Source organism: Lampetra fluviatilis, chromosome 33, assembly GCF_964198595.1.
Source record: "Lampetra fluviatilis chromosome 33, kcLamFluv1.1, whole genome shotgun sequence".
Classification (NCBI taxonomy): Eukaryota; Metazoa; Chordata; class Hyperoartia; order Petromyzontiformes; family Petromyzontidae; genus Lampetra; species Lampetra fluviatilis.
The window spans coordinates 2,784,701-2,928,879 of NC_136307.1; the positions used below are offsets into that span (position 1 = coordinate 2,784,701).

General features: G+C 50.6%; 1 protein-coding gene across 3 annotated transcripts; it reads left to right on the forward strand.

Annotated features, from left to right (window-relative positions):
- Positions 1–14,892: 14,892 nt before the first annotated feature.
- Positions 14,893–106,908, forward strand: LOC144943936 (uncharacterized). Of its 3 annotated transcripts, none has more exons than XM_078871829.1 (7): positions 14,893–14,966; positions 43,943–45,837; positions 71,094–71,884; positions 78,133–78,292; positions 84,469–84,548; positions 85,981–86,075; positions 90,450–91,280. In XM_078871829.1, exons 2-7 carry the CDS (start codon positions 43,959–43,961, stop codon positions 90,715–90,717), a joined length of 3,273 nt encoding a protein of 1,090 aa, XP_078727955.1. In that variant the 5' UTR covers positions 14,893–14,966; positions 43,943–43,958; the 3' UTR covers positions 90,718–91,280. The 3 variants fall into 3 exon arrangements, with proteins under 3 accessions (XP_078727955.1, XP_078727956.1, XP_078727954.1); XM_078871828.1 differs by lacking the exon at positions 14,893–14,966 and adding an exon at positions 15,045–15,207; XM_078871830.1 differs by lacking the exons at positions 14,893–14,966; positions 78,133–78,292; positions 84,469–84,548; positions 85,981–86,075; positions 90,450–91,280 and adding exons at positions 15,042–15,207; positions 106,761–106,908.
- Positions 106,909–144,179: the final 37,271 nt, after the last annotated feature.

A 144,179-nucleotide genomic window follows, 5' to 3' on the forward strand; every position in this document is an offset into this window, starting at 1 on the left:
GGCGTGCGTATTGAGCGCCGCTCATTTCGCAGTGCCTCGGGTGTCGCGTCGCGTGAACTGAAGACGGGGAGGGAAATCAATAACAGCTCCTAAAAGACAAAGGTCCTCACCCCCCCCCCCCCGGTGTGTAGCCTTCAGCGGACTGTTGGGGCGAGTGCCGTTTCGCGAGAAGCGACCACCTGCGAAAGGCCGACACGGCGCACGTGCGGTGGGGGCGGGCAGCACCCAACATCCCCGGGCCGCCTTTGTCTTCCCCGTGGCGATATTCTTTACACATCGCAGCAGGCACTCGTTCGAGGCCGAGGCCGATGACCCAGGGTTGGTCCAGGACCCGGCGTTGGCCGTGAGCGGGCATCGAACTCAGGGCTTGAAGCGCTGCGCCACCATCCTGCAACGCGACTCAACAATCCACCAACACGCTAGCCGGCGTCGTCGCTCCATCTCCCTCCGCTGGCTGTACTTGCGGTGCACGTTTCATTCCTCTGCTCCGACTCATTCGTTATTCCTCACCATCGGTCATCATCCCTGCGAGCGACGCGTCCTGTCCGTGCGTAATACGTGCCAGAATGAAATATGGAGTTTTGCCAGCCGTGTGACAGTGATGGGGAAGGTGACGCCAAGCCTGCACGATGGAGACGTGGTGGGTCTGTGGAGAGGCGGTGATTCTACGTGGGTGCCGCGGTGGCTGGGAGATGTTAACTACCTCACCTGGTATGCAGGAGGTCGTGGGTTCGATCACGACCCTGACGCCTGCTGTATATTTGGAGCTTGCGTGTCTCGTTCATCATCATCACAGTGGCTGTGAGATGTTAACTACCTCGCCTGGTATAAAGGAGGTCGTGGGTTCGATCCAGACCCTGACGCCTGCTGTGTATTTGGAGTTTGCGTGTCTCTCTCATCATCATCATCACGGTGGCTGGGAGATGTTAACTACCTCGCCTGGTATGCAGGAGGTCGTGGGTTCGATCCCGACCTTGACGCCTGCTGTATATTTGGAGTTTGCGTCTCTTTCTCTCTCTCATCATCATCATCACGGTGGTTAGGAGATGTCAACTTCCTCACTTGGTATGCAGGAGGTCGTGGGTTCGATCACGACCCTGACGCCTGCTGTATATTTGGAGTCTGCGTGTCTCTCTCTCTTCTCGTGGTCGCGTGGATTTTTCTCCGGGTCCTCTGTTTCCCCCCCCCCCCTCAACATTTGGAAACAAGCGTTTAGAGTGTGTGGGTGCGATACATATCCACGTGATAAACCACTTCGTTGGGGTATAATTTGTGGCCAGGTCACTTCTGAAAAAGAGCAATATAGTTCAGTGGGCCTTACTTAGTAAAACAAATGTTCTTAACTTTCTTTTTAGTATAAGGCCCGTTCAAATACCACCGCATACTGATGCCAGCTGTGTCCGGGAATATAAGTGACCGCGTTCATAGCGTCGTGCGTGAAACACTCTGCCACTGCTCTCCGCGTATAACAAATACGTGACTTGTTGTTGCTGCCCGCCCGGCGTTTCGCGACTTTGCTCAGCAACGGTAAAATGAAACGTAACATTGCAACGCATTTCTTTTGGGCACTGACCTCACGCTACGCCCACGAACAAACTTTCGTTTTGTCTCTGTAGACCCAAGGATGCGTGGGTGACAATGAAACAACATCCCCATGAACTTAGGGTGCGGGGTAGTGCAACTGCAGGTTAATGATTACATAGGCATGGCTTGCTCTTAATCGCTTCTGTACATAACCTTATACAGCACTGGATTGCTGAGCGTGCTGTATATGCAGCGTACGCCCCAAAAGTCACTGACCCGATGTGCAAGGTCCGTGTGTGTGTGTATGGAGATGTGTGTGTGTGTAGGGAGATGTGTGTGTGTGTGTATGGAGATGTGTGTGTGTGTAGGGGGATGTGTGTGTGTATGGAGATGTGTGTGTGTGTGTATGGAGATGTGTGTGTGTATGGAGATGTGTGTGTGTGTGTGTATGGAGATGTGTGTGTGTGTAGGGAGATGTGTGTGTGTGTGTAGGGAGATGTGTGTGTGTAGGGAGATGTGTGTGTGTGTGTATGGAGATGTGTGTGTGTGTAGGGAGATGTGTGTGTGTGTGTAGGGAGATGTGTGTGTGTGTAGGGGGATGTGTGTGTGTAGGGAGATGTGTGTGTGTGTGTATGGAGATGTGTGTGTGTATGGAGATGTGTGTGTGTGTGTATGGAGATGTGTGTGTGTGTAGGGAGATGTGTGTGTGTGTGTAGGGAGATGTGTGTGTGTGTAGGGGGATGTGTGTGTGTAGGGAGATGTGTGTGTAGAGATATGTGTGTATGTGTGTGTAGGGAGATGTGTGTGTGTGTCCGGGCATGGTGCTGACCACACACCCCCTCGTGTCCTGTGCCGGCCTTCATAGGTACTGTTCGCTAAAAGCACTTGCCCCAAAAATATTACCGAGGCTATACGGGGGGTCTTTGTCTTTGGTTGGGCGTGGTGGTGCCCACCCGCCCCCACATGTCCCGTGCCGACCTTCATAAGTATTGCTCCTTAACAGCATTTGCCCCAACAGTTTGTTGAAGGCTATACGGGGGTTCTTTATCTTTGTTTGAGTATGGTGCTGGCCACCCACCCCCTCGTGTGCCATGCCGGCCTTCATAGATGCTGCTCACTAACAGCACTTGCCCCAAATGTCCGTGAGGCTATGCAAGGGATCCTTACCTTGTCCCACTGTGGGGAGCGGTAGTGCAGTGGTTAGCGCGCTGCGCTACTCACCCGAGTTCGATTCCAGCTCAGGGCCAACACCGGTGACGATCATCTAAAACCGGTCCTGGGCCTCCCCCTACGTCGACTCAAACAAGTTGACAGTGCTGCGCGCTAACCATTGCAGTCAGCAACAATAATCGCCATCGTAATCTTGAATTGAGCAAGGTGGAAGGGAGGGAGGGAGGGAATTTCAAAGTTCAGCGAGGGAATAATCAGAGAGAAGTAAGTGTATGTTCTCAGTCGCTAACCATCGCACACCACCGACACCACCGACACCACCACCATCACCACCATCATCGCTTGTGTCAATACGCGTACTAGAGTACATTCACAAAGACAGTGCTGCCTATGGGGAAACTCCCCCAAACGATAGTGTGTTATGCGTATGTTTTAGTCTAAAGATACGAAGTTTTGTTTACACTTGACTTGACTTGCAGGTAACTACACACATAGCTACCGCTTTCTCTGGATTATAAGACGCTCCGGAAAATGTGGTCGCAACAAAGATCCCCCGTATAGCCTTAACAGACTGTTGGGGCAAGTGCTGTTAGCGAGCACCTATGAAGGCCAGCACGGCACACGAGCGGGTGGGTGGCCAACACCACGCCCGGCCGCCTTTGTCTCCCCAGTGGCGATGTTTACACATCGCACCAGGTACTCATTTTGAGGCTGAGTTGACCTAGGGGAGGCCCAGGACAGGTTCAGATTAATCGTCACTGGTGTTGGCCGTGAGCGGGAATCGAACCCGGGTCGCCAGGTTCGTAGCGCAGCGTGCTAACCACCACCGCTCTCCACAACACACACGCACACACACAGACTCGGTTATGACTTTTGCTTTTAAATTATAGGGTGCAGAATGTGGGGGGGGGGGGGGAGTGCCTCTTCTAATGCGACCCCTCTATAACACTACTCGTCTAAACTATGAAGGCGACTTATACACACACGTGTGGTCATTGTACAGGGGCGGTCCAGATGTCTTGTTACTCCCAATATTAATTTAATCCTCACGGTCCCCCCCCCCCCCCTTTACGGATTAATTTTTGGTTTTGACACCCATTGGTATACGATAACATTACGTTTTATAGATTTCAATGCGGGGGGGAGGGGCGGGTCACAAGACATCTGGACCACCCTGTAGTGTGTGTGTATAAACATTGTCAATGGCGTACTGCATTTTTGCGAACCATCTTCCTTGATCTGTATCAAAGCCACACACACACACACAACAGATAAGGATCCCACGTGCTGCCGATTTAAAGACTAGCACTGCGAGTGTTGTTGGCGCGCACCTATTTAGGCCAGAAACACACCCGTCCGCCTTTGTCTCCCCCTAAGCTGATGTCTAAAGGTTGTGTTGACCCAGTGGAGGATGCTCACTGATGTGGCCGGGAATTGGACTAAAAGGATTTGAGCGTGTAAGCTTATATCGTAGGATGTCGCTCACTGCATTATTACCCATCGAGTCAGTTTCCTCCGAGTTGAAAGTTCAATCCCTGACCCCCGTCCTGCAATTCCTGGCCGGGCACTTATCAGCATTTATTTTTTGTGCTATAAAGTTGCTGAAGATTAACGACGGTAACCATTGACAACCGTTTGCTAATCTACTGCTTGATGGAGATCTCCCCCAATCCGTGTTACGAATGGGGGTTATTTGACCATACTTCACCGCCCTGGTCAGCGAGGGTGGGTCAAGTAGCAACTGGGTAGAAGACACCCAGGATCGGTTCAGATATCGCTCGCCACTGATGATAGCCGTGCGGCAGGATGGTTCAGAGCACAGTGCGCTAACCGCTGCACCACCGCTCCGTATTTATTTAGCAGGTAAGGCCCACTGAGCCATACAGCACTTTTTCAGAAGCGACCTGGTCACAAGTGATAGGTCGACGAAGTGGCTTATCATGTGGACATTGATAGCAGCCAGATACTCCAAAGGCGTGATGTTGATTCTAAATGGGGAAGGAAAAACCGGAGGAGCCGGAGAAAAATCCACGCGACCACGGGGAGAGAGGCACGTACACTCCATCATATACAGGCGTCAGGATCGGGATCGAACCAACGACCTTCTGGACATCGAGGCGAGCGAGACAACCCCCGCCAACGTTGATTGACAGTGTGTATAATTATATTTTGCTAGATCGTGTTTCAGATCTGAGATGAAAATATCGTAAGGGGGAAAAAAATATCACGTGACTGGGCCATCGCTATCGAGGATTTACACGTAACACACTCGTAACAGTCACACACAGGTCATATTTCTTTCATCAAAACACACAACAGTTAAAAATAAATTTCGAAGGTTATAACCACACACATTGTAGTGTGTGTGGGCTATGCGTAGTCCTGAGCAATGTAACTTTATATCGTGTTAAAACTCAGCATCATCAGTATCAACACTGTCATCATCAGCAGCAGCAGCAGAAATGCGGTTCATACATAGCCATGATTATCAGAAATGCAACTCTTCTCTACAGTATATATATACACACACACACCATTATCAGCTTCATCAGCCGCCACGTGGCTTATGAATACATGCTATACGTGCACACGTCATCGTGAATGTGACTTTAGTTTACAGTAGACTCTAGTTTACAGTACGGAACATGCATCATTAGCAGATATGGCTTTTGTGTACAGTATTCGAATTATTAGCATCATTTTGCAATGTGGCTAACATCGGTTAGACGCATCATCAGCAGACACGTGGATATTTATTTACAGGGAATTAAACAGTATTACATACACATCAGCAGAAAGGGAACTTTTATATACAGTATACAACAAATACACAACACTATGTAACACAATTTTTGTTCCTGTGTACTAAGTGTTATATTTCAATTGCTTATGCCTAATAAGTATAGGAAATGGCTATTATTCCACCACAACATTTGCTTTTGTGACCTGGACTTTATGTGAACGAAAGACACAAATTCGCCCGTTTTTTCATTTGATATAGATAAATTAAAAAACATCACTGTCCTGGTCACAAAAGCAAAGCTTGTGGGGAACAATAGCCATTTTCTGTACTTTTGGAGCATACGCAACTAGGAAATAACACTGACTACCGAGGAACAACTTTTGCTTTTGTTACACAGTATAGTCACCAGCATGCAGCAGCAATACACTTGAATATACAGCCTATACATATTTTCATCAATAGGCTCAGAATCATTTTTATTTACTAGGTAGGGGTTCACTCAGCTAAATAACTCTTTTTCAGAAGCGACCTTGCCGCAAATGATAGCTCAACGTCGTGGCTTATGTGTAAATGTATAGCAGCCAAATACTCTAAACGCATGATTCTGAGTGTGGAGGTGAAGAAACCAGAGGACCCGGAGAAAAATCCACGTGACCACGGGGAGACATACAAACTCCACATATACAGCGGGCGTCAGGGTCGGGATCGAACCCACGACCTCCTTGTACACCGGGCGAGGGAGTTAACATCTCCTAGCCACCGTGGTGCAGTGACAGGCAATGTCGACCCACTCAGAAAAAAAGCTATCACGATATTTATGCTTTTAATGTATTGGAAAGTCTGCAATGCCTGCAGAAGATGATGATAACCCACTTTCGTGGAGCTATCATTTGTAATAGCCAAGTCGATTTTGAAAAAATCCCAGCTATATAGCGCCGTGGGCCTTACCTTGTAAAATAGAAATAGTTGAAGATAAAAAAATTAGTTTACAATATACAGCAGCCTCATTAGCATTACCCTCAGCCACCCAGCCTCCGCTAGCCTCTCTCCCGTCTGTAGGCCCCGGCGTTTCCTCCCAGAGGCCACCATCAATCTCTGACCCTCACCCCATTACTGGTAATTAACGGGGGGGGAAATGTCCCAAACTAAATTGGTAAAATTCAATTATTCCTGCAGCGTGACTCACCGCCGCAAAGTGCACAAAAAAAAGCATTTTGCCGTTTTAAATCCATCATACCCATCATGATTATGATCGCCGCCACCGCTCCAGATCAACGATAGATGGAGCAGAGTACAAATGATATCATTGGCGGCCCCTTTGGTCAATCCACTGCTGGGTTGATGCCTCGTTGCCCCGTTGGTTGAGCGTCGCTTGGGCCATAGGGGCCGTCCATAAATGACGTCACGCACCTAGGGGGGTGGGGGTCGGGGTCAGACATTTGTGTGACGATGTGTGACGAGGGGGGGGTTTGAGAAATGTGACGTAACATCAAAATGCGCAACTTTAAATAAATATAGACAACACGTTCTACTTAATTAAGTAGACTTTTTAATAAATGTTTTCTGCTACAACATTAGAGTGCAGCGCCACATTAAATACGCACTACAATGACAATAGTTTCAAGCGATTTGAAGCATGTTTTATTTTCAAAATGGAAATATGGTTTGGGGGGGGTGGCAGAGCTTTGTGACGCCATATTTGAGGGGGGTCTGACTTTTTGTGACGCCGGGTGACGAGGCGGGGGGGAGGGGGTCAAAATTCGTCAAAAATCGCGTGACGTCATTTATGGACGACCCCATACTTCACCGCGCGGGTCAGTTGGGAAATTTGGGAGAGGGGCATATGCCGAGTTTGACTTCTAGATTTTGGGTTGGGGGCCTGGGTTCGCTTTGTCCCTCACGTTATGAATCGCGGGTGCATATAATTAATGTTTTTTTTTATTTGTAATCTTAATTGTAAATTACTGAAATAAATTAATAAAGGTGTCCAGTTTTGGGGGGGGGCAGTTTTTGCCCCCCCCTCCCAAACAGTTCCTGCCCCCCCTCCCAAACTCCGCCCATTGGGAGTGGACCACAAATCGCTCACTCGCTACTCATGCTTGTCCTCCATTCTCGAACCGATGACTAATTAACTAATTAACGCGGTGCGGAAACCACTGCCCCACCGCTCCGCTACGGTACACACGAATACGGTAACATTCGTGTCATGCACATAGCTGTAACACAGTCATCGCGAACAGAGCATTAGCCACACACTCTGCCTCCAGAGACACATTTTTGGGGCAAGTGCTGTCACCTATGAACGCTGGCACGGCACACGACGGGGTGGGTGGCCAGCACCACGCCCGGCCGGCCGCCTTTGTCTCCCAAAGTGACGATGTTTTACACATCGCACCGGGTACTCGTTTGAGGCTGAGTCGACCTAGGCGAGGCACAGGACCGGTTCGGGTAATCGTCACTGCTGTTGGTGGCCGTGAGCCGGGATCTAATCGGTTCGTCGGGTTTGTAACGCAGCGCGCAAACTGCTACACCACCGCTCCCCATGTTATATACTGTATTGTGGATATTGACCACAAAGAAAAAAAAACTAAGATCCTCCGTAAAGCTTAAACAGACTGTTGGGGCAAGTCCTGTTCGCGAGTAGCACCTATGAAGGACGGCACGGCACACGATGGGGTGGCTGGCCAGCACCACGCCCGGCCGCCTTTGTCTCCCCAGTGACGATGTGTTGCACATCGCACCAGGCATTTATTTCATGCTGAGTCAACCTAGGGGAGGCCCCCACACCCTCGCACACATGCCACCTGTCTTGTATATCATCTTTCTTCCCGCGACACAAGCGCTGTCTCCCAAAAGGACTCCCATCTAACGCGCGACTCATTATGGCATCATTTTGGTCCACTTTCAACTTCTGCCCGGGCTCAAATGATTCTGCTTTGCTTCCCAGCTGCGTCTCTGCAACGAGGTATCTCCCTGGAGTTTTTTTCCCCCCACCCCCCTCTTCTTGCGCACGTGTTTGCGACCTTTGCTATTGCGCTCGTGTTTATTCTGAGCCCAACTTTACAGCCTTCTTGAATCGTACTCTTAGGTTTTTTCGGTAAAGTCACGTAGGTAAAAAATAATAATAAAATAAAATAATAATAAATACAAAAAACTAAATTAAATCACGACGTTTCGGAGGCAACACAAGTCTCCGTCTTCAGGTGGGACCGTCACAGCCAAATTTAATTGAGTTATTTTCATTTATTATTTTATTATTATGTTACCTACGTGACTTTCCCGAAAAAATTAAGAGTATGAATCCTTGCAGTCACGAAAGCTTCAAACCTAGAATTCTTGATTCGTCTTCACAGCCGGTCTCTTGTTTATCTCTCCGTACGAGTTCCCTCCAATTAATTGATTTTCTTTTTCTCGAATTCGTGCAAAAACACACAAAAAAGAGGGGCGCAAATATTAAGTGTAGAAATGATTTCACCATCTCGCATTCGCCAACTGCAGTAGTTACGCGTCAATAAATAATTCAGAATAAATCGAACGTCGAGCCGGCCCCTATCCTAACCACTAACGCGGAACCACCCCATCATAACCCACGTGTTTTGTCAATGTTCGGTAAGGTTAAAGTCAACGTGGTAAGGGGGTAAAAGTGCAGCCCCTGCAAGTGCTTGCTCGTGCCACCGCTGACTGAAGGGCGTCATCCCGCGATAGAGAGAGCTCAAAGAGAGAGCCCCTGTTGGAAGGTATTTCCCATTACTCTTTCAACGATGTTCAAACCCTCTCGGAACATGTGGAGGGACCCACGCTTTACCCCACCATACGCGACCTGTCAATCCACTCGATCGTGCTCTTACCCACTCGTACCTTTATGCTGCACTGTCCAGACTCAAAATTTGACTTAGATTTCGAGATTTGATGTGATTGGGCCCATTCCGGGTCGATTGAGTCTTGAGGAGTTCTTCATTTATTGAACAAATGGAAATTTGATGCTGATGCAACTCCCCGTGGACTGTGCCACAAACACCAATTTCACTGCGATTATTATTGTTGCTAATCGACTTCAGAAATCGAGTGGAATCTCCTTTTTTGTCGATGTTAAACAATCGACGAATCTTTTCGATTTAAAGCTTTCGTGACTGCAGGGATTCATCTTCTTGGTTCTTTCGGTAAAGTCACGTAGAAGGGAAGTAATAAAATAATAAAAAGAAAACATAATAAAATAATTCTCACGACGTTTCGGCCACAACGCAAGCAGCCGTCCTCAGGTGAAGAATGAAACACCAATAAGCCTGGAGCGTATATTTAAGCTGGGTCGGAGGGGGGAAGAAGAGCGCATTGACAAAAGAATTTGCATATCAAGAGGAATTTAGCAGCTTAAATATACGCTCCAAGCTTGGTGGTGTTTCATTCTTCACCTGAGGACGGCTGCTTGCGTTGTGGCCGAAACGTCGTGAGAATTATTTTATTATGTTTTATTTTTATTATTTTATTACTTCCCTTCTACGTGACTTTACCGAAAGAACCAAGACGATGAATCGACGAATCGTCCTCTTGGTATATATGATATAAGAGCCGGCGCATTCACAACTGAGAGCGAGTGGTGGAGCCGTGGTTAGCTGCGTTGCGCACTTAACCTATTTCGATAACCGGCCAGGGATGACATCAGTGGCGAGTAAATGAGCATGTCAAAGTCCATACTCAGTAGCACGGTTGACGTGAGTCAAACAAACCCACACACGGCGCGCGGATGGCCTCCATCCAGCAGTGGATTGGTGAGATGCTCTACATCTTCTTGGTTCTTTCGGTAAAGTCACGTAGAATGGAAATAATAAAATAACAGTCAGACTCTGTCTTCTCGACAGACCTGTTCTTCACCTGAGGATGGCTGCTTGCGTTGTGGCCGAAACGTCGTGATAATTATTTTATTGTGTTTTATTTTCATTAATTTATTATTTCCATTCTACGTGACTTTACCGAAAGAACCAAGAAGATGAATCCCTGCAGTCATGAAAGCTTTAAATCGATATTATGCTCTACATCATTACTGACTGTCATATCTCGATGATGAAGTGTCTGAACCAGGAACGTCTTGACAGCGTTCCAATTTGTTGATTTTCACGAACAAGAAAGAGTTTATACTCTTTGGTTCTTTCGGTAAATAGATCGTAGATAGAAAATAAAAATAATAGATCACGACGTTTGTTGCGATCGAAACGTCGTGATCTATTCTTTTTATTTTATTTATAAATTTTCTACCTACGTGACTTTACCGAAAGAACCAAAGAGTAGGAATTCCTGCAGCCACAAAAGCCTCAAATCAAGAAGAAAGAGTTTATCTTCCGAGGAAATGGAGCAATAAAATCAGCTCGTGCACAGGTGCCGCGTGAACTGGTTTTATTTTGCGTGCGTGTGTTAGTTTGCTGTCCTTCCCCCGCACCTCCGATGCGCACGTTTGGCTACGTGCGGTGCGAAAGAAGTTCAGCATACAGTCCTTACATGAGGATATTAACGTCGGATGATGAAGATGAAGAGAGGCGGCGGAGGCGGCGTTCATCCAGCGGTGGATGGTTACATGGCGAAAACTTCGGACGAAGACGACTTGGGGGGTTTTGCGGCCAACTCCGGAGCTCAGCATCGCACAGTTCGAGATGTAATTGAGCTCTGATCGGGACCACATCGTGCCCGCGGTATGCAGTATAATTACACACGGACGCAGCAAACGATCAATTCTGAGTCTGTGTTGGCAAGTAATGAAAGTAGAGCGTAAATTAGAAATGTAGACGGTTAGGGGTATAGAATGGCACGAGGCGTTACGCGTAATTACCGTGTTGTCATGCTGCATATCAAACAACAACAACAGCAACAGCAGCAGCATGAATGTTCCCTTTTATAGAACGCGAGTTGGAACGGAAAATCGTCATCATGAGCAACATTCATGGTCAATCCACTGCTAAATGAAGGCTTCCCCACGTCGCGCCAGACCATACTTCGCCACCGTGGTCCGTGCGAGTTTGTGAATGTGCGCATTCGGGGGGGGGGGGGTCCAAGGAGCGATTCCGGATATCGCTCACCATCGATGTTAGCGTAGTTGCGATAACCACGCGCCTTAGATGCGGCCGTGATCTTTCCAGACACTGCAAGATCGCTTTCAATAATATGTCGAGTCAACCGCCCATGTGTGGAATAGGAATTGTAGAAAGAGAACGAAATTCCGAGCATTGATGGGACATTCTAGAAGTTCCACGGACATTCCGCGTGCTGAACGAGAGGATGATATATCGAGTGGCATATTTGAGATGCGCAACAATAGAGTCTCGGGATTTTTTTAAACGAGGGTCGTGATTGCGGAGCGGTCATTCTAGAAATGCACGCGCACAACGCGTCTTGTTAATCCACTGCTGGATGAGTGCCTCTCCACGCCGTGGAGGTTGTCGAGGTTGGTGTTTACTATACTCCACCACTCTGGTCAATGCGGGTTTGCGGTAGGCAAGGAGCATCGGCGTGGGGGGGGGGGCCATAGGAGTATAGTACAATAATGTATGTCTCTCAACTGTCCTCTCCTGCACTCCACGTAGCCCCCCCTGCAGCAGCCTATAGCAACCTGTTGTGCATAGTGGTCGCCCATCGAAGCACTCGCCAAGCTCATCTCTTCGGCTTATCCTCCGAGATTTGACAGCATCGGTGATATGGCCAGAGGCTATTCTAGAAGTCTACTGTAATCACACTGCGTTTTTTTTTACTTATTACAGTCCCCAGTTATTTTAGAGCCCCGCAGTGTGAAATGTAATCTCCAATATAAGTCAATCTTTCTGCTGTCCCTCTCTTTCTCTCTGAGACGTCGACCTATATATATTTCGTGTCCATGACGCTTGGCATTGGAAGTCCGCCGTAGATATGAATTTGAGATGAACAATTAAATTGAGGCGTTGAATATCAGCTCTCAATGTGTCACGCATTCGTGGTCATAACGTTGCTTATATTTGAGAACATTGCTCAATTGCACTTTCCTAATTTATATTTAGACGCTTTAATAATAATGATTATAAGGTAATAATAATAGTAAAACATGATTCAACCCCGCCGTCAGTCCATTGCAGGATGAAAGAGTCCACACTACGTGTCGCTCGTTCATCGAGGTTGTTTGACCATACGTCGCCGCGCTGGTGAGGTGTTCGCCGTGGCCAGGTATCGATCTCAGGTTCGGCAGTTTCACAGAACCACCGTGACGCAGCTACACCGCTTAGACACTTTTCATAAATCCACGTTGTACAGTAATTGTATTGTTTAAAGGAACGCCGAGAAATATTGTCTACTAATCGACTGGACATTATAATCGACTAATTCGGCGGACCCCGTATAGCGACGGCGGTATTCTACACATCATGTATCCCGAAGGTGAGAAACCCCCATAAAACTCACCCCCAGCGTGCCGTGGCTGATGGTCGCGTTGAGGTCGGGAGAGAAGTGAAAGCGCGTTTTTTTGTCTTAACATTCGTGTGATGCGATTTCGTCGGGAAATCGAACCGGTAATCGGTAGTGTAATTGATTACGTGAGTAAGTACTGTAGTCGTCGGAGAACTGAGGAGCTGTAATCTTCACCACTGGCTTAGATGATACTGCAGGATTGAGCGCTGAGACGCTAGGAGGAGGAGTTGGAGGTGACTCGATTTCGCAAAAAGCCACCCCCAGGGCATTGAAATATTCATGGGGCTGGATTGTCAGCCTTGCACTGTAGCTTGGTTGTCACAGAGCCAGATTGCACAGAGATAGGACGCGGTTCTGTGTCTTCTGTAAGCAATCGGCAATTTCTGTTTTGTGACCACAATTAGTTCGAATAATAACTATATGTGTGTACGTTGAGATTGGAGGTAGTGACATAAATGCCCAACAATTATTCGTGCCACTTTTGTGCTTTGACCCAGAAAGTCAAATTTGTAAATTAAGCCCAATTATAAGGTTGAGGATTCAAAGCCCGCTATCGATCCACTGCTGGATGAGTACTTTCTGGATGTTGTTCGATCTGGCTTCAGCGCGCTGCTCAGTACGGGTTAAAGGCGATTGGCCCCATTTCGGCGTGACCGCGAATGGAACTCTGATCATCCAGTGCGCTAACTACTGCGCCACCGCTCCACACTGTCACCCTACCGCCACCGCTCGTGGTGTACAATAACACCGCACGGTTAGATGCGTACGATGCGAACGAAGTTCAACGTACACACATGACACGAAAGTAATTGCTATATACTGTACTCATTTCAATCGACGACAGCTCTTGCGCAGGTGCGCGGTGAATTAATCATGACACCGCAGGGTCGTGAGAGGTTACCCCATGCAGCTTCCGGGAGACCTTCATCCAGCAGTGGATTGACCATGGCTGATGCCGGCGATGGATGAGCAAGTCTGTGAAGAGTGCAACACGAAATATTATACAAGCCCTTTCGCCTGCTTGCAGAACATTAACTGTAATGACGGCGATGATGCTGATGTTTGCTGATTGATGACCGTGACGGTACATCGTACACCGATTTTAACTGATATTCACATCAGGACAGTGAGATGCAATATATATTCTTGGTTCTTTCGGTGTGGATTTCACACTTGATGATGATTGCTTGTGTTGCAGTCGAAACGTCGTGATAATTTTTATTGTTTTATATTTATATTATTTTATTATTTCCCTTCTACGTGACTTTACCGAAAGAACCAAGAATATGAATCCCTGCAGTCACGAAAGCTTTAAATCAAGATGTAATATACTTCGGAAATCCATCATAATCAGGCGCCATGGTGGTGAGGATGTTAACTACCTCGCCGGGTATGCAGGAGGCCCCACGTGGATTCGATCCCGACCCTGGCGCTTGCTGTATATTTAGAGTTTGCGTTACTCTATCTCTCTCTCCCTGTGGTCGCGTGTTTTATTTTAAATCCGGGTCCTCTGGTTTTCCTCGCCATGTGCGTTGATGGTATTTGGCTGTTATACATTTCCACGTGATCATCCAGTGCGCTAACTACTGCGCCACCGCTCCACACTGTCACTTCGTTGATGTATCATTTGCGAAAGCCAGATCGCTGCTGAAAAATAGCTACATAGCTCAGGTGGGGCCTTACCTGGTGAAATAAAATGTTTTTTATAGTTTAAAGTTAATGAGTTAATAATGTGGACACTTCTAAGCTTGAGCCCGCGTCTTCATCTGCGACTCAATCATTAAGTGCGTCATTGGGGGAGAGGCGTGGTCCAGCTCCGAGGGGGGTGGGGGTGGGGCGTATTTTGTGGGCGGAGCTAAAAGGAAGGTGGGGGGGGGGGCGTTTCCTTTATCAATCCACAGCTCTCATTGGACACCGGTCAAACCGAGCGGCAACACCCATGAATCGCGATTGGTCAATCCGGCTCCGCGAGACACGCCCCCCCTCGCGCGTGCGGGGTTGGGCTATCGGTATAAAAGGCGCCGTCACCCTGCCCACTGCGATCACAAGTCGCGTGGACTTCGCCTGAGAGACTCTGCAAGAGGACAAGCGGACGGACCAGATAGACGAGGTAGACGGGACAAACGGCGAGACACAAGGGGTTGATACAACGAGGAAGGCAAAGGAGGGGGGGGGGGGTGCAGCCGAGGGTTGTGTAGCGGCGGGGGGGGGCAAGACTGGTGCGCGCGTTGTGACTTGAGTTGGGAATGAGTTAGAAGATTCAAGGGACAGTCGTCAAAGTTTCCTTCTCGCCAATGTCGGAGTAGAATCATTATCAACCTCCCTCCACCTCGCGAGCTCAAGCGCATCCCGTGAGTTCATCAACACCACCTCCAACCCACCACAGACCGATCTCGACAACATTAACACCATCGCCATATAGACACCATCGCATGAGAGACCATCACCACCAGCTGTCATCGGTATCATCATCACATTTCTAGACGTTTTCATCCGTTCTTGACGCAAGATAAATGCAACGATTGCTCTGCTGTCACTTATCACATCGCTCGTATCTCCGTCGTCAAGAACATCGTGATCGTGAGGACATCATGGCCATGTTTATTGATAATATAGTCTATAAGCCGCGGTGTGTGTGTGTTTTTTTTTAAATATATCAAGTTACCGAGGAGGTCTTGTTTGTCTAGGTAAATCATAGGCAACGTTTGCTGTGTTGACTGTGCGGATCAATACAGTACACGATTTGTATAATCCACTGCCTGCCATTCGCTTTTCTGCTGAAGACTTTGGCGCTCGGCTGTCAACGATAACGCGCTTAAGTTTCGTTAAAAAAAAAGTAATGATCTTTTTAGAGAAATTGCCACAAATCGCCGCGTTGTGAAAGTTGCCGCAACAATTATCAAGTTTTTTTTTCTCCTTTTTTTAAAATTTGTGAACCGAAAAGAATTATTCATTCGCCCGCAGCTGTTGCGCCAAAGTCGTCCACTGTCATGTTCTGTGTGTGTGGAACAGGTATTCGCTATGTCATGTTTTGTAGCAGCTGCGTTAGAACATTGTTTTAATTCTTGCATTGCTAATGGTTTTTTTTGCTCTGCGCTATGCAAATCGTGGGACGTCAAAGTTGGACTCTGCGCCGTGGCATCGTATAATCATTGACTGTGCTTATGTGAGCGAAATCTATTTAAAAATTTGTATATGGTCAGAAGGTGGTGTTTCCGGGACAAACACTCCACCCCCCACGCCCGACCGCCTTTGTCTTTCTCGTACGCGTTCTTTGCAATCCGAACGCATCGCTGCAACCAAGAGGTTGCGCATTTTTTGTTCAGGCCGAGTCTACCTAAGTCTTGCCCACACGCGTTGTTGTGATGTTGGGGGGTGCGGGGGGTGGGATACGTGTCCATGGGTAGGGATCTAACTCAGGCGGGTTGACAAAGGTCCCCCCCCGTGTATAGCCTTTGACAGGCTCTTGGGGCAAGTGCTGTCAGCGAGCGCATATGAAGGTGGGTGGCCAAACACCACGCTCGGCCGCCTTTGTCTTCCCCACCAGCTACTAATTTTGAGGCTGAGTTGACTTAGCGGGGAGGCCCCAGGGCCTGTGTAAAGAATCGTCACCGGTGTTGGCCGCGAGCGGGAATCGAACCCAGTGTGCGCCTGGTTCGTAGTGCATCGCGCTAGCCAATGTGACATCTCCCCCCCACCCCAACGTTCCCCTGGTCAGGATGGTCGTGGCACGCACGCACACACACATGCAAGTGAGTAGCTTCTCTCTAGAGGCTCTAGATGGCTGTATAACATTGTCATGGGCGTGTGCGTTGGGTCCACCCAGGTGGGTGAAAACGCTACGCAGTAGAATACTACTAACACGGGGGTGGAGGGCTGGGTGGGGGGGTGCATTACGCAGCGGCAGACAGAGGGCAGAGTCGGCTGCTGCTTGCCGCTGTCATCGTTACCGGTCGGGCACCTGGGACAAAGAGCTTAATAGCTCATCGGATTTCTCCAGGATAAATAGAGATTCTGATTCGTTGACAAGACAGCAGCACGCCTTCGGCTTAATTTTCGGCACAAACAGGCACTTTCTGCACATCGCAGCGATAACGGTGGACTTAATACAGCAACAACAGCAACCACCTTTTGCGTATCACATCAACAGCAGGCTGGCACATGACACACACATCGATGTATTTTTGCTGACTCGGGTCACTTTTTTTTGCAAATGAGACGCTGTCTATCTACCATGCTCTCTTGGGGTTCTCATCTGGTTAAACAAAATAAACGTGACGTGTTTTCAACACAACCTTAACCCCACTGTTCGCATACTACGACAACGTCTGACCGTGGTGCAGTGCAGCAAACACCAGCTTTTTTGGCATTTGTGTATCACGGCAACCAAAAAAAACCCAACCCGTGAACTTAACACAGCAGAGAGCCGCAACTTCACGTTCCATATCACAGCAACAATTTATATCCCGCAATCACGTTGAAGGTAATACCATCCAGCAACAAACCAAACAAACACGAATCACGTTTTCCATATCACGGCAGCTACAGCAGCAACCTTGGACATCATGCAGCAAACCCACACGTTGCTGATAGACGGTGTAATAACTTTTTGGCTTGCACAGCAACTTTTGGCGTGTTCATTTTTTGACATGTTTACACTGACAACGGCATAATAATCGGTTATCAATTATTCTGGCCGTGAAAAGTGTTGCTGACGTCATGCTTTTTACGCATATATGTCAACAGCATTAATATATGTTAAGCTGGGTTATTGCCTGAGCTAATAGATTTGTCACGAGTAACCGGATTTACAATTTCACGTAGGTGCAATTCAACCTGGCTAGAGCAATGAATGACGTAGTTTAAGATCGACCTCACATCATGGGTACATAAACCCATTTTACGTTGATATTGAGCATTATGGGTTTAAGGAAATATAAGCAAACTCTGGACCGGTTTTTGACCTTGTGGGTCTTCTCAGCAGAGCAAGGCTTGCGAAACAAATGCTGGTTTGCGGTGATGATGATTATGCCATTTGACTCCGTTGGCTTGAAGCTTGGTAGAGATGCTGCCCTGCCACGACACCGCACTGCGGACTAATCGACGTGGACCAAAAACCCTGGAGGGTATGTTGGCCTTGATCAGTCGTGGAGGCGAGGGAGTCCTTGACACTTTATCCCACCACACACGCGAAAGGCTGTGAGATGCTAACTGCGCCGAATCCCATTCGGACTGCCGAACAAACCCAGAGACCGGTGTAAGACCTCTGCTTGGGTAAACATAATTCGTGCACGATCGCACTCGATATGTTTATGGAATATGTTGTGTTTGTCTTGGCCCAAAGCAGGAGAAGTATTCTCTCCGGTAGCGCAGTGGTTGTAATAGATTGAGCAAGTGTAATTTGACCCGACGTAATTCGCACTCCCCGCCATTCACGCATTACGGATTATGTACAGTCGCTTAATGAAGAGGGAGAGCGAGCGAGAGAGGGCTTATGTAATCAATGAATGACACACGGACGGGGACGGGTTACGCGTGAGAATAGATTGCGGATAATGTTCGGACAAGCGGGATTGGCTGTGACGTGGTTGTTTTTAGACTGTGACGTGATTGTGTTTTAGGCTGTGACGTGTTGAGACACCGTATTGGCTGTGACGTGGTTTTCTTTTTCTTGTACTTTGCACTTTTATCATGTTTTTTTCTGGTACTGTTTTTTTTGCAATGTTCTGACCCGGTCCCTACTGGGCATCTGTGAAAAAGAGCTTCATAGCTCGTCGGATTCCTCTAGTATAATTAAATATTTCTGATTCTGATGTGACCCGCTATCCTGAGCTGCTATTAACAATATTACACTTGGCTATGTGATGTTCATCATCAGCAGCCATGGTCAATCCACCGCTAGATGAAAGAGCCCCCACTTCTCAATATCCTGCAGCGTCATACCCCCCCCCCCCCCACGTGGCACGTGCACACAGACTGCTTTCATCGCTCCATCTCCTCGGTGCACGGACGCCCTCTGGGACGCGTTCCATCTCTTGGCTGCCAATGAGATATGCCGAATGTAAAGTTGCGTTGCCATTCTTGATGAAGTGGATGCTGCTGTGGTTGTCGCGGTTTGCGCACTGAACTTGGTACTGGTTAGAGTGCAAACATAACATGTTACAAGCCCTTTCACCTGCCTGCAGAACATTAATTGTAACGACGGCGATGATGCTGATGATGATGGTGACGGTACATCATACACCGACTTAACTGAAATTCACATCAGGCCATGGAGATGCAATACACTTTGGAAATCCGTCCTAAGACGCCACAGTGGTGGGATGTTGACTACCTCGCCTGTTTGTACAGGAGGTCGTGAGTTCTATTCCGACCCTGATGCCTGTATATGTGTTTATTTTCAAATCTAGATTGTATATTTGGAGTTTGCATGTCGCACTCTCTCCCTGTGGTCGCGTGGATTTAACTTTGGGTCCTCCGGTTTTTCCCCTCCACATTTAGAGTCACAACACGCGTTTAGAGTGTTTGGCTGCGATACATTTCCACGTGATAAGCCACTTCGTTGAGTTATCATTTGTGGCCAGGTCGCTTCTGAAACCGAGCTCTGTAGCTCAGTGGGCCTAAACCTGGTAAAATGAAAAAAAATAGTTGATACATTTTAGTTATTTTCCGATTCCATCTCCCCGGCCTCGGGAAGTTGAAACGATGGGGGAAATAAACCAGTGACGATGGCTTCATCATCAATTCATTGATCAGCAGCTTGCGTCTGGTGGGGTGAAGTGTGTGCGTACTTCCACTGTTATCGAGATGCCTCGCCAGGTAGGACTCATATCCCCTCTACAGGAGGCTCTCAAGAGCTCCCCTCTAGCGGAGGCCCATCCAAGTTTGCATCATCAGGAAAGTATTGTGATTAGATACATTTTTTTGTAGCTTTAGTCCTGAACCAGGGGCTGGTGGTTATCCTTGAGAAAGTTACCACTACCGCGCTATGATGCGTCAAACCCTAAAACGCCTATTGAGAGTTTAATTGCAAGTGAAAGTGTAATTGTGATGCGAATGTTATTGCACACTCCCGCACGTCGAGCCATTTGTTAGTTGCTCCTCTCTCTCTTTGCCTTAGAAGAGGTAGAGCTGGATTTTACGAGCGAAATGAGTTCAACACCAAGGCAGGGTTGTTATGAGTCTTATAAACATTATTATCATCATCGTCATGGCATAAATTAGTTCCTCCAGGGTGCATACAATGAGCACAACCTGGTGAGTCCAGGAAGACTACGATGGTATATAGGTGCGTGGTATAGAGAAAGTGTAATTTTATGTGAACATCGGGGAGTGTTTTATGGGTCTCTTATGTTTGTGTATTAAGTCCAGTGCTAAGGTGCCAATTCTCTTTTGTACGAGTGCGTGTTTGTGCGTGGATAAAAGAGCTCAGAGTAAGCTAATATTAAATGTGCTAGCTGCCAAAGTGTTATATAATGTCACGGTAGGCACAGCGCTCCCTTGTGGGCCCACAGTAAACACAGAGGGCTTTTTATACAGATGTGTGCCTGTGGCTCTACGCGGTGTTTATCATGGTGAAGGGGTTGGCTGGTGGAGGGGGGGCTGCTCTGTGAGTTGGTATCGATTCTTAAAAGAGGTTCAGTCCACCTCGCGGCTATAGGCGGAGTCGCGGCGCCTGTTTTAATTGCGTGATTCGGTGTGTGCCTCCCTCGATTTCACGCACAGCACTTTTGCCACTCCACTGCTGGATGAGTGCCTCCTCGTGTGGTGCTTGTTGGTAAACGTGAGGTGCGTAGAAGTACGGTACAATAATGGGTTTATGTTGCACCTAGTTCCCACACATCCCCATGCCAACCTGTTTGTACATTTTGAGGTCGCACATCCTAGCGCTGTCCAGGCTCAATCCTGCTTGGCCTCTGAGGTCTGACGAGAATGAGTGCATTGTGGGTGAATTTAATCGGAGGCAACACAAATGTAGTGTGTGTTTTTAATGAAGTTACATTATTCAAAATTACTCGAGATAAATTGAATAGGATATTATTTGTGGGTCGAAATTGTAGCTGCTTCATCATCACGTTTTGTAAGGAGTTATTATTTTGCCAAATTGAGTTGACGTTAAATAAGTGACACATTCTGAAATTATTTTTGACAATGGGATTTTCTCCTGTGCGTAAATCTCCCTTGTCCTCTGTCTACCCAGCTGGTGACTTAGCTGGCTCCATACCTTGTCACTCAACTACGTACCCACCTGCCCACCCAGAAGTCTGTGTTTTTTGACTAACCCTATCAATCCACGCCACCACCTACTTATCCACCTCCTCCACAAACCTATCTCTTTCTCGCACCTCCGATTAGCACGGTTGTATGCGTACGGTATGAAATAAGTGCTGCATTTATACATTGTATAGATGGAGAGATGATGGTTTCGGGAATATATTCCGGTTAATGTATGAATGTATTATACTCTTAGGCTTTTTCGGTAAAGTCACGTAGGTAAAAAATTAAAATAAAATTAATAGAAGTAATAATAGAAATAAAATAATAAATCACGACGTTTCGGAGGCAACACAAGTCCTCCGTCATCAGGTGGGACCGTCACAGCTAAAATTACTGCATGAATGTAGTGTGAACTTCTTTTTCACCGTACGTAGCCAACCGTGCTAATCGGAGGTGCGGGGAAATTGCGACAAACGCAAAAAAAGCAGTTGGAAAGAAATTAGTTTTCAATGTAGATGTAAGGTTAACGACATCATTCAGACTGTTAAAGCAAGTGGGCTCGGATAGAGCGAGAGAGGACGCGTCGCTGGAAGGGTTATTGGCCGGATAATGCCCGGAGTGGCAGCCAAGTAGTGGAACGTGTCCCAGAGGAGGATGTCTGGAGCGAGGGGATCGGCGGCTCCCCGTGCCCCGGGTGCTTCGGTGGAGTGGCACATCCGTCGCGAGATCGTGAGAAGGGGCGACGGTGCTGGGGTGGGGGGTTGAGGTGGGAGGGGGTAGAGGCCTTCATCCAGCATTGGATAGATCAAGGCTGTTGCCGCTGCTGCTGCTGCTGATGATGAGGGTGACGGTCATCGTTGTCCCAATGCAGAGCAGAGGTCGCAAACGGGTTTTGATTCCTTACCCGTACCCGGCTGCACCAGGGTCGCAAAAGGGTACCCGTACCCGGCCGGGTACGGGTACCCGTTCCCTACCCGTACCCTACCCGAAATGAGTGACAAACGGTGACTCACTAGTGACTCACGGCCTACCCCGTACCCGTACCCGGCCGCACCAGGGTCGCAAACGGCTACCCGTACCCGGCCGGGTACGAGTAGCCGGGTATCGGGTAGGGTACGGGTATCGGGCACCCGGTTGCGACCCCTGATGCAGAGTGAGTGGTGATGCCTCGAGGCCGATTATGGGTGCTTCCACCACACCCATCAAACGCGCGCCCTCTCTCTCTCTCGCTGGCTCTCTCTCGCTCACTCCCTCTTCTCACACTCTCTCTCTCGCTCGCCTTCTCGCTCTTTCTGGCACTTTCTCGCGCTCTCTCTCTCACTCTCCCGAACCTCAACCGCGCATATTTTGAGGGACTTGCGGTTTGTGAAATTCGCATTTTATTTTTTATATTGGGGGCGGGGGGGGGACAAATAATGATTGCTATTCCACTTTGATAATGCCGCCCCAGTGTAGTTTTTTGTTAATTATTATTCGATCGCGCTACCCCTTGTGTACGTCAGCGCGTTAATAAAATTTGGCGATTATCGGAGTGAGCGATGTTTATACATTTTTTTTGGAATGCGGATAGGAGAAAGTTAAGGACATCTGGCTAATAGAGCCGTGATCATTTACACCCCCCCTGCCCCCTTAATCGCAGCAATTAAATTAATTGTCACGATTCAAGGTCGCGATCATTCCATTCAATAATAATCTATTGTCACTTGATCATTGCGGTTAATCGTATGGGCCGTTCGTGACTGTAAGTGGCCAAGTGAAAGCCCCCCCACACACACACAACTCGCATTTCTGAATTGAAAATCCAATTACCCTTGTATTGTAATGCGTGCATCACAGGCTTAAACAAACAAACAACAAACTCAACGTTGAATCGATGCATTTTTGTTATGCACTTCCACCGACTACTGAGATGCACGTGGTCAGCAACAAATCGGATCGTGATATCCAGTCATTTCTGTCGCCCGTGTATACGACACGCCGGGGCTGATGGTGGTTAAGCGCCCTTGCGTGTGTTGTATAACAGCGATGGAATGCGAGCCTTGATTATAATTAGTTTGGAAAGCCACTTTTGTGCCAAGGAATGCTTTGACTCGCAAATCGCTAAGGCTCCGAACTCGAATCCCGCTCCGACTCGAACCATCATCCCCAAGTGGGGTTGATAAAACGAGTACCGCCTCGTGGCCAAGTCAACCGTGTTGGTGGTCCATACAGGGAGAAATGGAGAGAAATCGCGATGCTTGCTTGCCATGGGAATGTGGAATTTCCACCGCCTGGCTCTGCGCCGCCGTCGGGGGGTTAACAACCGTGCCGCGTGGGATTGAGCGAGGGGGAGAGACGCCTTCGCCTGACCTTTCCATCATTGTCCACCACCGATGCGTTCGTGATCTGCATCCGCTTTGCGGAGCTGCTGTGGTGTCATGGTCAACACCCTGGACTTGCAGGTCAAAGCCCCGCCCTGTGTTGTACCATCTAACCGGCACGGCGGTTGAAACTAATTCCTTAAATCCCCCAACCCACTTTGGGGTGCGGTTGGGTAAAGTGTGTGGGTTGCTGCCACCTCCTCCCAAGACGTCCGGTCACCGTGGAAGAGTAGGCCAAGTTTTTCTCTGCCAGGTGCTCTCAAGAGCTCCCTCTGGCCGGAGGCCCTTCTGTCAGCAGAGGCGTGAGCAAACAGTTGCAGGGCTGCTCCTTTTGCCAATAAGAGAACCCTTGGAGACTTTGGGTGTGGAATGTCCAACTTTCGTGTGCGACCTCTTTGTCAATCCACTGCTGGATGAGGGCCACTGCGCCATGTGACTCGTGGTGGTGGGGGGGTTATTTGACCACACCTCTCGGCGCTGGCCAGTGCGGGCAAACTTGGCACACGGGAGCATAGAAGCACAGTACAACAATCTGTACAGCCCGCAACGTACGGAGGGTGACATTTGCCCCCCCCCACCCCCCCGGAAAATTAACGTCCCCTCTTCTGGGGCGAGTCCGTCGCACGTACGTTGAACTTCTTTCGCACCGTACGTAGCCGACGGTGCCTAATCGGAGGAGGTGCTTGTTGGCGCGCGTTACCGGACCATGGGAACTTTGGATCGAGAGTCGAAATTGCCCCCCGTGGCTCTTGCTTGTCCCCACACGCCTGGGCAAGACCTCACGTGATCTCGAGGCTGCAAGATAGCAAACTCTCTGGCATACGGACTTCATAAATGTCGACGATTGTCACTCCGTGTACCCCCGCGGTGCTTTACGCAATGGTGGGGAGGTGGGGGGGGTAGTGGCGCGGTGATTGGCGCACGGCGTTACGCGACGCCGTGCGACTTGTGGTGTGTTCCCACGTCGTTGGTCGTTGGGAATTTGCGCGTTTTGAATGTTTTTTTTTCTGGGCCTTGCCTTGCCTAGATCGGCTCGACCTTCTTTTAAATGGGTGAAACCATTGGCAAGTGTGGGGAGACGAAGGTGGCCTGGCTTGATGGTGCGTCCCATCCCACCGGCACCTGAATTGAGCCGGCCTAAATAGGTGCTCGCTAACAAACGCTCGGCTCTGCTGCCTGTGTGGCTCGTGAGAGCACCGGCGTTTGTGTGTGGGTGGTTCGTTGAGCAAAGTCTGTGGATGTTAATGCCCGTGGACAGTCACTCTATTGTTTTTTTTTCATCCACTGCTGGATGAGTGCCTCTCACCATTCCGGTCACAGCGCAGCAGCGCCAGTTGAAGGCGGGCAACATGCTCTCTCCCCGTACGCTGAATACCGACACCCACCAAATGCCACCGAAGTGACGGTCACGTCACCACGGCGCCTGTGCCAGGCCAGGTGCACCTTGGAGCCCCGTGAATTGTTGAAGGCTCGCTGACAGGAGGTCACGGGACAGACCCAGGAGCCATGGGTTGGCTGACCTGAGATGACGCACAGGTTGTACCCCCCCCCCCAACCTACTGTGCCAACTTGCTGCATTTTAATCGCCCGGCGCTCCGCTCGTTGTTGTGAGCGTCGATCCTCTGCCCTCTGTTGTTGCTGGAGGGCGACTGCCTCCAACTGCCCAGTAGTGTCCTTCACGAGCCTCCTCTCACGTTGGAGACGCGCACAGACACATACACAATCGCACACACACAAGGCTTGCACATGTAGTCACTGGAGCTGCGTGCGAGAGCGTTCTGCATGACATTTGGTGTTGTTGTGTATTTGCCAAGTTAGAGTGGCAGGTAAGTGTGACGTAAACTGACCACGTGTGTGTGTGTGTGTGCACGCATGCATGCATGCATTTCTGTACGTGTCTACATGTCTGTGTATTCATGGATTGTTGTCTGTGTGTGGGCGTTGGTGTGCATGTGTGTTTGTGTGCATGCATTTGATTACGCTTGTGCCTCTATATTTTTAGTTGGTGTTTTGTGGCGTGTGTGGCGTGCATGCATGCGTGTGTGTGTGTGGGTCAGCGATGGTGTAGCGGTTAGCGCTGCTCTACGAACCTGGCGACCCCGAGTTCGATTCCCGCTCACAGCCAACACCGGTGACGATTATCTGAACCGCTCCTGGGCCTCTCCTAGGTCGACTCGGCATCGAGTGAGTACCCGGTGTGATGTGTAAACATCGCCAACGGGAAGACAAAGGCGGCCGGGCGTGGTGTTGTCCACCCACCCCCTCGTGTACCGTGCCGGACTTTGTCGGCGCTTGCTAACAGCACTTGTCCCTACAGTACGGGAGGGAGGTTTTTGTTTTGGTGTCCGCGTGTGTGCAAGGTAATGCGTGTGTTTGCACGCACGTGCATGTGCTTAGTTTCGTATATGCATCGGGTGTGTGTACAAGTGAACGTGTGTGTGTGTATAAGTGAACGTGTGTGTGTATTCGCGCATGCTCGCACATCTTGTGCGTATTTGCTCGCGCGTGCGCACACGTGTGCGAGTGTAATGTGGCAGGGGCGCGTAAAACATCGCCACTCGGGAGACAAAGGCGGCCAGGCGCGGTTCTGGCCACCGGCGCACCCCTCTCGTGGGCCGTGCAGGCCTTAATAGGTTGTTCCTCGCTAACAGCACTTGCCCCTAAAGCCCTGTCGAGGCTATACCGGGGTGGGGAGGGGGGGTCTTTGTCTTTGTACGTGTGATTGAGTGTGTGTGCTCGCGCCTGTTTTTTCTGGTGCGCTCCAGAGAGCTGATGAGTCATCAAGAGGCATCTTTGCGTTTTTTAGCCCCGGGACTCCAACCGCCCATCATCATCCACAGCCAATTCCTTGAACTGCCCACGGTTTTGGACCCGAACCAATTCTGAATTCATTACCTGGCTACTGGTGTTGCTGCTACGACCGCTACTGCTGCTACGATTTCCACTACTGCTACCGCTACTACCGCCACTACTGTGTAGCGGTTGTACTCTGTGGAATTGTCAGCATTACGCAGACCAGCATCCCTCCCTGCCAACTTGCGCTGGTGGTTTTGTTACTGTTCAAGTGGACACATTTTGTGTTTGGGTTTTTATATCTACGCGGTACCCTGCGCGTGTGTGTGTGTGCGTATACATACGGAAGTTATAACATGTATAGTATATTTGGTCGGTCGGGTGTTGTTTAAGGTAGATTATAACTGGAATACAGCTCGGTCGGTCGGACTTCCAACTCTCCAGGGTCGCGTTTTTGGGGTGCAACAGCGGCGAGATGTTAACTCCCTCGCTTGGTATTCAGGAGGTCGTGGGTTCGATCCCGATCCCGATCCTGACGCCCTGTGTATTTGGAGTTTGCGTGTCGCTCTCCCTGTGGTTGCGTGCAATTTTTGGTTCCGGGCCTTCCGTTTTTCCCCCCCTCCCAGTCTAAAATCAACATCATGCGCTCAGAGTATATGGCTGCTATAAATGTCCACGTCCACGATAAGCCCACTTCGTTGAGCAATGATTTGTGAAAGCCCATGTCACTTCTGAAAGAGAACTATATGGCTCGGTGGGCCTTAGCTGGTAAAATAATAATGAAAATGTAATTTCAATTGTTTCGAATCCAAACGAGGATGGACTTTGTGGCCTCACGTGGCTGGCGTGGACCGTGGTGCTAGGAGTGAAATGGGGGGGCGGGAGGGTCGGGTGGGTGGTTTGGGGGGGGGAGCCCCCCTCCACCCATCCAATCCTCCCCCCTTCGTTGCCAGACGCCTGGGTCCCCTGCGGCTCGTGGGCACAGCTGCGATTGCACCGCCTGCACACTCGATAGACTTCGCCGCTGGGTGGGCCTGTTACCGCCATCATCGGCGTCATCATCGTCGTGTCTCGGTGGTTGGTGCAATGAACGCCGTGTGGTGACGCTGCGTCTCGCTGCGCGCGGAGAGGTCAACGGGGGGTTGTTGTCGGGACGAACTGGTCCCTGTCGTGGGAATGTGGAATTTCCAATGCTGATTTTGGGGGGGGTGGGGTGGGGTGGGGAGGGGCGTGGACCGTCGGTGGACCTTGTGCGCCGGCAAGCTATCGTTTATCCGTGGGTAAAGTTTGACCTTTTTTCTTTGACAGCTCGTACAAAATGTATGTCTGTAGTAATGTTAAGTGATATTGGGGGGGGGAGGGTGAGGAAACCCAGGGTGTGTGTCTTTACCGACTCTGCTTATCCAGGAGGGCTCTTGTGTCAATCATGATCGTAACTCAGCAGGTGCTGTCAAAGACGACGGGCTCTGTCGCTGCAGGTTGCAGCCCTGTCGTGACTCCACTGCTGGATGACGAGGGGCCTACCCAGGCCGTGCGGGTCGCCGTGGCGGTCGTTTGGCCATCGCTTGGCCACGCCGATCGGGGCATAGACGCGGGGAGCGTAGAATCGCAGTACCGTACAACCGATGGGTCTTGTTTACCGCACCGCATCGTTGTAAACGTGTGCAGTGGCGTTGTCGCGTGCTGTGTGCGTGCGCGTTGGATTGGTTGGCACGCCGCGCTACACTCCCACTAACACTGGACATCTGTGAAAAAGAACCTTGTAGCTCGTCAGATTCCTCCAGCATGATGAATACATATCCTGATTCTGATTATGAACACCGCCTCTAGTACTGCATGGCCATGCTGCAACATCGTTTGAAATCGGGATTGATTCTCCCCTAGGTCTACTCGGCCTGAAATCACCACCTAATCCGGTGGGGGGGGGGGGGGGAAGAGACAAAGGCAGTGGGGCTTGGGGTCTCAGCTGGCTCGTGTGCCGTCCCGGCCTAAATAGGCGCTCGCCGACACGGCCTGTCTTGAGAGAGTCTATATCCTGTGTATACGGCGCAGAGCTGAACCGGCTGTGGGGCGCGCTTGCACGACACGCGCACGTGCTCCTCTGAACTCTTCCCCGTTGTCTATCGCACATCCAAAGTGTGCTGCTTGTTGCTGCCCGCTTGGCATTTTGGCCCTTTTTTTTTAAGGGGGGGGGGGGGGGCCTGTGCTCGGCAAACCGTGATTGTGAGGATGAGAACACGGCGGCGGGGAAAGATGCGTGCACGCAGCGTCTCGTATCCATCAATCTGTTGATGCATTTATTTATTCCCCCCCCCCACCCCATCCTCTAGCCTAGATTGCCGGCGCAAATGCTGTTAGCGAGAGCCTATTACGTGCGCCGCACCGCTGTTATTGTCTTGCCCGGAATTGATTGTCCAATCCACAACGGCGTGCGCTTGAGGGGGGTTCAAGTGCGGACAGCGGGCGAGGTGCGGGGGAGTTAATAGAGTTGGGAGGTGGTGTGGGGGGGGGGAGAGAAGGCAGTGGCTGAGTGGTAACGGACGCAGTGTGGTGGAGGGGAGAGCGGTGGTGTAATGGTTAGCGCGCCGCGCTATGAACCTAGCAGCCAGAGTTAATTTTTCTTGCGCATGGCCAACAGCTGTGGTGGTTATCTGCACCGGTCCAGGGGCTTCCCCCTAACGTTGACTCGGCCTCAACGGAGTACCTGGTGCAGTGTGTTTAAACATCATCACTGGTGCAGTGTGTTTAAACATCATCACTGGTGCAGTGTGTTTAAACATCATCACTGGTGCAGTGTGTTTAAACATCATCACTGGTGCAGTGTGTTTAAACATCGCCACTGGGGAGACGAAGGTGGCCGGGCGTGGTGCTGGCCACCCACCCCTTTGTGTGCCGCCGTTCCGGCCTTCATAGGTGCTACTCGTTAACAGCACTTGCCCCAACAGTCTGCTAAGGCTATACGAGGGGATGTTCGTTCGTCTTTTGTGGGGTGGGAGGTGGGTGCGGAGCGAATGCCTTTTAAGGTTACGAGTGGTGGCGCATCGGTTGGCGCAGCATTGCGTGACTAATTCAACAACAACACGCTCGCCTCGCCGCTCGTTGTTGCAGAGGTCTGCGGTTCGAATCCAGCGGCCGCCCTGGTCATTACTGCGGTGCCGCAATTGCTGCAATCGTCGTTGGCACCAAGAGCCAGGCCGCTATCTGGCTCCCAAGTTTGCCAAAATCTAAAAAATGACACGGCGAAATGTATCCAGTCGGGAGTATACGTGGCGATTTAATCGTCCCCTCCTGGCAGACCATCGCCCCGAGGGGGTCACTCTGACAAATGCCTCTTCTGGTCTCTTGAGTTCTGGTCTGGTCCAACAAAATAAATGGACTATTACAGAGCTCTGTATTTTTCTAAGCATGTAGACCTTAGGGTGGGAGCGGTAGCACAGTGGTTATAACACACCGCTATGAAACCCTTGAACCCAAGCCTGATTGTTTTTACCACTGCCACATTGTTAGTGATTCCTTGTAACCAGACCCACGCTGGCCAAGGTGGTGGAGTTTGGTCAAACCCCCCCCCACCCCAACCCACCCCTATCGGGCATCTGTGAAAAAGAGCGTCTTCATCGCTCTTGGATGTCTCCAGGATAACTAAAGATTCTGATGCTGAACCCCTCCCTTTAAACACCAGTCCTCCATAATCATCACCATTAATAATCTACATCACCGCATTGAATAGCCCCCGCTCTTTATTTGAATCGCCATCTCCACGTACAATTTAATAATTGTTGCAAAGTGCCTTAGATGAAGGCGCTACATTAATCTGCGTAAGAGCGCTGTGTGGTTCAGGGCTTCCCATTGGGCAACGATTTGACAAAAGGGGGAGGGTGGCATCCTCTAAATGTTGTCATCGTTGTCAAATGTCACCGTCTGATGCGATTCCTGCTCGGGCTCTCCCAGCCCCTTGGCTTGGTTGGACGTACGCCCCCCCCCCGCCACCATCTCCACTAAACCAACTCGCCCAGATCTCGGGCTTCTCCGTCGCGGATCACCGCAGTCCCGCCGCGCGATCGGCGATCTCTAAAAACTCGTTCAAGAGACGACGACGACGACAAAAAGGACGCCGTCTCTGGCGACGCGGTCAAAATGTCCACCAAGACCACGTAACTTCGTTTACCGCCACTTGACAAGAAAAAAACACAACCGGGGAGAAGGGAGGGATGGACAGACCGATGAACCGTCGTGTTATGCCTATCGATTTTTTTGTTGTTGTGTGTAATTTACAAATTTGGCATTTGGGTTGCGTGTCGGCGTGCGACGATTATGGCCTGCCGTTGGAAATTGTATCTTCTATCGCGCTTTGGTCATTTATCACGCACTCGTGGTCATTTCCTCGGGAATGGAATTACAGCGCGGAACACATGAAACTGATAATCGCAGCATGTATCTGACACGGTCGTCATTTTGGGGCTCGTATAGATTGTTACGTGGAAAGCCGGGGCGATTTTTAGCAAAACAGTACCATGGCATCGGCGCGTCCGACGTGCCCCGGCGTTGCGCTCGTAATTCCGTTGTCGCGGAATCTTCGAGTCCCACGGAGGAGGCTGGCGCCTGCCACACAGGATCGGGGGATTTTTTGAACGCCGGCTCGCGGGGCTGTCGTTGGAGATGGAAATGAACGGACGTCGTGACTCGACCCAGAACAGGCTGCATCTGCTGCGCGTTTTTAGAGAGAGCACCGCGTTTGTCTCCTGCCGAGGTGGGGCAATGTCTACACACCCGCAAGCCCGGTGCTCGCTTGAGGCTGAGTCGACCTCTGGGCAGCGTCGGGGGGGGGGGGAACGTCCCGGCACCGCTGGTTCGGATATTCGTCAGCGAAGTTGACCGCGAGCGGGATTCGAACTCTCCGGTTCGCCGGGTTCGTAGCGCGCGGCGACGCGCCAACCGCTGCTGTGACCAATGCGCCAAAGCACGTGCACACGAGACAAAGATCCCCCCGTGGTGTACCAGCCTTTAACAGGGCTGTCGGGGCAAGTGCTGTTGGGCTAGCACACGTGAAGGCCGGAACGGCACGCGAGAGGGAGTGGAGTGGCCAGCGCAACGCCCCACGGACCACCTTTTTGTCCCCACAGTGGCGATGTTTGCGCACCGCCCCCAGGTACTCTCTCAAGGCCGAGTCGACCTCGGGGAAGGTCCGGCGCTGGTTCGACCCCGTGGTGAGCGGGAATCGAACCCGGGTGGTCAGGTTCATAGCGCAGCGCGCTAACCGCTGCACCGCCGCTGCACACGTACATGCACACCGTACTCACGGACGCATTACCACTCGAATAAACACCGGGCTTACCCGGTCCCTTGGTGAGCGTTGGGCACACACCTGGCGGTCCGTGGTGGTGCAGAGGTACAAGGTGGCTCCACCCTCATTAACTGCCGCCCTCCCTCCCCCAGAGGGGAGTGAGAGAGTCGTTGAGCGGGCGCATGGTGCCGTCAGGGGCTTCCAGGGGCACTTGGCAAAGCCACACGCAGTGGGGCTTAATTACAGCAGCCACCCGATATGATGAGTCGACAGTTTTGCACCTCTGTTCCCGAGTGCGTGCGTGCGCGCGCGTGTGTGTACGTGTATATATAAAATCTTAGTTTTGCGGGGAGGAGGCGAGACAAAGCAGGCTGGGGCCAGCTCTCGCGCACGCCCTCAATAGGCGCTCGCTAACAGCGCAATCACCTCCGCGGGTCGTTGAATAGGAGCGGGCGGGGGGTGGGGGTAGTGCAGCAAGTTTGATTCCTGGCCACGGCTAACGTCAATGGCGAGTGGTTGATCTTGTGCGGATGTCATGCGCCAATGTCGCCCTCTCTCCCTTTACACCCGGGAAGCGCTCTCCCCCAACCCGGGTCATACTTGCGGAACTGGTTCCGAGCCTCGACTCGGTCGATTCCTCCTTGAATTCTGAGTAGCCGGTGTGGTGGGCGTGTAATAGGTCGGCGGAGGGGGAGACGGAGGCGGCTAGCCATGGTGCTGAGCACACCACACCCCGCCCCTCGTGTGCCGTGCCGGCCTTTAACAGGCGCTCGCAAACAACACTTTGTGCACCGCGCTACGGATCCCGGCAACTGTGGATCACTTCCTAACGGCAATCGGCAAAACTGTCTGAACGCCGCCTGGAACCTCCCTAGTTTGACTCGGCCTAAAATGAGCTTATGGCGCATTGTGCCACGAGAGAGACAAAGGCGGCCGGGTGTGTGTGTATGTGTGGTGCTGACAGCAGCACCTGCTTTGTGTGTGCGCGTGCTGTCCTGCCTTTGTGAATAATTGCTCATGAGCAGCATCATCATTTCTCTGTCCAAAGGGAAGTTTTGTATTTCGTTCGTGCGATGTGTGTCTGTGTGTGTGTGTGCCGTCCATTGCCTAGCAACTCGGGAGAATAATTGTTTGAAGAAAAACGGTTTTGCGGGAAAATTACGCGTGCATGGGAGTTTTTATTTTCTTTTACTTGAGGAGGGGGTGAAAAAAAACATTTTCACCCGGGTAACTGCGATAATATGCAAAATCATTTGAGCTTAGGCCGGTGGTGGTGGTGCTGGTGGTGGGTGGGTGGGGGGGGTAAATAAATCGCAATTTGCCACACGATGATGAATGGAGGTGGGAAAGAGAGGGAGACGGGGGGGGTGTGCAGGTGGACAGGCAGCCACGGGGCCTGTAGGAGAGAGTGCGCGCGCTGTGTGCAGCGGGGACACACCTGCTTAAGTGCTGGACGCTCGGCACCGCTGCTGAAAAAGATGGCGGTCGCGCCGGTGGCAGGGAGCGCGGGGGGAGGGGGGGGGCCCAGCGTGCCGTGGATTTTGGTGTCGGCCAAGCTTGGTGATGGCGCGGTGTTATTTCAGACGTAAACAATATTCGTGGTGACCGAAACGGGTTCGTTACGCTTGTAATCGCTCATCGCTTGGGTTGTTACGTTGACAATCGCAGCTTCGAGGTGCCCTCGCCAGAAATCGGGTTTTTCGGACGACGCGTCCGGCGCGTTTTCCTGGGGTCCCACCGGAACGCGTTCGATTTTCGCTCTAAACGTTTTTGCTGCGAGCTTCTGCAGGAACTGAAAGGTCTGACAACCGTACCAACCAACGCGTGGCCCAATGCTTGAACGCAGAACCCTTTGTATTTCGCGGTTTTCTTGAGGGTCGTTGTTGGTGATTTAAGCGCTGATGACGGTGTCATCCAGAACTTCCTGAGCGTTCAATCGAGGGAACGGTGGCGCTGTGGTTAGGGTGCTGCGCTATGAACCCGGTGCCCTGAGTTCCGATTCCTGGCCACCGCCAACAACGCTGTCCAACGACGTCCGAACTGGCCTTGTGTCTTGCCCACCTTGACCAACACACGCTGACCAGCATGGTGTAGGTAGGCCGTCATCCGTTACTGGATTTATCAAGGGCTTAACCCATTTTTATTATTAGAAGACGAAAAAGGAAATTCAATTCCTCCATAATGTCAACACCTTTATTTTTTTCCCTCCCTTATGGACGGATTGCAAAGTAGCAGATCTGTCAAAACAACCCGTTCAATTCCACTCTACTAAGCCAGGGACACTTCATTACGTCCACAGACCAGATCAAAATAGGGTTTTCCACGCGATCCATAAAATGTGGGAAGGGGGCAGCACATTCTGAGCCACGTGCTCGAATGACGAGGTGAACTGGACAACCCGGTAGCGGAGAGAGGTAAGGAAGAGTTGAGGAGGAGGCGAGGAGGCGAGGAGGCGAGGGGTTTGTTTGTGTGCGCGAGGCATGCACCAGTTATTAGATTTTAAGGCCGAGTCTACCTAGAGGAGGCCCAGGACCGGTTCTGATATCACTCGCCAATGATGTTACAAGTGGCTGGGAATTTACGTCGGGTTCCATAGTGCCAGCAGACTAACAAACCACTACACTACCACCCCTCAAAATACAAGATAAAAGCAAAGCTCCCCCACATAGCCTCGGCAGTTGGGGCAAGCACTGTTAGTGGGCACCTATGACAGCTGGCATGGCACACGAGGGGGTGGGTGGCCAGCACCACCCCCGGCCGCCTTTGTCTCCCGAGTGGCGACGTTTACACGCCGCACCAGGTACACATTTGAGGCTGAGACGACCTACACACGTATATACCCATGCGCGTGCACACACACACACGACTAAGACACGTTATCACCCAGCCCTACTTGAACCCTTAGATACTGTCGGTGCAAGTGCTGTTAGCGGGCACCTACGGTGGCCGTGACGTGATGTGCTGCCGGTGGTTGTGCGCCGCATGCAGCACGTGCTCGTTTTAGGGCCGAGCGTGACCACCTAATGACTGGGGTCTTGAACGTTCACTTAACGGCGCTCGTGCGACGGTTCCTCTGCAGCCTGCAGAACTGAACATTGCAACTCGGGGGAGGTGGAATCGGTACGTGAATATTTCTTGGGTTCGGGTTTGCGGGCCTAGTGCGCCGACCACCAAGCCATACGGAGGCCACTCCTCCAGCGACGCGCTTCCTACCGGTAACGGAGACGGCACGTGTGTGTGTTTGCTGTTCTCGAAACAGGTTCACATATCTCTTCTTGGTTCTTTCGGTAAAGTAATTTAGAATGGAAAAAATAAAATAATTAAAAATAAAAACATGATAAAATAATTCTCACGACCTTTCGGCCATCTCAGGTGTCGAGAAGACAGACCTGTTCTGTCTTCTCGACAGACCTGTTCTCCACTTGAGGACGGCTGCTTGCTTTGTGGCCGAAACGTCGTGAGAATTATTTTATTATGTTTTTATTTGTATTTTTTATTATTTTATTATTTCCCTTCTACGTGACTTTACCGAAAGAACCAAGAAGATGAATACCTGCAGTCACGAAAGCTTTAAATTGAAAGGTTCACATATTTTATTTATTGTTGTCATTTCACGATATTTGCGCTCCGTCCGTGATCGAACAGAAACAATGCTGCGCTTGGCAGGTGTTTAACCGCCGCCTGCTTGGCTAGCCCGTAGCTTTTAGAGAGGTTCTGTGCAAAACCCAAAACGGACCTGTTGGGGGGTGGTGGGGGGGTTGGGGTTTAGTGTTTCTCTCCAAAGAGGATGCAGAGCAGCCTCCTCCTTGAGTCAAGGGAGCTGATGTCAAGCGACGGGCAGAAAAATTCAACGAAACATCGAGAGAGAGAGAAGACGTTCCCGTTTAGAACACCCCCCCGGGTGTGCGTCGCTCTTTGAATTTTTATTTAATCGTTGCACCCATAAATCTTATTTTGGTCACACCCATAAATCTCTCTTTCCCCCCCCCCCTCCTCTGCGTCTTCTAATTAAATAAATCCATCCAGAATATTCTCTCCGCCTCGTGATGTGGGAGGAACGAAGTTGTGAGTTCGAGTCCATGTCGGAGTCGGCGGCGGGGGGGGGGCTAGCTCAGCCGCTGTATCTGCGGTGGCTAGGAGATGTTAACTCCGTCGCCTGGTATGCAGGAGGTCGTGGGTTCGATTCCCACCCTTTCACACCTCCTGTGTGTTTGGTGTTTGCATATCTCTCTGCCCCCCCCCGCCCCATATTTTATAATCGACACGCGTTTAGAGTATTTGGCTGCTATAAATTTCCACCTGATAAGCCACTTGGTTGACCTATCCTTTGTGGCCAGGTTGCTTCTGAAAAAGAGCTGTATAGCTTGGTGGGTCTTACCCGGTAAAATAAAAATATCCCTCCGTGGTCTATAAGTACCACTTTTTCCCTCTGGAGCGACTCCCCTGTCATAGAAAGCTGGAATTGCCACCCCTGGCTCCGGCTAACCGATGAAAATAAACACTTCCCCGTGCTCGCTTGAACCAATTTTTAAGTGGTTAATATTTTGATTGAGAGTCAAATAAATCGATTTTTCCACAATCGTTTTTCAGAATGGATAATCAATTTCCGAAGGTCGCGGGGTCGAAATGATCCGGCGGTAGTTTTGACGGGGATTGAACCGGTCGGTGGGTGCACGCCAAAGTTCCAACCGCACGGAGCCTTCGACTGTGATTGGTCCACCACGGTGAGCATGGTGAATGGGAAGGATTACGTAGAAGTTGTCCATATCACGTGCGGTGCTAGGAATTCGAAAGGAGCATGAGCTTAAAAATGATTTTTTTCTTTCAGTCATAGCCCAGGTTTCGAACCTATTCTCTTCAAGTCATGCTGCCTATGTAGGTGCTTCAGCGCACAGCCACCAACATCCACCACCAGAATCGGATTCTTTATTTATCCTGCTCTTTTTCACAGATGTCCAGGAGGGGCTGGTCAGAAAGTTGCAACAACTAACAACACAAAAACACAATCGCGTTGCAAAGTATAGAAAAGGTTAGCAAAAATTTTTGAAATTAACAACAGAAGTACAATACTGCTACGGTGGCGAGATGTTAACTGCCTCGCCTGGTATACAGGAGGTCGTGGGTTAGTTCTCGACTTTGATGCCTGCTCTATATTTGGAATTTGCGTGTCTCTCCGTGGTTGCGTAGATTTTTCTCCGGGTCCTCCAGCTATTCCCTCCCACAGTTAGAATCGACACGCATTTCAAGTAATTTGCCTGCCGGAAATATCTTCTCCCCGTGGTCGCGTGTCCTTCATCCGCACCTCCGATTAGCGCGGTTGGCTACGAACGGTGCGAAAGCAGTTGTACAAAACCACCACCCATCATAATCGTTGCAGTCCCTTCTCGACTCGCCCCGACCGTCGCTCTTGACAGTGTCCACTTCGCGCCGGCACAGAGGGGCCCCTGTGGAGAGGCGCACTCCGACCCTTCTAAGAGAAACGCAGCCCATACATAAAACAGAGGGGGCAGGTCTCTCCGCCACCAGGGCCCCTCTCTCGCAATGCAGTATTTATGGCTGGAATATCAACGCGAGCCCGGCGGGGGGGGGGGTGGCTTCGTAGAAACATAATGCAGAGCGAGGTCCCCACCATGTGTGTGTGTTTATGGTATGTAGCGGTTAGCGCTGCGCTATGAACCCGTTGTCCTGAGTTCGATTCCCGCGCTCACTGCCAACACCGGTGACGATTATCTGAACCGGTCCTGCGCCGTTTCCCAGGTCAACTCGGTCTCGAATGAGTACCTGGTGCAGTGTGTAAACATCGCCACTGGGGATGTGGTCCTGGCCACCCACCCCCTCGTGTGCCGTGCTGGCCTGCATCGGTGCTCGAACAGGACTTGGCCCAAACAGTCTGGGGCTAGCCGGGGGGATCTTTGTCTTTGTGTGCTCGCTTGCTCGCTCTCGAATGAGTGGTAATACGGAGAGATCCGTTTTATATGCGATTCATTGACCCTCGCCCCTCCCCTAAATTAGTGGTAAAGCTGCAGCGCTGCATCTGCTCGCTCGTGCTACTGCTGGCGAAAGGGGGGAGTGCTAAAAGAGAGCCCCCTCTTTAAACTACAGGTGTGTATTTGGCCTACTCTTCCACGCTGGCCTGGAAGCGCTGCTGCTGCCGCCGCCGCCGGCATTGCTAATCAGCGGCAGTAGCCGGCGACAACTCTTCGCGGTCGAGGGAGATCGCGACCCGTTCTCGTCCGTTCCAGGAATGACGTGAATGGCTGTGCCGAACAACGCGCGCGTTCCTCCCCGAAAACATTGTCAGAGCCGCGTTTGGCACGACCTACGCGAGATCCTACGACCGACCTTCCTCGCTGCGTCACGCGGCCACAACCTCCCCTCCACCTTCGGCCTCGCGCTCACCCTCGCCACCTCTCCTCTCCTGCCGGCCTCCCCCTACCTCCTCACATCTGTCCCCCCCCACCCACCCACCCACGGTCCTCTGTGTGCAGTCTATTGAGGTGGAGCATTTGCATTTAGACGCGTTTGTAAATGCAAGCCGGTGCCGCTGCCGCCGCTGCGTTGTGGCGCGCGGTAGAGAACTCCCCCGCGCTCTCCGCTGGCCCCTGGAGCGGTGAGCTGCGTGCGCCCTCCTGGGCCGCGTAGAAGACCCCGTGGCGGCATAGCCCCACGAACGGAACTGCCGGGGGGAGGGCCCGAGGCTCGTATCCACACCGAGATACGCACATGTGACCCTCCCCTCCCCCTCCTCCTGCGGTCCGCGACTTGCTGCGGTGTCTGTGCACCTGGTAGTCTCCCCCGCCCTCCCCGCCCGCTGATAATTGGCCGCGTCTCCACCTGCCGCGCAGGACCGCTCGGCAAACGCCGAATAACCTGCAGCCACCGTTGACCTTACTCACCTCTCCGCCCCACGGCCGCCTCCGCCCCTACTCTCTGCTGCTACCCACCCACACCAAAATCACCCCCCCACGCTCCTCAACCCTCCTTTTGTCCCATTGGCTAAAGAAAAAAAAACATCCAAATAAAGCGGGGCACTAATTAATGTTTTTTTTAAAGGCTCTGCCACTTCCGCAAATATTTTTTTTAATGGGGGTCATATGGAGGTTATGACATGAAAGTGCCGTTCTTAAACAATTGCCCCCTTTCTATTATGAAGATAATGTGCCGAGGCGAGCACAATGGGCCCCATCGGAGTTGCCCGGGCCGCTGCAGTTCCGATGAACGCAATTCTCGGGGAAGCAATCGTACGACAAATCCAACCGCCGTCTCGCCGAAAGCACGGGAGTGCAAAATATTCCCCCTCGCTCTTTGGTTGCGTTATGGATAGACTGGCCCCTGCAATAGTAATGTGGAATTCGCACCCCTGGCTCGAACATCGTCCTCCAACCCCCCTCCGTATGCGTGGAGGCGGTTTGGTTTAAAATTTGCAGGATGGTTCTTTTGATCAAACCACCTGGGATTTGCCCAGTCTCTCCAACTTTTCGAAGCTAAGCAGGATTTTGAGACCGGTTAGTGCTGGTTGTTGGTGGTGGGGGTGACCTTACACAAAATAGGGCGCTATAGGCTGCGGGGCTATGTGGTGGGCATAGTGGAGGGGCAGTACTGCACAATGCATTGTGGTTACCATAGTTCTAATTCCAACAGCTATGCTCCCGGTCTTCACCAAACCACACTGACCAGCGTGGTAGAAGTACAGAATCCCCCACGACCACAAAGACAAAGATCCCCCATATAGCATTAGCAGACTGTAGGGGCAAGTGCTGTTAGCGAGCACCTATGAAGGCCTATACACGACCCACACACACCTTCCAGTGGTAACACTTAAGCGCGAAGATTAGCCTAAATATTGTACCGCTTTAGTCAACTGGACTACGCGAATGCCAAAATGATATCCACAGACCTAGAGTACGACTGCTGGCTAAATCGACAGCGGGTCGCGTGCGTGATACCCGGACGCACGCATGAGGCAGGGTGGGGGGCAACTTCCCACACTCGTGTGTGACCATTGGAGATCGGCCTCGACACTTGGGGGCAGATCACAAAATTAAATAAATACATTTCATCCAAGAGATTTCTCCATCCCCTGCACCTCACCAACGCGGCCCCCTCCCCACCCTCAACCCGAGCATCCCTTCCCCTCCAATTTAGCGGCCGTAACATCCCTCCCGATAACTCCCTCTGCTTTGCCTGCCGCGCGCTGATTGATTGGACTCGTGGCCCGGCTGTTTTTCGAGGAAGAGTAGCAGCGGCAGGAGGAGGAGGGAGGCCGCCTGCATTTCTTTGCGCCTTGACGGTGGGAGGAGGCGGTGGCGGTGAGAGCAAAGGGGACCGTTAAGTGGCAGCGAGAGCTGCGGCCGGGGGGGGGGGGGGTCGGCACGCAGCCCTGATTTTAAATAGGACTTGACAAGACGTCCGCTTAGTGGAGGTCTTGTTGAACGGGCGCCTGCCCCCCTCCACCGCGCTACCGTTACCATCGGTAGCATCGTTATCGTGTCCCTGGATCTGTGTAAGACCGATAGGCCTCTCTCGCATGATTGTAGGCCTCTGTGTAAGCCAGTGGCGTGATGTCCGTGGCACGAGCCGTCAAGTAAAATGGCGTTGCGGCCCTCCAACCTCCGTCACCCCTCCTTTTGTAGCCCCGTTGCCTGGGCCCCTTCGGCCCGTGTACCGCGGTGCAATTGCACCGCCTGCACACTCCCATGGCCATGTAATGTTCGTGCCGACCATAAAAAAAAAACAACCCCCCCTGTCGGCTCGTTCTGCCGTCCTGCGCGTGCGTGTGTGGGCCGCCGCCGTGTGCTTTCTTGAGCTTCCCTCTGCAAGGCTTTGGAACGTGTGCAGGTGCTTGGTCCACTCGGCCTCAAATGCGAGTACCTGGTGCGGCGTGTAAAACATCGCCACGAGGGAGACAAAGGCCGTCGGGCGTGGTGTTTGCCACCCACCCCGTCGCGTGCCGTGCCGCCTTCATAGGCGCCACTCGCGAACAGCGCTTGCCCCAACAGTCTGAGGCCACACGGGGGATCTTTGTCTTTGTGCACATGTGAGCGTGTGTATCTGTGGGGAGCGCGCGAGCACAGTGATTAGCGCACTGCGTTGCAAACCCCAGCCACTTGAAATCAATTCCCAGTTATATGGCTAACAACCAACGCAAATGATCTGAACCTATCTGAACCAGTCGCGAGCCCTCCCATAGGTCGACTCGGCCTTAAACGAGTGTATGGTACGGTGTTTAAAGGAACCGCAATGGGGCGACCATAAACCCAATCCTGCGTAACCCTTACCGCACCACTGACTTTTGTACCGTTCAGCCCTTAATAATTACTCGCTAACAGCGCTCGCCCCGACAGTCATGCAGGGCTACATGGGCCATCTCTGTGTGGGTGCGTGCACACGTGTGCGTGCACACGTACGCGTGCACACGTACGCGTGCACACGTACGCGTGCACACGTCTGCGTGCATGTGTCGTTGAGAAGCAAACGCGGTGGTTAATGCACCGGGTTCAGCTTCTGGCCATGCTCCATTTCACTGCCACACGGTGTCCAGAACCAGTGCTCGGCTTCCTCTAGGTTGACTCGGCCTAAACGAGCAAGAATCTGATGAGTTGTGTGTAAACGACAGCGCTGGGGAGACAAAGGCTGCCGGGCATGGTGTTCGCGACACCAACGTGGCGAGATGTTAACTACCTCACCTGGTATGCAGGAGGTCGTGGGTTTGATCCAGACCCTGACGCCTGCTGTATATTTGGAGGGATGTTTCTCCGGGTCCTCTGGTTAATCCCTCCCACATTTGGAATCCACGTGCGTTTAGAGGGGTTTGGCTGCTATTAACTTCTTTGAGCTCTCACGTGTGGCCATGTCGCGTCTGAAAAAGTGCTGTACAACTCGGTGGGCCTTACCTGATAAAATAAAAATCGTAAAGAAAAAATATCGTGTGCTGTTCCGGCTTTCACAGGTGCTCACGAACGGCACTCTCTCCAACAGCCTGCACAGGCTATGGGGTGAGGGTGGGGTGTGGAGGGGATCTTTTTCTTTGACCTTTGGAGGTGCTCTCTAATAACACTCGATCCTAGCAGGGGGAGCTTTACGCTTTTGGCTTTGTGTGCGCTCGCTGCCGTACGCGCTCCGGGTGTCATCGTCTTTCGCGAGCCTCCGTGGAGGCCGAGGCTTGGCCACAGCTGGCCGGGAAAAACCCGAGGTCGGTGAGGCCAGGGCGGCTGATCGCTCGGCGGTCAAACGTGGCGTGGAAACGCTCCGTCGCGATGTTTCAATCGCACTATGGGGAGTGGGCGTCCGTTCGCTCGCTCGCTCGCTCGCCTGGTTGGTTTCCTGCTCGCGGTCACTGCCCCTTCATGGCCAGTCGGTCGCATGCTGGACATCCGTGAAACAGAGCTTCATAGCTCCACGGATTTCTTCTGCAGTCTAAATAAAGACTCTGATTTTGACAAGCTGCTTCGTGCGACTATTCGCTCCCACCGAACACCGGAACGTGTGAAGACCAGTGACTCGTCGACTCAAGTGCTGTAACAAAACGCCAACCCACTAACTCAGGCGTTGAATCTGACACCGGCTCTCTCAATCGCACTATCTCGCTCACAAATCCACAAACTGGGTCACACTGTCAAACACTCGCTTCCTCAAATACCGACCCACACCTTCAAAGAATAATCCAATCACTCTCGTTCGACAGCAATCCAATCATTCACTCAAACATCACCTCACTCGCTCCACGATACACCCACTTACCATCCACCCACCCACTCACTCACCATTCCATCCATCCACTCATTTACCGGTCCACCCACTTGCCTATCCACTCACCGACTCACTTCACTCAGTCATCGGTCCACTCATTCGCTCACCAATCCACCCCCCTCGCTCACTCACCAATCCACCACACGCCCGAGTGGTCACTTGGCAATCCACCCACTCGCCAAAGCACTCGGTCACCCACCCACCCACACACCCACACACGCTCACTCACTCAACACTCCCCCACCACTCCGCTCCGTTCTGCTATCTCTCGCACACTGCCTCCCCCCCCCCTTACTGGACTAAGTAATGGGCCCTGACAGAGCCGGGCGGTTTCGTCTGGCTCGTCTCCTTACAAGACAAACGGAATGCTCCTTCGCTCTTAATTCCCGCCACCTGTGCGAACCGCCCGCCCGCCCGACCCTCCTCTTGGCACCTCCCGTCGGCGCCCTCCTCCTCCTCTGCGAGTGACGCGCGGGATACAGATGCCGGCGGGCCCCGTTAGCCACGCTTGCGTTCCGCTCGCTCACCGGATTCTCTGGTATATTGCAAACGCCGGCCGTCGCATCTGCATAGAGACTTTGCGTGCGTGCGTGTGAGGGCACTCGCCCTGTCTTAGTCTTGATGGCTAGATGGGGGGGGGTGGGTGGGGTCTTTGCCCATGTGGTGTGTTTGTGATGTTGATGCGCTGACACGGTAGTTGTGGCGAGCTGCGTTTACGATCCAGGTGGACCCGACTTGGATTCCAGGCCATGGCCTATATCAGTTATGATTATCAGAACCAGTCCAAGGCTTCCCCTCGGTAGACTCGGCCTGAAATGAGTACCTAATGCAAACCTCGGCAACGGGCAGACAAAGGTTAGCCAGGCGTGGTGCTGGCCACACCGCCGCCCTTTGCACCATGCTGTTCGCCATATGCGCTCTCTCTAACAGCCCTTTGCTCCAGCGGCCTGAAGAGGCTATACGGGGGTCTTTGTCTGTGTGCGTGCGCGTACGTGTGCGGCAGTGAATTAAGCTTGGCTATCAACAAGATGAGCCCCCTTCTTTCCCGGAGAGTCTGAATCAGCGGAAGGAAATTGGATGATTGATTGGCTGAGGATGCACCACGGAGAACATCTCGTTGGCGAGCTGTTAACTGCCTCGCCTGGTACACAGGAGGTCGTGGGATCGATCCCCACCCCCGATGCCTGCTGTATATTTGGAGTTTGCGTGTTCTCCCCGTGGTTGTGTGGATGTTTATCCGGGTCCTCTGGTTATTCCCTCCACATTTAGAATCAACGAGCTATCATGTGTGGCCAGGTCACCTCTGAAAAAGAGTTGTGCAGCTCAGTGGGCCTTACCTGGTAAAAATAAAAAAACAACAGTTTATAGTTAAGTACCCAGAGATATGGCCACACCTGACCACTTGCTCTTGCAAGGGGCTGCACATTCGTACACGGCACATGAACTCCGGTGCTGGAGGAATTAAATTCTAAATTCGTGTAATAAGAATAATCGTGTTTTACACATGGATGGCACCCAACAGCGGCGTGCGCATTTTCTGACGGCGTCGGTACGTACGTGTGCTGCTTGCGCTGTGCCTCTAGCAGCAGGTAGGGCCATCGCGGGCGCTGGTGCCTGAAGAGTCTAACAGAACCCGCTCCCCCCCCCCCCCCCCCGCCTGCCACCGTGTACGCCTCTCCTCCGCAGGGGCGCAGGCGGTGCGATGGCGTCAGCCTTGGCGGGACGCGCGCACGGCCACATGCAGAGCCCCCTGCTGCAGGTGTGGCTGGGCCCGCCCTGCGACAGCGACCTGCAGCAGGCGAGTAGGGCGGCCGCCGCCTCTGCCGCCGCCGCCGTCGCGACCGCGGCGAGAAGGGGCGACGTCGATGACTCGTCGCACTCGAGCGGCGTGTGGAAGACCTACCCCCTGCGCAAGCGGTTCTCGGCGTTCCGCTTGGCCGGCGCGTCGTCTGACGCGCCCAAGGGCGATGGCGGGCTCGTGCCCTCACCGCCGCGACCCCCACCGCCTTCCTACCAGCAGCATCAGCAGCACCAGCAGCTGCAGCTGCGCGAGCGTGCGGAGGAGGGCGACGCCAAGGGGTTGAGCGCCGCCGACGTGGCGCCCAGGAAGCGCAAGGCCGCCGTCGCGCTCTTCGCGTGCGGCCCCCCGCGGGGGGCGGCGCGCAGGAGCCACAAGCGGCGAGGGGCTCCCAGCTCGGACGACGACGACGACGACGACTACGAGGAGGAGGAGGACGGCTACGACGTCGGCGGCTGGGCTGCCCGCCTGCCGGGCGTCCGTCGCCGCGCTCACGGCGGCCACGGCCAGCAGCAGCACGAGCCGAACCACCGGTGGCGCGGTTTGCGGGAGGCGCCCGACGACGGGCAGCCGGTGAGGAAGCGCCGGGTGGCCAGCTTGAACGCGGAGGCGCTGGTGAACCTGCTGCTGGAGCGTGACGACGACGACCTGGCGCTGGCCGCTCCGTGCGCTCCGCAGCCGGCGCCGCCGGTGCCCGAGAGGCATCGAGCGACAGCCAGCGGCGGCGGTGGTAGTGGAGTGCAGCGGCAGCAGCAGCAGCCGCAGCAACAGCAGCAGCAGCAGCCGAGGGGCAGCAGCACGCTGGTGAACAGACGCAGCCCGTGCTTGGCAGCGTCGGCCGGGCCGGGCCAGGACTGCTCGCTGGCGCAGGGCTCCATGCTGTCCGAGACGGACGCGGCCTCCCTGCACCCGCCCGCCTCCGCCGTCACCGGCGGTGCCCCGGGAGTGGAGCGGGCGGAGGCCGAGGCGTTCGCCAACTCGCGCGCCGACGCCTGCAAGTGCCCCTTAGCCGCGATCCGGGACTGCAGGCGGCCTCCCGTGGTCGTCTCCGCCGCGCCGCCCATTCTGTCGGCGGCGTCGGCGGCGTTGGCGGCGGCGTCGTCGGCGTCGGGAGCCGTGCTGCAGAGCAAGTCCGGGGGCGACGGTGCCCTGGCGGCGCAGGGCGTGGGCTACCAGCAGACGGCCGGGACGCTGCCGCAGGTGCCGTGGAGCCCCCCGGCCGAGCCCCTGGACTGCCGGCGTATCGCGCCGCCGCCCCCCTCCTTCTCCGTCCCGTACTCGGGATGCTTCCTGACCGGCGTCGGCTTCCAGCCGTCGGTAACGGCGGGCGGCGTGGACTTCGTACCGGCGGCCTCTTCGTCGTCGTCGGCAGTAGACGACGACGTCCCGCTGGACCTGTCGACGAAGCGGCCGGGCGCCGACCGGTCGCGCGCGGCCGACAAGCGCCCGCCGTACGATCTCGGGCCCGGGGCGCGGCCGCTCAGGACGGGGATGACCCTGGAGCCGGCGCCGACCTCCCGGCGCAATCGCACGCACCCCTCCCTGCTGGGCCCCCGCTTGTTCGCGTCTCGGCTTGCGGTGGTGCCGCCACCGCAGCCGCCCCGGCTACGGCCACAGCAGCCGCGGGCACCCCACGGCTTTGCGGACGCGATGGCCCCCTCCATGGCCTACGGCGGAAGGAACCTGAGCTACACGGGAACGTACTTCTTTGGGCCCGGATCAAGCCCCCCGCTGCTTCCCTGCCATCGCCAAGGGCACGAGCCTACGTGGCACGCGGAGCCAGGTAAACGCGGCTCGCCCTTTCGTGTTGTTTTGTTGTTTTTTGCTGCTGCTAGCTCGCCGACTTTTTCTCGCTAAATTTATCCTGCCGGCGACTTTCGAGACAGCTGCGGTGGAGTCTCGCGGGGGGGCTGGCTGCCCGGCTGGTGCGAGGCCGGGGTCAAAACGCCGGGCCAGCACCGCTGGGAGCTGTGGAGTTTGTGGGCATGCGCCCCCCGTGCCCTACCCCCCCCCCCCCCTCTTCAGGTTGCTTCCAACTCATCCGTCCACGCGTGGGGAATTCGTAAAAAAAAATGATGACAACTAACTGGTGGCCGCATTTTGCTGATGGGATTCAGAAAGTTGAAGCCAGAACGGGTTTTTTTTCCTGCTTTTAAACACACGCTGCTGTAAATGTTGATTCGGAATACTGATGGAACAAAACGTCGCTGCTGGTGTTGTTGGCGGTGGTGACATGGACATTTATTTTATCACGTATTTCTTGTCCTGGCCTTTCGCTAATTGCGCTTAAATTTGACCGAGCCTGGGTGGTTTAGTTCTCAATGAGTCACAGAGGGCATTTGTCATTTCCATTTAATCAATTGAACGGTACAGTGATTTAGTGGCCCCGTGTCAATCCACTGCTGGATGAAGGTTTCCCCACACTTTGTCGATCAAGGGGGTTATTCTTTTTTCGCCATACTTCATCACGCTGGCAATGTTGGTTTGGCGAAATGGAGGCTGTAGGTGGTGGCGTCTGGGGACGGTGGCGGGGGGGGTGGCCTGGTTGCTTCTATAAAATAAGTTAATACTATAGTGGGCTTTACCTGGTAAGATACAATTAGTTTAGTTGAATGTGTCTATAATTTTTTTTTGTGATTGGCTATACGTTGCACTCCCGTTTTGTGTCTTTGTATTTGTTGTTAACATTGTGACCTGCCCCTACTTTTCTAGCTCGTCAGATTCCTCCCAGGTTAAATAAATACTCTGATTAACTCATAAACTGAGCAGTGGAGGTCTTAGCCACTCCATCTGTGGAGGGAAAACTATCCTCTTGCCCGCCCCATCATTTGACAGGCTCTTTAATGATCCTCGGACGAATGAGTAACCAGCACGCATTTTCCTATTTTACGATCTGTAAATACGCTTGTCATGGCATTCCATGCAAAACCTCCCTTTACAGCCCTTGAAATCTTTTACACCATTTACTAAAACACAAATTAATAAGGAAGTCTCCCTCCTGTGGGCATTTGCACGAGAGTTCTTCTGCGTGCTCGCAATGCAGGTGAACCGGTGCCCGGGGTGACTGCGTCGTTTCTGCGCACCAAGCGCGCCTGATCCTTTGTGGTGTCGTCGGACCGTGCTGCGTGTGCGTGTTACCTGGAAGCGTGCGGTGGTTTCTCTCGTTGTAATAGCGAGTACGCGGTACATTATGTGTGTGTTTGTGGGGGGGGGGGTTAGAGCGGCAGTGTAGCTAACCTGGCGACGCGGGCTTGATTTATTACTCGTGGCCAACATCAATGACGATTATCCTAACCCAGGGGTCGGCAACCTACGGCTCCAGAGCCGCATGCGGCTCTTTACGGGCTGCTTCTTGACGATATGTACGTATGTACAGTATGTACTCAGATGCATTGCGGCTCTTGAAATACTGAATTTTGTACCGAATTGGAAAGAAATGGCTCTTCTTGTTATTTTGGTTGCCGACCCCTGTCCTAACCGGTCCTAGGCCCTCCCCTAGGTCGACTCGGCCTCAAATGAGCACCCGGTTCGGTGCGTAAACATCGCCACCTCGGGGGACAAAAGGCAGGCCCGGGCGTGGTGCTGGCCACCCGCCCGCTCGTGTGCCGTGCCGGCCTTCATAGGTGCTCGCTAACAGCACTTGCCCCTACAGTCTGTTACAGGCTAGATGGGGGCAGGGGGGGGTCTTTGTCTTTGGGGAGCGGGTAGTGCAGCGGTTAATGCGCTACGAACCCTGCGGCCCAAGTTCGATTCCCGCTCACGGCCACCATCGTTGACCTGACGTCTAAGCCAGTCATGGGCCTTCTCTAGGTCCACTCGGCCTTAAATGACCAACTGGGGTGCGGTGTGTAAACATCAGCACTGGGGAGACGAAGGTGGCCAGCTGTTAATGGCGCTACCTCTGGGGGGGCGTTCCTTGCAAAACGCAAATAACATCCACGTAAAAAAAACATTGAAAATGTGTTTATGGTGAGTTTCCAAATTAATGGAACACACTGTATCACAGAATACACTTCCAATTGTGGTTTTGTATAGCGTACGTAACGTTCCTGTCTCTCGGTCTGTCTGTCAGTCTTTCTGTTTGTCTCTCCATCTCTTTGTGTGTATTTTCGTCTATCAATCTTTGTCTCTTGGTCTGTCAATCTGTGTCTCTCATCCGTTGTGTCTGTTGGTCTGTCCGCCTCCGTTTCGTGATGCCAGCCTGTCTGCCGGTGCGTCCGTGCCTGCGCCGTCTGCTTTGTCGGTGCGTCCGTCAACCCGATTTGTCGTGCGAGTTTCGTCACTTTTGTTTCGGAGGGTGTGTGCGGTTTTCTTCCTCCTCTCTCCGGAACCCGGCAACAACAAAAAAACAAAGCAGCAGCAGCAGCAGCCCCTTGTACACACGGACGGACAAACGCGGCGTAAAACCGGTGTGCGTGCGCGATCCTAACGATCTGCTCTTAACAAGGGTGCTCTGCGGTCGTCGAACAAGGATATTAAGTGCTTTGCTCTGCGTAAAAAAAAAAAATTGGTGCTCAGCAGTGGCGATTATCGATGCCGACTGCTGCGGGCCCCCAGGGCTGAGTGTATCGATCTCCCCCCACCCACCCACCCACCCCGTGTCACCCCTGCCGACAGTTGGCAACGCAGGCGGCTGCGCAGATGCGTTCGACCCAATGCCCACCCGGGCTTCGTGGCTTTTGTTTTTAAGCGTGAGCGGAGGTGGTGGTGGTGGTGGTGGTGGAGGAGGAGGTGGCGGCCAGGAGTGGTGGCAGTTCTGTTGGTGGTGTGAAGAGGTTTGGAGTGGTGGGGGTGGTTGTTGGTGGTCGTGGAGGCGATTAGAAGCTGTGTGGTGGTGGTTTTGTGGTTCGAGCCTAGCGGCCGCCCTGGTTAATACTGCGGGCGTACCAACCAAGAACAGTTGTCTGTCTGCCTCGTGGTAGACGTTCGAGATCTTGTGACGTCATGAGCAAGAGCAGTCCACGTGCGAGTGTAAAGTAAAAAAATTACGTCGGCCGAATTAAACATTTTCACCTTTAAATTTTTTTTATTTTTATGAAAACACAGCAAACAACTCTCGCACGTGTCTTTCCGGTCGTACCGCGCGTCCTATCGGGCACGACGTCCGACGTTTCACTCCACGTCCCTGCTGGGAGCTCCACGCTTTTTGGCGGAGAAGCTCACAGGGCGGCACTCGCGAAAAGCTCAGCAGGCGCCCGAAACAATGCCGCCACTTCAGATCCAGAGGTATAAACCTCCTGGATCTGGCAAGGCTGGCGGAGAGGGGGTGGGGTGGCCTACTCGGGGAGAGTTGGGGGGTGGAAAGGGGGCGGGGGGGGGGCTTTTGGGTGGGTGCGGTTTGGGGGGGCGGCTGAATTGTTGAGAGCTTTGGTGCTCCCTCTATGGGAACTGACAGCTGTCATTGTCGCGTGTTTTGTTGGTTTTTTGTTTTGGTGGCCCCTCGTGGCCTCAAACCGGGTATATCTGCACCACTCCGCCCACTCCCACCGCCTAACCACCAACCCCCCACCTCCTCCCCGACACCCACCCACCCACACCACCACTCCTAGACACAGACGCTACCAACAACCAGCCTCCTCCCTCCTCCTCCGCCTGTCTGTCCCGACCTCATCGCCTCCTATTCCCAAACGTAACGACGACCCAGCCCCACTCGCATCCCCAAGTGGCACGGACGGACACGCACACGCGTGCTCGCTGCACAAAGAGCCTCCCTCCTCCCCCCGTGTAGCCGTTGCAGACTGTTGGGCTGAGTGCCGTTAGCGAGCACTCGTTTACGCCCGCCGAGAGGGTGGTGTGGCAAACGCCACGCCCCCTCCCCCAGGCCGCCTTTGTCTTCCCACGTGCTGCTGCCTGCGTTGTGTGCGGCCGGGGATTGAACTCGTGTCGGCGGCCGGGCTTGGTGGCGCGGTGCGTCTCCTCCCTTCAACCCCGGCGAACCCAGGGTTCGATCCCACGACCGGGCAAATCCGGCATGGGCTTTCTCCCAGGTCATTTCGGCCTTGAATCAGTTCTCGGGTGGGCAGCGCTTGAATTGTAAGCACCGGGGATACAAAGGCGGCTGGGTGCGCGTGCCGGTGCCCGCTTTTGTTTGCTGCGCCGACATTAATAGGTGCTCACTAGCAGAACTCCCCCCCTCGCCCCCCCCGACAGTCTATAAGGCTGAACAGGGCATCTTTGTCCCTTTGTTTTGTGTGCGCTCGCGCGCGCGCACGCCTCTGAGCGAGATCCCTACTCCCTCGTGACCCGGTCCCAAGTGCGCGCACACACCCAGCCTCATGCACAGACACATTTTCAACACACAAAGGTCCCCCGCATTAAGGCTTTCAGACTGTTAGAGCGGGCATTGTTAGCGAGCGCCTATTAGGGTCAGAATGACAAATGAGGTTGTGGTTTGGTCGGCTCCGCACCCATCCATCTCGGGTCTCCGCACGACTAATGTTGACTTTTACAACGCTTTGTACTCGGAGTCCGGCGGACTTCGACGTAGATTGGATGCGCGGGTCGTTTCACGTGCCGTACCCTACGTCCGCCAGCACTCTGTTAGGACGAGGAAGCTAATCCTGAGTTCCTGTTAATATTCACCGTCTATACGAGTTCAATGAGACACGCGCGCACACACACAGATGCCCGTTTTCAGCCTTCAGAATCTACGTCGTGCGGGTGTGCAAGGTGCTGTTGGCGAGCACCTATTAGGGTCGGAGTGACAAATGAGGTTGTGGTTTGAGTCGGCTCCGCACCCATCCATCTCGGTGCGGCGAGCAACTCATTTTAAGGCCGAATCGACGTAGAATAGCTTAAGGGCACGTTTGGATACTGCCACTCGCGACCATTCTTGTGCATTGAGAGGAGTTGAACTCATAGCTGTCAACCCTTACGGTTTAGCCATATTGCTGTACAGGGAAATCGAGTTTTGTAGGACGGACGTTGAGATTTATAAGTGCACAGAGTGACCGATGAGGTCCGAATGTGTCTATTGAGGTGGGGCACTGATGAGGGGTTGGCAGTTATGCGAACTTAGATCTCCTGAGCCATTGGTCAAGCGTTCCTCTTGTGTGCAAGTGGTGCGCACATTCTACACGCTGGGACGTGCATGCAAACAGATTAACCCCTTCCCATTCCCATTGGTGTACGTGTGTACGCCATCAGTTTTTCTTCCGATGGACGTGCGTGTACGTCATCGGCACGGAATCGGAAGAAACTGTCAAATAAACTAACTTCATCGTTACGTCTTGGGGTCTGAAGACGTGCCGAAGCGCCCGCAGAGCCATGCGGGAGGGCGTGCGGCACAGTCTTGCGCCAGCCATCGCAAAGTTTGGTCGCTTCTCTGCGCTTCTCTGCGGTGGGTACAATGCCTTTTTTAAAGCAATGGCGCTACGCCTCCTCTAAATAAAATTAACGCTGAACCGCTCGCGCGTTCCGAGATTCATCGGCCAACGGGACACCCACCCTGCAACTTGCGGACGCCTCGGAGCGGGGAAAGGGTCGATGGGGCTTTCGGCAACAGCATTGCGCCGTTCCCCGTGAAGCTCCGAGCAGTAATGAGCTCCCTGCAGTCTGCACGTCAAAGCGCGCGCACAGGGCTGCTGCCTCTCCCGATTGCTGCCCTCTTGTGTGAGGACGTTGCCGCCCTGAGCAATCTGGAAGTCTTGCCAGGACGTCCAATGTGTCCCGGGTTGTGTGTTTTTTTTTTGACAGTTGCGTAATGATACGCAGATCAAGTTCCTCCCCTCTTCTGCCATGCTGTGTCCCCACGTTGTGGCACAGTCAGGATAGGCCAATACAAATGTCCATCATTTCGTAGGGAAGTCAAAAGTGGTTGCCATATGGATAGACTCCCCCCTCCCCCCCCCCATCATAGGGATGTTGGAAATGTCAGCACTGGCCCAGTGCTGCTAACATGAGATGAGCATTGCCTCGATGCCCACTCAACTACAAAGACAAAGATCCCCCTGATAGCATTGACAGACTATCGGGGCAAGTGCTGTTTAGCGAGCACCTAGTAAAAGGCCAGAACGGCACACGAGGAGGCGGGTGGCCAGCGCCACGCCCGGCCACCTTTGTCTCCCGAGTTAGCGATGTTTACGCCCGACCTCCAGCACCCACTCGGACACCACCCGCTTCACTCGCACTGCCGACTCGTGCGATCGCCCGCAGGGTTCCCCCACCCTTTGCCGGCAACACGTTTCCCATCAGGACGTAATCTGTCGCGCGGCTCGCGCGTGCGCGCAATTTACGCCGATTACGCGGCAGATTATTTTGACGCGTCGGGCGGCGGCGGCGGTGCCCGCCACTGATGAGCCGTCGTCTCCGCGCGTGAAGCCACTCGGCGGTTCTTGTCACCGTCGCCAACACCCCACAGACTCCCACACCCACCCGTGTTTGTCTGCATCGCAACTCTTTCTCACCCAGTCTCTCACCCCCCCACTCTCCCTCCCTCCACTCTCCCTCCCTCCCCTCCCACTCACACCACCTCGCCTATAACGGCACACATGGGAGTCGAGAGCGAAAAGTACAGAACGTACACTGCGTGCGTGCGTGATCTCTCCATGATGCTGCCCCCCCCCAACCCACACGCTTGGTCTACATGAGCCAAAGGAAGGTGATTTTTACATATTCGACTCGCTCGCGATTTTGGCTTGATACATGAGCTCCTTCAAATTATGTCCCATTGCATCCTCCTCCTTGCTGCTTGTCAAACCGTCTAAAGCCGCGGTTCTCATCTCGTGAGGTCCCCCCCCCCTCACCTGTCTTTACTGGGGGGAGGTGGCGGCGGAGGGGGAGCGGCATGGATACTGTGCAGGAGAAAGTCGGCGGCCACAATACACTCGCGCACAATCCGAAACAAATGCCTAACTAACGCAAAACACACTAAGGCACAACGTGAAACACATGGCTCGCTAACGCTGCGGTGACTAGATGCGTGGACATGTGATCTCCCCGTTTTTTGTGGCCTTAATAACCTTGTGTGTGTGTGGGGGGGGGGGATGCGATGGCTTGGGATTTTGGGGGGGGGGGGGGGGTTCTAAAAGCCTTTGGAGCCACCGTTTTATAGACTCTTAACGGCAAACTCGAGCGACGCAGTGAATCGTACACTGTAATTTCCCCACACTCGCAGCCGTGCTTTGTTGGTCCCTAAATAACTGGCTGCCGGTAAAATTACGTGGAGCAGAGTCGCAGCAAGACTATCGCAACCGGTGCTGTGTGTACGGCTGCTTGCCCATCCCAGCAACGATCTGTACTCGGCCACGTGTGTGTGCCTGTTTGTCGCTCCATACCACCCCACTGTGTGTGTTTTTGAGACGTCTTGGCCACTGTTCAAACGTTGTTTTAATATTTCAGACATGCGGAAATGTGGACAAACACTACAGTGATCTGCCCGCTGAGATGAGCATGGGGTGAGGGTCCCATCTCCGGTTGCCATTGGCTGGAAATGCCCCCTCCCTTATGGCGCATGGCATTTTAACGTGATACCTTCCATAGGGGTGCCACGGTGGAGAGATGTTAACTACCTCGCCTGGTATACAGGAGGTTGTGGGTTCAATCCCGACCCTGACGCCTGCTGTATATTTTGAATTTGCGTGTCTCTCTCTCCGTGGTTGCGTAGATTTTTCTCCGGGTCCTCCAGCTTTTCCCTCCCACAGTTAGAATCGACACGCATTTCAAGTAATTTGCCTGCTGGAAATATTCACGTGATAAGCCACTTCGTTGAGCTGTAATTTGTGGTGCCAAGGTTGCTTCTGACAAAGAGCCAATATAGCTCGGTGCGGTCTTACCTGGTAAAATAAAAAAAAATTTCAGTTGCGGAAGTTTGCTCCACTGCACGACAAATCCCCTGGCGACCCGAATTCGGTTCCCGAGCCACGGCTACTAACATCCACGGCGAGGTGACGTACGGATCCGCGCCTGGGCCGCCCTCTCCAGCAACTTGCACTGACCAGCGTGGTGAAGCGCGGTCTCTGGTCAACCAAACCTCGTGACCCAACGGCGCAGCAACGTTGTCATCCAGCAAGTGGATTCGCAAATGGCTGTGATGAATAATTATAAATGGTCGTGGTTTGGATGCATGCACAGTCGGCAAAAGCAGCGCAGTAAGAGCCCCCCCCCCTCGCCCCCTAGCGAATTGATGAATTGTAACGATTCGGCTCCACGATTCAATTCTGAAATAAATTATTTGGCTGTTCCCCTTTACAATGTTCCCATTTGCTGTTTTGGCAACTCCACGAGCATTTGGTTCAAGCCAGGCCTGACTGCTGATAAAATACTGAATTCAGAAACCGTTCCAGAGTTTGATTGTGTCGAACAAGTGCTGTTTAAATTATCCACTCCCAGAAGGCTGTGAGGCTGATGGGATGTGGGATTTTATTTGGGGACGTAGCAATGCGAAGGGAGGCGTAAGGCAGTGGATGGCCAGCACCGCGCCTGGTCGACTTGGTCTCCCAAATGCTGATTACACAACCCCACCCGGCCACTCTGTTAGAGCCGAGTTGACCTTGGGGAGGAATGGGACCGATTCCGATATTAGTGGGAATCTAATTCTGGCCTCCGGGGGTTGTCGCACAGTGCGCTAGCTACTGAGAGGTCGCCTAAAGGTACTTTATACAGCATCTGTACTTAGGCTTACAGGAAACGAAAGAGGAATAAAGAACTTGTGTAAGGTACTGTACTCTACATATTTCAGCCTGTCAGGGTCGAAATGGAGATCCGTTTGGATATTTGCGTATCAACATTGAGGGGCACACAGTGTAACCTTGGCTGTGCACAGTTCCGTGATATGTATCTTAACACGCAATGATATTATACGAGGACCGTACAATCAACTGTTGCATCGATTGTTTGCGAGTCGTAAAGAATAGATTATTTACGATTCGGGCAAATCACTTTCAGCGTTGCATCCATGCCTCGCAGCCCAAACGAAACTGCAACCGAGTTGGAGATAAATAAATAAATGAACTACAAAATGAGACGGCTAAAAACGTCGAACCATGATCACGAACCCTCCGAAGCTCGACAATTCCTCAAGTCCTGAACAATCGGTACAAATTCCACGTTCCCATGACACGAGCCAGTCCCCCGAGGGTAGGACGACCATGCTTGACTTTCCCCCTCCACTTGCGAATGAGTCGCGTTCCAGAGGTCCGTTCGTAAGTCGATTTTGTTCGCAAGTCCAACTTTACTCCTGTCGATTCCAAAACATGTTGTACGCAGGGAATGGATTTAAAAGTTGTATAATCTCCTGTAGATGTAGATGCCACTAGTTCTTCATGTGCCCAGTGAGGATTTGGTCGGGAACAAACCTTGTAAGTTGTGGCCTCTGCAGTTGGTATGGGGCGCCAGAATGCAAGTGAGTGAAACGAGTTCCCTGTCCATTTCCCACTGCCGCCCCCCAATCTCTCTTCCGTAGCCTGGTGCCTGGTCACTGATGCAATCGCAAAACCTGCACACCACGCGACTGCTTCTCGGTTAAAGTCGGGTTCTGTGACCACAACAACAATTCTGCAACAATACCTTGCACTCCTATCGGTTTTCCTATTGCAACTTGCGGACCCACCCCTACTTGGACATCTGCGACAAAGAGCTTCATAGCTCATCGGATTCCTTCTGCAGTCTAAATAAACATCCTGATTCTGAATAACGAGCGGGGTCACGATGTGCAGCGTGCTCGGCGTGGGATGCTCTTCATTCAGCAGGAGGTAGTCGAGCCTGGCGATGACATGCAGTAAGTAGATGAAGATGTCAAGAAGCGCAAGCTTGTCCTTGAACCTGAGGAATCTTCACTACAATCGGCCTGCGTCTGGCACCACTAGCACCAGTGCCACCAGATTTTCCCAGCCCGGTGACCACGTTCCTCCAGCTTCGCCTGTCTGTGATCCATTCGTATCTTCTCGGAAAGCAACCTTCGAACGCTTTCCTCTGATTCAGCCCCTTGTTTCACTCTGGCTTTCCTGGATACCGTCTATCCGAGTAATCGGCCTTCTCAGATATCGTTAGGAGGCCCCCGCAGACGGTGTTGATATTCGTCTTCGTAGAGGGACGGTCGGTGGAAGTAGGGGTCGGTGCTTCTCTGTAGCCGTCGCAAACAGAGCTTCGTAATGACGGGGCCAGCGTGTGTGGGAGCAGGTCTGTTGGGAAGCCAGCCGTGCCGCTGCGCTGGCGAAAGGTGGCGGCGGTAATTGTTTCAAAAGTGGGGCCAACTGTGCAGAGCCGCCGTGGCAAAACTGCTACGTTTAATCATTCGCAGGGCTCATTTGGCTCGGGGGTGGCTCGTTTATGGGGTCGCATTCATGTGCCGGCCGCGATAGAGGGATCGAAAGGTCGCGTTGCCGTCATTAATCATTAATAATAGAGAAAAATCGCAGCGTGCGCAGCCTTTACACAGATGATAAGAGCCTTCGTCCAGCGTCGTGGAAATCGGCAGCAGTTGGTCTGTTTATGAACTCGCAAACGAGCGGTCCTGACCAGAGAACTGTGGAATTTCCACATCTGGTCAAGTCTTGAAAAACGATGAGCCACCATCCCCTGCACCACCCCATGCTCGTTTAATCTGGCAGTCCACTTTTTTCTTTGAAAAAACATTGTTTACACATTAGGCATGTAGCGATTTGTAATTGATTCGTTGATTGCAGTAGATTTGTCACGTTCGCGATAAACGCATCGAATTGTGCAAGCGAGGATCGATTGTTTGCCCATGATGTAAAAAGGATGCCAGTGTTAGGTCTGGGTTGACTTGAGTGGTCAAAGCTGTCCGAACAAAATTTGTACGAAAGCCTCAAACACAAACGAGACGGTGAAAAGGAGACCAAACAGAAAAACTCGTCTTGAATCGAATTGTGACTTTGAACTTCTTGCAGTCGATGCAATCGCTCTATCTGACTCCCCGCTCACTCCGCCTCTACCAACCTCACTGACCAGCTTGGTGAAACTAGCCCCCACGATTGACCCGCCACATCACCTGGGGAAGGGCCATCATACAGCAGTGGATTTACAGATGGCTCGAGCATTACGATTATTGTTCGTGTACAGCAGTGGATTTACAGATGGCTTAGGGTATTACGATTATTGTCCGTGTAGTGTGTGTATTGTTCTCGGCCAATAGTCCTCTTGGTATAACATGTAGAGATTTTATTTATTGACTGGCGTGCTGGCGAGTGCAAAGAAGATGAAAACAAGCCGACTTTAGCCCGTGTTTTTTGTTGCCAATACGGTTTCTTTTCAAGCGGTTGTACAGCAACATAGGAAGCTGACCTCTCGTATGCATTCGAGTGACCTTCCCCATATGAGTCAAACACCCCCCCCCTCCATATGAGTTTCCCCAGAGGTAGAATTTCCTCCCACTTGCCAAACACAAGAAATTGGCCAAACATCTTAAGCAGAGAAAACCCGCTCATCTCAAACAAGGAAGAAAAATCGCGCGTATGCACGGACGCTGTTCACACTTTTTCCCGACGCGTGTTTAATTCGCCAATTTAACATCGTTGCGTTTTCAGCCGCGCAACGAGGATGACATGATGCTCGTAATGATGGAATTGGCCGCCAAGGATGCAGACACCGAGGCAAATCCTTTTTAGCGCTAGTTTTTGTGTGACCTCCGTTGCAAGAGTGCAAGAGCTAATGCCTTCATTCTTATAACCTTGAGTAAAAAAAAAACTGGATTTCCTGCATAAAGGTATTGCATGACTCATAATTATATCAGCACATAGTGTTTCATTATTATTATGTTAAGGAATTGCCAACGAAATAGAAAAACAATCGAATGTTGACTTAGCTTGTCGGGATAAAAATTAGACGCGTTAAGGTATTTTAAATGTTTTTTTTGCATTCGGTGAACTTTTCCAATTCTAAATGTTTTTTGTACTCGTTTGTAACAAATGAGCATTCTTCAAAATCCTTCCCGTTCATCCGTAGCAAGGCAGCAATAGCATTGTAACAATGTCAAGCCAAACCTTCATAACCGCAGAAATGTGTCGTTATATATCGCATTTGCACGGAACCCCCCCTGGTGTTTGTGTTTGCTTGTAGGGAAACAGTGGGGAGGACAGGGTGGTGCAAATCGTCTCAGTCGGTTAACCCATAACATCGGGTCCTTCCCGTAACCTTCCTGTCGGCGAGCCTATGACATTTCCCTTGGCCTCAAAGCGCCACCTAGCCTGGCGCAGTGCCGGATATTGTTGTCAGCATTTGGCAGCACGAATGTGTGTGTGTGTGCGCAAGTGAGAGTGTCCATGTGGTGGTGCGAGTGTGTGTACAAGTGAGAGCGTGTGTTTGTCCAAGTTAGCCAGAGTGAGTGTGTGTGGTGTGCTGACCCACGTCAAGTGTCTGTAAAGGAATCTAAAAGGTGGCAAGGAGAGCTTGGAGTGTGCTCATGACGGCTGAGTTACGTGTGTGTGTGTGATGTCTGGGGAGTGGAGTGATCGTGTCGTGGTTAGTGTACTGCGCTATGAACCCGGCGACATGGTGTTGATTCCCGGCCATGATTAACATAAGAATATTTATTGATACTGGAGGAATCCGATGAGCTATAAAGCTCTTGTTCACAGATGTCCAGTGGCAAGTGATATCTGAACCGATCCTGGGCCTCCCCTAGCTCGACTCAGCCTTAAATTAGTGTTTGGTGTCGCGTGAAAACATCAGCAATGAGAAGACAGGCGACGGGCCAGATGTGGTGCTGACCTCAATAGGTGCTCGCTAACAGCACTCACCTCCAACAAGCCTGTAAGGGTATACGTCGGGAGGTTTGGGGGGGGGAGGGAATCGTTATCTTCGTGTGTGTGTGTGTCTGTTGTTATCTTTTGTTCAAAAACACGTGTGCGAAGGCCGTGTCATGTGCAAAGGTATCTGGCAACACAATTGAAAAGCCTGGCCATGCACAACAAGCAGTGGAAAACGAATCTGGCCGCCGGGGGCCACCGCCTGCACCCTAACGTTCCCTCGGCCTAAAATAAATAGCCAGTGCCTTCGTCGTTTCAACGTCAACACCACGCAAGACGAAAAATTACAGGCACGCATTATCGCTCGGACACAAACCGGGCCGGAGCGAACGGCATCTCTAGACCCCTGGTTTTTTGGCGACTTGCTCCATCGGTTTTGCGTCTGCGCATACGGTGGATGCGTGTGGGGGGGGGGGGAGCGGTAGTTGCAGCGGTTAGAGACCCCGAGTTCGATTCCAGCTCACGGGCCACCGACACCCAGGTGACGATTTGTCTGAACAGCTCCTGAGCCCTTTCCCCTGGGTCGCCTTGGCCTCCCCCAAATTAGCAGCGAGTGCGGGTGCGGTGTGCAGATAGACATCGCCGCGATGGAGGCGATGTCTATCTGCATGGTTACTGCCCCGCCCAGCGCTTGCCCCAATGGTTTGCTAAGGCTCTACGGGGCATCTTCGTGCGATTGCGGTCACCCGAGCCGGGGAGCTGTTGCGTTCGTCGCTTGCGCCATCGACGTCCGAACCCGGCGACCTCCGAGTTTGACTCCCGCTCGCAGCTGACCTCCAGTGACGGGAATATATATACAGTATCGACTTGGCCTCAAATGGGTAGCTGGTGCATCGTGTAAACATCGGCGTTGAGGGGTAGGGGGGAAGAGACGACCCAGGTGACGATTGTCCGAACCGGGCCTAGGCCTCCCCTAGGTCAACTCGGCCTGAAATGCTCGCCGCTGACACGCGTTTGCTGGAGTGGTGTTTTCTGACCTTGGGCCTTCACTCCAACATTAAACATGATTACTGTGCCTCTTTTTACGGTGTGCAAAGATGAGCCCTTTGGGGGCGCGAGGGATAAAGGTGGTTGGGCGTGATGTTGACAGCCACAAATGCCTGCCTTCGTAGATACTCGCTAACAGCACTTGGGGTGCCCCCCTGTTGTATGCTATAGGGGGTGGGGATCTTTACAGTGTCGTGCTTGTTGGTGCAGGGCCCTGCCTCTGACGGTTTTCACCCTCGCCCCGCCACCCAACGATTTAGAGATGGAATTGTCACGATGCCAACGTCGATGCGTCGTTGTTACCTCCTCCCGTGGCGGCAGGGGGTCCACGCGGTGCAATGTGCATCGCACGCATTTTGATGCTTGTGCGTATTGTACAGTATCGCGCGTTTGTGTGTGTGTGTAAGCATTAGTATCCAGTTCTTGAATTTCTGTATTTTTACTCCCATGGTTGTTGAAGAGTGTCACGGATCCTTTGATCATGAGCAGTATTTTTCCTGAAGAAAACCCATGTTTTTACCCTTAAAATGAGCTTTCTCCAAGATTAAATAAAATATACGACTGGCTAACCTCTGCTGATGAGTCATTGAAGTCAAAACCACTTTCAAGTTTCCCATGTGCATACAGAGTTAAGCTTCTCTGTAAGATATTGATCCTGAAATGCTCATGGACGAAGACGGCGCATGTTTTTGGTTGAACAATTATGCTATTTTTTTTGCATTTTAGAAAATGTATTGACCTTTTATTCCTGGTCTCAGGATGGCAGTGGTGTGTGTGTTTTGAGCTAAAGATTGCTCTGACAGCCCAGTGAGGGCTTTAATGTCTTCACCATGGCCTGAATGTCTAAGCCATTATTCTCATATCACAAGTGTGCCAGCAAGCTACTCTAAACCTTACAGCATCTGACTTGTATGGTTGCCTTACCCCGCCTGACCCAAGCTGCTCCAGTAAAAGCAACTTTATTTTATTTACGCTTCAGCAAATTCTTGTTTTATACCGGAGTAGTAAAATTGGATGTAGTTTAAGGGTCTGTTTAATAATTTGCAGGCAAAGATACTTGTTATTGAGCCATTTGCCTTCCACATTTAAAGTGTTTCTCTGCAGCGGTTATTTTCTTTCACGGAGGCATCGATGAGCAAAGGTCATGGATCGGTAACCATGGTAGTAGCCATGCAACCTTCCACTGATTTTGACTGCACTGCGTGTCATCAACAAGGCATAGCCTAACAAACAAAATATCACTTGTTCTTGGTTCTTTTGGTAAAGTCACGTAGAAGGGAAATAATAAAATAATATTAATATAAAACAATGAAAATTCTCACGACGTTTCGACTGCAACACAAGCAATTGTGGATTTCACACCTGATGATGATTGCTTGTGTTGCAGTCGAAACGTCGTGAGAATTTTTATTGTTTTATATTCATATTATTTTATTATTTCCCTTCTATGTGACTTTACCGAAAGAACCAAGAATATGAATCCCTGCAGTTACGAAAGCTTTAAATAAAAAAAACATCACTTGTTACCACAATATTATGGACAAGAGCAATCCCCATTAGAATGTGAAGCACATTATGATGATGATGACGACGTTTTTATTGCATGCAGTGTTGTCAGGATAATAATAATAATTGGATACTTGTTAATCGACCTGCTGTATGAAGGCCGCCACCCATGCCATGTCGGTATTGAGAGCAGGTTGTTTGACCATACCTCACCACGCTGGCCAGTGCAGGGTTGGTGAAGCAGGGGGACCGGAACCGATTGGGATATCGCTCTCTACCGATGTTATAGCCGTGGCCGAGGATGCCAACTTGCTTTGTCGCAGCTACGGTGGGTGCAGTGCGTAAACCGCCACGCCACAGATGAGCCTTCTCCCCGTGCCATGTAATAATAGCTGGGCCAATGTGTTCAAGCCTTTCTAAGTGGCGTATATCTGAGCTACCCCCACCCCCGAAACCCCCGTGGAGTCCAAAGGAAAATGAGATTCAATATCACCTTGCTACACGAATGTGCAATTACTGCAGATGCATTGTTGTAAATAATGGATAGGTTAAGTTGCAGTTTTTCCGTAGTTTTACCAAGCCCCCCCCTCTATTCATGCATTTGCTTAAATATATCAGGAGCCATCTTGGTTGGGAGCCAGTCTCTCTCCAACTGCTTGATGAAGGTGTTTTGTTTGTATGAGTGTATTGACCTCGCTTTGTTCACTCGAGGTCAAAATTGCTATTTTAATCACACATAGGGCCTCCCCTAGGTTGACTCGGCCAACAATTAATACCCATTGCCAAGGGGGGGGGGGGGGGACAGCAGTTGCCATTGGCAGGTAATAGTGGCTGACCATGTGTTTGTGTCCTCTTAGCGCACGCGTTTGTGCGCCCGTCGTGCCACAGTTTCACGTGCGCGCGTGCGTGCGCGGTTGTGATTTTTGTGCATGCGTTGTGCGGTTAATACCACAGTTGCACGCGTGTTGCGAGTGTCGTTTATCACGGTTGTGCGTGCGATTGTTTTAAACGTGTGGATCTCGATCGAGCTTGCGCGGCGCTGTTTTTAAGCCCCATTTGTTGCTTCGCTGTCTCCGCCGTCGACGTGCGTGCATGCGCCCGTGGCGAGGCTACTGCCGTGACCTCTGAACTCCGACCGTTTTCACCGTTTAAAAAAAAAGGAACTTGAGGACGTGCAAAAAAAAACGCTCGTGCCTGCGTTTGTCATTTTTGGGTCTCTGTTTATTTTTTTTGGAGTGGTGGCTTTTCAATTCTATAACCGATCGCTGGTCCTGGGGTAGTTTGGCGGTTGTTGAACGCGGGAAAATGTAGGGGGGGGGGGGTGAAAATCGGCCCCCGAAGGCTTGTGGGTTTTCAGCTCAAGAGCAGCCATCCCCCCCCTCGTAGGCAGTGGTTGAAATTCCACACTTTCAAGAGTGGTGGTTGGTTTCTGTAATCGGACGATGACAGTTGACTTGCGCGAAAGTGACACTTTTTTTAAGTATTGACAAATTAGCTTTAGTAATACGCCTTTTGGCGTCATCTGGTCCAACACCAATGGAGACTAGGCTCTAAGAAAAGCTGTCTCGGGTGTGGACCAATCAACTTCAAGGACAGTGCATTTCATTATCATCATCAGAGTTGTTTCTTTTTGTTTGCATTTTGACTGCTTGTGTTGTGGTTATTGCAAACATGATGCCTTGTATAAAGGTGTCGGTTTTTGTACCAGTGGAAAGGGTAAAAACCTATTACTATATTTTGCCACTGGTAAAGGAGGTCTCATAGTGTAAATTAAGTTAAGTTGAATCCGCAAAAAAAAACCCTGATTTTCCTGACAATTACCGCTTTGTAAAACAAATGTTAAGTGGAATTTTTTTTAGTTGTTCTCCCTTCCTATCGTGGTGAAGTTTATATTTGTTGAAATTATTTCGCACCGTACGTAGCCAACCGTGCCGACACGGCTTGCGGAGGCCTTCATCCAGCAATTGATTGACAGAGGGTTGTTAAATTATATATATTTTTTAAACTCCAAACATCAATAACACCGTGGCTTTCAAAGAAATGTATATATTAGAAAGGTGACATTTCAAACGGTGGCTCTTCTTCAGATCACAGAAAACATCAATAAGGATCATTACCTGAAACGTTGCCTTTTATACACGCATTTTTTCTTAAAGCTGTGTTATTGTCGACGAGTGTCAGTCATTAACTCTGCGTGTGCACCACTGCCATCGCAGCAGCAGTGTCACCAGATAATTTGCTAAAGTACACTTATATGATTAAGCATGTTGAATCGCGCAAGCCTAGAGAGCGTATGCGTGTGGGTGTGTATGTATATACACTGTTTTCGTGTTTAGGTTTGTCCTTCCCCCGCACGTCCAATTATAAGGGTTGGGTAAGTATGGTGCGATAGAAATTCAATATACATACGGGTCATCCCGCATCTCCGATTCGTACGGTTAACTACATACGGTACGAAAGAAATTCAATATCCATACGGGTCATCATCCCGCATCTCCGATTTAGCACGGTTGGCTCCGTACGGTACGAAGGAAGTTCAACACATCCCGCATTTCGTATCAATACGTAGTTCAAAACGTGTCGATTTCTTAATTGACGGTGATCGTTTTTCTCTACCTTAGCTGCATCGGTGTCGACGACCTTTAGCACACGGTGTAAATATAACACCGCCACCGGGCGTTATTAATTTATTTATTCGCGCCGCCTGCTTCTCCCTATCCTACCGAGTCCTTAATCCTCCGCTTTCATGACTGAGCGAGAGAGGGGAGAGACACTCTCTCTCAAACTGAGCCACGCTAATCTGAGCCATTTTAGAAATCTGCGGAAGCCTCTGAGTACGGCCCCGTCCGCCCCTGCTCTTTGTTGTTGTTGTATTGCTTGCGATTTAGATGTTGTAAACAAACCCGGAGAGAGGGGGGCCAGATTTTTAATTGAGGTGAAAACCAAACCGCTTGTTTTTAATGTTTTGGTTGCGTCTTAATTATACAAATTCTGTTAACGTACGACGATTTATATTATTGTTATATGTTAAGCATTTTTGTCAATCCGCTGCCGGAACGAAGGCCCCTCCGCGTCTATCGTAGCCGTTTTACGGGGGTTGGGGGTGGGGGGTGGGGTTCGTTTAACCATACTTCACCACACCAGTCGGTGTGGGTCAGCGGGGTTTGATGGTGGCTCGTACGTACACCGGACCGCCTCGGATATCAGTCGCCTTTTAACCATGGCCTGGAAGTGAACTCGGGGGGGAATAGGTTCGTGGTGCAGTGCACTAACCACTGTGTTTTGCCGCTCTAACCCCCACCTATAAAAAACACACGGCAATACCATTGTTGGTGACGAGCGGTTGAGTGATTTCCACGTTCCTACGACGGGGGCCCATTATGTCTATAGGTCAATCAAAGTGGGACTTCCTGCCAAGTGGTTCTCAATTTTAGCGGCCCCTGCAAGAGGGATGATAATGTTGGTTCAGGAAGGAAGGGGGTGGTGGGGGGTGGGGTGTAATTTTTTTCACAACCTCCCCCAGGATTTCTTTTTTTTTTAACCACTTTGGGATTTACCGAGTGTAGTGATGTCATTAGGGTGATGTCATAAGTATCAACAGGATTTGAATTGTGTCCCAGTGGGAGTGACATGAGGGTGAGGGCGGCGATGTCTTCAAACGTTTTCTGCCTTTTTTTGGGAGGGGGCAGCAGGGGGGGGGGCAACACTCACGTTAATTGCAGTGCACTTGCTCCCAAGAATCCACACTGAGACCAGGTGCACGTACCGCGATTGGATTAAGCAGCTGAGTCAACGATTGAAATTCCCCCCCCCTCTCCCGCCACAGGGATCTCTCCGGTAATTTCTGCGACGCATTGCTAAAGCACGCGCGCGCACACACACACGCACACGGCGGGGCCGCCTGTTTGTAACGTTAACGTTTTAAAGAGCCAGTTGGAGCATCGCACCTCTTGGGAGAGTTCCACAATTTGTGACTTTGTAAACAAAATAAAAATGGGCTGTAATTTGTCATCGGCATCATTGTTTATCCACTGCTGGATGAAGTAATCCGCGTACCGTCGCCATCCCCTCACGGTTGCCGTGCATCTCGCTGCCTTGCACGGTGAGCCGATTCTCATCGCTCCATCTCCACGGTCGTGGGGCGCGTTCTCACTTCTTTGGCTGTCGTTCTGTCGCTAGTCTCGTCCATTGGCTACCGATTCCAGTTACTTCTCAGAATTGTCAATCAACACTATTCATTGATACGGGACTCCAATTTGCTCAAATCTTTTTTTTTTGTAAAACTTCCACGTTACTGTAGCAGGAATCGGTATCTGCAAAGGGCAACAGCTGATTTCCACCCCCACCCCACAAAGTAATACTCGCTTTAGCGACCCTGTAAGGATGATTGGCCGATTCAACTCTTGGCCGGATTTAAACTCTCAACCTTCTGCTTTCGAGCTGAGCGCTCAGTCCCGGCTCAACACCGACTGCAATAATGAAGATAATCTGCTGGCTTCCCATGGGATTATAAGGATGTTTAACTGAATTGAAAAAGTCCAATTGCTCTTAATCATACTAATGTACGTCCCCTTGTCAATCCACGGTTGATTTGAGGCATCGCCCACATTGTGTCGGTCACGGGGCCTGTTTGACTTCGCTTCATGAGAAATGCGATTCAGTGCGGGGTTGGTGAAGGGGAGGCCCGGGAACGGTTCAGACTTTACCTACCAAAAAATGTTAGCCCTGGCCGGGAATCAAACTGGTTTGCATTGTTCGTGGTGCAGTGCGCTAACCACTGCACGTCACAACTCCGCTCATGAGTCTTGGTGGATTGCTGTTTGTTGCAGTACGATTTACTTATGCTTCAGATGACTTTTCATTTGTATGTTCAGCGTAAGGCTTTCTATTTAATTTCAGTCTTTTTCAGATTTACGTTCTTCAATTCCACTTGGCCAAAAACCAGTGGTGACACCTCCCTGGCAGCCATCCCCCTCCTTTTGCCACCTTCTGCGGTGTGGATAATTACCCTGGAATTACATTTGAGAGACGGCGAGAGGAACACGTGGATTGGAGAGCGAGAGCGTGCGCAGGGTAAAGGCGACCGTCGTTTTTGACTGTCGAGGAAAGTGAATGGGCCTTGGGCGGGGGGACGCGTTCGCTGGAAGGAATGAGGTGACCATGAGAGCACGTCCAGCGTAGATGCAGCAGGTGTGCTAGGCAGATCGTCGCAGCGTCACGTGAGGTGGCGGTGGCTTGCGGAAGCCCTTCATCCAGCGGTGGATTGCTCGTAGGCTTAAGACGACGGAGATGATGATTGGTGGGGAAGGGGGAGAGCAAATGCGGGAGCAGGGGTTATAATAATAATAGTTACATTTGTAACGCGCGCAAATTTGCAGACGTAGTGGCCGCAACTCAGAGGCGCGGAGCCAAGCTCAGAGTCGCTCGAAAGCATGATTGTAGAGGTGAGTTTTTAAGTGTCTCTTGAAGGAGGCGATTGAGGTGATGCTGCGAATGTGCAGAGGGATATCGTTCCAGACTGTTGGGGCTGCCATGGTGGTGAGGGGGGGGGGGGCGTACGTGTTTTTTGTGGGCACTAGTCTCGACCCCGGCGAGGGCCACACCCGGTGCGGGCCGGGAACCGCGATAAGCCACTACGATGCGCTACCATTTGTGGCCAGGTCGCTTCTGAAAAATAAGATAATAGCTCGGAGGGCTTTACCTGGGAAAGCTATTTATTTATAGTGACTTACTTACTTTTCCTATACTTTGCACACTTATCGTGTTTTGCATTGTTTGTTGTAACTGTAACAAAGAGCTTCATGGCTCATCAGATTCCTCCGAGTATCAATAAAGATTCAGATTCTGGTGCTGAGATAGTGTGGTTGTTACGGTGCTGGAATCCTAGCTGGGCCTGGTGGGGTTGCATTGGGATATATGTATGTTGAACTTCTTTTGCACCATACATAGCCAATCGTGCATATCGGAGGATAGCGTTGGAGCGGGGTATCGGTGCGGTGCAGCAGCCGTGTGTGGCCAGGGGGGTAGCGGTGCTCTTGGTTAAAACTAAACTAAAGCTAAACTTTTTATTTTCCCAGGTAAGGCCCATTGAGCTATGTAGCTCTTTTCAGGCTATCGCAAATGATACCTCGACGAAGTGGCTCATCACGTGGACATTCATAGCAGCCAACTACCATAAATGCGCGTTGATTCTAAATGCGGAGGGAATAACCGGAGGACCCGGCGAAAAATCCGCGCCACCACGGGGCGAGAGAGACACCTCCTGCATACCAGGCGAGGTAGTTAACATCTCTCCACCGTGGTTAGTTGTGGGGGGGTCACAGTGCGGTAGCGATGTGGGCCGGGGTAGCACTGCGGTCACGGCGAGGATGGCGGTGTGGTCGGCGTTTGGTGGAGTGGTGGTGCGCTCACGGTGCGGTGCGGTCGTGGTGCCGCGGTGCCGGTAGCCGCGCCGAGCGCTCGTGGTGCGGTGGGGGGGAGGCGCAGGAGACGCGTTCCTGCGCGTGCGGGACTCTGTAACGCGACTCCGCCGGCACGCAGTGTCCTGTGGAACGGTGCCAGCTGCCTCAGGGGTGGGATCTGCCGCGTCAGCAAATCGTCTCGCCATCGCTCATCATTGTAATTTGCCCGAAATGTTGTTCATAGCGTGCGCGTTTTGTGTACGTACTTATTTGTGTGAGAGTGTAATTGTGTTGTTGTGTATAAACAAACGTGTGTTGTGTTTGTCGACTTGTCGAGGAGAATATGCATGTTGAGGAGCGGTGACGTTTTTTGTCAGCGCGCTGCGCCGGGGCAAACGTCGGTGGCGACCAATTTCTGAACTTGCCGGAACCTTTAGCCCTGAGTCCTCCCGTTCACCAGCTGACCGGCGCGGCGTATGCACGGTCGGGCAGCGTCCCACACACAACGTGGCGTTGTGTGCGGAGGCCTTCCTCCAGCGGTGGATTGTCGAAGGGCTCTGAAAAGTCACGGCGAACGTCGGGGTGGCGAGCGCCGTCCAAACCGGTGCCCAACTCTCGGCCTTTTAACGAGAGAGGCGACCGTAGCGGTGCGCGCACATCGGCGCCCGGGAAGACAAAGGCGGCCGGTTGTGGTACCGGTCCACACCCCCCAACTCGTTGTGTGCCGTGCCAGAATTCTAATAGGTGCTCGCTTAACAGGATACTTGCCTCTGTGGTGTCTATGCAGGCTTATACTTTGTTGGGAGGCAGTGGAGGGGGAGGGGGCCATCTTTGTCTTTGCGTGTATGCAGAGGCTACAATTCTGGTGTTATCCCGGATAATCACCAGCGCTGTGAGTGGCGTTTTTAAAGGGGGGGGGAGGGGGGGTGCGATTTTGAGGTCGCGACTGCCTCTCTCTCTCTGCGGCAGGGCGCGTTCGTGTGAACGCTGGCCGGACAGCTGGCGCTCGGCCAGTTTTAAGTCTGTTGTGCAAGCAGCAGCGGGTCTGATTGTTGATTCCTGCGCATATTAAGGGTGGGCTGAGAAGGAGGGGGGGGTGTGTAAGGGTTTTTTTGCTAGGGGCGTGTGTGTGCGCGCGCGCGAGTGTACGTATGTATGTCTGTTGAACTTCTTTCCCGCCGTACGTAGCCGACCGCCGCTCATGTGGGGGGGAGCGGTAGTGCGGTGGGGTTGGCGGTCCCGCGCTGCGAACCTGGGGATCCGAAGGTTCGATTCCCGTTCGCGGCCGACGCCGGTGACGGATGTTTGAACCAGTCCTGGGTCTCCCCTAGGGAGACTCGGCCTTGTAAACGAGTCGCCGGTGCGGTGAGTCGGTATCACTGCCGGGGAGACAAAGGCGGCCGGGCGTGGCTCTGAGCATACCCTCACCCCCTTGCACTCCCATCTCGGCTGAATAGGCGCTCGCCAACAGCACTTGGCCCGACAGCCTGTTTAAGGCTACATGGGGGATCTTTGTATGTATCTGTGTGAGAGGCGGCACAACGGGGTTCAAGAGTAGTGCCACGATGCCAGCGACCTTTTTTTTTTGCAGCCTATCCCCTAGGTTGACTCGGCCTTGAATGAGTGTACCCTTGTGACGTTTAAACAACGTCGGGCACTGAAGGGGAGGAAGGTAGCCGGTTGACACACACCGCACACACGTCCCTGCTGGGAGCGCTAGCGGAGCGGTTCGCGCGCTGCCCTCTAAACCTGGCGACCCGAGTTGGATTCCCGCTAACGGCCAAACGCCGGTGACGATTATCTGAACCGGTCCCTCCCCTAGGTCGGCTCTGCCTCAAATGAGCATCTGGTGCGATCGGGAGACAAAGGCGGCCGGGCGCGGCGCTGGCCGCCCTCGCCCCCCACTCGTGTGCGGTGTCGGCCTTCATAGGTGCTCGCTAGCGGAGCTTGCCCCAACAGTCTGTTCAAGCTATATGGGGAGTGGGAGGCGGGGCGATCTTTGTCTTTTATCTTTGTCTAACCTAAATAGGTGCTCTGGTACAGCCCTCTGCTCCGCTGGCAGTCTATAGGCATAAACAGGGGGATCTTTGTCCTTTTTGTGTGGGTGTGTGGGAGGGGAGGTTGGTGGAGGAAGGGAAATGAATGGTGCTTCATCTAATTATGCCCTACTGGAAGCGGCACGTGAAATGTAAACAAGGACATTTATTAAATTACAAGGGACAATTAAAATTAATGCATTTCAGTGGCCTCAGCTGTTTGCGTGTTAACGTTATTTATAAAAATGTTATACCCTGCGTGAGTGTGTACATTTGCAGCGTGCGTACCGTTATTTAGCTACCAAATTGTTGTCGTAAGTTGTGACCTGCAATGTAAAATAATTTACCACGAACTTATTTATCATTTAGCTTATCAATCGCAGAGGTTTGCTGATGACATCGTCATTATGACGATCACTAATAATGGAAATGAATCACCGGAAATGATAGAATAACTTCAGAATCTGAATCTTTATTTGGACTGCAGGAGGAATCCGATGCGCTCCAAAGCTCTTGTTTCACAGATGTTCCAGTAGGGGCGGATCAGAGCGTTACATAAACAAACACACGATAGTGCAAAGTATAGGAAACCTAAAGAAATAGTTTAGTTTTATACAAATTTATTTATACAAATAAAACTAAACTATTTTTTTTATCTTACTAGGTCAGGCCCGCCAAGCTATTGACGGCTCTAAGAAGCGGCTCGTCGTGTGGAAATTTATCGCATCAAAATAATCTCAACTTCAATAGAGAGGAGGGGTGACAAAGTTTGCGGGTTCGCGATAAAGAGGAGCGAAACAAAAGTCGCTGACAACAAGCGCGGAGAGCGATTCTCTTTGAGTGGCAGATTGGTGCCACGCACCAATTGTGCAAGCAAAAAACCTGGACTTCACTAAGACGTCTGTCGGAGTGACGACACGATTGGAAATGCAGCAGGGCGTAGCGAGGGTGTGTTGGGTGTCTAGGGCAGCTGTTGAACGTCAGCGGGGACCTAAGTGATGAATTGAAGAGGTGCGTGAGAGCAGGTTGCAGTGTTTATAGAAATGTTTTGAATTAATAAACCAGCAGTGAATGGATCATAGCCGATGGTGATGATGTGTAATGTTGTACTTGATTACAGTAACCAACTGTGGTGATCTGGTGTTGTCTTCAGTACTAAACCCACCAATATCGCACTGCCGCTTCGGGCTTGAGTGATAATGATGCTTGGATGCAGGCTGCTGCCTTACACCTTGTCCCACACAGGGACAGCTGCCGCTGGTGAGTCCCCTTGGCTAAACGGCAGCAGGGCATCGGCGTGGTTCAGATGTTGATGCAAGGCACTTCGAGTCGACGCTGAAGCGTTTTAAGCGGGGTGCCCTTTATGAGCCTCAAATGTTTATCTTTACGCTGCTGTCGTTGAAGGTTCCGGCTGCTATGGATCTCGATGGGATGAGCAGCCTCCCCCGCCGAAAATTCCAAAGCTCGACCTCGACCGGATCCCCTCCACCTCCACTTCATCGTCGTCATCGTCCCCGCAGCTCCCGCCCGACACGCTCCACCGAGACTCGACGACGACACCGTGCCTCCAGCCTCCGCCGCCGCCGCCTCCGCCACCGAGCAACCACCACCAGGACCATCACCGCGACGTCAACGACAACAACCGCCGCCACCACCACAGCGACCGCCACAGTCCCAGCGACAGCCACGGGCACAAGCACAAGCACGGCCACGGGAACCACCACAAAGATGACGGCGCCCAGAACCGCCGCCGAGACTCGTCCTGCGAGCCGAGCTCCGTCCCGGCCGACCCCGCGCCCCCCTGCGCGCCGGAGGGCCGCGCGGATCGGCGCGGCGCGACCGGACGCTTCTGCCGCTCGCTGAGCTTGGGAGCGGCCTGCGGGCCTCCCGGGGAGCGGCCCCTGAGGCTGGAGGAGCGGCCCTCCCCGCCGTCGTCCGGCGACGGGACTGCACGCCGCAATGAGCGGCCGCCCCTGCCCAAGATCGTCATCAAGAAGTGGGCGCTGGCTTGCGGCGGCGCGGGCGTCGCCGACGACGGCTCGACGCCGAGGACGCCGCGCACGCCGCAGCTGACGTCGCCGCCGGCGGAGGGGAACGTGGGCCGCAGGCTCCGGGTCGGGCAGCGGCGCGCCACCGGCAGCGGCAGCAAGTGGTTCCCCGTGGGCAAGGCGTTCGAGAAGGCCGTCTACGTGGTGGTGAGTCGGGCGGGGGGGGCGGGGGTGGCGGCCGAGGACCGGAGGCTCACCTGTGATCGCGTTGCCGTTGGTTTGCTCGTATCGCCACCGCCGCGATTTATTTAAGGGCAGATGGTGAGGATCCTGGTGGTTGCGCGTGTGTGTGTGTGTGTCCACCAGGAGTCTGGCGGGGAGGGTAGAGGAAGCGTTGGTGAAGTGTGGTGCGACGATGCCTACCTATGTTGGTAAATCACAGGGTCGTCTCAGTTGGGGTTGTCGTGTCGATTTGTCGGTTTTTACATAATCACTGGCAGAAATGTATTGTCGAGTGCGATAGTGATGGACTCTGGAATTCGGTTCACTTGTGGCAATGGTTGGCACGCCAGAGCGCTCAAAGCACTTGGCGCGTGACAAAGCGATTGGTCACGCGACAACCCATTACATACACAACCCATACACACACAACCCATTATATTCACAGCTCAGCTAAACGGGTCACAGAGCGAGCCTCTGGGCAGACCCAACGGCACTGAACAGCAGTGACACTTGGCGTACCATTCTGGGCTGGCGGCGGTGGTGTGTTGGTGGTGTTGGCGGTGTTGCTGCAGGGAGTGAGGCAAGGCAGGTTGTTGTGCGACCCCCACTTCCCACTTCTGATTGGTCCTTGAGACTCGCTGACTATCGTTCGACAAAAGGGAATGTGAAATTTGCGCCACTGGCTCCGGGCCCACTAACGGAGATAAACGCCGTCTATGCCGTCGCTCCGTGTGAGCAGGGATTCACACGGACCTTGTGTCCGTGGTGCATGCGAGCGCGCATGTTGCTCATGAAATGTATCGGTGCATCGACTGCCGTTGGCACTGGGCGTGCCAAGGCCGGCTGGCCGCGAGTGATGTTTGCCCCCACCTCCACCTTCCACTTGTGTGTCCTGGCAGCATCGAATAGGTGCTCGCTAACAACGCTCGCATTGCTGCTTCATCCAGGCTAAGCAGGCCTTTGTGCCCGTGTGTCGGTGCGCGCATCTGTGCGTGCGTGCGTCGCGCGGAGCGCCAGCGTCGTGGGTTTATCGCACTCGCTACGAACACGGCGACCCAAGCTCGATTTCCACTCGCAGCCAACATCGGTGGCGAATGTCTAAGCCAATCCTGGTTCTCCCCTAGGTCAACTCGGCCTTAAATAAGGTACGTAGTGTAAACAGTAGCACCGGGGAGACGGTTCGTCTAGGCGTGGTGCTGATAACCGCACCAACCCCTCGTGTACCGTGCCAGCCTTAATAGGTGCTCGCTAACAGCAGTTGGCCCCACAACAGTCTCTGTAGACTATACAGAGGAGCCTTTGTCTCTGTGTGTCCATGCGTGTACGTTTAGGAGATGTTATTGGCCCTGCAGGCGATGGCCGTTTGTACCGTTATTGAGTCATCCAAATTTCGCAAGCGCATATTTTTTCACGGTCATCTGTTTCACAATCATACAGTCTTGCGTGCTTATGTCGACAGAAATCTCGGTAATAAATTATCGATTGGCACTCGGCCGTGCGCTTGCTTAAACGTAGCGTCTGCGGAGTGCCTGCGTCTGCTGCTGCATCTGCTGCTGCTGCCGGTGCCGCGGTGCGATCGTTTAGCCGCTTCGATCAAGATCTCCGGGCGAGGCAGTTGTGAAACAAACGGAGCAATTTTCTTAAATCCCCCCCCCCCCCCCACGTCACCGCCAAGGCTCTTGTCCCACCCCACGGTATAAAATGGGTAACGGTCACATTGAGTCCGTTGGGCTGGGTTCGCGAGTGGCGGGGTAAAGTGTGGGGGTTACTCCTTGCCAGGCTGCCGAGAGGGCCTCTAAATACATACCCTCCAGGGGATCTCCTTCAGCCGGAGGGCTCTTCACTAGCAGTGCGGCGAGCGAGCGGTTAAGAATTCCGTTCGTTAACATAGAAAGCCTGCAGGCGGTGTGGGTGGAGGTTTCATCCAGCAGTGGTTTGATCGTGGTTGGAATACGTCACCCGATAACAAATTGCTGCTCGGAATTTATACTGGGGGAATCTGATGAGCCACAAAGCTCTTCGAAGAATCTAATCCCCGTTGCTTCACTACTGCCTTTTTACATTGTTGGGCGCGCAAGCCGGCGTTGTTATTAGATGCGGCTTTCGTGGGACGTTTTCTAGCGCAGCGCGTTTAATCACGGGGCCCCGTAGAGGTGTGAGAGATCCCGCGGCCAGGCATGGCCAAATAGTAAATAGAATCACCCAGTGGGGGAAACTGAAAACCCCCTACAAAGTGAAGACACGATTACCCATGCTGTGTAAACAACGTTGGTGCCAAGTTCAGAATATGTATTTATACTGGAGGAATTCCGAGGAGCTATGAAGCTCTTCCACAGATGTTCAGTAGGGGCGTGTAAGAACGTTGCTTCAGCAAACAATACAATCGGTAAGTAATATTTAAAAACCTTTTTTTAAAACACGATTTTATGAAATGTACTAGTAATGGCAGAACTCCACAACTCCAGGAAGTGGCCCCGAAGCTTGCCATAACGTAAGGGACCGTGGCCAATTACAGCCAACGTCAGTTGACTGTGGACAATTAGAACCAAGCCGAAACAACATGTTAAAACATCATAAAAAATGTTTAAAATTTTTATTTTTTTATTTTTATGATAGAATATAGTGTCATCAGTATGACATAAGTATACCAAGTTTGCAGTCGATACCATATTGGGAAGTGGGTTAAAATTGAGTTTTGAGGATACAACTACAACAACAGAGTGAGTTAACAGAGTGAGTGTAAAAACATGAGTAGTGCAGAGTACAAGAAAGGTAAACAAATTGCACATACAAATAAAACTCAACCATTCTCATCCTACCAGGCAAAGCCCGCTGAGGTACTCATTTTTCAGAAGCGACCTGGTTACAAATGATAGCTGTGCAAAGTGGCTTATCATTTGGACATTTATAGCAGCGAAACACTTTAATGGCATGTTTCTAAAAGTTGAACGTGCCGGTACATCATCCACCCATCGATGGTTGGCTCTGAGTAAAAAGATAAAGGCGCAACCCTGCAATTCCTTGCTCGTGCCACGGCTGGCGGAAAGGGCTTCCACTTGGAGGGGCTCTCTTGGAACGGATTGAAATTACAGTTAAAGTCTGTCACAACAGGTGATTTAAAACAAACAAACGAGAGGGAATGGCATCGTGGCTGTTGTTTTATTCTCCAAAGACAACACCGGCCGTAATTTCCTGGTTTATTTTTCGCGCGAGCGGATGCTTGGTGTTCATTGCCCCCGCCGCTTAAAAAAAAACTGAAAGAAAATTCTGTTTTTTTTTATAATATATTTTTTTACCTTGGCAAAGCGTCAATTTTCAAATGAGCAACGATGCGTGCCTACTTTGTGCCAGCAGAAAAAACACAAATCGGCGAAACTCGACATTTATTTCTGGGCACTAAACACCGACACCTGTGTGAGCGAGCGATCTCCGGGGTAGAGCGCGCGGGCACACGCGCCACTGCGCTTCTTCCGTAACTCGATGCTCCTGGCACCTGGAGCGAAACGTCGGACGTCGTGCCGAACAACGTGCGGTTGGGGGGGGGGCGGGTTACGGGGTACGAGAGCTGTGTGGCACAACCGCCGAACACCTCTGCGGTACATGCGCGCGTTCACACGTACGCACGTGCGCTCGATCGCTACCGTAATGCATGCACGTGAGAAGTGCTCGCACTCTCTGCGCATGCAATTCGAGTGCGCGCACGTGGGCTACGCTTGTGCACAACGGTGGGAACAATTCCGTTTAAATGCACTATAAACACGAACAGAATCTGCCCTCGACGGTTCAACTGACGAGCAATAAAACCTTGACGTCGTTCGGCTAATGCTTCGCAGCCCTGCTAATTGATGTCTTTCTCGCGTCGTGCCGGTTTACGGGGGTGGCGACAGGAGGGGGGGCCCCAAGACCGGTTACTCGGCACCGATGCCAGGAATTGAGCTCAAGTTGTGGGGTTCCTAGCGCAGTGCCCCAACCGCCGTGCCACCGCCCGCACTCTTTGTTTAACTTACCTTGATTTAAAAGTGTTTTTTTTGGTTTAAAAATAGACAATGGTTTAGTTTCTTCCCAAACGCCCGCACCCCTGACCTTGAGCAGATTCCTCCCCTCGCAAGTTGCACCGATCTGCCGGTGCCATTGCTGCGACTCGGGGGAGTGGAGACTTATTTTTTTATACTGGGGGGGGGCGGGGGCCTTGCCAAGATTTCTCTATCCAAGGTTGCCAGCCATCTGCAGGTTTGCAGAGGGAGAGTAAACAAGAACTCGGATAATATTTAGATTTCCCCCCCCCCTCCCCCCCCCCCATCTACAAACGACAACGTATCCACTCATCGTCGGTGCCGCACGAACGAAGAATTTGCGCTTAGTCGAATCGGTTTGCAGCCCCAAAAAGTCTCGTTTGGCAATCGCGAGCGAGCAGGGAGACCAAAAGTGTCACCGCGCTTATCATCCTCCGCAACCCCTGAGCCAGCCGGTGGTAAGCGCGACCTTACTGTGGCAGGAGCCAGCCTTCCCCATAGCACAACCGACGTCCGAGCTCGTCGCAACCTCCCGATGGATGGTCCTCCAAACCGCAGCGCCACCCATCCCACCTTCACAGCCACCGCCGGCGTGGGATTGGCGGGCCGTTTGCTTCCGCTCGCCGTGCAAAAGCGAAATCGCCTGATGACATCGCCGGCAATATCTCGGCGTAACCCGACGACACCAGTCACTGTCGCCATCGTCCTCGTGACATTGCCGCCATGTCAATTGCCGCTGTGTCACTTGGGTTGAGTAACCGGGGCTCGCCCGCTCACTCGCTGTCTCGCCAGCTCACTGTCTCGCCAGCTCACTCACTGTCTCGCCCGCTAACTCGCTGTCTCGCCAGCTCACTGTCTCGCCCGCTCACTCGCTGTCTCGCCAGCTCACTGTCTCGCCAGCTCACTCACTGTCTCGCCCGCTCACTCGCTGTCTCGCCAGCTCACTGTCTCGCCCGCTCACTCGCTGTCTCACCCGCGAGAGAGCGGGGTGACCGCTGGGAGTCACCTGCCTGTGACGCTCACCTCGACTTTATCGCCGCTATTTTTAATCCCAGTCCCTTTTACGGCACCAGCCGTCGAGGGTTTACCGTGGGGACACAGCGGGGGGGGGGGGGGCAGTGAGGGGGGAGGGAACACAGCAGGGGGGACACCGTGGGAGGGGGACACCGTGGGGGGGATGCAGTGTTTCTCTGCGGAGTTGCGAGCATTTTATCCACGTCCCCTTCTTCATCCAGCAATGCCGATTGTCGCCCACGTCACCGGTTACTCGCTTTAGGCCGAGTTGACTTGGAAGCGGCACGAGCCAAATAATGGTCGCCGACGTCCACGTACCGCGAGCGTCCGCGTACCCATAACACCGCTGGCCGTAAATCGGCTCTGGCTCTCGCTCTCGTCCCTCCCACACCTGATTATCGTGACCTTGGCGGGCGTTTTATTTTTTGCTGACGGTGGGGGTTGTATTCTGCAATGGAGATTTAAAACAAAGAAGAAGAGAAATCATCCGTACGCACGCAATGCGTGCGTAACACCTTTTCCAACGTGCGTTTGTCTTGGGAAGTGTTTTTAATTCGCAGCATGGAAGCCGATGGGTAGCTTGGTGTCGGGACGATGCATATTTGGAGATTTGCAAGTGTCCTGCTTTTCTTTGTGCTGGTTTGTGTCTGCAAGGTGCAGACCAATCCTTTCATCAACGTAGACGATTTTCCCAAGGATAAGTTTCCACGTAGCAGCCCAACTTGACACCAAAGTTTTGCTCATTCGATCGTCTTTACAAGAGTTACCGTGCCCCCCCCCCCCACGCCCCCCCCCCCACGCTTAAACGCGTTCGACTATTCGGCAGCCTATTGCCGTACGGCTCTCGCTCCATTGGACTGCCTGACTGTTTGCGCGACCGAATGTCGCGGGAGGTTTCGTGTGTTTGTGCGTACGTACGTACAGGGCGAGCGGTTAGCACGCTGCGCCACGAACCTGGCGACCCCGATTTTATTTGAACCGGTCCTAGGCCCCTCCCCTAAGTCGACTCGGCCTCAAATGAGTAACTGGTGCCGTGTGTAAACATCGCCACTGGGGAGACAAAGGCGGCGGGGCGTGGTGTTTGCCACCCGCCGCCTCGCGTGCCGCGCCCGCCTTCACAGATGCTGCTCGCTAACAGCACTTGTCCCGACTGAGTGCGAGGCTAAACGGTGGCATCTTTGTTTGTCTCTGTGCGTGTGTGCTCAGGGCGAGGCGGAGTTGGCGGTGCGCCGCTGCTTCTCGGCGGTGCGCTGCGCGGGTCTCGTGGTGCGCGTGCGCGACTGCGTGCTCCTGCGCTCCGGAGCTCGCCGCCGATCGCTGCCCTTCGTCGCCAAAATCTCCGCCCTCTGGGAGGATCCGCGGTCCGGTACGTCGCACGCACGCGCACGCACGCACGTGCGCATGTACATGCTCGCAGAGCAAATACGGTGGCTAAAGGAAAGAACGAGTCCTGTAATGCGATTTATAGATTCGATCTGCTTGAAACGATTACTAATCTTGCTCATTAATCTCTCAATTATTGGCTCGGTTTGTTTCTTAAAGGACAAGAAGCTATTTATCTGCCCGGGATGATAATGCCGATTTTAACGAAAGCTACTCGTTGGCACGATTACGCCCCTTGGAAACCTTGCTAAATAAATAATGTTACAAAGTGGCTGGCTGTCCTTACCTGCTTTACTCTTATTTGTATTAAGGAACAGTAAATGATTATCATCGTTATCGGCCGTGATCTATCCACTGAGATTCAGCAGTGTAGCTGGTAATATTTACAAATGCTGCTGATGATGGTAGCGGGGGTGGCGGCTATGGGAGGAGGCTCGTGAAGGACGCTGCTGCTGCTGCTAGGCAGTTGGATGCAGTCGCCCTCCAGCAACAACGGAGGGCAGAGGAGCGACGCTCACAACAACGAGCGCCGCATCGGGCGGCTAAAACGCAACAAGTTGGCAGAGTGGTGGGTACAGCTGGGTGCATCTACTGGTCATCTCAGTCGACCGACCCATGGCACCAAAGGTCTGTCCAGAGACCTCCCTGTCAGCGAGCCTTTGACACTTTCACGTGGCCTCAAATTGCACCTGGCCTGGCACAGGTGCCGTGGTGATGTCACTTGGTGGCGAATGGCGGCTATTGGTATCGGTGGCGGCTACGGGGGAGACGCTGCCCCTAGGTGTTGCTCGCGACTGCCGCTGCCCGTGATAACGCGTGCTCATCTCTCACAGTGCTAAATAGTTAATTGACAATTCGATCCCGTGGCGCGCGGGGGTGGTGGGAAATGGAAATTGCAACCTCTCACAAAACGTGGCCCGCGTAATCCGACTTTGGAGCGAGATCCGGGGAAGAAAAAAAAAATATATAATTCCCCGTGACATCGAAACGTTTTCATCAGCGCGTCGGATCGCTCAGCCCAGCGTTGGTGGGAAAGCTCTCGTAACCCGAGTTCAACCTGGAACACATATTTACTATTTTAACTATTTTGATTTTCACCAGGTAAGGGCCCACCTGAGCTTATGCAGCTCTTTTTCAGAATAGACCTGGCCACTTGATAGCTCAACGAAGTGGCTGATCGTCGTGTGGACATTTGTAGCGACAGCCAAATACTCCAAGCGCTTAATGTTGATTCTAAATGTGGAGGGAAGAACCGGAGGACCCGGAGGAAAAATTCACGCGACCATGGGGAGAAAATGCAAAATCCAAATATACAGACATCAGGATCGGGATCAAACCCACGACCTCCTGCATACCAGGCGAGGTAGTTGACATCTCGTCAACGTGTTGAGTGGGCGAGGCCTCTTGCAGTGGCTTTGGAAGTAGTTAAAAAAAAATGTGTTATTCATTAATTAGAATACTTCACCCGGCTAATTGATCAAGGTGGAACATCTCATTTGCAACGGTGTGCAATGGTCTGATGACCTCGGAGGGACGCGTCTTTACCGCATCTTAGCTCTGCACGATTGGGTTGTTATTGGCGATAGCGAAGACATCGGTTCTCTTTTTACGTCTTTATTTTAAATAACGGAAGAACTCTTTTCTGGATAACCCCCCCTACCCACCCCCCGCCTTCATCGCTTCCCCTCTCCCGCATTTATTTTCTTCAAAATAACGTTGAAAATCGCTGCCACATGTGAAGCTCGCGAGCTCGTAGTTGTAAAAGCTCGGTCGGAGGGCGGAATGCTCCGTGTCGTCAATTTTTTCTCTCTTTAATTGTCGTTTGCTTTGGACGGTTTATTTTTTGCGGCCGCTTGCGTAGGGGTGGGGGAGGGGTCGTGGCCTGGACCTGGGAGGAGCCACAGAGAGGGTTTATTGAGCTGGCGGTCGGTAGAATGGATGGGGGTGTTTGTTGGGTTAGGATGGGATTGGGGTGGGGTGAAGGCAACGCACAATTTACGTGACCAGTGAAACCTTCATGTAAACACAACGTTAGTGCCCACTGTGGCCTGTATTAATAGTACGGGGCCGCCAAAAAACAAAACGCAAACGTAATTTAAACGAGAATATTCCCTCTTTTAGAACTGTCCTGCCGATTTCTAAATTCGCCGCGGGCCACGAGATGTGCCTTGCAGGTCACGGCATGCGCACCGTGCAGGGGAAACTCAGAACGCGTGCGTGCACGTGACGGAGACCACGCGCACACGCAACACGCGACGTGAAACAAACGCCTTCCGAACACCGCGGTGGCGAGAGGCGTGGACATGTGATCTCCTCTGTCTTGTGGTCTGAGTAACCTCGGGGAAGAGGGGGCAGGGGAGGTGGGGGGGGGAGTCGTGCGGTCAGTGGGCTTAATTGGTGGGCCACAATACTAAAAGTCGCGTCCCACGAGTCGCCGGATAAATGAAGCAAACCGGGTCCCGATGTATCTTCCTCCTCGTTGATTTATCCCGCCTTTGGGTTCTGTTTAGCGTTGAGTTTATATTTTGTTGCCATTTTAATTTGCGATTGAACGGGACAACGGCATCATATTTAGTTCACCTTCCCGGCGAGCCCGGTCCTTCTGGGTTCTCTCGAGTGAGCGTGACGTGAAGACTCTTCTTCCTGTTCGCTCGCGCAGGGACTTTAAATTTCGCCAACGGATTTTGGTCAGCCGTCGGCGCGCGGCCGCAGCGGGTTTTTTTGTGGGCGGCGTAACCACGAGCGTTGTGCGCCAACCCCTCTCCCCTACCCCACCCCCCTCCCAAAACAAACACGGCATCTTGTAAAAGTCAGAAACAATTCGGCGGTACGGCCGCGCTCGTTTGAGCACACCGGTATTTTTTATTTTTTTTAATGCCGCCGACGAGTAAGTAAATCGCAGCGGTGCCTATAAATGGGTCCTGCTTAATGAATCGATGTAGCCTCTCTGGCGAAGGCGTTCGGCAGAGCAAACTTGTGGCCGCTTGTTAACGAGCCATACAGAGCTGCGGAGTTTCGGGTAAAATAATTTAACGTGATATCACTTCGTACGCACATTGGCACACGCGCGCACATGCTTGCATGCCTACTCTTACACCAATACACGTATGCATTTGAATATACAAAAACAAAGATCCTCCATATAGCCTTAACAGACTGTTGGGGCAAGTGCTGTTAGCGAGCACCTAATCAAGGCTGGAACTGCACACGGGGGAGGAGGTGGGTGGTCAGCGAACCACACCTGGCCACCTTTGACTACCTCGTAGCAATGTTTACACACTGCACCAGGTACTCATTTGAGGCTGATTCAAACTCTGGGAGTTTGAAAATAATCGTCACTGGTGTTGGCCATGAGCGGGAATATAACTCTGGTCGCTGGGTTCGTATCGCAACGTGCTAACCACTACGCTACCACTCCCGTTTTATATAATCGCATTTCACGACTACGTGCCTGCAAACATCCACGGACATACATGCGCACGGAACCGATGCACAAACGCGTCACTGCCCATGAACCCCGCTGCCACACAAGGCTCATATTGTAGGCCGAGTTCAACTAGGGGAGGCACAAGCCAGGCTCGCGGACCACTCGCACGTGGCACAAAAAGTTAACTCTGGGGTCACGGAGGTCGACCTGGGATCGTAGCGCAGTTCAGCGGTCCGCGTTGCGCACACGGTCACGCACGCGCGCCATTTAATAGTGATTTAATTGCGTGTGTTTCCTCATCGCTAGTTGATTAAATGTTTTAACTTGAGAGTAGCCTGCAGTGATTTCCCCCCTCCCCCCACCACCGCCCGCAAGGGGTCAAGTTAATTGCCCTGTTATTTGCGAGAGAGGTTACGGCGATGTTCTTCCAACTGAATCGGCAAGTCCTGCCCTCGTCATATAAAAGGTATTATTTACCGAGGTCATGGTTTTCACGAGCTTGCAGGGCCCACACCACCACCCCCCGCCCCCGTCCCCATCCCCGACCATTTCCCCGTCAGCTCTCCGCGAAGCAAGTAAAGTGGGGATGATGAACGGTGTTACAGCGTAGCGGCTCCGAGAGACACTCCCTTCCTGTCCGTGAGAGCAGTCCTCGCTGCTCGCCCCGCGTACATGATGATGCGCGACACGTCGCGCGTGGGTGGGGGAGGGGCGTGGGCGGGGGGGTGTAACCGCGCAGCTGATGCACGGTGTCGTTTTGTCGCCTTGTTTGGTTCCGCGCGCGTGCGAGCTTTGTGGGAAGCACGGTCGAGGGCCCAGCGGTTTGGGCTTTGCGGCAGTCGTCCAAGTCCTGGCTCCGTTTCTTTCTTGTTTTTTTCCTCATTGGAATGCCGCTGCCGCCGCTGCTCGGATAAACTTTGTTGCCTTGTTGCTCGCGTGTTTCTGTGGGTGTGTGCGTGTGAAATGTATACGGTGACGCGGCCGGTTGGAACGCCGCGCTACGGTTTCTGTGACCGGAGTTCAACCCCTGGCCCTTTTTCCACGTTTTTTAATCTGTCCAGATTCCCCAAGATTGACTCGGCCTTAATGCCATGCCGGTCCTCAAAGAGGTGCTCGCTCGATGGGAACTTGCTACAGCAAGTCTTGTCAGCCTGAATGGTCTCGGTCACATCCCTAGCCCAATGCACAAGGCTGGTGGTGATATTTGTATAAACTGGCCCTGGGTCTCAACTAGGTCAACTCGGCTGTCAGTGCATGTTTTGTGCACCTGGTGCGTATTGAAGCTTCATGCGAAGGCCGCAAGGACAGCCAGGTCCACAGTTAGCCACACCTAATGGTGAACGCACAATGGATGTTGATAATATTTATATGTCGTGCATGATTGTGTGTGTGTAGATGGGGGGTGTGTTTGAATGTCAGCATTTTAGAAAAGTGCTGCAAATACCGACATTTCCATTTTTAAAAAACCCCATTGCGGGCAAATCTGCCGCAGGATGACACTGGCAAATCGGATTACGAATTTCTACGTACATTTAAATAAAATCTATTTCTTTTCAATGTTAGTGTTTTGAAATGGGAAGTGCGTGTCGGCGATGACAAACCACCACCTCACAATGAGCTCGTACTGCATCTGGGCGAACCAGGTGTGGTCGCCACGAGGCATCGTCGCTGCTGCAGACACCAAATTACTATTTACTGCAAATCTTTTTTTATTTACCATTTACAGCTCGCCGAGCTATATCTAGCTCGTTTTAAGAAGCGCTCCAAATGATTGATCAACGAAGTGGGCTTATCATCGTGTGGAAATTTACGAGTCAAATACTCCGAGCGCGTGATGTTGGTTCTAAATGTGGGGGGATAAACCGGAGGACCCGGAGAAAAATCCACGCGACCGCGGGGAGAACATACAAACTCCGGGATCGGCCCACGACCTCATGTATACTAGGCGAGGTAGTTAACATCTCCTAGCCACCGTGGCACCCACGGCGTTTGGGGCATCTCTCTACCCATGGGGAAACGATTACCGCTGGTCGGACTAGAACAGGGGTCGGCAACCTACGGCTCCGGAGCCGCATGCGGCTCTTTACGGGCTGCTTCTTGACGATATGTACGTATGTACAGTATGTACTCAGATGCATTGCGGCTCTTGAAATACTGAATTTTGTACCGAATTGGAAAGAAATGGCTCTTCTTGTTATTTTGGTTGCCGACCCCTGGACTAGAACAAAAACTGCATTGGTCTCTGCGATTTATGCAAGTGATGGGATTCCTCTGCTGATGATTAATTCGATAGCTCGACTGATCGGATAACTCGCCGAAAACCGTCCCGCCTATTTATAAGCGTGTCCAAGAAATCGACAATAAAAGCACTCTGTAGCAATATTTTGCCGATAAACCGACTTAATCAATTAATCGTCCCATCTGTTTCCCCCCCCCCCTCTTCATCTACCCACTTGCAGTGGATCTATAGCACATGTAAGCTTCATATATATAATGTACACTGTTTATGTGTGTGTGTATATAAGCTGTCTCAACTAACCAGGCCACGCAGCTGTTCGCGTGCCTCTCTTTCCTGCGAGTAACAGGCGACTCTCGCAAAACCTGCGTTCACTCGCGCAAAATGAGACGAATGCTCCCCCCCCCCCCCCGTCTCTTGGGTTTTCACCGAGAGTGCAACAAAAACAGCACTTGGAACGGTGTGTTGACAAGCCTCCTGCTGTGTTGATTCACAGGTGAGCTGACCATGAGCCTCTTCTGGTACTACCGGCCAGAGCACACTCAAGGGGGAAGGCCTGCGTACAAGCACTGCCAGGTGAGAGCGCACACCTTGCCACCACACGAGCACGGCCGTCGCGTCGTACGGCCGTGTTCGATCCACTGCTGGTTGACGACGGCCTACCCACCTCCCCCGCCGCCCTCGTCCCAAGCCGTCGCCACCTATCCGCGATCCTGGGATAATAATAATAAATGTAGTAATCGGTTCGGTGCCTGCACACGGGCTGAAAATTCCGCGAAAGTTGAATTTACCGCGCAGCAGGATGCAAACGTGTCGCTGCCCCCTTCTATACGAAGCCAGTCGTGTGTTCATGGCCATTTGTGAGGTAGTTGGAGCTGTACCGGAGTCGAATCGGGCCTCGCCTCTCCGCGCTCGTCCCCCGCCAATTCCATCCACCTTTGCCTCTCCTGTCCCCCACTGGGGTTGCCACCTCGAAAGGAACGAAACGAAAATGTGACATTTTCATAGGTGATGAAACTATCCTGCCTATCATTCTAGCGACTGGTGTGTTTTTCTGCAACCGACTAAAAAGCCGGGACGTGTAATATTTCCGGAAGACTTTCAGGTTTCCCGGCACGGCTACATCATTAAGAGGACAATCCCGTTAAATCCAGGACAGGTGGCAACCTTCACGTTGCCTTCCACCCCTCCTCCACACTCCCTGTGGCCTCGTGTCTAACCCAGAGAATGTGCACCTTCACTGGGTATGAATCTAGGCGAGGTCTGGGCCGGTGGTGGCGGTGGTCGTGGGGAAATGTGTACACGTGAGAGTTTTGAAAGTGTTATAAATGGAATTTGTTATTTTTGTAATTTGACCCAGTGTTTTATAAATCTTTATACATTGTTTAAAGAGACGAAAAAACACCACCATCAACATCATCATCATCGTTGTCCTCAGCCCTTCCTGGTAGCACTCTTATTATGCTAACATTTCAGGTCGGACTTCGCATGACTCAGTCTGGTCTGCTTGGAACTGGTCATGGAAACGACACATTATTTATTTCTGACAGTCACTCTCTTCCTGTCTCTCCCCCCCACCCTTCCCTACCCTTTTGGACTACCCCACCCATGAGCTCCTATGCTTAAACTCACCCTCTCCCCACACATGTCCTTTCTACAAGTCGATACATGTTGTTTTGTCAATGTCATGAATGATATTATCATCATCAGAAAGACTTAAATCGTCATCGGAAACTCATTCTCACGAGTGCCATCATCGTCAAGAGCTTCGTCACTGTTTGCCCACTATTCTCATACTCTCTCATCATCATCATCATTAATTTTGCTTCAATTACTGCCGTCAGAACTTGTCTTGCCATAATAATAATCTCTCTATCATCGCCATTAAGAGCTACATCATGATCATCATCCTGACCTCCAATCAATCCCGCAATATCCATCGTCACCGTAGTCGCCTTGCCCGCTGTGCACGCTGACTCGCGCGCGCTCCTGTGCGTCTGCGTTTCAGCAAAGTGAGATCTTTGCGTCGAGGCATCAGGACGTGAACAGCGTGGCGTGCATCGAGGAGAAGTGCTACGTCCTAACCTTCGCCGAGTACTGCAGGTACGGAGCGTCTTTCCCGCGTCGTCGTCGTCGTCACCATGAAAGTGCGTGGGCACTTGGCCGTTCGTCACGAGTGCCGGAACCCCAGTTCCGATGAAGAGGCGGGCTTTTATTCACGCCCGACCTCTCGTGTCTTATTATTGGTGGGGTGGGGTGGGGGATTTTTTTGTATTCGTCACCGTCTCGCCCCCCGCGGGACTTTTCTCATTCACGGCACGAGCAATTGGCAGATGTCACGAGTGACGGAGAGAGGGATTTGAGACGGGCACTCGGGTACCGCCCCTGCCGCCTCTCTCCCCCGATCGGACCCCAGGACTCGCGTCTGCACTGGGGCCAGAGCGCGGGGCCATTTCGGCCACCTGAGAAGTGTTTTTTTATTATAGATTCTACTGCAGGAATAGTTTTTTTTTTAATCTCTCAGCTCAAAGATCTTGCGTTTCTCTATCACCGTGCTTTCCTCGATTTTAATCGTTGAGAATATATTTGCCTCCGTGAAATTTGTTTTTCTCAATTTACTTGGCACGCTTTTTACCTGCTGACGCGGGCTGGGTCTGAAATGCCTCCTGGGGGAAGTCGCCCCCCCCCCCACCCCCTGGTTCTTTCACGCCACGAGCGGGGGGGGGGGGCGTGACTTTGCTGTGGACAGCTTGAAGGGGATATGTGTAACGCGCAAGGTGGGCGGTGGAATTCTCGGAGCCACTTGCGTAGGTGTCAGAAAGGCAGTCGTGGCGATGACGCCGGGGGCGTAGTTTTCAAACGCAAACAGGGAAGCGAGCGAGTTGGCGAGTGGGTGGGTTGTGAAGTGTTTGTGGTGACGCTTTGACACTGCATTGTCCTTGTCGGCACCTAAGCCACAGCCTCTGAGGTCCTGGTTTCAGCTTCTTAGTTTAGCTAGCCCCGTGATTTAAGCTGTATTCTCAAGTGTAACCACGTGATGGGTTTAACCCGGGCAGCAAATGAAACAAGCGTTGGAGATGTTTGTATTTTGTTTGGCTGCTCTACATTTTTCCACGTGATAAGCCACTTGTTTGTGGCCAGGCCGCGTCTGAAAAATAAGCTAATAGCTTCGTGGGCTTTACCTGGTAAAATACAAAAATAGTTTACTTTTGTATTTTTTGTGTGATTTTTACTTGCCTTTCCTCTGCTTTGCACTCCTATCGTGTTTCTGCATTGTTAATGGCACATTCTGACCCGCCCCTCCTGGACATCTGTGATGAAGCGCTTCAAAGCTCATCAGTTTCCTCCAGTATAAATACAAAGTCTGATGCTTCTGAATGACCGCGGCCTGAATTTGATTCCTGGCCACGACTAACATCAGTGGCAAGTGATATCTGAACTGCACTGACCATACTGGTGAAGTATGGTCAAACAATCCCATGGGGCGTGGGGGGGGGGAGGCTTTCATCCAGCAGTGGATAGAAAATGTTCCGTGAAAACTTTTTCAATTAACACGTCAACGACTGCACGGAATAAAATTGTCGTGGTTAGATTCAGTATTTTTGCGTGCGTGCTGAAGCTCTGAGGATTGAATATTTCCGTGAGAGGCATGTGATCAGTCACCTCTGCAGGGCACGTGCAAGGGTGTTGCCTTGTGGTGTGCAGAGAACAGGGTGTCGAAGTGACTCGAGCACTAGTTCTGTCACGTCCTCTTCCAGGGAGCCCCAGTTCTAATGCAGCCCGCTGCCGGAGCTCTCGAAGGACGTGAAATTCGTGAACGCAATTTGGAGTTATATTTAATTAAGGGAGTAATGTTTACTGACTTAAATTCGTTTTAATTAAGCGGTGCACCTGCAACAACTTCCTTAATATCCTGCACACCTAGTGCTTCATCTTCTGCTTCATCTCGCATCATCCTCATTGTGAAAATTAAATCAACGGGCTGTTTTGTTGTTGTTGCACAAGCAGGTGTGCCATTTGGTACTTTAATTCATCATTGTTATTTTGCCGATGTATTTAATTTCTCTCCGTGTTAATTAAGCGACACCGTCCCGAGTTTTATTTTGGGATAAAAAAAAAGTGTCAAATGAAATTGAAAGTTCCGCATTGTTGTTGTGGTGCTGGGGTTGAGGGCCATTTTTGTTTGCTATCGGAAGGTCGCGAGTTCAAATCCCGACTCTGCCCATCATCCTTCCTGGGCCAACAGTAGTGACCCCCTCCCCTGGATAGATCAGCCCCTGCCATAGGAATGTGAAACTGCGACTCTTTTTCTCAGGTTCGCCAAGTGACAAGGGCTAGCGCCGCACACTCCTGGTAGCGCGTGAATTGCAACCGCTTTAACTTAAGGCCGTTAAATCAATTCGGAAGCCAAGCAGGTTTTGAGCCTGGATAGCGCTTGGATTGGGTGACTGCCATGCAGTTCCACAGGCGCTGTAGGCTGCAGCGGGGGCGAAGTTGTCAGTAGGGGGTAGCGCAGAAAACACAATTGTTTGTTGTACACCACTGTGTACATTACTCTCGGCCTTCACAAGCCACACTGACCAGCGTGGTGAAGCATGATCACCCCCCTCCACCACCACCACCCCCCATGATCTGCACACCATGGGGGAGGCAATTATCCATTAGTGGATTGACAAAAGGGCTGTCTCTACGCTTCGTGATTTTAAGACTAATCTAACCGTTTAAGACTTGTGTACCGGTAAAAGTTTGAAATTGAGGGTTTGTGTTGTTTTTGGGTGAAAATGTTAAGTAAAAAAAATAAAAAATTCCGTATCATTTTTCTTTTTATAATTCTCGTCCCATCTAAACATTCCAAATAAATAAAAAAACAAACAAATTAAAAGTCCCTCTCCGAGACCGACGGCAGCAGGCACCTGCGCACGGTGTTTTCATGGATCGTTAAACCGAGGTGGACTTCTCGTGGCACGTGCCGAGCGGGATGATAAAAAAAAAATCTCGTCATAAATTCATTTGGCAAAAAGCCTTTGTTTTGTAGTCGTACTTCATCAAAAGTGCTTTTCTAAAGCAAACTCTTGAAACGATTCCCTTTAGCTTCGCCGACCAACGCGTAAACGACGCAGCACATTTTTCTGGGATGTAATCATTTTTTGTTTACGTAACAAAAAGACCGACTGAGCCGAGTCCCGCACACTTTCGGGAGTAAGGGAAAGGGCCCACCACCGCCCCACCACCCCCATTCCTCCTGCCCCGCTCAAACACCGCGTGGGTTTTTTGGCCACTTGTAGCGAATTTATGTTCATCGTTAAAAACTGGAGTACGAGGGGAAACTCATCTGTAACGTCTGAAGAGCAGGCCTCCGGGAGAACGTTCGAACTCGCACGCCGGGCTAAAGGTGCTTCTATTTATTTGATAGCCGTATGCACGTTCATCTCGTGTCCCGGCCAGATGGCACGGCAACGGGATGCCCGACTTCGCAATCGGAAGTTAGATTCCCGGTCCGTGTCTCCGTGATCGTGGTGGGGTTCTTACAGCTCTGCCATGTGTTTTCCAGGGCGTGTGCCGCTTGTTGTCTGGCGTGTGACGTCCGACATTTCGCTGCACGTGCCAACTTTAGCCAGCTGGGAGCGGAATGTCGGGCATCGTGCCACACGCGGTAGAACGTACAACAACACACGGGAGAGTTGTACAGCTCTCTCTGCTGTGTTGTTGGAAGTCGGCAGTTTTTGCTCCTATCGAGAAACTGTCCTTCGTCATTGGCATGTGGAATTTCCACTTCTGGCTCATGAGTGCCGCGCCACTCTCTTTGACTGGAACATCTGTGGGGAATATGTTTATCTATTGTAAGTTTAAATGTTGGCTCAAGTGAAACCCTATTGGAACGTGCATCTCTGTCACCTTCAAAGCGAAGCTGAGCATGTATTTATTTGTGAAGGTCTTCAGCATACTGGATATCCCACGAGCATTTCCGACTTTGCTTCTAAATCCAAATAGAATTGTTTTTTTCCCCCTAGGTTTATTTTCTGTATTTTTGCTTGATATCTTATTTTTTTAACTTTTACTATTTTGTGCCTGCATTTCTCCAGTGATTTCTAGTGGTTTTTAAAGTTTAGCTTTTTATCGTCCTTTACTGAATGAAACAATTAATGTTTTGGAAGTTGCATAATTAGGCCTTTGTTGGGAATTGTGCTTAAGGTCATCATGCACCGCTCATACACATGCTTAAATTTAAATCATTCAAATATTTCAGAACTTTTTAAACTCCCCCACCGGATGGAGGCCCTGTTATGCCGCCGTCAGTCATCGGGGTTGTTTTGACCATACTTCACTACCCCGGTCAGTGCGGGGCAGCCAAGCGGGCTGCGCGTGTGGTGGTGGAGGGCGTGGGGTGGGCCTCGTTTGGACGGCTCGTTAGCCGCGGGGTCCGGCCCCGGCACAGAACGCCGTTGACGTCCGTTCCCTCCCCGTCCGGTTGTCCAGATTCTGGGCGGACATCGAGCGTCGTCGCGAGGGCCTCGCCGCCGGCGCTCCGACAACGGAGGCCTCCGGCACCGGTGGTCTCCTCCTGCCGCCGCCGCCTCCGACCGTTCCGCCGCACCCGGCGGGCTGTTCGGCGCCCCTCCACCGCCGCGTGCCCCCGGACACCGACCCCGAGCTCGTGTTCCTGAGCCGGGCCGTTTACGACTTCCGCCACCACCGCCTTCTCAAGAACCCCTTCCGCCCGGCGCTCAGCCCCGTGCCGCGCTGACTCGGGCCGCGCCGACGGCTCGTTTCCCCGACCCGGCGTCGTTGTCCGTCGCTGCCGTATGGGACGTTTACCAGTCGATGAAAAATGGGGGCCACGTCGCTTGCACTATTTTTGTTTCGTGTTCTTCGTCGGGTCGATTTATATATATATATATATATTTCCCCCCCCACCCCACCCCGAGGCCCACGTGGCGGTCGGCACGCCGTCCGTGCCGCGCGGAGTTCGATTCGCGGCCACGGCCAACATCGGTGGTGCGGAGATGCGATCCGAAACCGGGCCCCGAGCTTCGCCTCGCTTGGCCAACTCGCACCGCCCCCACCTACCCCCCCCCCCCCTCACGTGCAATGCGGCGTGGGGGGGGGTAGGTGGAGGCGGGGGGGGGTCCTTCATCCAGCAGTGGGATTGAGAAAGGACCGAACAAATTAAATTAAATGCCGTGTGCGTGCGCGCGCTTGCAGGGTGCGTGGCTCTGATTTTGACGGGGTCCGCGCTGTCCGATTCGTTGACCGTGCTGGCCAAGGGCCCAGGCTGCTGGCATCGCGTTGTGCCACTCGCGCTGCGTGGGGGGCTGTGGGCGGGTGGGGGGGGGCTGTGGGCGGGTGGGGGGGCCTCCCCGGCGGGTTGTGAACACAGCGGTCGGCCGACTTTGGCCGGCGTTCAACGCCAATATTGTGGGCGGCCGAAACAAAAGCGTTCGTGCACACAATAAACACATTACATGTAAACATACATAAGTGCGTGCATAATTTAAATACACACACACATGCACATAAACGCGTGCGTATAAAAGTGCGTGTGTGTGTACACATCCAAAGACATCACACACACACACGCACACAAATACATTTGATAAACTATTGTTCACCTGAAAGTACACACAGATGCGAAGCGCCACACACACACATACTGGACACATACCGACGCACGTATCCCTCGGTCACCCTTATCGTGAGCGCCGACCACGGCAGCTCACGAGCGGGGTTGGGTGTACCCCCAGTGCCGATGATAACACACTGCTGCAGGTTGAGCCGCCCTACCTTGGGGAGGCCCAGAACATTTTAAAATCTAGAACGCGCGCCATGAACGTTTACAGGTGCTCGGCCATCTGAGCAGGTTGCCAGGATCGTATTGCAGTGGGCCGACAACGTCGACGCCGCTCGTCACACGTGCACACTCGCACCCAAGGACACGTGACGTCCGTGGACGTATAAACACCAACGTGTGCACAAACGTACAACAACCCGTACAAAAAAATACTGAACGTGCATGCACCATTTAAGACGAGTCCACGCAGGCTTGCATTAAACGCACGCTTCGAATGCCGACCCAAAACGCGGCAACGCATGCGGTGGATCAAGAAGACGCGCGTACCGACGCGCTCGCGCGCACGCGCAACCGCATTCATCGCGTCGCTGCTCGACGTCGTGCGTACATGACGGCGCACAGTCGGCCACGTACGGCGCGAAAGAAGATCGACGTACGTAGACATACGTACGTCGAACGCGAGGGCAGGTGCGTTGTCTCTCAGCAGCAGCAGCCGCGGCCACCACCCCCACCGTGCGCCGAGCGACGACGCGATAGAGGATGAGGAGACATCTGGCCGGATTAAGGACGTTCCATTTAACAAGATGATGAGCGGCGCTCGCCCCTAACGCCGTTTAATCTCAGCGCGGCGGGGATAAGGACACTAAATCCGTGTTTCGGGTAAAAAAAAAAGTAAACCCATCTGTGTAGTGTTGTTGGCCAAGCATAGCAAGCAAATGTTTCATCTCCATGTGTTCATTCCTTCTACCCAACCCCGCCCGCTCGAGGCCTAGTGACCGACCCCGATAAGGTGCATCCCTTCCAGGCAGGAATCTCGGCCGGACTGCCTGTGGAAGGGACCGTGGGAGGGTTCGTTTTCGACTCCTAAACAAAACACGATTTTCATCGTGCATGAGAAGGTTGGGTTTTTGTCTGGTTGCGTCGCAGCATCGGCGTGAAGAGGTATAGTGGGGTGGTGAATGAGGAGGTGATCGTATCGCCCCACGCAATTAACTGGCGTTATCGGTGCCGTTGAATCGAAATCCACAGAGGCGGCGTGGCCGGCATGATTGTAAACTAAAGCCACTGCAACCTCTGCCCCGAAGCGAGGCATTCGCGATACCGGCTAAAAAGAATGACGAACACAAACATCCATATTTAGTCTGTGGACTGCGAGAGGGGCGGGAGCTGTTTGTTTGCGAGCACCTGTTGAAGTTGACACTGCACATTTAATGGATAGTGGGACCAGAACCAGGCATTCATTTCAGCTGCGTCTGCGATGTGGGAAATGGAACCGAATTCCCGGCACACCACATCCACAATGCCTCGCGCTGTGGGCTGCGGCTGCTTTTGTGATGCGTCGCCTTCGTCGGTCTAACGGTGACCTGGACAAAAACTAAAAAAACTTGTGAGAAATAAATCCCTGGACAGAACCGTGAACCCCAGAACCTAACGCAGCAACACAAGTTTTCTGATGGCTCGTCGGGGAAAGATTGTCGCACGCGCACACCAGGACCCGGTCAGAGGGTTGCATCCCCATGATGTTTGTTGTTGTTGGTCTCCCTGGCCTGGGCTGTTCCGGCTCTTCTCGCTGTGCCTGTGCCCCCCCCCCTTTTTTTCTCACCCTTGGGCATTTAGGATATATGGGCACTAACCCGCGCTGCGAAGAGAGGGCAACCTCGAGCGTCGTCGTCGTCATCCTACTCTTTGCGCAGCGCGCGAGATGCGATTTTAGTGGGGGTTGCCACCTTTTGCGGTGCGAAAGCAACAACAAAAAAACTAAACAAAAACGGGACGTCGTGGGAAGAATAATAATAATGTCTCGCATTTACGGAAGACGGGGAGCACTTCATCGGTGTGGCATTCGTTAAACGGACGAGGTAGCGGGACTTGCAATGCACAGGAAGGACTTGCACGTTTATCTGAAACAAAAAACAAACAAAATGACCATCTTGGGAAAACCAGGAGAGGTGGCAACCCCTCGATGTGTGGTCGTCGCGGGAGGGCTTGGAGACGTACCAATGTGCCTCCGTCGATGCGTTCTTGGCTCTTGCGGCCCCCCCCCCCCCGTTTTCCTCCGCGGCGCCAAATCCGAACCGCACGCGGTCCTTGTCTCGTGCCGCTGCGTCCCCCCACGATTATATAAGTGAACTCGTGGAGCCATTCGTGTTTAATGCCTTTCCCATTGGCGCATCCAAGCCACGTCCCCGGACACGGGTTGATTTTGTTTCTCTTTCCACACTGCAGAAGCAGAACCGTGCCAACTGATGTCGCGTGCGACGCGTTGAGACGCACGTAGATGACGCAGTCGTACCGCGAAGTCCCACGCAGCGCATTGAGCAACGTGTCCCTGCTTGGCCCCCCCGAGCCAGATCCTGATGCCGGTTTTGAGGTCTGCGTATCACGACGATTTGATCACACGGCTCAGCGCATGGTTGATAGCCAGCCGGGGGAGAGGGGGGGAAAGAGAAAAAGACCCCATGCTGTGAGGACGGCCTGCCCTAGCTCGGCTCGGATGTGCCAGTGGAATAAGAGGGGCGTTGAACAAAGTGTCCACGATCGGTGCCGGGTGAGCGCTGCTCCTACAAGTTGCCCCCCCCCCAGTGAAAGGGCTGCCCCCTCTTGGCTTAGAACACGTGACCACATTGAGGCTGAAGGGACGGAGGAGGGGGGGGGTCAAGGGTGTGTCGAGTGATTAATCGCGAGATGGAAGTCTGGGCACGCGTTTGGGCCCGGCCTGGCACGGCTCCTCGTATCAGCTCGGCCCTCTGGTTGTGGAAAATGTTGGGCTGTTTGTGGTTTTTTTGGCTTCTGCAGCTTGTGCCACTTCCGATGTAGCAAAATGAAAATTTGGGGTTGTTATTCCCTTCGCTTGTTTGGTTGTTGATTGTTATTATCTTTGAGGGGGGGGGGGTGGTGGGGGTATCTCGCCCCGTGGCCTCTTTCGAGGCGTGAGCGAATTTGCGTGGCTTTTGGAAAAATTGGCGTCAGTTGTGTCTCGCGGGCTTCCCCTACCAAACAGCACGATGTTCAGTCGTTTTGGTAAATGTTTGTTGGAGTAACATGCAAGCGCATCGTTTTTCAGGTACGGTAGGTTACGTGTTCCGTGGCCCGTTTTCTTCACGAATCGGTCCGAAAAAAACAACTGTTGGACTCTTTAGCGAGTCCTGGTAAACGAAGTTCGACATGTTTTATGTTTATTCCAACATTGCGGTCCTCACCAAGGGAGACGACTACTGCTGTCTCTGTAACTTCGAATCCCAGGTGACCAAGAACCCTTAATGACAACGCACCGCGTACGAATAGCTACAGCCAAAAAACATTTTAACACCACGAGACCAGCTACGATGATATTGAAGCGAAGCATATTTTGTATCGGGGGTTTTTTTGTTGTTTATTAAGGTTACACTTTAATTCGCAGCTTGAGAGAGACGCAAAGTCCTTGCCACGGTTCAGTCGCTGCGCGCAAACAGCATTTTGACAAAAGTTCAAAACGAGCTGAAGGTAACGTTCAAAGTTAACCACGTGCCCGCAGCTTGTTAACGCGTTCAACCTCCTCGGACGGAACACAAATGCGCGCACACACGTTGATTGCAACATTGGACGGGTCACGCAAAAGACGAATTGTTGATTCGTCCGGTGGGCTTTGCAGAATCGCTGACACTTAATGCCGTGTAATCAGCTTAAACGAATAAGCATCGATTCTGTGTGCAAATCTGTACAATTTATAAATCTGCCTTCTGCCCCCCCCACCCCCCCCCCCCAAACTCTAATTATCCGTAATTAGAAAAATCACTTTGTGCTGTAGGGGGGTTTGCGTGAGCGGTACAACGTACGAAGGCATCACTACAGTACTTGAGCAGTTGCTGGTGTCACGTGGAACTTCTAACTGCAGTGACCATTTAACCCTTTGTGGGGAGCGTCGCGACGTGCGTGGCCGCCCCCCCCCCTCTAAGACGGATGCTCGATGGAACATTCCAAAGCGGACAAACACTAGCAGCGCCTCGTCATGTGACGCTTGGGAAGCGTCGACAGGCTTGTTATATTTAATAATAATGAATCGTTGTTTGCACAAACTCCCTAAACAGTTGGTGGCACGGCCCACTATTATTTAGCACCGTCAGTGCCTCTGTGATGCACATGAATGTGAATATGGATGAGTTCATTTTTTTGGTTGGAGGAGGGGGGGGGATTATTGTAATTCTATGAACTCCACCTCCGACACGTTGAAGACCACCACAAGCAAATAAAACACGTGACATTGAATTTTACATACATCCCAGTGCGGTACCATCCTGAAAATTTTACTCCTGAGAACGATTGAATAATTATTCTTGCACAGAGGAGAGCTGCTTCATGGAAGGCAGAGAGACGGACAGAATACGGCCTTTGTGCTACTGTTTGCACATTTCCAGTGTGCTGTTCTCGTGAAACAGATGAGAGCCCCGCTTCGGCAAATTAACCCTCGGTCGTGGCGAGAGAACATAATCGGCCACGAGACCATGAAGCCTTTGACTGAACAAACAGAAAGGGTTTTATTTATTTTCAATGCTGACTAAAATGAAATTTTTTAAAAAAATGCCATCAACTAATGAGACTTCCAGACCAGTGGTGTTCAGTCGCGGCAAACTGGGCTGTTTTTTCACTTCTCGCTTTAGAAGGGGTTCGTGAAGGATTGCAGCAGCTTTGGGGGGGGGGGGTTCATCCATCAGTGGAGTGATCATGCCCGATTATGATGAGTTTTGTTCTACACGTTACTGGGCGGTCCGATGTCAGACGAGCTACCCACAACCACCTTGTTGATTTAACAGGGACAATCGGCTGATGGGTCATACTAATCTACCCCCATGAATTCATTCAATGAACTTTGATATTATACGCCACCCTCTTAAACTCTTGATTTAGTATCCCAGCCTCTTGTACACACGCGTAGTTGATTGGGCCACGACCGATTCCGACGCACGTGAAACACACGTGGTGTGTCGGTGTTTAACCTTGTGGCCCGGCGTCATTCTCTCTCCGCTGCAAGATGACAGTCGTATAGCCCTTGAAGTCTTCGTCATTTGCCGCGTAGCTATTGCAGTGGAATGTTCCATTAGCGTTGCAGGGGGAGGGGCATTTAGAATATAAATATGTTTTAAGTTGTACTTTATTTATCGCGTGCTGTTTAGCAATTTATCGCTTAATACTAAAAGAAAAAAACACGTTTGTTTCGCTGTTAGTGGTAAAATTTAAAGAGAAATGTTTGTCGAAAGATGAGTTGTCACGTGCAGACACATTCACACACAGAAAAAAGGCAGAACTTTCAAATAATGCAGCTTTGTTTACATTTAAACTTTACGCTGATCGGAATGTATCTTGTGCTACTTCTGGCATTGAACCCCTCAACCCCCCCCTTTCCTCCCCCCGTCTGCCGTGTTACACAAGCCCCTGCCTATATACTATATATGAACACATATATAATATATGGAGCTTTGTTTGTTTATATGTTCATATATATGTGCGATGGTGTAAAAAAAAATAAGGCGTTTGCTCTGAAAAAAAATATATATTCTGTACATTTGGGTTCAACCGAGGACTTGTCTCTTTTCCGTGTGTGCTTGTGTACACGAGTGAGTGAGTGTGAGAGAGAGCGAAAGAAACAGCATATTTGCCTTTTTCTTAAGAAAATATAACCCGTTGCATTTTTGAACTAGCGGCTATGTTCTATGCCAATTTTGTAATTTATATTTATGCAGGCGTTGTAATTTATTTATTTTCTCTCTCTCCCAAAGTACAGTCTGTGCATGAATCAAGCTAGACTTGCCTGGGTTTTTTTTTCTTATTGATTCCTGAGTGGATTTGTAGACTGAAAGCCCAGTGCTGCGCTTGGATTTTTTTTATATATTTTTCTCCTTCGCATTGTATAACAGTTGTGTTATGTGGATCAAGACACGGAGCAACGTTACATTCATTGCCAAGTCCTTTACGATGACAGGAGACTTTGGAATGACTGACGACTGACATCAAAGATTTGTTTTTTCCCTCCCCAATATCCTTCCAGTGATGCCTCCTTGCACATAAACGAAACTCGCTCGTTGTGCTCGGCTCAAGCAAACTAAGCTAAGCTTAGGGACTCAAGCAGCTCAAGGGGCCTGGGAGTCATGAAAAACGAAGGGTAAAACAACAAAAATATCAGCTGGAATTCAAATCCGAATTCACATAAAATGACAAACTAACATTTAAAGCCTATTTAATATCGCTCTTGCCTCACTTGCCTTTTCTCTCATCTCACCACATTTCGATCTCTCAGTCTATATCTCTTTAGTTATCTCACGAGGAGTTTACACATTGAGAGAGGAGGAGGAGGGGGGGGAAATAGTTGATGCTTAGGAGCCCCCAATGGGACCGCACCAACACTGCCCAAGCTGCGCTATCTGTAGCTTTGCTCAGCCACTGGTTGCTGCTTAATTCCTCTCCGCTGCATAACTCCCGAAGGGGGGGGCTGGTCTTGATGATGCATGCCAATAATCCAGTTACGTCAGAGGGGTGGAGCGGTGGCGCAGCGGTTGCTACACCGTGCAAGGAACCTGGCGACCTGAGTTCGATTCCTCGGCCAACGGCCAACATCAGGTGGTGAGTGATGTCTGAACCAACCTATAAACTGAACTGTACACTATTTCTGCTTTACCAGGTAAGGCCCACTGAGCTAGATTGCTCTCTTTTTTTCATGAGCGACCTCGCCACAAATGATAGTTCAACGAAGTAGCTTATCACGTGGACATTTATAACAGCCAGATACTCCGAACGCGTGATGTTGATTCTAAATGTGGAAGGGGAAAAACCGGGAGAACTCCAAGAAAAGTCCATGCGACCACGGGGAAGAACATTCACACTCCAAATATACAGCAGCAGGCGTTAGGGTCGGTATCGAACCCACGTCCTGTATTCCAGGCGTGGTAGGTAACATCTAGCCACCGTGATGATGAGATTGAGACATGCAAACTCCAAATATACAGCAGCAGGCGTCAGGGTCTGTATCGAACCCACGCCCTCCTGTATTCCAGGCGTGGTAGGTAACATCTAGCCACCGTGAAGATGAGATTGAGACATGCAAACTCCAAATATACAGCAGCAGGCGTCAGGGTCGGTATCGAACCCATGACCTCCTGTATACCAGGCGTGATAGGTAACATCCGCCCACCCTGGCGCCCCCTGCACTAACGAGCATGGTGAAGTATGGTCAAACAACCCCCGCGTGGGGGGGGGGGAGGCCTTCATCCAGCAGAGGATTGATATTGGGCTGTAAATTGTTCTTTTAGTTTTGAGAGGAAAGGTGGTGTATTATTATTATGACGTCGTCTTGCGTGCGCGACTTCAACCCTGCCTAAGATACAAAGTAGTCCTGAAACAGAAGTGCAGCAAATAGGTTGATGCGTAATGTGTTTTTTATTTTGGGGGGCGAAAAGATTTTGTTGACTGGATGAAAGGCCACAATCCTGTTAAGTGCCCAGCACATCAACAATCATCAGCTTTGTTAGGCAATGAATGCATAATAACAAATATATAAATGTTCTAATACAAACCAGGTGATAACCCTTTGGGTTTTTTTAGAGTGTATGTATTTTTATATCTTTTTAAAGAATGTCTGGGAACATTTAAAAAAAGAAATCACGACGTGTCTCTGCTCAAACGGCCAATGCGATGCTGAAAGTCATTGAGCCTGCTGTGGAAAATCCACATTCCTATGGTAGGGGAAAGTCTATCCGTAGAATTATGTGATGGGTTGGTCTCGTGGCCAGGAGTTTAAGGGGGTGTCTTTGATGGCTTGATGTTGACGACCTCACCTTTTCGTGTGGGTTCGATCCCGACCCTGACGGCTGCTGTATATTTGGAGTTTGCGTGTGTCTCTCTTTCTCTCTCTCCCTGTGCTGGCGTGCATTTCTTTCCGGTTCTTCCGGTTTTTCCCTCCACATTTAAATACATTTCCACGTGATATACGCCATTTCGTTGAGCTATCATTTGTGATACCTACGTCGCTTCTGCAAAAGAGCTATATAGCTCAGTGGGCCTTACCTGGTGAAATAAAAAAAAATGTCGCAGACTTCTCGACTGTGAGCCGAATGATTTCTCTCTCGACCGTAACGCCCCAGGGCAGAGAAATTCAAAAGAGCAAATGTGCAAGACAGGTTGGGCAACAACAAATACCGTACCAATTTGTTACAAATAAAACGAATTGAATAGAGGTTAAAACGTTGCCGAACGTACTATGCTGGAGAAAACAAGCAAAGCTTGGGAGATTGTCATAAACTCACAGCGACACCACACCCACATCAATGAGCGAACAAGTAGATGCATTGTACATTCGTCAATTGACTTGTCTCGACAGATGACTTCGTTGTAATCAGCCACGTGGTTATGCGGTGATGGCGTGCCATTCTCGCCATTGAAAATCCTGGACCAAAACATTAATGCCCCCCCCTCCTTCACCATGCTTAATGCATTACACGCGATAAGCTAACTGTGCCCTGAGGAGGAGAGCGCTCAGATCCTCTCTCGGCGCACCAATATAGCCTCGTCCATAATTTAGCTGTGGGTTATAACTTGCAACGAGCTTCTGTGGTCCACAGTCGAGACTGCTACCATGAGACACGAGGAATGTTCGAGGGTTTTTAGATTCGATTCCTGGCCCAGACCGATTGGAATAATGCACAGCCCTTTGTCCTGGATGAAGGCCTCGCCGTGCCGCCGTGATCACTGGGGGTTGTTTGACCATACTTCGCCACGCTGGTCACTGCGGGTTGGCAAAGGTCATGCCCAGAGCCATGCCCAGCAATCTAACTCGGGTTTTAATTCTAGATTTGAAGCGTTCGTGACTGCAAGGATTCATACTCTTAGTTCTTTCGGTAAAGTCACGTAGGTAAAAAATGAAATTTAAATTACTAAAAAAATAAAATAATAAAATCACGACGTTTCGGAGGCAACACAAGTCTCCGTCATCAGGTGGGACCGTCACAGCCAGATTTGCTGCATCAAGTGCGGCAAGGATTCAAGATGCAAGCTCTTAAATACAAGTTAAGGGGGAGGAGAGGGGGGGGAGCTTATCAGAATGTGGTAGCCAATGAATGGAACGTATCGGGAGGGGGGATTTTATTATTTATTTATTTTTTAAATTTTAATTTCATTTTTTACCTACGTGACTTTACCGAAAGAACTAAGAGTATCACTCAGGTTTGCTTGGGCGGTGGCGCAGCGTGCGAACCACTGCACCAACCGCCGCTCCCACAACGCGTTTGAGGGTCAGAAATGACGAAGAGTGGGAGGCGATCGACATCGTAATCAGGAGTGAAATTGTGCTGGGGAGGGAACGCGGACGTGGGTAATGAATTCCAGAGTCACAGGGGCGGGCGGGCAGGGGTGGGAGGTGTGAAGGATGAGCTCTGAGATTTGTGCCGCAGCTCAGCGAGGAGTCTCAATTCGCAAGTTGAAAAGGGGGGCATGCAACACGGGCGAGGTCAGTGGTAGTATCGGTGGGCATTTTTATCGTCTCTTCTAAATCCAAAAATGTTAATTCATAATCAAAGTGCTTTTTGGGTTATATCGCGTAAATACAAATGTGCCGTTGACCCACCGCCAGCCGCCCGACACGGCCAATTAGTAAGGTTTGTCACGTAAACAGCACGTGATCAATGAGTGACTACTTCAACACACCGCTTGTGTGTTGGAGAGTAAACCCAACAATGTGCGCCTTTTGGCGTCATCTGGTCCAACACCAATGGAGACTAGGCTCTAAGAAAAGCTGTCTCGGGTGTGGACCAATCAACTTCAAGGGCAGTGCTTATCATTATCATCATCAGAGTTGTTTCTTTTTGTTTGCATTTTGACTGCTTGTGTTGTGGTTATTGCAAACATGATGCCTTGTATAAAGGTGTCAGTTTTTGTACCAGTTGAACGGGTAAACACCTATTACTATAAACCCAAAAATGTTTACGATGCAAAAGCGGGTGAGAGCCCCGCGAAAACTTAAGGTTCCCTGTAAATGTTTAGTTGTTTTGTGCCCAGAAGAGACCGCGGTCGTGAAAGCAGCACGAGTTTCTCGTGCAACGAGATGTCGGGGCAATTGCGGCGCTCGCACGGGGGTCTAGAATATTCCCCGAGGACGCGGTCCCGAGATACTACGCTAAGTTCCAGTGGTCGGGTCTCAAAAGATCCATTCAAGCTTGGTGGTGTTTCACTCTTCACCCGAGGACGGCTGCTTGCGTTGTGGCCGAACCGTCGTGAGAATTATTTTATTATGTTTTATTTTTATTATTTTATTACTTCCCTTCTACGTGACTTTACCGAAAGAACCAAGAAGATGAATCCCTGCAGTCACGAAAGCTTTAAATCGAGAAGAAGCATTGTCGTCCATACCAAGAGTTTCGTTTTTACTCTTTAAACACCCACACACGACATGTTGAGGCACGTGTTATAACGCACGGGGGTTCAACGTGGCATCAATAATATTACCAGACAAACACGGTTTTATAGTATTACAACAGCGTGGATGACGAACGCGACCCTAGTTTTGTCGGCCAACGTGCGCGTTTGTGTATCGACGGCACAATGAGCGCTCGTCGTATTACCGAAGCCGCAACGAACCGAAGGAGTGGAACGTTGGGAGAGCCTTGGAAAAGAACACGACCCATGAACGTAGCAAGTGATGGCGGGGGGAGGCACCGGTGGCGATGCTGAGGGGGTGAACGGGGGTCCCGGTTCATCAGCGAGACGAACGGCTTCGGATTGGAATTCCATCGAGAAGTTTGACTGCTCACTTTGACCCACCGCCACATCTTTGGTGAGCGACGCTAGTTTCTGGCGAAGCGATGATGGACATATTCTTGGTTCTTTCGGTAAAGTCACGTTAACGGACAAACGGAACGCCGGGCTTTTATAATAGATGTCATCGATATCGATGGTAAGAAGCTTACCTGTGGATTTTGCACGGCGTTCCTTCTTGTGGGTCGCGTGCGTGGAGAGGTTTGTTGTCACGTGATGTGATTTACTTCCACGTCCAAACAAACAAACACATCGCAAGTAGGAATGGGAGCTCGTAAAAAAAAATTGGGGCAGAAACTCCTCGTACGTAACTTTACGCGGTAAAGAATGAATACGATTACTGCATTACACTACACTACACCATCATCATCATGAACTCGGTTTTCTGGAGCACAATTCGTAGCACAAGGCGTCAGAAGCGCTTTACATGAATGCTCAAGTTACGGAGAAATCCCTCTTGTAAAAAACCCAGGTGAGTTTCAAGACGCGGTTTAAAAACAAGTGTGTAACACTTTTATAATGGAGCAAGGAGGAAGGGAATTCCACAATGTTAGAGAAGCTCCGTCTCCCCTACAACAACAGCAGCACCACCACAGTCTGGGCTTTGTGGAATCGTGATGTGTAGTCGACCCGCAACGAGCAGATCTAAGTTTCCTCGGTGGAATGTAAAATATAAGCGCATCGATGATATTGTTTGGGAGCCAACTCGCTCGAGGCCTCACGCGCTGGTGACCTTCCGGCCACGAGACAGAGCGAACCACACTCCCAATGCTCGGATGGTCGCGAGTTCCAACATGAGATGGGGGAGGGGTGGGCGGAACTTTGCATGCGTTATATGAACGGGCCACACCGTAGTTACATATATCTTATATTCTTGGATTTTTCGGTAAAGTCACATGAAACAAATGTAACTAAAAAATTTGAAATAATATATATGTTTTTTTATATTTACGTGACTTTACCAAAATAACCAAGAATATGAATTCCTGCAGTCACGAAACTTTCAAGTCGAAATACATATATCTTGTTAAGTTCGTGTGAGCTCGCCGCTCCTGTACGTGATGGGTGCACGCAGCAGAGACTGTCCAAAGCATTGGCAGGAATGTCTCGAGAAAACAATGGGACGATCCGTGACTATTGTCTTGTGAACAATAGGCGAATTTTATTTTGCAGATTCAAAGGTCCCAAGATGAAATTCGCATTGAGAACGATTATTTTGAGGGCGCTTCATACATGTAGATTACTATTGAGTTAGTGATCGGCGCGAAATAATATCTGCAATATGATATCCGCGGGTGTGCGTGTTCGTTATGCGTGTACGCGATGTAGTACAAAACTAAATTAATCACCTGTGAAGACAAGTACAATTACTGTACATGAAACTAATTATTTGGTGCTGCTGCTGCGTAGGTAGTGGTGCATGAGCACATTTAGCAAAAAAACAACCACTCACATTCATCAATGACGCTGCATTAAACAAAACAAATATACGACGTTTCAGGCAATGGCCCTGCTTCACAACACAAGAGAGGCCCGGGAGGTACGTGACCTATGATTCTTGAAGGTTATATTTAAAATAAAATCCTCCCCACTTTCTAATGTACGCAACATTGAAGAGCCGTGAGAGATGGCGGTGGAGGTATGTATGTACGTTGAACTTCTTTCGCACCGTACGTATCCAACTGCGCTAATCGTAGGCGCAGGGGAAGGACAACAAACAGACTTAAAAGCGCATAGTTCCAGCGGCTTCCTAATATCGGAAGGAAGAGCGTTCCAGACGGCCGCAGTGAAACCTTCATCCAGCAGTGGGTTGACCATGGGCCGATGATGATGATGACGAATGCGTGTGCTTATTTCTTCGTATCGTTCCAGTGTGTAACTTACACAGCCTGGGTGCTGTGGAATAGTGACGTACAATTCTTGCCTTCAAGTCGTTTTAATCGCGAGCAACAACCTTTTTTTATATTCAGATGTTATTACACTTTATCCACACGCTGCTGTTCCAGATTGGGAACACAGCCTTGGCGGTTATAAACACAATGAGCTCACAGTCACAACACGTTCATGAATACCGTAGTCTACGGATTATAAGGCGCACGTTGTATGCCCGTATTTGAAATAAAACGCTGGGGTATGAATAATAATCTCGTGTTGCGCGCGTGTCCATGATTTTTGTGTAGCTCCATTAACGGGGGGCGGTGGTGCAGCGGTTAGCGCTGCGCTGCCCTACGAACCCGGCGGCTAGAGTTCGATTCCCGCTCACGGCCAACACCAGTGACGATTATCTGAACCGGTCCTGGGCCACCCCTAGGCCGACTCAGCCTTAAAGGAGTTACCTGGTGCGGTGTGTAAACATCGCCGCTGGGGAGACAAAGGTGGCCGGGCGTGATGTTGGCCACCCACCCCGTGTGCCGTGCCGGCCTTCATAGGTGCTCGCTAACAGCACTTGCCCTAACAGTCTGTTAAGGCTACACGGGGGAGCTTTGTCGTTTATTTTTTGCCGGAGCATCTTATAATCAGGAGAATACGGTAGTAATAATATAAGTTAACGTTACTTTGAGCAGTAGACAAAGCTGGAATAACTAAAACAATCGGCATTAGCCAAAATACGACTAATGAGGTTTATTTAGGGATTTTTTTCGGAGGGGGGGGGGTATTAAACATTCATCGGAAATACCCAAGACTCAATGAGCCACACCAAGGCATCGTAAAATCAAGAATCGCATTCTAAACACCGGTGTGAGAAATGACTCGGGGCGGGCTGGTGGGGCCCGCGTTGTTAATTGATTGTTATGGGAAGATGCAGCCAACATGATTATTGACTAAGCCACGTCGTTTGACCGGAATAAACTACCTTCAACCCCACCCCTGTATTTTGTAATATTCCAGTTAATAATAATAATGTAAACATTCATACCCTTTGGTTCTTTCAGTAAAGTCACGAAGGTATAAAATAAATTAAATCACGACGTTTCGATTGCAACACAAGCAATCATAATCAGGTGGGTAATCCACAGCAATGAATTTTTTTGCTGTAGTCTCACACATTATTTTGCTGAAGTCCAACTTCAGCAAAACATTTTCTTGCTGTGGTTTTCCAACCTGATGATGATTGCTTGTGTTGCAATCGAAACGTCGTGATTTAATTTAATTTATATTATACCTGCGTGACTTTACCGAAAGAACCAAAGAGTATAGATCCTTGCAGTCACGAAAACTTAAAATCTAGAATTTAAACATCGCCACTCGGGAGACAAAGGCGGTCGGGCGTGGTGCTGGCCACCCACCCCCTCGTGTACCGTTCCGGCCTTCATAGGTGCTCGCTAACAGCACTTGCCTCAACAGTCTGGTAAAGGCTATACGGGGGGGGGGGGGGGGGGTCTTTGTCTTTGGAGTATAGAACGCCAATGGATTTCGCTGCAATGCTTCTATCATTGCGCGTGTCGCGTGTGCACGTGTTTGGTCACCCATCCAAGCACTGTCCAGGCTCAAAATTCCCGCTTAGCTTCGGAAGATCCGACGAGACGAGGCACGATGTGGTCATCGGCTATGACATTCCACGCATCGGGTGACGATGGTGGTGATGATGATGCGAATGCAGTCATAACGTTACATCATTTTCTCCCGAGTTAACCATAAACATAACTTGAACCTTCCAGAGTGAAATGTCTCTTGTTTGCTTAGTTTAGTTTTCAAGTGCAAAGACAAAGGGCTCACAGTTTCGGTGATGCAGAATAAGTGAATTTGTGAGACGTGCCAAAATTCACGGGCGGGTTGTGTGTGTGTTGTGTGTGTGTGTTGTGTGTGTGTTGTGTGTGTGTGTGCAGCATGATGCATCGTTCTACAGGTGGTCACGCAACAGTCGGGCTTTGTGCTGTGTGGGTCACGGTGTGCCATTTGCGCGCGCGCGTGTGTGTGTGTGTTTGTGTGTGCGTGAAGAAATATTGAGCATCTATGATCACGTAGGATCATAGATTATCAGGTCATATCTATGCACTGTGTGATTATGTACCATCATACATATATCATCATCATATACCATCATCCATCCATCATAAATACCATCATCAGAAATTAAGATACCATCATCACAAATATACCATCATAATGTACCATCATAAATATGATCGTGTGCCCATCATCATGAACTCATCATAAACACATGGCGTGCATCCGATTCCTGCTCGTGCACAACACGGGTGACTGGAGTGGCCCTCCCCTAGGTTTACTCAACCGAAGATTTGCGAGTGGAGCGGTTGGGTGTGACCACGTTTGTGCAACTGGGCGCGGTGCTCACCACAACACAAACCTCACACCGCGCCGTGCCAAGCTGCAGGCGCTGCAACGAAGAACCGATGACTTTGTTGTGAATGCTCCATGACTGACCAACGCCATGCTTGTGTTGGTGTGTGTGCGCGCGCGCGCGTCTGGACTTCTCCTAGGTCGACTCAGCCTAAAGCAATTTAGCTCGAGCAGTGTGGTTCCATCGTAAAATTTCACGATTTGAGACGGTTGTCAGCGGTCCACAGTTTACCCCTACCAGCATGTATATAGCAACATCAACTAGTAACAATGTACATGTTAATTCCTCTTACGCGGAATTAACACTTGAGACATTTCACCATGAACGAAATATGTACTCCTAGAGGCGTCACACGTACCCCCTAGTGACGTCACACGTACCCCTAGTGACGTCACACGTACCTCCTAGAGGTTCCCCACACGTATCCCCTAGTGACGTCACACGTACCCCCTAGTGACGTCACACGTACCCCCCTAGAAGGGCTCGAGTGATAAGTTGGCCACGTGCGTGGGCAGCCAAGGGTTGTTTGTTTCTGGGTGGCGGAGTGGTTGGTGGTGGTGGACCACAGCATTAGCCGCAGCGTGTCGTCGCGTTGGTCGCAACAGTCGCCCACTGCCAGAAGTAATTTCCCCAACGTCTTGCTCAAATCCAGTAGTGCAAGCACGTGCATTGTTATTTGCTGTAGCTGTTGTTACGATAACATGTTTGAATGCATGTTATGATAACTAATCATGTACGGTTATATCCATTAGCTTTGCGCGCGCTTTTCATGTTGTGTCATTGTATGAATGTGCCATTGAGGGACTGTGTCGTTCTCTTGTTCATGTGTTGCCCAAAGCTTGCGTTTAGTGCAGAAAATGTAGACTTTTATACTATATTTATATATTTGTATTCTTGGTTCTTTCGGTAAAGTCACGTAGAAGGGAAGTAATAAAATAATTATTCCATTATTTTTATTCTGTTATTATTTCCCTTCTACGTCGCTTTACCGAAAGAACCAAGAAGATGAATCCCTGCAGTCACGAAAGCTTTAAATCGAAATTTATATATTTGTATTTAGTTGGTTTTCTTTTAGTGCCTTGCTGACCTTTTTCAGCATCTTGCACTGCTATCGGTTTTTGTTGCGTCGATTGTTGTTGTAACTTGCTGACCCGCCTCTACTGGACATCTGCAAAAAGAAAAGCGCTTTATAGCTCATCGGATTCGTCCAGTTGTAAACATTCTGATTTATTGCCGTGTCACACAAAAGGTACGTCTGACATTCATACGAAATAAAACAAGGCTTTGAATAGCTGATGTCAATATTGGCGAATTGCAGCCTTCAAACTCCCCAGTAACAAACGCTTGTGCATGTAAGTTCAATAATGGGAAAAACAATTCTAAGCTTTTGTGACTGCAGGAATTACTCGTTGGTTCTTTCGGTAAAGTCACGTAGAAATAAATTAAATTAAATAATAATAGTATACGACGTTTCGATTGCAACACAAGCAACCATCATCAGGTACAAATGAATGAGAAAACAAACCTAGTAAACTTGGAAATATAATGCAATATAACACACCGCACCCGGCCACCTTTGTCTCCCCACGTGTTGATGTTTAGACACCAACCCAGCACGTGTCCTCAATTGAAGGTGAGTCGGCATAGGACGGGATCAGACACCACTCGCCGCTGACATCACGAACGGCATGAAATCGGAAAAATAATAATAGAGCGATGCGTGGAACCAATGCAATCGGTAAAGGTGAAGCCCTGGCAATGTCTCTGTTCAGGCCACTGCTTGCGGAAGAACCTGCACTCGAGTGAGCTCGACAGAGAGCCTCTCTGGAGGGGTATTTTGCCCAACTTTTTCCCACGCTGGCCAGATGTTTTGGAAGAGGTGGGAATGCCCACACTTTACCCCCACCATCGACTCACTGTGGCTTATCCATTTATGCTGCTGAGAGGAGACGGAGACAGCGGATGGGCATGGGGTGGGGTAAGAAACTGGCCCCATTGCTTCAACTGCCGCGACAGGAGATCGAATAGGCGGCCTCTGGACTCGTTAACGATTGCGCCACGCGCCGCTGCACCCCCGCCACGATGATGCGGATCGTCAATGGCACGCGCGCTGCCTAACGAGACCCCTGGACCGTGCTACGTTAGGCAGTAGCAATTTCTCATTTACTTGATACAGCAAGCGTGCTGTGACGGTTCCACCTGAAGACGGAAGCTTGTGTTGCCTCCGAAACGTCGTGATTTTTATTTTATTTTTTATTTTATTTTACTTTTATTAATTTAAATTAAAAAATTTTACCTACGTGACTTTACCGAAAAAACCTATGAATATGAATCCTTGCAGTCACGAACGCTTCAAATCTAGAATTAGGCAGTAGCAATAGACGGCGTGGCACAGCGCATTGCCTGTTACAAACATTTAAAGGTCACAGTGCCCCGTGCTCAAATGCAGAAAGTGCATGAAATCTCAGCCGACATCTAACCTATATAGGCCATGCGCTGCTCTGTATTAATCACGTATATGCAACGCGCTGTGAGATGTACATCCGTAAAATGAAGAGCACTCCTTAGGCTGCAGTGGTTTTACAAGGCAGTGTGCTGTGAATCCAGAGACCTGTGTTCGACTCCCAACCACGGATAAGCAATCCGTGGTTCATGATATCCGAACTTGTGACGGGGTCTTCCTACTCCTTAATCCAACCAGCGCGGTGAAGTATGGTGAAACACGCTATGGAGAGAGCCCTTTCGTCCGTCAATGGATTGCTGTGAAGGGGCAGTGTAAATGAATTGTAAAATGATTATCGCAGGCGCGACAGAGTTGAAATGACAGAGCACGTTCAGTGGCTCTCCACCGCCGCTGTCCACCAGAGGTGGGGAAAGTCGCGTGTGGTAGGGTAAAGTGTGGGCCCTGCCATGTCTTCCAAAACGTCTGGCCAGCGTCAAAAGAAAGAGTAGGCCAAAAGCACCACCTAGAGGAGGGAGGGAGGGGGAAGCATTCTAGAGCTCCCTCGATATAGTGGATGGCCTTCCGCCATCAGTGGCGTATTTCGTTTAGATTCCAACGACACTTGTGTGTGTGCGTGTGTAGTTTTACCTCTACGTGCAGCGCTTTGAGATCCTTCAACATGAAAGGCGCTTCATTAAATAGAGGTGATCATTATTAGAACAAGAACGTGTGCCTAACCAGTACACGCGATAGACTCGGCTACTATTGCCGCGGGTTCTCTGACAACGTGGGCATTGTGGCCATTACACCATTGGTACCTCAGTTGCCAGTACAAAATATGATAATTGGTTTTTTACCCTTCTATCTGGCAACAAAATTGACACTTTTTTTTACAAGGAGTCATGTTTACATAGACCACAATACCTGCAGCCATAATGCAAACAAAAAACATAACTCTGATAATATATAAGGACAGTGCATATATAAGGACAGTGCATATATTATCAGAGTTATGTTTTTTGTTTGCATTATGGCTGCCAGAGGTGTGGACTCGAGTCATGTGACTTGGACTCGAGTCAGACTCGAGTCATGAATTTGATGACTTGCGACTCGACTTGGACTTGCATAACAATGACTTTGTCCCACCTCTGATGGCTGCAGGTATTGTGGTCTATGCAAACATGACTCCTTGTAAAAAAGGTGTCAGTTTTGTTGCCAGATAGAAGGGTAAAAGAACAATTTTCATTGTGGCCGTTGTTCTGCATCGACATCAGCAGCCGTACTGGAGAAAGAAAGAAGCGGGAGAAGATTGCCACTGGGCAATGACTCATTCGGGGTGGCGGGGGATTCCTGGGTTCGGTATGGTGAGGCACGTTTGAGCGGGTGGTGTGAGTGTGAAGGTTTCTGGAAAACACGGAGCCATTGGATCTGGAGGTTTCTGGAAACACGGAGCCATTGGATCTGGAGGTTTCTGGAAGCACGGAGACATTGAATGTGGAAGTTTCTGGAAACACGGAGCCATTGAATCTGGAGGTTTCTGGAGGTTTCTGGAAACACGGAGTCTTTGAATCTGGAGGTTTCTGGAAGCACGGAGACATTGAATCTGGAGGTTTCTGGAAACACAGAGACATTAAATTTGGAGGTTTCTGGAAGCACGGAGTCATTGGATCTGGAAGTTTCTGGAAACACGGAGACATTGAATGTGGAAGTTTCTGGAAGCACGGAGCCATTGAATCTGGAGGTTTCTGGAAGCACGGAGACATTGAATGTGGAAGTTTCTGGAAGCACGGAGCCATTGAATCTGGAGGTTTCTGGAGGTTTCTGGAAACACGGAGTCTTTGAATCTGGAGGTTTCTGGAAGCACGGAGACATTGAATCTGGAGGTTTCTGGAAACACAGAGACATTAAATTTGGAGGTTTCTGGAAGCACGGAGTCATTGGATCTGGAGGTTTCTGGAAACACGGAGCCATTGAATGTGGAAGTTTCTGGAAGCACGGAGCCATTGAATCTGGAGGTTTCTGGAGGTTTCTGGAAACACGGAGTCTTTGAATCTGGAGGTTTCTGGAAACACGGAGACATTGGATCTGGAGGTTTCTGGAAGCACGGAGACATTGGATCTGGAGGTTTCTGGAAGCACGTAGTCATTGAGCTTCGAGGCTGTTCGATCACACCAAACGGGTTTTGCCCTCCTGGGACTATACGTACCAAGATGCAACGGTGAGTTATGTTGAACATTTTTTTTGTTTGAAACGATGATTATTCACATATCTATCCGGAGTATAATAATAATGATAATAATGCTGTTGAGTTGTTACAGGAATGTTAAGACTTTCAGGATTATTAGACGGCATAAGTGGATCGTTGTCTTGCAGTTCCCTTGTCGTTACATCGTTCCGTTGTAGTTCCTAGATTGTCGTCGACACTGATGGAGTTTACAAAGCTTCAGATCGCGCCATTGTTTATAGTTTACTCTGATTTTGGTCATCGACATTGGTTGAGTTACCTGGCGCGTCATTCGTTTTACACCGATTTAGGTTACGCAAGTTCAGTCCTGCACTTCTCGCCGGTATGAGGCGGTTGGCACGAGTTTCCAGCGGTGTCCACTGCAGGTGGTTCGGTCGACGATTTGGCTCTCACGCCGGAATTTCGTTTAGAAATGCTGCGCCGATTGTGACTGCGCACCGAAGTTGCTCACACAAAGCACCTGCAGCCTTGATCGTCGACAATGTGATGAGTAATGAAAAAATTAACCCGTAAAAAACAAAGTTTTTCACTATAAATCCTTTATATGCGTGGCATCGGTTTTATTTTATTATTCATTTCTGTTTTTCTTGAGTAAGAGTTGCATTTTTATCACATTGGTATTTTAAATTAAATATGAAACATTTTTTTTCTAGAAAGTGGAAAATTTAGGAAATTTTTTTTCAAGAAAATAAATTGTCACGCACAACGAGTCTGTGTGCAAAATATCAGCTCGATTGGATCACGGGAAGTGGGTTAAAAAACGACCGAAAGATTTGCACGGTCGTAAGCGTGCAAGCAAGCAAGTGAACTTAATATAAAGGATTTAAAAATAAGAATGGGTTTTAACCCTTCCTGACAACAACAACAACAAAACACAGGCGCTAAGATGTTCAAACAACAAATAGAAACCTTTTTGCAAGGAGTCAAGTGCTGCACTAACCACACGTGATACTTGCGGTGAACATGCAAACAAACATGCTCTGATAATTATATATATACATTGACTTTGAAAGTGATTCACTGACACCAGAGAATGTGCGTCTGCATGACTGGCTTACATGCATTTTCTTTGTCAGTTTCAAAGACGATGCATATCTTATTCTTAGGTTTTTTCGGTAAAGTCACGTAGGTAAAAAAATTAAATTAATAAAATTAATAAAATTTAAATAAAAAATTTAATATTTAATTTTTATTTTACTTTTATTAATTTAAATTTTTTACCTACGTGACTTTACCGAAAAAAACCTAAGAATATGAATCCTTGCAGTCACGAAAGCTTCAAATCTCGGATGCATATCTTATCAGAGTGTATAGCACGTCCACCACAAGCACGTGATGGTCAATGCAGTATTTGATTCCTTGCAAAAAGTAACTATTTGGTGTTTGAACATCTTAACGCCTGTTTAAGTGCCATAAAGGGCGGGTGAAACAGATGATTATTTTTCGTACTTTGATAATGGTAAAAAAAAATGTCCCATGATGCTCTTTGGTTCTTTCGGTAAAGTCACGTAGGTAAAAAAAATTCAGTTAATATAATAACTTTTTTTAAATAAAAAAATGTCTACCTACGTGACTTTACCGAAAGAACCAAAGAGTATGGATTCCTACAGTCACGAAAGCTTCAAATCAAGAATGTCCCATGATATTATTTAACGGATGGTCGCCACCTGACCGGGAAATCGGCGCTTGTGTTGCGGGTGGCGGCCGGAATTTATCTGCGTCGAGATTCGGTTAGCGGTGTCGTCGTTGTGTTTTACTTTGTTCAAGTTGCACCGTGCAAGCTCTCATCATAGACCCCGCGTGCTGGCTGAGACATGTGCCCGGGTTTGCTCTGCAGTTGGCAACTCTCTTTAATGATGTGGTGATACTGCTGCGTTGGTTGTTGTTGAATGGATTGCTAACCTCAACATAAAACTACAACTGCTCCCCCAGCCGTGCGAAAAAGAAGATTACGCTTTATTTGTGGGGGCTTAAATTATGGGTGTCATCTTTCCCACGTCCGCTGTATGTACGTTGAACTTATTTCGCACCCTGCGTGGCCAACCGTGCGTATCGCAGGTGCGGCGAAGGTCAACAAAAGTAAACACAGAAAGTACTTCTAAAAGAAACACGTCTTCAATCTCGAGGATGTAAAAGTGCATAGCACCAGTGGCTTCCTAATGTCGGATGGAAGAGCGTTCCAGACGGCCGCAGACGCGCATATGAAAGCGCGCGATGCGGTGACCTCCGTCTTTGGATGACCCGAGTTCGTGTGGATGATGGTTTATGTAATGCGGTAATTAGCGACCGAACACAGAGCCTCAACGAAAGAGACACGTTGAGTTACTGATTTTCGATTGTTCCTCTGAGCCGTAAGCGTGAAAACTGAGCCAAACGGAAATGCAATCGCGAATTATATTGTTGTTGTAATTGTTGTTGTGTAGGTGTTCGTGGTCGCGCCAGCGTAGTTCTCCGCAGTGATTTCCGGGTCGTGCCGCGCAGTCGTTCGGCACGGTGTCCGACGTTCCGCTCGCCACGTTCCTCCCGAAGAAGATCACACAGCGCGTCGTGGAGCAACAAAAACGACGAAAAAAACGCACGTCAGACATCGACCACCTCGGCAAAGAGCACGTGGGGCAGAGACAATCGTGACTTGCGAGAGTGGTAAGCCTTTGGTCTGTCTCTCTAAGCCTCGGGCATTATCGCCACTGCGGCTTAACAATGCTTAACGCTGACCCCTTGACCTCGGGCACAGGCTACACGATTTATTATTTTTTTGCCGCGATAACCCCGTGACCCAACACCACAGAACTGGCCCTGACGATCGGAGGCAGCTTCGTTGAAGTTTCCACGTGGTAAAGGGGCCGTACATAAATGACGTCACGCACCTGGGGGGGGGGGGGCGGGGTCAGACATTTGTGACGATGTGTGACGAGGGGGGGGGGGGTGAGATATGTGACTTCACATCAAAATGCGCAACTTTAAATAAATATAGGCAACACGTTCTACTTAATTAAATCGACTTTTTAATAAATGTTTTCTACTACAAGATCAGAGTGCAGCGCCACATTAAATACGCACTACAATGACAATAGTTTAAAGCGATTTGAAGCATGTTTTATTTTTTTTGGGGGGGGGGGGGGCAGAGCTTTGTGACGTCATTTTTGAGGGAGGGTCTGACTTTTTGTGACGCCGTGTGACGAGGGGGGGGGGGGTCAAAAATCGTCCAAAATCGCGTGACGTCATTTATGGACGACCCCAAAGCTACCAAGCGCCCTTGTGTATCAAACGTGCACTGAAGTGCCGCGACGAAGTGCCCTTGTTGTATACTTCCCATTTGAGGCAATGTCATTGAGGATTTTGTGGCTGATCCCTGGCATCAGAAAGGTTGTCCGTGTGTGTCCAATACCCCCCCCCACACCTGTTCAACTCACGATGCAGGCGGAGGGCGGAGCTACTCGCGTAGTGGGCGGGGTTGACAGAAGTGGGCGGGGCCTGTGAGCGGCAAGGCGGGGCCGGTGTCGGAGGGAGCGAATCAGCTCGCTCCTTGAGGCGGGCTAGCGGCCGAGTGGGCGTGTCTACGTAGAAGTAGGCGGGGCTGCGAGCTCACCACGTGTTCCCCTTGAACCCCTTCCCAGATAGTCTTCGAAAGCCATACGTAGTAAGTAAGTGGAATAAAAACTCGCCACTTTTGGATATGGATTTTTTTTGTTAAGCGCAGTTGCAGAGTACGGTCAGCAAAGGCTTCAAGCAGCCAGCAACCAACAGCACCGTTACCAGAGCTGTAACAGATGACAGTGAATCATTTTCTTGGCTTGAGCAAGGCTACAAGAGCGTGGGAAAAGAGAGTCGATGGGAGGGGGAATCTAGCAAGCTGAGTGGTGCGAGGGAGGAGTGTTTTGACGTGCGGTGTATGGTGGCTGCACACGTGTGCAAGTACCTGTTATGCATTTCCGCTGTTTTGCGATCATGATTCCTCTGCTGTGAAGGTCAAACAACACCCCCCCCCTGGCTGCTAACGCGGTGCAAGGGAGTTTCGACATGGCCCGTTCACATGGCAGATGGGGCAACTCGGAATTGTGTCGAAAGTGAGCTTTACACAAGCTCGTCTTGTTGTTATGGGAAAAAAGAAACTTGCAGAGTCACTTCAACCGACTGAACGTTCAGGAATGCTTCCGTCTGTGCAGGTGGAGGAATTTCGGGGAATGCTTGCAGAGTGTTCTCTCTTGACGTTGGAATGTACTAGCGCCGAGTTGACGGAGTTTGGAATGGAACATTTCTGACAGGAAACAAGCAACGGAAAGAAACGGGGTTGTCGATAAATCCTCAACTCTGTTGTATTTGCACACACACGCGCGCGTGTGTGCGCGTGCGTGTATTTCCGTACGAGCGGAGCGGTGGTGACGTGGTTAGCGCATCGCTCTACGAAACTGGCGACCCGAGTTTGATTCAATTAAAGTGGCGGTTATCTGAACCGGTCCTTGGCGTCTCCTAAGTCGACTCAGCCTCAAATGGGTACCTGGTGCGGTGTGTAAACATCGCCACTTGGGAGACAAAGGCGGCCAGGCGTGGTGCTGGCCACATGACCCACTCGTCTTTATAGGTGCTCGCGAACAGCACTTGCCCCAACAGTCTGTTGAAGCTATATGGGGGTTGTTTGCCTTTGTCGTGTGGCTGTGTGTAAGCTTCTTTTTCAGACGAAAGGATGGATAGTGACAAATACGGTTCATACTCTTAGTTTTTTCGGTAAAGTCACGTAGGTAAAAAAAATGAAATTAAAATGAATGCTCACTTGATACAGCAAATCTGGCTGTGACGGTCCCACCTGATGACGGAGACTTGTGTTGCCTCCGAAACGTCGTGATTTTTTAAAATTAATTTTAATTTCATTTTTACCTACGTGACTTTACCGAAAAAACTAAGAGTATGAATCCTTGCAGTCACGAAAGCTTCAAATCTAGAACAAATGCGGTTTCCTGAGAAAAAAAAACAGCAATCGATGAGCTTAGCTGGCCAGCCTTAAAGGTTTTAGCACACAATAAAGGGAACGTTTCCGTGAACGTGTAGCGTGCGTTCATCAACTTCACAGGACATTAACAGAGCTCGTTGTGCCTTGCGTAGTGCCACGCTTGTAAGTCAATGGAGCAGACTGAGTCGTCGTCGGATGGAGTCAGAACAACGTGCCACTACTTTGTCGTGCAATGGTCTCTCATAATAGAGGAGTTTTTTTTTTGGGGTTAGATCGCGTAAATGTGTCGTTAAACCCGCCACCACCCGACACAGCCAATTAGTAAGGTTTGTCACGTACACAGAAGATGCCAATTCGTTACTAGTACAGCACACCGGTGTGTTGGAGAGCCAAGCCACAACATTTACAATCTGGGTACGACGTTTCGCCAGTAATTACAACTAGCCTCATCAGGCGGACAGCCAGATTTGTGGAGAAATCCTCCTGTTTCGTTCCTTAAATAGAAGGATAAATGTGATGACGTCACTTGTTTCGTTACTTAGATAGAGGGATAGCTGTGATGACGTCACTTGTTTAGTTTTTTAGATAGAGGGATAGCTGTGATGACGTCACTTGTTTCGATTCCTTAAATAGAGGGATAGACGTGATGACGTCACTTGTTTCGTTCCTTAAATAGAGGGATAGCTGTGATGACGTCACTTGTTTCGTTACTTAAATAGAGGGATAGATGTGATGACGTCACTTGTGTCGTTACTTAAATAGAGGGATAGATGTGATGACGTCACTTGTTTCGTTACTTAAATAGAGGGATATATGTGATGACGTCACTTGTTTCGTTCCTGAAATAGAGGGATAGCTGTGATGACGTCACTTGTTTCGTTACTTAAATAGAGGGATAGCTGTGATGACGTCACTTGTTTCGTTCCTTAAATAGAGCGATAGATGTGATGACGTCGCTTGTTTCGTTCCTTAAATAGAGGGATAGCTGTGATGACGTCACTTGTTTCGTTTTTTAAATAGAGGGATAGCTGTGATGACGTCACTTGTTTAGTTCCTTAAATAGAGGGATAGCTGTGATGACGTCGCTTGTTTCGTTCCTGAAATAGAGGGATAGCTGTGATGACGTCACTTGTTTCGTTCCTTAAATCGAGCGATAGATGTGATGACGTCACTTGCGAGCCCTTTAATTGGCTGCGTCGACATTTATATATTTACGCGATCTAACCCAACTCCCCCCCCCCCCCCTAATATGATGGATGATATTGCTCGCGAAAGCCCTACCACGTGTTAAGCAATTGCTCTTCGTTGAGTCAGAGTTACACTTTTTGGTTTCAAGTCAAATGTTCGGCTTTTGTTCTCCGCTCCAGACGAACCACGAGGCAGCTTTGCCATCTCCGTTCGCAGGGGCCTCCGGTTGAGAATTCCACGTCCCCTATTTCACGGAGGACATTCCAAATTCACAACCACAGTTGGTATTCCTACAAAGGTTGGCACTCGTTTTACGAGTCCATGCGAGACGGCGGGCCAAGTTCGCAAATTTGCAGCGGTCATCATCCAATCGTGAACGGTGCACTCTGCCAACAGACAGATTTGTCTCGTTTAAAATACACACGCGCACACACACACGCGCGCATATATAAACACAGCAGCAGTCACCTTTCGGACTTAAAAAAACAACGAGCTGAGCAGAAAGCAGTCAATTTTTTGGGGAAATTAGCTAACCGCCCTCGCCTCGCCGTTCGCGATGGTTTCAGCCGCGAAACGAGAGATGCGCGCAACACGGACGGTGGGAGTGAGGCGCTCGTTCCGCGTGGCGCGCATTAAGGAATGCGTCAGCATATGGGGGTGAAACGGGCAGAAGGGGAGAGGCCGCGAGCGATCGGACGCCGAGGGGGGGGGAGGGTGGTGGTGGTGGTGGTGGTTTTGGGCGAAGTTTCCACACGGCAGGTGTCGCCAAACAGGAAGTAATTGGGCGGCACGTGACGCGCCGAGAAGACACAGAGCGTCGTGATGGATGGAGCTGGCGCGTTTATCCATCACGACGCTGCCGGGCAGCTCGGGAGCCCCCCCCCTCCCACCGCGCTTTTGTGGGGGGGGCGGGCGGGTGGCTGCTCGTCACAGCTGTTCGCGTGCATCGAGCGGCGCGTGCAACGCTCGGGCATTCGCGTCTCGTTTACAGGCACACAAATTCGGAGCCAATTTGAAAACATAACGGGCGCCGTGGCACGCACGAGTCGGCTCCTCCCTGGCTCCTCCGTGGGTCGGTGGCTCGGGAGAGGGTCCGGGGTATGCGGGACCCTGCTGCTAATCCTTGCAGCAGAGCACAGAGCCGGCGACACTCGGGAGCCTGAGTTCCAACCCCCCCTGGTGTGTTTTGTTTTACCCCCGCCCCGAGCTGAAGTTGGCTTCTCGGTGTGGCCTGCAGTGTCGGTTACGATCTCAATCCCAGTTACAAATAATTACACGGTGAGGGGGAGGGTTGAAGATCGACATGTTTGCTTTTACATCCAACCTCAATGCAGCTCTGAGAGATTCATTGGCAGGATCCACAGGTGCAGAATGTGTTTTGGGAGGCTCTCTGTTGCGTGTGAATCTCCAAGCCCAGTCTGGAGGATGCGGTACGATAGACCTTTAAAAAAAGTATGCTTCGAGAAGGCGTGCGATGTCGATTACGGGCGCTCCTTTAATGCAACGTACAACTCAAGCGAGGTGGATCTCCATCATTGCTTACTTTGAAATTGTTGAGATTTTTTTTTTAATCCACCAACAATGCCTGAGAGAATTTGCCATCCGCAATTGAGATTATCCATGATGTCTCAAAGAAGTTCACTCAGGCGTGGAAGAGAAATATCGATGCCGATCGTAATCATCAGCCTAAGAGAGCGGTCTGATTCTGACCGCTGCTGAGCCTAATTGTACGAATGGGGGGTTTGAGGGCACGCCGTTTTTCAGGGACACGGTCTTTCTCTCGGAGTCAGCCGCCGAACAGCTCACTCGGCGGTGGGTGCAAGGGGAGAGGCCGCAAATCGGAACAGTTGCTGAGGGCGCCTCCGGGCTCAGAGTGTTCTGCTTAAGCAAATGATGCTGGAAAACATCGATCCTGCAGGGATCGTTACGCGGCGTTTCCCCCACGGCGGTGACACATCGGAGACGGAAGCCGTGAAAGCCCCCGGCACGGCTCAATTCTTAGCCCAGTCATTTGCGGACTCCACGGGAAATCCACGTGGTCACGACCAGAGAGAGACACCGCAAACTCGAAATCCAGAGTGCGTCAAAAAGATGTTAACACTTATATGGGACTATCGTTTTTATTGGAAAAAATTCACGAATAATAATACACTGTAACATGATGAATGTGAATGTTAATAGCTTCAAAAAGTCAGTCTCCAATTGTTCGCCGTCATTGTCAACGCATGCCTGGAATCTTCTCCAGGTGGTCTCATGGAGAGCACATTTCTTGTGGTATTGTTGCAATTTCTCCGAAGTGTTAACATTTTTATGAAGCACCCTGTATTTTGTCAGGTAAGGCCCACTGAGCTTTATAGCTCTTAAATTTCGATTTAAAGCTTTCGTGACTGCAAGGATTCATCTGAAGAACAGGTCTGTCGGAACGACAGCGTCTGAATTCAGACGCTGTCTTTTCCGACAGCCCTGTTCTTCACCTGAGGACGTCTGCTTGCATTGTGGCCGAAACGTCGTGAGAATTGTATTTTATTATGTTTTATTTTTATTATTTTATTATTTCCCTTCTACGCGACTTTACCGAAAGAACCAAGAAGATGAAGTGGCTTATCGTCGTGTGTTAATACAGAATAGCCAAATACTCTAAGCGCACGTTGATTCTCGATGTGGCGTAAAATCCACACCACCGCGGGTAGAACACGCCAACTCCAAATATACAGCAGCAGCAGGCGTCAGGGTCGGGATCGAACCCACGATTCCCTGTATACCAGGCGAGGTAGTTAACATCCTGCCTACGCCGGTAACGAGGGAGACGGTGGGGGTTAATAGCCAACTCGTCCGAAGCAGGTGCTAGCTCGCTTGGCTCTGGTTACCATTCCAGCCCACTTAGAACTGACCGTGGAAAGACGACCGGTTTTGGACAGAGAGAGGACGGGGGGGCGGGGGGGGGGGTGTTTACACCTGGTGTGTAAAATCGGGTCCCGTGCAGGTGCGTCGATGATGATTATTATGATGGTTACGTTCATTATGGCATCGCGTGGTCGTGAGAGATGGGGTCGGTTGAAAGAGACCTTCATTGAGCAGGCGATTGGCCGTGGCTAATTGATGATGATGATTTACACGGATCAGCGGCGCAAACATCTTGGGGAAACCCGTTAACATCCGAGGCTGCAGCTCCTCCTCCTCCTTCTGTTTGTTATTGGCAACAGCTTTGTATTCGTATGACTCGTAGTGTTCGTATCAGTCAAACCTATACCACGACGGCTCATCCAGTGTTAACTGTGGCGAGATGTTAACTACCTCGCCTGGTATGCAGGAGGACGTTGGTTCGATTCCGACCCTGACAGCCTGCTGCTGTATATTTGGAATTTGTGGTGCCTCTCTCTTTCTCTCCGTAGTCGCGTGGATTTTTCTGGTATTCCCCTCCACATTTAGAATCAACGTGCATTTAGAAGAGTATTTGGCTGCTTTACATATCCACATGATAAGCCACTTCGTTGGGCTATCATCTGTGGCCAGATCGCTTCTGACAAAGGTATGTATAGCTCAGTGGGCCGTACCTGGTGAAATAAAAACATAGTTTAATCTTAGAATCCACGCCGGGCGAATGTCTCCCGACAATAATCGTGTCGTGCCTGACGGTTTCTTGACGGAAATGGATACGACTCATACATTTCCTAATTCCGATCGTATCTGGGTACGTGACATCTCGCATGCCTGATATTCCTCCGGCATTATTTTGTTTGGGTCACAGTGCCGAGGGCACAAATGCAGCCGTCACATTTGCCGTTGCTTCTGCTGATTCGGCTAAATAACGAAGCGGTCGTTGCAAAACAATGGGCTAACAGCTGTTCAAATCTCGGGTTAAAATCCTAGCCTCTTACCAAATACTGCGAGGTACAGGGGCAGCCCTGCAATAGCTCGCTCACGCCTCTACTGGCGGAAGGTCCTCCACTAAAAGAAGCTCAAAAGAAGCCTCTCTTGAAGGTACATTGGCCTACTCTTCCACGCTGCGCGCGCACACGCACACGCACGCGCACACGCACACGCGCGCGCACACGCGCGCGCACACGCACACGCACGCGCACACGCACACGCGCGCGCACACGCACACGCACGCACACGCACACGCGCGCGCACACGCATACGCGCGCACACGCACACGCACACGCGCGCGCACACGCACACGCGCGCGCACACGCGCACGCACGCGCACGCGCACGCACGCACACGCACACACGCACGCACACGCACACGCGCACGCACGCGCACACGCACGCGCACGCGCACGCGCACACGCGCACACGCACACGAACACGCACGCACACGCACACGCGCGCGCACACGCACACGCACGCACGCGCGTTTCATTTCTTGCACTTACATTTGGAACCGACTGCCGAGGATTTCTACGAACGAGTCACTGGCGTGGCACGGTGAGAGAGGCAGCGGCCCCCCGTGGAAAAGGACGCCGAGAAGGAGCTCTGCGGTGTCGCGTTGCGCGCTGTCATTTCTCTACGGCGTAACGCGAGGAGGATGCCCCAAACCCCCCACCAACTCTCTCCGCAGGGGGCTGTTGGCAGGAGGGGGCAGTTGTTTCTCGTTGCGCCGTGGACACCTCGAAGGAAAGTTGCACCGGAATAGCTGAGCAAAGTCCAAAGGCGATGTGAGCGCGCTTGGGATGGGGGACGTTTTTGCCAGCGGGGTCGTGGTTAGAGCGGCACTGGAGTTGCGATCCGAGACGTCGTCGTTGTCGGTTCGTTCTCTCTGCGCGGCATCTTAGAACTTAAAAAAAAAATGTGTTTACCAGGCAAGGGCCTGCTGAGGTACTGTATAGTTCTTTTTTCAAAAGCGATCTGCCTCTCACAGATGACCATAGCTCGACGAAGAGGCTTATCATCACGTGGGAATTTGCAGCGGCCAACTACTCCAGATGCAGGTTTCACAATGTCGATGGGGAAAATCCCCGCATTAAAAATGTACTCGCCCGCCGGGGAGAGATAAGCGTGAACTCTCAATATACAGCAGCAGGCGTCAGGGTCGGGATCGAAACCACGACCTCCTGTGTACCAGGCGAGGTAGTTGACATCTCCTCGTCACCGCGGGCGCTCACAGCTGAAGCAGTGGGGCGGGTTTCTTAAATCCTTCATCGGCTCCACCGCTTCTGTCCATCCAGCAGTATGACATGTCGGTCGATCGACGACAGGTCGTGAGTGGTGGGGTAAAGTGTGGGTAACTCCCCACCACTGTTTCCTTGCTTTCATGGCTTTATTTTGGTGATTTCGAAAAGTGTATTGGTTTAGCCATGTTTGTTTGTTGTAGTACAGAGTTAGACTGATGGCCTTAATCTAAGTTGTCTTGTGGTTGTTGTCGGTTGTTTGACTTGCATCCCACTGGGATTTTTGCACACAGCGTTGGTGTACGGTGTTTTTTCTGCAATTTTTTTCTGTCTTTTCTTGGATTTTCTGTTTGCACTCAGTCACATATTCACTTTAAGATGTTTTTTTTCATGTTTTTGTTTTTTGTTTGTTGCGGTTGCACCCGATTCAAGAGCCGAATGGCTCACAGGGCTATACCTAATAAATGAACTTGAACTTGCTTCCGACAAGATATCTCACCCGCGTGGAAGAGTCATCCAAATACACCGTAGGGAGGCTCTCGAGATTTTAGCACGGCTGGCTACGTACGGTGCGAAAGAAGTCCAACACACATGCAGCATACGTAGATAGTGGAGGCTGTTACGCCGGCAGTGGCGTGGGCCATTGCAGGGGCTGCACCTTTATTATTTTAACATTGTGGTTAATGTCGCGGCCTTCTCGCGGCTGCAGGGGTTACGCAAACATTTTTTTTTGCCGAAACGTACGAAAGGGTCACATTCCAGGATGTTTCTGTTGCGCGTCATCGCTTTGGGATTATTCTGTGTTCATATTTTGTTTGTTGCGTTTGCACCCGACTCAAGAGCCGCGTGGCTCACAGGGCTAGACCTAATAAATGCAACTTGAAACTTGGAAACAATTGAATCAATACACTCTAGCTACGGCGGGGGGTGGGGTATTGACTGAGAGCAAGAGAGGAGAGAAGGTGGAGCAAGTGGATGAGGAACAGGGTCGGTGAGAAGTCGGAGGAGGGAGCAGATGGAAAGAACATTCTGGAAGGTTCGAGAAGGAACGATGCGATACAATGGGGGGTGGAGGTGTGACGTGAGCACGGGGCTCTGTGGGAGAGAGAGACAGCTTCCTCATCAGTGTGTTGTGTGCCCTCGTGTGCCGTGCCGGCCTTCATAGGTGCTACTCGCTATGAACACTTGCCCCAACAGTCTGTTAAGGCTCTACGGGAGGTCTTTGTCTTTGTTTTCGTGGAGTGGGGGGGGGGGCGCAGTGGTTTGCACGCGCTGCGGCTACGAACCTGGACATCCGAGTTCGATTCCCGCTCACGGCCACCAACACCAGTGACGATTCTCTGAACCCGTCCTGGACCTCCTTCCCTAGGTCGACTCAGCCTCAAATGAGTACCTGGTGCGGTGTGGAGTAAACATCGCCACCAGGGAGACAAAAGCGGCCGGGCGTGGTGCTGGCCACCTACCCCCTCGTGTGCCGTACTGACCTTCATAGATTATCGCTAACAGCACTTGTCCTAACAGTATGCTTGAGCCTATACTGTATGGGGGCACCTTTGTAATACGCCCTTAGGAGCCGTCCATAAATGACGTCACGCGATTTTGGACGATTTTTTACCCCCCCCCCCTCGTCACACGGCGTCACAAAAGGTCAGACTCCCCCCTCAAATATGACGTCACAAAGCTCTGCCCCCCCCCCCCCCCCAAAACCATATTTCCATTTTGAAAATAAAACATGCTTCAAATCGCTTTAAACTATTGTCATTGCAGTGCGTATTTAATGTGGCGCTACACTGATGTTGTTATAACATTTCTAACTCCCCCCCTCGCCCTTATCCGAAGATTGCATTGTGTGGCCTTCCTTACACAAACTCTTCTTTTTGTGAATAAAAAAAACATCGATCACGCAGACATTGTTAAGCTAGCGTCGGGGAACCGGCGTCAGAGTGGTGTCATCAGTGGTTAGCGCAGCACTCAGATAATGGCCATGCAGATAGTTTGTATTATATATAATTAATAAATAAAAACATCGGGAAGTTAAAACATACATTGGGGATAAATTTCCGTCACCAAATTATGTTATCAGCGTTATGACCCGTCTTTGATCAACTACCATCGCTGCCAACCACAGACGGTTTACCCCGTATTCTTGTCCAGGGAAATTGAGTTTTCAGGTCCATACGGTGTACAGTCGTTTCAATATGTCTATTTGTTTGTGTTTCTATCCTTGTGATGGGACTTTGTAGGATGAACGTTGAGATTTGTACGGGGCACGGGGTGACCAATACGGTCTGAATTGGTCTGTAATCAGGTAGGGCACTGATGAGGGGTTGACAGGTATGAACTTCTGACCGACGGGTTTTAAGAAGGTAACCTATTTAGCAATCAGCATCAGCCATGGCCGATCCACTGCTGGATGTAGAACGAATATTCCCAAGTCTCCCGCCAAATCTACTTATCCGGACTTGAAATGCCTTTGGTTGCAAGGTGTGTTACGGTTCAAATGTGACGCTCGCGATAACGAAAAAACGAGAGACCACGCGAATTGCAGCAGCTCTCAGCACCGTCCGGTCCTGCTGCCTCGTCAAAGAATTCGTGGCTCGGGCGTTCTATAATTCACAACGTGGATGCACTTCGACAGACAATACGCAAAGGCGTGCCCAGCGGATCGCGTTCGTGCCTCAGCTGGCCAGGTGCGGCAGCTCCTCCACAATGGGCTGCACAAAATCCGCGGTTATGTTTTGAGCACGTGGGGGGGGGGGGGGTGTTGCAGCCGAGGCTGCGTTATCAAGCCTTGGGTGCAAGGCTACTGCTGTTGCTGTTATCCATTGTGTGAGCATTGCCGACATTCGTTCATTGAGCAATGACGTGGGTGGAGTGGTTCTTCGTATTGACCCTTGCTGGGGCTGCGAGACATTGCCAGATTATTCTAGAAGGTAAAACATTGAACACACAAACTACGCACGGGCACGTAAGTACAACTAAATTTGTTTCACCAAACCGATGTATTTATTATACATTATATATATATACTTACGATTGATAAACCAAAGGAGGTGCGGGCTGCAGTAAAAGGTGAAGAACCACTGACAAAAGTCGGAGCGCATCTCAGTCCTCGTCTGTGCTAATTCCTCCTGAGCCAATTGCACAGACGAGGGTGGAAATTCCACAGTGGTATGGCCGTTCCCGCCGTAGGACATCGGATATTGACCTCCAGAAGAACCCAAAAATATGGGTGCTCGTTTTCGTGACATCCCGAACGGGATTCGAACCTTCATGATTACGAGTTCAGTGGCTTTACCACGGTGGCACGCCTGTCAGATATACGATGATAGCATGGGGAATATAATATAAATATGTAATATTTACATTACAATGACCGATAGGGCCTCTGCCAATCCACTGCTGGATTAAGCCATCCAGCAGTGGATTGGCAAAGGCCCTAAATTAGTTTTGTCAATCTATGTCATGATTTAAAAGTGCATAGCTCCAGTGGCTTCCTAATATCGTAAGAGAGAGCGTTCCAGACGGCCACGGAAGCGCATCCGAAAGCGCCGTGATTGGGTGACCACCGGGCTTGTTGGAGCCAAACGCCGCTGCCGCGAGGATGACCGGAGTCCACGTGATGGTGATTTATGCTCCCGGACGAGATCAGCGAGGTATTCATCGGTGGTTCATTTGTGGCGAGCACTTTGTGCGTGTAATGTTCTGCCCAGAAGAGCAGCCTGAATGATTGCCGCCCGCGTGCGTGCATGGGCTTGCGCACTGTGCCCCAGAGCACGTGCGTACCTTGGCTCCGCGTGCTGTATTTATAGTGTACATTATCCCTCGATGAACATGCTCAGTGGGCCATGAGAACATGCCTCGCGATTAAAAATAGCTCGCTCCTCCGTATTAAATGGACCTTGACATTTGGATTTCGAGTTTAATTCAGGCGACAGGCGCGGTGCGGAGTGGGATTTGAAAGCGAAATAATGACCGCGGGACGATATGAAAGGGGACATTTGCAATCGTCATTTTGCTACAGGACAAGCGTAGCACGCACGTGTCTTCTGGTTTGACCTTGTTCATTTGTTTTATTGTATTTTTAGACACCTCTAGCGGCCGTGTTCATATCTCGATCTGGAGTCGGTTTGGGGGAAATGTGGCATTGGTATAAAAGAGTGATAAAGACGCAGCCTCTGTAACTGTTCGCTCACACCACTGCATGAAAAGGGAGTTCTGCGCTAGAGGGAGCTCTGCAGAGCCCCTGCAGAGGGTATATTGTCCCTCTGGTAAGTGTGTGGAGGGCCCACACTTTATCCCACCACGCACGAGCAACCGATTGACTGACTGTAATGGAACGATTTATACCGCTGGATGGACAGTGACACAGAGTGGGATTTCACAAGTCAAGTTCACGTTGATTGTATTTGGTGCACGGATGATCCCGTTTAGCCAGTTTCCTCGGTCTGCTTTACAAGCCAGATCCGTGGTGGGCGAACACAACAGCAGCAGCAGCAACGACCAAACAAAGATACGAACATCGCCGTTCCAGAGAACCAATCTTACCAGTTGTTTCAACTGCCACGAATCGGAACCCGCGACCTCTGGATTGCAAGTCCAGTGCGATACCCATTACACTATCCAGAGTGGGATGGATAAAATAACATCTAAACAGTGTCATCTACAGTGTGGTCCGGATGTTTTATGACCCTCCATATTAATGAACCCCTATTTTGTTGTCCCTTTGCATATTAATTTCTGTTTTTAAACATATCTTAATTTTTTGGAGAATTAAATGGGGGTTGCAAGACATCTGGTGGCGAGATGTTAACTACCTCGCCTGGTATACAGGAGGCCGTGGGTTCGAACCAGACCCTAACGCTTGTATATTTGGAGTTTGTGTGTTCTCCCCGTGGACACGTGGATTTTTATCCGGGTCCTCTGATTTTTCCCTCCACATTTAGAATCAACGTGCATTTAGAGTATTGAGCTCCTCTAAATGTCCACGCAATAAGCCACTTCATTGGGCTATCCATTCCTGATAGCCAGGTTGCTTCTGAAAAAGAGTCATATTTAGCTCAGTGGATCTTACCTGGTAAAATTAAGAATATAAATAGATATACAATTATCAGAGTACAGTGAAAAAGCAAGTGTAAATTATATTATGTGGGTCTTTCGGTAAAGTCACGTAGATAGGTTGAAAGAAAATACAACTAAAACTACGGCGTTTCGATCACAACACAAGCGATCGCTTTTTCCCCGCCACATTTAGAATCAACATCACACACTTAGAGAATTTGTCTGCTATGAATTTCCCCGCGATAAGCCACTTCGTTGAGCTATGATTTGTGACCGGGTCGCTTCTGAAAAAAGAGCTACATTGGTTAGTGGGCTTTACCCGGTAAATACAATTGTTAAAATTTCGACTTAAAGCTTTCGTGATTGCAGGGATTCATATTTTTGGTTCTTTCGGTTAAGTCTACTTGACTTTACCGAAATAATACAATTGTTTAGTTTAGTATGCGAACAGAGAGACAGGTGTAAGTGTAGTGTCAAATCCAACCAAGGTATTTAGACGAGCACCCTGCATAAGAGCACTGCAAATGGAGCTTAAATTCAAGATACGAAGAACCAATGAACCGGACCTACGGAGCGCACGATGGAGAAGAGAAATAAGCGGGTGAAACTGCCCCACAGGGCATAGAATTGCGCGGAGCTTTGTAAAACTACGGGGGGGGGATATCGAGGGGATTCCTGAAGACGTCAGACTGTTTCTCCGAGAGAATCCCGACACCCGAGAGAGACACGGACATCAACAAACCAGCGGAGGCATCATCTGCGGCTCTCTCCACTCAATCAAATCTGTGAGCCTTGAGAAGTAAACAACAATACCCCCATCGTACAGAATAATATAGTGGCAGGTTAGATAACTAATACGTTACAAACGAGATATACGCGCGCACGTGCGTGTGTGTAAAACAGCAACGTTGACATCTGTGCAAAAACGACCATTAGCATTTCCCGAAGCACTGCATTGTGGGGGCCCCCCATTGTCTAAGATCACCAACCAAAGCCGAGTACACAATCGAGTAAAATGTGCCCGACAAATTGTTGACGTCGCTTGCGTCTTTCATCTGCGGCCGTCCGTAGCGAGTGAAACGAATCACATTGGAGGCGAGGAGGAGGACGAGGAGGAGGAGGGTGTTGCAGATTTGACACCTTGGAGGGGTAAGTTGTTGTTGTTGTTGTTTTACGCGCGTGTGATTACCGCGCATTTGCGCCGTTCTCCCGGAGGGCTATCATTTGTGAATTGTCACTCAAACTTATTTTTTGCTGGTTTAACGCTGCCGCAGCTTGCCCTGACGGGGATATAATCTTAGATGGAGTGGATGAGATGTTATCGAGATCTTTACCGGAGGGCAATACATCCTGGGGAATGAAACGGAGGAACCCATTCGCCCTGCGGAATGAAATCATTTCTCAGATGAAGGGGGGTGGAGGTTCCATATGGCACACTTGTTAGTTCGTGCCTTTTTCAGCCCGCTCGTGCTGGTGAGGGTTGCGGTGGTGGCAGCGTGGTGAGGAGGGTTGGTACAGACCTCCCTTTCCATGGCCACAGACTCCATCACTACTACACTGTAGTGTAGTGTCTAGTGTAGTTGTGCTATACACTACACTATAAACTACTACACTATAGTACTACACACTTACTATACACTACACTATACACTACTACACTATCGTGTAGTGTCTAGTGTAGTTGTGCTATACACTACTACACTACACAGTGCTATACACTACTACACTACACTATACACTACTGCACTACACTACTACCCACTGATATACACTACTACACTATAGTGTAGTGTATAGTGTAGTAGTGCTATACACTACTCCACTACACAGTGCTGTACACTACTACACTACACTATACACTACTGCACTACATTACTACCCACTGATATACACTACTACACTATAGTGTAGTGTATAGTGTAGTAGTGCTATACACTACTCCACTACACAGTGCTGTACACTACTACACTACACTATACACTACTGCACTACATTACTACCCACTGATATACACTACTACACTATAGTGTAGTGTATAGTGTAGTAGTGTTATACACTACGCCACTACACAGTGCTATACACTACTACACTACACTATACACTACTGCACTACACTACTACCCACTGATATACACTACTACACTATAGTGTAGTGTATAGTGTAGTAGTGTTATACACTACTACTTGCACTACACTACTACACTATAGTGTAGTGTCTAGTGTAGTAGTGCTATACACTACGCCACTACACAGTGCTATACACTACTACCCACTGATATACACTACTACACTATAGTGTAGTGTCTAGTGTAGTAGTGTACACTACACTATAAACTACTACACTATAGTACTACACACTTACTATACACTACACTATACACTACTATACACTACTACACTATAGTGCTATAGACACTTACTATACACGACTACACTATAGTACTACACACTATACACTACTATACACTACACTATATACAACTTTACACTACACACTACTATACACTACACACTACTACACTATACACTACACACTACTATACACTACACACTACTACACTATACACTACACACTACTATACACTACACTACTATACACTACTATACATTACTATACACTACTATACACTACACTACTATACACTATACTACTATACACTACACACTGCTATTCACTACACTACTATACACTACACACTACTATACACTACACAATACACTACTATACACTACACACGACTACACTATACACTACTACACACTACACTACTGTACACAGACTCTAGCCCTTCATGGGGAATCTCCAGGTGTTCCCAGGCCAGCCGAGACGTCGTCTCACCAGTATCTCCTGAGGTCTTTGCCCAGTGTCACACTTGAAGATGTCAAACTCTGCTCTTCGGAGAATGGACAAAGCGGAAGCAACTCGGGACAAATGGAATATCTGTTGATGTCGTCAGAGGAGTTGTCCCTTCCCCGGCACCTCCGATTAGCACGCTTGGCTACGTACGGTGCGAAAGAAGTTCAACATACAGCACATACATACTTACAAATGAGAATTATACGACACGTTTACGAAACTCTTTACGAGGAAGAAACAGTTGTACACTGGGAAAGTACAAAAGAGGAACAAAATAAAGAAACTAAAACTCAGTAATGTTTTTATTTTACCAGGTAAGTCCCACCGAGCGATATCAACACGTGGACATTCACAGCAGCCACATTTTTCTAAACGCGCGTGAGCGACGTTGATTCTAAATGTGGTGGGGAAAACCGGAGGGACCCGGAGAAAAATCCACACGACCACGGGGAGAGAGAGACACGCAAACCCCGAATACTGGGTGCTTCAAACATTTTGTAACACTTATATGGGACTAACGTTTTTAATGGTAAATAACGGATACTGCACTGTAACATGATAACAAATGTGATGTTAATAGCTGCGAAATCTCAAAGGGTCTCCACTTGTTCGCCAGCATTGTCAACGCGTGCCTGGAATCTTCTCCAGGTGGTCTCCAGAGCCCGGAGGCATGTTTCTCGTTGGATTGTTGCAAATTCTCAGAAGTGTTAAAACATTTTTTAAGCACCCTGTATACAGGCGGTCGGGGGTTTTGGATCGGACCCACGACCTCCTGTATACCAGGCGAGGTAGTTAACATCTCAGTGTTCGGGATCGGACCCACGACCTCCTGTATACCAGGCGAGGTAGTTAACATCTAATCCGTCACAAGGTCCGTGCGCTGCTGTGGCGCCGTGAGGGAGATATTTCACTCGTAGGGGTTCGAGAAATGAAGGCACACACACAGATCAACGGTGAGACTCATATTCTTGGTTCTTTCGGTAAAGTCACGTGGAAGGGAAACAATAAAAAAACCAATAAAATTCTCACGACGTTTCGATTGCAACACACGCAATCATCATCAGGTGTGAAAACCACAGCAAGAAATTTTGAAAAAAGTGGCGGTCAACGTTAAAATAAACGCCACTTTTTAAAAAAAAATATTGCTGTGGTTTTCACACCTGATGATGATTGCTTGTGTTGCAATCGAAACGTTGTAAGAATTTTATTGTTTCATATTTACATATTTTTTTATTATTATTTTATTGTTTCCCTTCTACGTGACTTTACCGAAAGAACCAAGAATATGAATCCCTGCAGTCACGAAAGCTTTAAATCGAAACGGTGAGACTGTTCGCGGGTTCGGATCCTCTGGCGGCCGTAGTCGTTATCACACGCGGAGGAAAATGAACGGCAGGAATTTATTGAAGAACAATGAGAAGTTAAGGTAGAAGAGCCTCCATGCGGCAGCGGATTAACAATGCCTGTTGACGATAATGACGACGATCATGCCATATGGCTTATATATTTTGTGTATAAAAGCCATTCACGCAATGACCTCAAACCCAGCCACGTCGCTCAGAGATCGAGCGAACGGCTCCCAATCGGAAAGTCTTCCTGTCGGGTGTTGACTCGGCTCACCACAATTCCAGGGTCGATAAAGTAAGTACCACTTTGTGGGTGGCTAACAGTGATTGTCCTAAGGAATGGACTAAAAGATAGACTTGTCCCTCACCATAGGAACGTGGAAATTCCACCACTGGCACAGGGCTGCAAGTGTTAGTTGAGCGGCACCTCCCTGCGTATTGGAGCAAGAAGTCACGTTCAATGTGACACGGTAATGAGTTAATTAATTTCCATTCCAAGCCTTAACCTGTCCTTTTTAATTACAGAGCGACTTTGCTCAAGGCGCTTGACGTGGTTTAAAAGCGGTCACACAAAAAAAGAAACAGAGTGATTTAGATGGCAGGGGGAGGGCGGCGGGGGGGGGGCAGTGTTACGGGCCGAGGACTGAGAGACCGGAGCAGAGGGCACGTGGAGGGGGTGGTCACGACAGGGCCACAGGGGAGGGACGTGAACTGAGTGGAGGGGCGAGGGGAAGGAAGGGAGTGGGTGATGGAGACGAGGCTGAGGCTTTGAGACAGGAATGAAAAAGGAGGTGAAGGAGGTGTGTTGCTGGACGTGAAGCAGAGGTCGCAAACGGGTTTTGATTCATTATTTTGTTCTTTCGGTTAAGTCACGTCTAAAGATAAAATAATAAATTAAATTAAATAATAGAATACGACGTTTCGATTGCAACACAAGCAATCATCATCAGGTATAATGAAATAGCGACATAATATCTAACCAGAAAACTATAGACAGACATATTAGCAGACAGATATCACAAGATACATACATAGCGAGAGCAACACAGGTGACAGAGAGGGGTGATCGTCTCTGTGGGGTGGCCTTAAATAGACAGAGGGGGGGCGGAGGCAGAGAGAGGGAGGGGGGTTAGAAAAAATTAGCATATCAATGAGTGGTCCAAAAGAAAACGTGGTGCTGCGAGTACGATGGCACAGCAAGCAAGCCTAAAAATCAGGAGAAAGACACACTAAAATTAAATAACCTAGTAAAATATCGAAATGTAATGTAATACAACACAGAGGGTCGGTCAACACACAATTAACGCATAGCCTGGTTGATTACGTATTTCAAAGATTGCTAAGTTAGAATTTAAGTGTGAACATTCTAAAGAAATACGTAATCAACCAGGCTATGCGTTAATTGTGTGTTGACCGACCCTCTGTGTTGTATTACATTACATTTCGATATTTTACTAGGTTATTTAATTTTAGTGTGTCTTTCTCCTGATTTTCAGGCTTGCTTGCTGTGCCATCGTACTCGCAGCACCACGTTTTCTTTTGGACCACTCATTGATATGCTAATTTTTTCTAACCCCCCTCCCTCTCTCTGCCTCCGCCCCCCCTCTGTCTATTTAAGGCCACCCCACAGAGACGATCACCCCTCTCTGTCACCTGTGTTGCTCTCGCTATGTATGTATCTTGTGATATCTGTCTGCTAATATGTCTGTCTATAGTTTTCTGGTTAGATATTATGTCGCTATTTCATTATACCTGATGATGATTGCTTGTGTTGCAATCGAAACGTCGTATTCTATTATTTAATTTAATTTATTATTTTATCTTTAGACGTGACTTAACCGAAAGAACCAAATAATAATTCCTGCAGTCACGAAAGTTCTAAAATTAAGGGTTTTGATTCCTTACCCGTACCCGGCCGCACCTGGGTCGCAAACGGGTACCCGTACCCGGCCGGGTACGGGTAGGGTACGGGTATCGGGTACCCGATTGCGACCTCTGGGATGAAGCCATGTTGCAGGCGCGGGTGGGTTGATTCTAGGAACTTGAATTGTGAGAAGAGACAAGACGTTGGGAAATGAGTGACAAACGGTCTACCCGTACCCGTACCCGGCCGCACCAGGGTCTCAAACGGGTACCCGTACCCGGCCGGGTACGGGTAGCCGGGTATCGGGTAGGGTACGGGTATCGGGTACCCGGTTGCGACCTTTGACGTGAACCCATCCTCACGTCTTGGGCTGCCACCATCGAGTGAGGCCGTTGCACTCCACAGCGTAGTCGACAGTGACTGTCGATTCCGGTCTCTATGCGAGGACTGGCTCCTGCCATAGCAATGTGGAATTTACACCACGGGAACGCGGAAGCGCGCGAAAAAAGTGTCGCCGCGTAGCATTTGTTTTGTGTGCGTGAAGAAGTGCTCACATTTCCGAGTGTATTTAATAACGTTGAAGTGGGAATGGGGTGGGGGGGTAGCAATTAAAGAGGCAGGTGCGGGGCCTGTGACAGTATGCGCAGAGGAGCGTGGAGAATGCCACTCACCTGGCTGCCGCTGACGTCAAGAGGGGAATTAAAGGTCCGACGCGGTATACAACTGCCTCCCGTCTTCTATCCAGTGATCCGAGTAGCAACATTAGCTACATAAGTAGTAGCTACATAAGTAGTAGCTTCTACATATGTACTACATGTACTACATAATAAAAATAAAACATAATATTTCATTTTATTATGTTTTATTTTTATTATTTTATTACTTCCCTTCTACGTGACTTTACCGAAAGAACCAAGAAGATGAATCCCTGCAGTCACGAAAGCTTTAAATCGAAATGTACTACATATGTAGTAGCTACGGGCCCCGCACTTTCAAGGGCCACTGCGCTAAATGCTTTCAAGCTATGAATTCCGGTTCAGTGATTCTGCACTTGCTCTATTACTATAGTACTATACTGCCTTCAACTTTTACGAACGACTGGGTGTTTAAGGTTAGCGATTTGTCGTGTTATCTGGGATGCATAGCAAATGAAAAAAATACAATTACTTTACTATGCAAGTAAAAAAATGTGTGTTTTTAATATTTACGTGTTTTTATTTTATTTAGGGCCCCTTATAACATATGCTACAGGCCCCGTACTCGCTTAGCAGAAGGTAATGTTGCTCGTCTTGTACGCGTGGGGGAGCGGCGGTGCAGCGGTTAGCGCGCTTGCTGTCGATACGAACACCAGAGGCGTTTATATGGACCGGTCCTGGGCCTCCACTAGGTCGACTCAGCCTCAAATGAGGACCTGGTGCGGTGTGTAAAAACATCGCCACTGGGGAGACAAAGGCGGTCGGGCGTGGTGCTGGCCACCCACCCGCTCGTGTGCCGCGCCGGCCTTCATAGGTGCTCGCTAACAGCACTTGCCCCAACAGTCTGTGAAAGGCTACACGGGGGATCTTTGTCTCTGTTGCGTGTGGGGAGTTGGCGTCTGTCATGTCCATACCACGTGGCTCTCTCCCGTGACCTGTCAGCGAGCCCACGCCACTTCGCGCGGCCTCGAGGTGCACCCAGCCTGGCACAAGTCACGTGAAGTCACTGACACTTCGTGGTGAATGTTGGCGGCTGCTGTTGTTGTTGTTGTTGTGTGGGGAGCGGTGGTGTCGTGGGTTAGCCAAGCTTGCGATCCGAACCCGAGTTCGCTTCCGAATATAATCAACGGCAAGTGAACTGGTTGTGCGACTCCTCTAGGTCTACTCAGCCTTAAACTAGTACCGCTCCGTAATTGCTGATGTTGACAGAGTTCGACCACGACACCCAGCGACCTAAGTTCAACCACCCAGGCACGGCGGGCAAGTCGAACGGATCTATCGATTGGTATCCGAGCTGGTTGTGCTACCTCACCTAGGTCTACTCAAACCTGAATTAGTGCACTACCTCAACAAGGGTGGTGGGGGGGGGCAAAGAAAGGCAAGTGCAGTAAGTACAGGTAGGGTACGTGTTAGCAAGTTACAATTCTGGAACTTGGCCATCATAATAGACGCTTTGCGAACGGCAATCGCCACAACAGTCTGCGGAGACGATACCGGGTACATACGCCTGTGCTTTGTGTGTGTGTGGCTTCTTTGTGTGTGTGTGGTTACTCTGTGTGTGTGTGTGTCTACTCTGTGTGTGTGTCTACTCTGTGTGTGTGTGGGGCTACTCTGTGTGTGTGTAGCTACTCTGTGTGTGTGTAGCTACTCTGTGTGTGTGTGTCTACTCTGTGTGTGTGTGTCTACTCTGTGTGTGTGTGTCTACTCTGTGTGTGTGTGGGGCTACTCTGTGTGTGTGTGTAGCTACTCTGTGTGTGTGTGTGTACTCTGTGTGTGTGTGTCTACTCTGTGTGTGTGTGTGTGTGTCTACTCTGTGTGTGTGTGTCTACTCTGTGTGTGTGTGTCTACTCTGTGTGTGTGTGGGGCTACTCTGTGTGTGTGTGTAGCTACTCTGTGTGTGTGTGTGTACTCTGTGTGTGTGTGTCTACTCTGTGTGTGTGTGTGTGTGTCTACTCTGTGTGTGTGTCTACTCTGTGTTGTGTGTCTACTCTGTGTGTGTGTGAATACTCTGTGTGTGTGTCTACTCTGTGTGTGTGTGTCTACTCTGTGTGTGTGTCTACTCTGTGTGTGTGTGGGGCTACTCTGTGTGTGTGTGTAGCTACTCTGTGTGTGTGTGTGTACTCTGTGTGTGTGTGTCTACTCTGTGTGTGTGTGGTTACTCTGTGCGTGTGTGTGTGTGTCTACTCTGTGTGTGTGTCTACTCTGTGTTGTGTGTCTACTCTGTGTGTGTGTGTCTACTCTGTGTGTGTGTGTAGCTACTCTGTGTGTGTGTAGCTACTCTGTGTGTGTGTCTACTCTGTGTGTGTGTGTCTACTCTGTGTGTGTGTGGTTACTCTGTGTGTGTGTCTACTCTGTGTGTGTGTGTCTACTCTGTGTGTGTGTGGTTACTCTGTGCGTGTGTGTGTGTCTACTCTGTGTGTGTGTCTACTCTGTGTGTGTGTGTCTACTCTGTGTGTGTGTGGTTACTCTGTGTGTGTGTCTACTCTGTGTGTGTGTGTCTACTCTGTGTGTGTGTGGTTACTCTGTGCGTGTGTGTGTGTCTACTCTGTGTTGTGTGTCTACTCTGTGTGTGTGTGGTTACTCTGTGCGTGTGTGTGTGTCTACTCTGTGTGTGTGTAGCTACTCTGTGTGTGTGTCTACTCTGTGTGTGTGTGTCTACTCTGTGTGTGTGTGGTTACTCTGTGCGTGTGTGTGTGTCTACTCTGTGTGTGTGTCTACTCTGTGTGTGTGGGGCTACTCTGTGTGTCTGTGGTTACTCTGTGCGTGTGTGTGTCTACTCTGTGTGTGTGTAGCTACTCTGTGTGTGTGTGTCTACTCTGTGTGTGTATGGTTACTCTGAGCGTGTGTGTAGCTACTCTGTGTGTGTGTGTCTACTCTGTGTGTGTGTGTCTACTCTGTGTGTGTGTGGTTACTCTGTGCGTGTGTGTGTGTGTCTACTCTGTGTGTGTGTGTCTACTCTGTGTGTGTGTGTCTACTCTGTGTGTGTGTGTCTACTCTGTGTGTGTGTGTCTACTCTGTGTGTGTGTGTCTACTCTGTGTGTGTGTGAATACTCTGTGTGTGTGTCTACTCTGTGTGTGTGTGTCTACTCTGTGTGTGTGTCTACTCTGTGTGTGTGTGTCTACTCTGTGTGTGTGTCTACTCTGTGTGTGTGTCTACTCTGTGTGTGTGTGTCTACTCTGTGTGTGTGTGTCTACTCTGTGTGTGTGTGTCTACTCTGTGTGTGTGTGTCTACTCTGTGTGTGTGTGTCTACTCTGTGTGTGTGTGTCTACTCTGTGTGTGTGTGTCTACTCTGTGTGTGTCTACTCTGTGTGTGTGTGTGTCTACTCTGTGTGTGTGTGTCTACTCTGTGTGTGTGTAGCTACTCTGTGTGTGTGTAGCTACTCTGTGTGTGTGTCTACTCTGTGTGTGTGTGTCTACTCTGTGTGTGTGTGTCTACTCTGTGTGTGTGTGTCTACTCTGTGCGTGTGTGTAGCTACTCTGTGTGTGTGTGTCTACTCTGTGTGTGTGTGGCTCGTGCAGTAGTGGACCCTTTTGTCAGCGCGATGACTCTAACGTCCCCCTGGCGTGCCCTGCTTGTTTAGTGACACCACGCAAGTCATTGCCTCCCGTCACGGGACACTCTTACGCCCTCCTCTGTGTATTTTCCGAGGCGGTGTGTGTGTCAGTGTGTGTGTGTCAGTGTGTGTGTCAGTGTGTGTGTGTCATGTGGGGAGCGGTAGTGTAGCGTTTAGCACGCTGCGCTACGGACCTGGCGACCCGGGTTCGATTCCCGTTCACGGCCAACACCGGTGACGATTATCTGAACCGGTCCTGGGCCTCCCCTAGGTTGACTCAGCCTGAAATGAGTACCTTGGTGCGGTGTGTAAACATCGCCACTAGGGAGACAAAGGCGGTCGGGCGTGGTGCTGGCCACCCACCCCCTCGTGTACCGTTCCGGCCTTCATAGGTGCTCGCTAACAGCACTTGCCCCTACAGTCTGTTAAGGCTACACGGGGGATCTTTGTGTCATGTGCGGGGAGCGGTGGTGCAGCGGGTAGCGCTACGCTGCGCTACGAACCTGGCGACCCGAGTTCGATTCCCGCTCACGGCCACCAACCAGTGACAATTATCTTAACCGGTATTGGACATCCCCTAGGTCAACTCAGCTTGAAATTAGTACCTGGTGCCATGTGTGAACATCAAAACTAGGGAGACAAAGGCGGCCTGACGTGGTTGCTGGACAACCATGCCGGCCGTTCTAGGAGATCGCTAACAGCCGACACTTGCCCCAACAGTATGTTAAGGCTACACCCGGGGGGGGGGGGGGGGTCTTTGTCTCTGTGGGATTATCCATTTCACCTTCCCATTTGCAAGAAAAAGCTGAACCAATTCCACGTCGTTGCCAACGGGTTTTCATGGCGATTCTGCTTGGCCGTCACAAACGCCTCTGAACATTCATGGCAAAATACCTCCGTGAAATTTTGCTCGTCAACAAAAGCGGTGGCTCCGAATCTTGTTTGCCATCGATTTACAAATTTAATTCACTTACGTTTGCTCAAGACTTCAGAGAGATGGCGGTTCCGCGTATTGTATTGCAGCAAGATGACAAGGCGACTTCACAAGGAACTGCGCTTATTTTTTCGCGGACTGTGGTGCGTATCTCTGCGACGAACCGCGTGATGTCCGACGTTTTGCACCGCACTCCGGGAGATTATTCGCGAGCTTCTGAGGGTACCGTGGCGCGAAACGTCAGACATCGTGCCGAAGCCACACGCGGAACAACCTGGAAACACATCGTCCAAAGGGCTTCACAAGGGTTTAAATATGATCATTTAGGGTTCTATCTTATACAACTACGGTACTACTCTGTGTTATATTCAGCAACTGACTTCCATTTATCACCCCACACAAAAATAAAATGTCTTTTTATACCCTATGAACTTTCAAGACCCAATATTATCCAGCAGCGTTTCTGAAAAGCAAGATAAGTATAGACTAGTTTTGACCTTTCGAGTGGCATCAGCAGAGTCAGGCTTGTTTTAAAAAAAATGCCAAATGTTGCTGCGGAGATCAGCCTACCTTCATGACGCGGCCACCCTCAGCATCAAAGCCGATAGTGTTAAAGAAAAGTCGCATTATGCACTTCTTGTGCAGCAATACCAGAGGAACACGTCTGTTTATTTATTCCTCATACCGCTGCATATTGAGCTTATTGATACGGTGTGCTCTCTGACATTGAGACCCACATATGAGTTATCCATGGCAGGTATCTGCCAAAGAAAGTACAGAGCCAAATGTTTACGAGGGCGTTCGTGTTTGTTTGTTCTCTCCTTTGGCGACTGGGCCAGGCCCATTTAAAAATAAAAATGTCCACACAGGAATAAAATAGAGGGACGGAGGATTTAAATCTTGGATGCTCACTTGATACAGATATCGTGCTGTGATGGTTCCACCTGAAGACGGAAGCTTGTGTTGCCTCCGAAACGTCGTGATTTTTATTTTATTTTTTATTTGACTTTTATTAATTTTAATTTTTTACCTACGTGACTTTACCGACAAAACCTAAGAATATGAATCATTGCAGTCACGAAAGCTTAAAATCTAGAAAATCATGGATACTGGTGGATGGTTTAAGTGAAAAAAAGAGACTTCGCCACGAAATACGTGCTCTAAGCCGTGTGGATAACTTTCTGAGATGGGTGTCTCTCCTGTATTTCAGTAAGTTTGTGTCTCCGCGTTTATTCTAATTAACCGTGTGGTGAGAACTCAAGAAGTCAGCATAGAGTCTCACGTGTAAGAGTGACCCGAGGCGCCATAGCGGCAGAAGCGATAGCGTGTATATATTTTTTAAAGTACTGTACAACAATTAAGCAACTGGATATGAGTGCAGAAAAAAAGGCCAACCTTGTTAAAGAAGGAAATAAAAACGAAATTACGAATCGTTACTCAATAAAATGTCCTGTAACGATAGTTGGCTCAGACAAATTACTTTAAACAAAAATCGTTAAAGGGAAAATTAAGTTACAGAAACGCTCAAGTGGATATCGGGTGATTATTGCACGAGTGAGCGGCTCGTAGTCAAAAGGTTGTGTGAGTTTAAATCCCGGTTAGGAGTTGACTCGGCCCATCATCCCTCTAGCGTCGCTAAAATACGTACCACTTTGTGCAGAAGTCAACGGCGGTTGTTCGCTTGGATCGACCCACCACTGCGATAGGAATGTGTGAATTCCACCACTGGCTCAGCGCGGCTGTTAAACGGAAGATGAGCACCATGCCAATGCTTATTTGAGCAGGAAATCAACTCTATATATTGCCTGCTCGCATGTTAAACACGGACAGTTGTACCGCATGCCAAATAAGTTGTAAAGGGCTTCATCGGGGTTCACTTCTTAATCGATTAAAAACTATTTTTTTTCATAATAAGCCTTCGTGTTAAACTTGTTATTTTATTTCTAGATTTGAAGCTTTCGTGACTGCAAGGATTCATATTCTTAGGTTTTTTCGGTAAAGTCACGTAGGTAAAAAATTAAAATTAAAAGCTTGTGTTGCCTCCGTAACGTCGTGATTTTTTTATTTTTTTATTTTACTTTTATCAATTTTAATTTTTTACCGACGTGACTTTACCGAAAAAACCTAAGAATATTGTTTTTTTTTAATATTATCCAGGTAAGGGCCCACGGAGCTATGTAGCTCTTTTTCAGAAGCGAGCTGGCCACAAATAATAGCGCAACAAAGTGGCTTATCATCACGTAGAAATATATAGCAGCCAAATACTCTAAACGCACGTTTTTTTATGTGGAGGGGAAAAACCGGAGGACCCGGAGAAACATCCAACGCGACCACGGGGAGAGAGATAGACACGCAAACTCCAAATATGCAGGCATCATAATTGGTTTTTTACCCTTCTATCTGGCAACAAAACTGACACCTTTTTTTACAAGGAGTCGTGTTTGCATAGACCACAATACCTGCAGTCATAATGCAAACAAAAAACATAACTCTGATAATGTATGCACTGTCCTTGAAGTTGATTGGTCAACACCCGAGACAGCTTTCCTTAGAGACTAATCTCACATGGGTTGGACCATGCAAACATGACTCCTTGTAAAAAAAAGGTGTCAGTTTTGTTGCCAGAGAGAAGGGTAAAAAGCCAATTATCATATTTTTACTGGCAAATGAGGTTCCAATGGTATGCAGGCATCGTCAGGGTTGGGATCGAGCCCACGACTTCCCGTACACCGGGCGAGGCAGTTAACATCTGGCCACCAGGGCGCTCTTGAATAAACACGGTCGCCTTAGGAGGGAGAGGAGGAGGAGGATGACTGGCTGGGTGGGTGTCGGTGTTTGGAGGCGAAGAGGCGGCGGCCTCATCAGTGAAGCGATTGGCTCATGGGAGAGGAGGTGGCTGTGGTGGAGTGGGGGACGAACCCGACGGCTCCGAGTTCGATTCCCGCTCACGGCCAACACCAGTAACGATTATCTGAACCGGTTCTGGGCCTCCCCTAGGTCGACTCAGCCTCAAATGAGTACCTGGTGCGGTGTGTAAAAACATCGCCACTGGGGAGACAAAGGCGGTCGGGCGCGGTGTTCGCCAACCGCCCCCTCGTGCGCCGTGCCGGGCTTCATAGGAGCTCGCGAACAGCACTTGCCCCTACAGTCTGTTAAGGCTACACCGGGGGGTTCTTTGTCTTTGTTTGGTGGTGGTGGAGGAGGAGGAGGCGCTGGTGCCTTCCTCGTTCTACCATTCCCCGAGTGCAGATTATTTTCACGAACCGCGCCCAACGTACGCAAAGGTCACAAATTCCATCGCGCGGACTCTCTCGCGGGTCATAACAGCGGCAGCAGCGTCGTCATCGTGGGTCCAGCAGCAGTAGCAGCAGCAGCTGCTTGTTCAACCAAAATAACAGGAGGAGTCGTCCGTTTTTATCCCCGTCGAATTCGCTCAAATCAACAGACGATATTGTTCGAGAGCCGCAATGAGCTGCGTGGTGAACAGGAGGCGCTGGTGGGGGTCTTCGTGAGTGACGTCACGGCGCGGTCCTTTACAGAGGCGCGCGCGGGTCACGAGTCGCAGGTAGTCGACCCCTCGACTTGACTGATGGCCGATTGTTGCAAGGGGGGGTGGGAGGGTGGAGGGGTGGAGGTGGGTGGGGGGGTGGTGGGGGGTGGTGGGGTGGGTGGTGGTGGGGGGTTGGAGAGGTGGAGGTGGGTGGGGTGGGTGGTGGAGGTGGTGGAGGTGGTGGTAGAGGTGGGGTGGTGGGGGGAAGTGGGTGGGGAGGAAACACGAGTTCGATTCCCCGCTCACGGCCAACACCGTGCGCGGCTATTATCTGATCCGATCCCGGGCCTCGCCTAGGTCGACTCAGCCTCAAATGAGTGACTCGTACGGTGTGCTTAAAACATCGCCACTGGGGAGACAAAGGCGGTCGGGCGTGCTGCTGGCCACCCACCCCTTTGTGTGCCAAGCCGGATTTAATAGGTGCTCGCTAACAGCACTTGCCCCAACAGTCTTGTTAAGGCTCCACGGCGGGGGGGGGGGGGGTTCAGTGTTATAGATACATGAATTAGTGATATGTGTCAGCGATAATGCACAGCATTCATGAAATAAGAAATCGAGAGTTATAAGATTCAGGCGTGGATAGGAGTCGGTGCTAGAGATGCTAGGCATTGTTTAGAGATAGCAGGTCCGTGTTGGACGCAGCGATAAGTGTCTGAGATAGGGTCCCGCTTTGTAGACGTGAGACCGTTGACATTGATAGAAGACCCTTTCGAGGTCTTCTATCACTAGTAATTATCAGTGATAGGATTCAGTGTTAGATATATGAGACGGTGTCAGAGATTAGGGTCGGTGTTAGGGATCAGTGTGTTGGAGATCGGAATTGATGATCGCCGTCTGTGTTCTAGTAGTCGGTGTTCGAAATAGGGATTAGTCAGTGTAAGACTTACGAGTCAGTGGCAGAGATATGGATCACAGTGCACGATATGAATCAGTGTTCGACGCAGGAGTGAGTTATGTTGGAGATCGGAGGCAATGGCTTACTCGCTTGACTTTATAGGCGCATGCTAACAGCAACGTTGTTCCGCCAGGAGTCTTCCGTGTACGTGACTGAATGGTGGTTCTTTGTCTCCCTGTTGACACGCGTGTTTGTACACGTGTATGTGCGTGGGAGTGTGGTGTAGAGCGGTGGCGCAGTGGTTAGCGCGCTGCGCCACGAACCCCCGGTCCACCCGAGTTCGATTCCAGCTCACGGCCACCAACACCGGGTGACGATTATTTGAACCGGTCCTGGGCCTCCCCTAGGTCGATTGAGCCTCAAATGAGTACCTGTTGCAACGTGTAAACATCGCCACTGGGGGGGGAGACAAAGTGGGCCGGGCGTGGTGCTGGCCACCCACCCCCTCGTGTGCCGTGCCTTCCTTCATAGGCGCTACACGTTAAACAGCACTTGCCCCAAACGTAAGTTAAGGCTATACGGGGTGGGAGGAGGGGGACCTTTGTCTTTGTTGGGAATGTTGGGAGTGTGCGAGTGTGGAATCACGGTTGTGCATGTGCCGGTGTGTGAGAGCTAGCTGCCTTTGATTCTAATCAATCTCTCTT

Bases quoted from the DNA above. Each gene is read 5' to 3' on its own strand.
- LOC144943936 (XM_078871829.1), top strand. From the start codon at position 43,959: ATGGCGTCAGCCTTGGCGGGACGCGCGCACGGCCACATGCAGAGCCCC. The intron at 45,838-71,093 runs GTAAACGCGGCT...CTGTCGTTGAAG, and splicing joins TACGTGGCACGCGGAGCCAG to GTTCCGGCTGCTATGGATCT. The intron at 86,076-90,449 runs GTACGGAGCGTC...CCGGTTGTCCAG, and splicing joins ACCTTCGCCGAGTACTGCAG to ATTCTGGGCGGACATCGAGC.